The sequence below is a fragment of the Leptonotus elevatus genome, chromosome 12 (assembly GCF_054856555.1).
Source record: "Leptonotus elevatus isolate MCC_2025b chromosome 12, RoL_Lele_1.0, whole genome shotgun sequence".
Classification (NCBI taxonomy): Eukaryota; Metazoa; Chordata; class Actinopteri; order Syngnathiformes; family Syngnathidae; genus Leptonotus; species Leptonotus elevatus.
Window position 1 is genome coordinate 22354941 of NC_141250.1, and position 110669 is coordinate 22465609.

The following is a 110669-nucleotide window of genomic DNA, read 5'->3' on the forward strand; positions in this document are numbered from 1 at the left end:
TTAACAATTCAGCTGTCATAATAAGTGACCTCGGCTTTTAATGGGGTCAGGGTTTGACAATGACTTCCATGTAAAGTCACAATTTTTAAGTTAAATTGAGTTTCTAAAAAAATCAGCTGTGATAATGTGTGACCTCGGCTTTTAATGGGGTCAAGGTTTGACTTCCATGTAGTCACAATTTTTAAGTTACATTTTTTTTTATTCAGCTGTCATAATGTGTGACCTCGGCTTTTAACGGAATCAGGGTTTGACTTCCATGTAGTGTCATGTTTTTTAACTGTTAAATTGAGTTTTTAAAAATTCAGCTGTCAGAATGTTTGATCTCAGATTTTCATGTCCGTTAGCAGTGCAGAGCTTTACTGGCTTGGCTTTTTCATAGTAGAGGTTAAAAAGAAGGTCGATGTAACAGCAAACTATTGATGAAAGCAACATGTCCGTCATTAATGTTTCTTTTTAACCGCACGTCTTTTTTCAGCGTCACGTGTGAGCTCGCTTTCACACTTTTCATCTTTCTCGGGGTGGAAGTTTTTGAAAACAGGGAAACACATTTGTATGCTCAAAATCCTTCTGCCCTCCACAATAACGCTCAAATTTGTGCTGGCAGTATTTCAAAAGCAACATGAAGCCGTTTCGGGCTTTCGAGTCATTCAAAGCCAAAACAAAGGCTGAGCACATCAGATCACATTTCGAGCAGACCTGTCTTAAAAAAACACACAAAAAAACCCCGGCTTTTTTCCTTTTGCTTTTCAGCATGCATCTGCTGTTGTATCTGAGTTCAAAGACAAACATTTTCACCCAGAAAATTCAAGTGCACAAATAATGTACATGATTTAAGGTCTACAGGAAGCACAAGCCAACGAATGAAAGTTGCTGTCAATCGACGGAGACGAAAGCGACGTCCAAAGCGACTTCGTACAGAAAGAGTCAAACGATCGTGCCGCAATTAGAGCTCATGTTGGACGAGGATCGAGGGTGCAATTCCTTTCGTAGGATGAAAGCCAGACAACTGCGAAGGGGCTGGCAACCGGTCCATGGTGTACCCCCGCCTCTTGCGCAACGACAGCCGGCACAGAATCCGACTCACACGCAACCTTAACGGGGACAAGTGCGTTCAAAAATGGAAAACTTCTCTCAGGTTTACAATTGCTAGTTTTCATGTTGTCCAATACGTTCACCCACATGAAAAATGGCCGAGGTCGCAATAAAAGCGGACATTTTGATCTCTCGTCTCATATTCGCTGTTTGATGTCAAACCCAAATTCTTTCCATTCTATAGCAAACATGAAGGAAAGCGTTGATCGGTGTTTCGTCGCTTTGCTTTTTTTCTTTTGGACTTAGAAATGGTGCCGCGTTTGAGAGAAGGACAAACGGCACCATCTTCTGGTCCCTGCGGCGCCACCGTCAGGACTGCTGCGCTCTAAAACACTCGTCTGGGTTGGGTTGTGCGTCAGGAAGGCAACCTCCTTGCTATTAGCGAGCCTTGTCTCATTTGCATATTCCAGTGAGTGATTGTGTTTTTGCCGCACGTTCACGCTGACAGCGTTGCTCAATTTATGAATAGGTTGCCTCTGTTGGCCCTCAAGGTTTTTATTTCATTTGTTTCTTCAGCAAGGACAAAAAAGGCACAGTCACTTTGGCCATGCAATTCATTTAGAAAATAAATAAATAAAGCTCAACCTGCATGAGAAACGTCAACTTTCAAGAGAGTGATTATTAATTAAAGGCTTCATAATGGAAATGTAAGAAGAAAAAAAAAGACATGCGTAAAAGTGAGGCTGTTGCTCAGCTTTTAAATGGAGAAATCGAAAGAGAATCGATAATAGCAGACGGAATGACAAATTAGCCAATTAAAATGTGTTTGTAGAAAGAAACATCGGCGTCGTCTGATGGAAAATTACCTCATAACCCGTTTGACCATCAAACACAATTCATCAAGTACATACCAAAATACTGCCTGAACAAATACGTTTTATTTTTATTTTTTTAATATATGCTTAGCGAGCCCCAAGGACAAATTCTATTGACGCTCTGCGGACGGACGTGAGAGGCGGCGCGACTATTTCTCGCCTGCGCGCTGTTGGGGACTCAGTGCAGTTTTGCTGTATTTTTTGTTCCGCGTCACGGCTTAAAACCTCCTGCAAGCCATCCAGCCCGACGCCGAGTCCTGCCAGGCTCAGATACCCGATGAGCAGATGCACTGAGGAAGTTCTACCGGAACCGCAAACACACAAAAAGTGTCATTTGTTTCTCGACAATTTCAAACCATTTCTCGTTGTCTTCATAAAAGGTCTCTCACACTCGTTCGGTCCAAAGGATGACGAATTACAGCATTCTGTTCTATTGGGCCAGTAAAAAAAAAAAAATCTAAAATCTTTTCATATTAAAAGCTATTTAATCTTTAAAATGAAGTAACTTGTGAAATTCTACACATTTTTTAAATTGTAAAATACTTGATCTCCACAAATACATGCATTATTATTAGGGTTGTGAATTGCCAAGTAGCTTGCGATTCAATCTGTATCTCGATTCATAGGTCACGATTCAATTCGATACCGATTAATCCCGATACGAATTTATATTTGCGAAAAAGAAGAAAAAAAAAACTAATCAGTAAATTTGTACATGTACACTGTAAGATTAGTATGAAAATATATTTATCTGAAACTTCAGGCTTCTAACTGAGAAAACTGCATTTAACAAATGAGTTGCAATCGGTTTCATGTTTGAACAGCACAGAAATAAAATATTAAGGCTTAATGTTCCATTCATATAACATTCTTCTATGCTTAAAGTGTGAACCTTGTTGAATATTTCCATCAAAAAATGTATCTTTAAAAATCGGCTGCATATTGAATTGGTACGAAAATTATGTGCTGTACTATTGCGATAACACACACACACACACATATATATATATATATATATATATATATATATACTGGCAGCAGCAGGCCTGCACTTTGAAAGGCCGTGCCAACATCCCGCACTCCCCATGGCACAAATGTGCGCCATCCTTTTGTTTTTCCGCCGCCAAGCTGCAACTTTTACAGGCAGACAAACAAAGCCGGGTTTGCGGCGAAGCAGATGCCGTTGAAATATGCATTCATGTAAAAGCGTCGTCCTCGGTGCAAACAAGCCTCCCGTGACTCAACATCTGCGCGGCGAGTGAAGCGCGGCGAGATCTGGGACAGCCACGGGCGGGCTTCGAGCAAGTCGAGAAGTTGTTGTCATCTTTCCGAGAGGTATCGGTGCATTTCAGATGAACCTCGATCGAACATTTTAGGAATTCAACTCATAAGGACGATTGAAATGAGTAAACATGCATAAATAAATAAATCCCTTGTAACACAAAACACTTTTTAAATACGACAAAACCACAATTTATTTATTTTTCTCATACTTGAATACACTTGATGTTTACATTTGTGTAACTTTTTAATAAATGCTTTTTATTTGAGATATCAGCTGCAAGAAAGATGTCACATTTCACAGCTAGATACAGTAAACCATCTTGTGTCTTGCTGTGATTTCCCAACCACTGTGGGCTGCAGGTCGGAGGTCAAACCATCTCCTGTGGTCACACGCTAACAGCGTTCCCGCGGGGATGAAGAAGTTGCCATTATGCAACTCTTCAAAACTCTCGGGCACGTGTGTGATGTCTTTGACGTAGAAATGAGGGAAGTGACAGCTGCGCGTATCGTTTCAGCGGCCGGCGCCGTCGACCTCTTTGACCTTGACAGACTTTTACCCTCCACAAAGCGGTCTGACTGAATTGGATGCGACTTTCTTATTAAGTGACTCCATGTACGGTTTTCAAATAAAATCGATTCATTTTGTTTATTTGAAAAATTCCATCTTTGAATTTTTCGAAGGATGTTTTGGCGTGCGGTCGCTCACAAATCGGAAACAAAGACAAGCGAGGCTGAAGTACATCGACGCTATACTATCGGCATCAAATTAAAAAAAACGAATGAAGATGTTGCTCGAGATGATTTACGATGTTATTTGACATCTTTTTGAAAGATTCAAGTCGAAACAAAACACACATAAGTTCGGCAGTGAAGAGCCGCGGTTAAAAAGTTAATAAGTAAACATTGTTTATTAGTCATTTTTATGATTCATTAATATTTCTCTAGTCAATGATTACCGTTTTTTTTTTTCTCCCAGAATGCCACGTGGCACGCACGCACGTAAGTCCACCGTGACATGAGTCCGATTATGTTTACTCCATAATAGCAGTTCCGTGTTTTCGTACTACTAAGTTTTTTTCTTCCCTCGGAGGTAATTGACCTACAAAAGTTCTCTTTCAGTTTCTTGTATCGGAGAAAACATAATCACGTGCTTGAAATTCATTTGACACGAGCCCTAACGAGGACCTCGTCACTCGGGTCGCGGTGAGAATGTTGCACCGTGTACCATTTCCTCCCGTGAACAATAATAACAATAATAATAAGCTTGAGGGCTTGGACAGGGTCCGAACGCTTCATTCACCCAAAAGGGACGTCAGCCTGCGCTGAAGAATGCGTGCGGCGCTCTTTTGTTTTTTTTTTCCCTTGCGGGTCAATTCACATCTTTGTCTGCCGGACTGCCAACATTCGTGAGGCCTCGCTTCGCCGTTGTTGCCTATTTCGGACTTTGTTGTGTTGCTTTTTTTGTTCATTTCTCAGGTTTGTCTTCAGAGCCAACGCGTTCCGTCATTCCCGGGCCAACGCCATCTATTCATTGGAAAATGTTTTTTTTTTTTTTTTTTTTTTTTTCTTTTAAGAGCTCAGTATTGTTTATTCGGAAATGTCATCATCATTGCTCTTTTATTTATTATTATTTTTTTTTTTTCAAAAAAAAAAAGAAAAAAAAAACATTCATTGGAAAATGTTGATAGAGTAGAAAATTGCCTTTGTTGGTCCCTTAAGAGAAAAGTGTGAAATGAGATCTCCGTCGCAAACGCGGGCAGCAGTCGACCAATTGGAACCCGAGGCGAGCCTGAGGCCCAGCTGTTCGATCAAAAACAAAACAAACATTTAAGTGCATTCAGACGCAGACGATAGCGAGCGCTAACGACGCGACTCAAGCCAGCGCGAGGCACGAGAGAGAAAGAACACGTTGGGAGTCGGAAAAATATCACATGCGGGTAAAAGAAGGACAGTTTCGATGAGCGCTAACATGTCGACGCGCGGCAATTTTCAAGAACTCGTGCAAATGTTTTGCACGGTGAGATTGGTCGAAGGGGGTCGGAAATGCAGTTTCACGCTTGACCGCAAACCTTTGGAGGATTTCGGTGGGACTGCAGAGACATCAGCAGCTTCAAATCCCCGCTTGCTGCTCATCAGTCCTCTTTCAACACAATTGACTTTCCCCGACGGACCTCGGAGTCTCACACAAGTACAGACCACGACAATCATACTTTTTTTCTTTTCTTTTTTTTTTTTGCAAGGCAATTGAGTATTCCAGGCATTTTATCAGCATATTCTTTTTTTCCCCCTCACTAAGCATAAACACGGTGACCCGCTTAACTATGCGGAACGTCCCCTCAAGTCATTTCCATTTAATTAGCCTGAGCCGGGTAAGTCGTTATCAAACCGTTTGAAATTTAACATCAGCGATCCAAACGGAGAGGAGATAAACCGACGTGCAAAAACATCCACAGAAAAATAAAAAAAACACAAATATTTCTTTGATGGACTTTATTTAATTATTTAAATAATTTCATTATTTAAAACAAGCACACGGCTTTGCTTGACATATGGCCATTTAGCTAAATGCTAACAACTCAAAACGGCATAGATGTTTCGTTGGAAATGAGTCCAATCGCATAATCAGCTCTTCTTACTACAGTCTTACTACAGCTAATCGGTGGGGGGAGTTCGAGAAAAATCAGCATACTGCTAAATACTGATGAATGTTGACCGTCTCATTTCCATATGTCCGAATTATACTGCCCTCAGGTGGCCAAGGTAAGCACACTAAAAGCAGCAGCAACATTTCCATTGAAATGAAGTTTTTAAAAAAGGGGCAAAAATTTTATTCTTTATACTCTATTCTGTAAGTTTTTACAAAGTGCTTCTTTTTTTTTTTTTTTTTTTACAACATTTGTTGCCACTTCAACTCGTTTGAATGACTTGATTTGAGGTATGTTTTGAGTTACGAGTGTGGCCATGGAACAAATTCAACTCTTATCTCAAGGCAGCACTATTTTGACGCTTGCGATCGTGTACTCAAGCAGTCAACGCAAAACGTGCACACGTACAGTACGGCGCGCACGTGGCATGCCAGTTAATCCGGCGTGGCCTCCATCATCACGCATCATAAACTGAACGACAGCCGGGAAATCGAATAGGATTTTTATTATGGAGATTTTCATTATGGCAGCAGTAGCAGCAGATTCAGTGAGCAGATCGAAGTGTTGAGAACCCCCCCCCCCCACACACACACACACCTTCTCCATCTTTTCCCTTCCTGGCTTGAGCACAAATTTGGTTTTGATGAAGTCTGATACGCTGATTACTCCTAATGAGACAATCTGCTGGCCCCGTTGAAGAGAAGCAAAAAAAATAAAAAAATAAAAAATGGTACCCGCTAATGTGAACCTCTTGGCGAGCTGGAGGCCACGATGAAGACTTGGAAGATGACCTTGCTCATATTTGGATGCAATTTGAGAGGAAAAAAGCGATTACAAGCGATCTCCCTTGTGGTTATTCAATCGTGTCTCCTCATTTTTACATCAGTAAATATACGAAACATTGGAACTATTTTTTTAGCAGCACTCAACCTTCACAGCTTTTAAGAATTTAACAAGGTTCATTTGATTGGATTCATTTAGAATTGTGCAGATGGTTTCTAAGGTGTCTTTTTTTTGTTGACTGTATTTTGGTTGATTGACAGGTGCGACATTTTTTTGTTTACTTTTGTAATGATTACCACATTTCTTGTTTCTTCAAGAAATATATAACGGAATATCTGACTTTATAGTCCTATTTTTTATCCACGTATCTGCGGTGACCGCCTCGTGCCTCCCCATCAAACGTGAAGACGCAGCCCCTCGACGAGAAGCACTGGCTAAGCCCCGCCCCCGGCTAAGCCCCGCCCCCGCCTCTCCAGTAGCAAAAAGCTTTTGAAAGCTTACAAAATAAATAAATATAAATGAGTGCATATTTAGCGATTTGTTGTACTAGAATTTTCGCATTGTTTGTAAGAAATCGCCCGATTGGGACGCGTCCCAATTTGCGCGTGAAGATCTTGAATCGAATTCTTCCGAGGCGGCTCTCATTGGTGGGATTCCAGCCGTGTCGCATATGGAGAATCGTTTTCATGAGCAAGGGGAGGTCGCGTGCCTGCAGGACTCTGATAACAAGAATAGAATTGCCAATGCGCTTTACGGGTCACCAAGCCATAATAAGGCTTCCATATTCTTCCAAATCTAATATCAATATTTACTGTAATGTAATAATGACTTTTCTTCTGCTTTTGCATACGTCGGTGGCAAACGACAGCACATTCCAACTTACGCATCAATTCATGTACGTTGCCAGTGTAGAAATAGAACGTTTGTAAAACTAAACGTCTCCGTAACGATACGAGGGACTGAGTGGCGAGCGGATATAAATTGAAACAGAGTAACCGAAAGACATCGGACTTGATTTCATTGAAGGCGATTGGAATGCAGGACAATGCGGGCGTCGTCAAACAAAAGCTTGTTTGATGAGGTTGTCTAATACAATAAGCCAGTGTAATTACTTTGTCTAATACATTGAAGACTCTTGTCTCATGAGCATTTTTTTTAATGAGACGTGTCTAAATACAGAAATTGGAAATGCAAGCCTTCATTCAAAATGTTAGCATGAGCTCATAAGGTCACGCTAACAAGACACGGCCCTTGTGACCTCTTGACCTCCTCTCATTTGTGCTGAAATTCTTCACAGGGTTTATTTGGCAGTGCATCGCTCACTGCTCCTGTCCTGTCCTGTCCTGTCCTATTTAGCTAGCACTTCTTCACAGGGTTGTTTGGCAGTGCATCGCTCACTGCTCCTGTCCTGTCCTGTCCTGTCCGCTCCTATTTAGCTAGCACTTCTTCACAGGATTGTTTGGCAGTGCATCGCTCACTGCTCCTGTCCTGTCCTGTCCTGTCCGCTCCTATTTAGCTAGCACTTCTTCACAGGATTGTTTGGCAGTGCATCGCTCACTGCTCCTGTCCTGTCCTGTCCGCTCCTATTTAGCTAGCACTTCTTCACAGGGTTGTTTGGCAGTGCATCGCTCACTGCTCCTGTCCTGTCCTGTCCTGTCCTGTCCGCTCCTATTTAGCTAGCACTTCTTCACAGGGTTGTTTGGCAGTGCATCGCTCACTGCTCCTGTCCTGTCCTGTCCTGTCCTGTCCGCTCCTATTTAGCTAGCACTTCTTCACAGGGTGCCACCTCTGCCTTCCCAGCCCACATCGAGATAATATCACACTCTTTTTGTCAAGTTATTTTTGGCCTCTTGCACCGTTGATGCAGTACGCTTGTGTTGTTTTGTTCCAGCACAAAAAAACAAAAGCCGACAGATGTACCAAACCGTATGAATAAGCAGGGACAGGAAGCTGTGGCTGTGAATAAAGAAAACCTTCAAGCATATGATTCCTCCCCTCTTAATATGTTTTGAAGAACTTGTTCAAAGTTGTGCGAATGCTGTAAGCCGTTTATCGTCCTTTAACTGCTTCTGCATTTCATGACAGATTCAAACCATTCCAAGTTTAATATATTCCTTAAATCCACACTTTATGGGCTATTATCTTTTTCATTTCAAACATTCACTGTTTTCCAACAATTCAACATTTTTCACCCCTAATATCCACGTTTTACTTTCTTATTGTGCCGTTGTTTTTCGTCCTTTAAATACTTCTAACTTTCTCGACCGATTCAAACTATTCCAACATTATTTTTCTCATTCCAAATATTCACGGGTTTCCAACAATTCAGCATTTTTCACCCCAAAAATCCAGATTCACTTCTAACAAGTCATTTAACAATTTGGTTCCAAAATTTGAAATGCTCATTAAATTGCAAAAAAAAATGTCCCCACTCATTTTGAGGGTATGAGTCAGGCTCCTATCATTCCAGTTCGAAATTCAAAATGTTCAGCTCATTGAATTCACCTTCAAGTCGGCGCAAAAACCTTTACACATTCTACAGAATTCTACATTTTTGACACAAAAATTCATTTCCAATGACATTCAACACTTCATCACGATTCAACAATCAAAATGTTCAGCTTTTCAACATTCCCACATAACAAAAAAATAATAATCAAAAATTTTCACTCACATATTTCATATTTTCACCATATAATCCTAGTTACTCATGCAAAGCTTGTCTCTTCAGTCAAGATGTACGGCATCACATTAACAGACTTCGTCTGTCCTTCCTTCCTTCCTTTTCTCGGTCTCTCCTTCGGTCTCTTGAGGCCTCCCTGATTTTATGTTTTTTGGATTTGTTGGGGTCTGGATGTTTCTTGGGCTGGGGAGGAGTTCTGGTGGGGGGTGTCTGGTCGGTGCTGGATTTCACCTTCCTTGGTTTTCTTTGGTCCTTCCTCGGGTCTCCTGGTGTTCGGTTTAGGTGAACGGTATGAGATTTTTTCTAATAGGTTTTTTGGTGAGCTAACAAATACACGCACGCACGCACGCACGCACATACACATTCTCACCCACACACACACACACAAAAAAATAAATAAATAAATAAATAAATAAAAATAAATAAAAATAAAGAGCAATGATGATGACATTTCCGAATGAACAATACTGAGCTCTTTATAAAAAAACAAACAAAAAAAAACAAACAGACTTCCTTGACACCAATTCTAATGTATACAGAGTACAATCTCATCAAAAGAGCACAAAAAAGCAAATCGGTGAGATGTTCAGCAAATGACAAGCTAGGTAAATAAACAAGACGAGTTTGCAAATAGTGAACCGTAAATGGGCGGAGTTACTGTTGAACATGAAGTCCGACTTTGCAGGAATGCATTTCATGTTTTCAACTATGACAAAAAAAACTAAACAAAAGAAAGTATAACAGATGCGACAAGAAGGTTATTTATGACTCCTAAAGAGGAGCACGCAGCCCCGGCATCGCGGAGCTTTGACAGCTCCCGCGTACTTCCTTTCTCCCACGGCCTCAAAAAAGACGTCTGCTGGGAAGCAGACGGAAACATCCAAATAAAGACGGAATTGCGACAGGATAACATTGCTAAAAAAATGAACGGATAACAACGACGCAAGCGAGAAGGACTGACAGCAAGTCAAGTCGGCCTGCTGGCAACATCGTGTCAGCGACGTTTTTCTCTTCCCTCGGCGTTCCTATTTCGCCGGCCGCTGCTGCGTTCGTGGCTTCCTCACAAGGGCATTCTTTTTCACCCAGTGAAGCTATTAGTATCCTGCCACTTCACCAAGCTTCGCTCCCGCTGCTCGAACCCAAAGTACAGCAGCAGTGCGTGTCGCTTCCATTGATTTTTTTTTTTTGGGGTGGGGGGGGGGGGCTTGGCAGAAATTCCCATTTATATTCACAAGTCGCAAACCGTCACCATTTACAAAAGGCACAACCCAAATATAGCGGAGTCTTTGCTTTTAAACGTGTCATTGTCTGCCTATAAAAGAAAAGGCGGGTCGTCGTCACTGACCCCTGCGATCATTGCGTAACGTGGCCGCGCTCAATCCCGCAAGCTCTCGCTCATAATGCAGCTGCATGGATTTGAAATCCAATTACTGCGGCGGCGCATCGCAAGCCTTGAGAATTCCAATAACCCGCGAATAAAACTTCAACGCGGCCTGACGTAAGCTCATTAGAACACCGCCTACAAACGGAATATGCATCAAATTGTCCCATATTCGTTTTCCGTCTCCAAGCGAGCTTGTGTTTGCGTTCGTTGTGGGTGCTCGCATGTTGATGTGGCGAATTCGGAAGTGCTCATCTGCAAAGAAAAGAAAAGGAAGGCACGCACGCACATACACATACTCACCCACATACAATTTTTTTTATATATATATATATATATATATATATATATATATATATATATATATATATATATAAAATAATAATAAATTTATATAAATAAAAAAATAAATAAATAAATAAATAAAAAATAAAAAAAGAGCAATGATGATGACATTTCCGATTGAACAATACTGAGCTCTTTTAAAAAAGAAAAAAAAAGGAAAAAAATATATATATAATAAAAAAAAGTAAAAAAAAAGGAAGTATCCAGGGTACATGTTAGGAAGATGAGGATTCAATCATAAATCTAGATTTGCAAAAACAGGAATAGGAAGGCTTGGCTGGAATTTGCCAAACAGTACAGAGACCCCCCCCCCCCCCCACAAAAAAAAAGAGATGAAAAAAATGTAAGAAAAAAATTTGACCTGATTAGAAAAAGAAAGGTTCATGATTAGGGATGGGAATAAGTAAGAATGTAGCTATTCCCACTCCGTTATTGATACTGCCCATTGATCTAATTCCTTATCATGATTTTTAATAGCCTCACATTGAATGAGGAAATCAATCATTAATAAAAAACAAACAAACAAACAAACACGTATTTTACATGTGAAAACAATAAATGGCTAAAAGATGTAAATACAAAAACAATACAAATATCAGGTGGAATGAATATCTGGTATACACTCCAGGCAAGACTAATTGATTGAAAATAAACCCAACTTTGAAAGTAAGACTTGTAATCAGCGTGCAGGATTGATATTTGGAGAAAATGGCGCCCAAAGATGATGTCAGTAAAAAGCGACTGTTGTTGTGCTGCCATCTCAGGAATGAATATGGAAACCTAGAAATCGAATTTGTTGCCAAATGGTTCAGAAAAACAAGCCTGTTTTGGATTTGCATATCTAATTACGATCTCGCACCAGCTCATCAACTCGTTTGAGGTCTTGAGAAAAAAAAAAAAAAGAGTACAGAAACCATTTTTCTGCCAAATTAAAAGGGAAAATGCCAAGCAAACTAATCTAAAACATGGAAGGAGTTCGTTCCTTCATGCTGGCGCAACATTTGAAGAACTCTTCTTAAAAACGAATATTTGATGACACTTGACATGTTAAAAGAAACCCCAGACGTGTTTGTTTGGCCTAAAATAGATTGCGACTGCGAGCGAAATAACAACTGAGCTCATTTACTGCAGTCGAAGGCACTCATGGATGGAAAAATGCGTCTCCTGGTGTTTTTTTTTCTCACATGGAAACACCACTCGAGCAACAACATCACCCTCCCTCCATTCCCTCATTTATGCTTTTGCGGCGTATGAAATAGAAAATACATTTTGGAGTGAGTCGTCTCCATAAAACAAGCTGTCGCGTGAAACGCTGACGCCTCGATGACTCGTTTGGGGATGAAACCTCCAGATTGACAGTTTTGACATGTTTTTTTTTTTTTAATCACAGTCAACACGACATCCCTCTCTGGTATTAAAATAAGAGAATCTGGATTCATGAGTGACCCGAGATGGAAGTTCTGTTTTCCAGCTGGCAGCTTACGCAACTGCATGGTTGAATGACCTCTTTTTGTATTGTCATAAATTGTCTACTCCAGCGCACATTATTGTCAGCAACTATGGTTGGGAAATATTGCTTTCAGGACACAAACCCTGCCATGTAAAGGAAGAAAACAACTATTTATTTTTTAGATGTGCCTTCTGGTGGAGACGATAATTACAGTGTGACAACTTACCCATGTGACAACAAGCCCCGGCCCCCTCTACTTAACCAATTTGCCAGGATGCATTTTTCATTGATTTTTTTTGCTATGTCACGTGATGACTAACCCCTAAATGAAAGGCGTGTGACAATTTACCCATGTGACAACAAACCCCAGCCCCCCCTACTGAACCAGTATGCATTTTTCATTGGTCCATTAATTTAAGTTAAGGTACCACTGATTGTCATACCCACCTAAGTGGGGTGAAATTCCTTCTCCGCATTTGACCCATCCCCTGAGGGAGCGGTGAGCTGCACCAAGGGCCGCGCTCGGGAATCATTTGGTGATCTAACCCCTCTTTGGTATGACCCGGCCAGGGATTGAACCCACAATCTCCCAGTCTTAGGGCAAACACTACCACTATGCCACTGAGCTATACTTTGCTATGTCACGTGACAACTAACCCCAAATTGAAAGAGACGTGTGACAACTTACCCCGATGACAACAAGCTCCAGTCCCCCCTACTTAACTAATTTGCCAGGGTTGCATTTTTCTTTGGTCCATTCTTTGTTATGTCACGTGACAACTAACCCCAAAATGAAAGAGACGTGTGACAACATATCCATGTGACAACAAGCACCATACTTTAAAAAAACTTTTGCTCACATGAAAAATAGGTTGACTCAAAATCAAAAGGCATCTAACTTCCAGGACAAAAGAAAGGGATTGGCCTCACTGTCCCAATATTTTTGGGAGGGTAGCGCACGAGCCGAGTCAACAACACACTGAAAAGTGCAACGTCATCAGAATTCTTTGAAAAGGTGGCCAGGGTGGTGACAGCATCGGGGTCATCATGATAACAATGCAGCTTTGGCAAAGAGAAAGCCAGAGAAAGCCAACTTGACAATCTGCCAGCTTCCTACAGAGAAGAAGACCCGGCCCGCATGCCCACGGATATTTGAAATGATGATCTTGCTCTCTGAATACAATCATTAAATAGAGTACAAGCAGTCAGCACTGAGTTGCAAATTGAAGCGGAGCAAAGTGCTTTTAAGAACGCATTCATGGCTATTTTTCTTTTAAAAATAATTACTCATTTTGACCACTGGAGGGCGCACTGGCAACCACTTAAATGTCACTCTGAAGTTGACAGCTCTGCGCGGTATCGATGCATTTGTTTCACAAGTTTCACGAGCAAAGTAAGCCGACTTCATATCAAATACCGGGCCACCTTTGCACTGTGAAGAACAAAAACACTTCTGCCAAAATGAATACATCGTGTCCATATAGTTCAAGACACTCAAAATTGCAAAATGTCACTTTATAACTTGCTGGCTCAACAACTGCTTTCTGTTTCACTTCAGTTTTTATACTGCGATGAGTCCGTTGAGGCTGTTAAGATCTTTTAGATGGATGTGGAAATGTATGCAAATGTAAAAATGATTTGTAGAGCTAAAAAAGTTTTTTTTTTTTAATCAACATTACATCTGATATCTCCAACCACTTTGTTCTGTCAATTGCACACGTGTCAAAGAAAAGAAAAAAAAGAATCATAATAATACTGTTGAGATTGCAATCGTTTATATCAGATAATAAGCGGGTAGATAATAATAAACTAACATATTTATCAAATTGTATTTATATGTAGCCTACAGACGTGTGGAACTGCCAATATGGAGTCAACATTTTTGACGGGCAAATACTGTATGTTTGTTTAAACATATTTGCAAATACGTATTTAAATACATTTTTTTAAAGTACATTCGAAAGTATTTGTAGGCTAACTGCTAAAAAACTTAAAATGGGGAAAAATGCGGAATGAAAATCACGCACTGTCGACATAATAATAAATAATGAAAAATTATGAAAATAAACAAATAAATACATAAATATCACAAATAAACAATGGTTACTTCCTTAATTTTTGAGTATATTGGTAGGCCAAATGTAAAAAAAAAAAAGACTTGCACATGCACGTTAGAACGTACTTGCAAATACGTTTGAACGTATTTAAATATGTATTTATGCGTATTTAAAGGTACAGCATATGCACCAAAAAAACACATTGGAATTGCTGTCATTTATAGCGTATTAGGCCACCAAGAATGACAGTCGGGTCCACTTGAGATCAAATTGTGGGTGAAATTGTGGAACCTGAACTGAAATTGTTGAACTGTTTTAAGAGATACGCTTGTGCAAATACTCGCACCATGAGCGGTTAACTCACTTTTTCAGTTTCGCTGCTGATTTATTTGTGAGTGCGCCGTCCTATTGGTCGTCCATTACGCCTTTGGTTGACCTGGAGGTTAACTCGGCGGCGTGCAAAGGCATTGGGGCGGTATCGGGCTCGTAAGTTCCTTGTTTGAAGCGGGTGTTATTGCATGTCTTCTTTTTCTGGGCTCCCGTGCAGTTGCTTTCGCTTTCATGTGGAAAATGGGTTAATTCCGCTCAAGCTCGGCTTTTGTTGGCGGTGAAGCGCGCACAGCAGAGACTCGGCTGTGCTCATGCTGCTTCCCTGCACGTCTGAAAAGGACGGCTCGAACCATGTTGGCACTTTGAGATGCACTGGGAAGCTTTCGCGAGCAGATTTGGTCGTTTTAGCTGCCCGCGGCTCAAATCATCTGCGTTGGGAAATTGGAATTAAAAATAAAATCTGGTGATAGTTGTAAGAAAAACGAATATGAGATATGATCATTATTTCATCTTTTATTTTCAAAGGTGTACATCAGGGTAGGATTCCGAACCCACTTTTTTTTTTTTTTTATGTGAGCACAAAACACTGATTTGTGTTTTGTTGTTCACAAACACAAATTGGATTGTTTCCAGTAAATAGCGCAAATGCTCCAGCACAAAAGGAAAAGGTGCTTGACCAGCACAAACTGAAGCTACAGAGATCCCACTCCGCTGTAGCGCCACCTGTGGTGGGAAATAAGCAATCGCAATGCTCAGAGTCACAAATTGAAGAAAGTTGCTAGCAAAGATATTGCGAACCAAAGCAGCAGGTTGGTGTGTCCACGCACGCACGCACGCACGCACGCACGCACGCACGCACGCACGCACGCATGCGCGTCCATGTATTATTCAAGTTGCTCCGCCGCTGGAGGCTGCGCGAGCGCCCGGTGACGTCACGACCCGTGAGAGGAGGAGGAGGAAGAGGGAGGAGAAAGAAGAGGAAGAGGAAGAGGAGGAGGAGGAGGAGGAGGAGGAGGAGGAGGAGGAGAGTGAGTAGTGACACTGTTGGTTGGATGTGGCCGGCGAGACCGGACCGGAGAGGCTCGCTGGGTTTTGACCGCTGCCGCTGGGAGAGTCGATCGGACGCCGTCCGTAAGTAAACAAGACGAGCCGCGGGTTCACTTCCAGAGCGTCTTGTGGCAAAAAGATGAAAAAGTTGCTGCCGTCGCGCGCAGTTTGCCGTGCACGTTTGCTGCCGAAAAGAAAAGCTCAAGCGGGGACCGCCTTGGCGTAACGGGGGGGGAAAGTTTGTTGCGCAAGTCCGGCAAAGGTGGAGGAGCTGCTTTTGTTGTTGTTGTTGTCTTTAAGTACATTGTCATGATGGCTTCGTGATTGTATTTGAGTTGAATGAGTTACTCTCACTCTCTCTGATTGTGTGCGTGTGTGTGCGCGCGCGCGTTTTCTTTTTTGTTTTTTCTTTTTTGCATAATCTGCTAAACGAGTGGAGTCTGTGCGGTCGAAAAACAAAACAAAAACGGCAGATCTGCTTGCGCGTGCATCGTGCATGGAGCATTGCTGTCATTTTCAACCTAGCAACCCCCCCCCCCCCCTCCCTTCCCCCCTTTTTCTCCATTCGCGCTGATCCTAAAATGGAGCATATCCCAGCTGACCTTTGGTGAAGGCAGTGGGCAAACCCTGGATCGGTCGCCAGCCAATCGCAGGGCAAAGAGACAAACAATCATTCACGCTCACGCGCACACACGGACAATAGAGCCCCAGAGACCCCAAGCGCGGGGAGGGGGAGGGGGGGGGTGGGGGGGTATTATAGGATAGCATAGCATAAGTATAGCATTCATATGCTGACCTGCGCCAACATAATCTGAAATAAGGGTTGCTGTTGACGCGGTTCGAGCACGTCTGCCTCACAGCTGAGGGTTTTCTGGATTCAAATCTATTGCTTTACAGTACAGCGACTTGAGAAACGAGCCGCATTTGTTTCGCCTCTTCGCTCGTAGCTCAAAACATTCCTATCTCAAATCATCTTTGACCATTGCAATGAATGCAAATGCCATTCGTCTGTTGCAGTTGTTTGACGAGGAAAGCGACAACGGAAATGTTTATTTAAAAAAAAATGTACACCTAAATTTCAAGTGCCATATCCAATATGGCTGCATTTGCTGAACTTGACCATCTCGGCATGACTCCATTTTTATTATTTCATGATAGACTCAGCGTACACATTTTTATAACAATTATGGCTCTATGCTTTTATTTATGACTGTTTGTAAGTTGTATCCACTCAATTCAACTCATATTGATATGATGTTTGTGTGAACTAAATGGCGGTTACCGTTTGTTTATCTTCAATGGTCATCGCTAGCGCGCTAATGCTAATCGGGTTTGCCTTCCGTTTAGCATAGGCACATTTTGTTTTGTGCATATAAATAAAGAGATAAATAGAAATGGCTACATTTATGAAAAAAAATAGCGGGGGCGGGTTACAATTATTCGTTAACTCAAAATAATTGGTAGGATAATCGATTTGAAAAAGATTCGATAGTGACAGCCCTCGTTTCGATTGGCAGCTGGTGGTTTGTGTTTTTTAGATGTTTATTTGTGGGTGTGTTTGTGTCGCAGGCTGGTGGACAGTGCATATAAAAAGTCTGCACACCCCATGTTGAAATGTCATTTTTTTTCAGGATGAAGAATTTCTGTACAACTCAATTAAAAAAAAAAAAAAATGAAAAGGGAAGTAAAAATAAACTGAGATGTGGTTGCAAAAATGTGCACACCGTCCTCTAATTGGGGATGTGGGCTGTTTTCATAATGAATCAGTCGCATTCAAACCCATTTTAAAAACACACCTGCCACCATTTCGAAACACGAAGCCAAAAATAAATATCAGCTGTTCTAGTAGGCTTTTTCGGCCATTTTCTTTTTTGCTCCCCGAGGCCTAAAGGTTTTGTGCTAACTCTGCTACTTCGAACTGTTGAACATTGAAGCATGATTCTGCTAACGTTAGCATGTCGTTCTTTTGCTGCTGTGCGCCAACATGCCATTCGGACCGATGGCCAAAAAGTTAGCCTGAGCTTTCATCGGACCAGAACACTTTGTGTTTTAGCGATTTTCAGCTTGCCGGTGTTAATGCAGCCGTAGCCCGATTTATCCTGCTGACATCTCCACGGATTCCTTAAGTCAGATAAGTGTTGATGTTTTCTGTTGCCGGCTTCTTTTCTCGAGTTTCTGCAAAGGCTTCATCCATCAACAAGATCACACGCTGACTGATAACATCGTCGGAAGGAGCCGGCGTTCGCCGTTTCTTCGCTGTCACCCGAAGCAGCTCGGGGGCAGCGGCTTCCGCGTTCCATCTTAAGCGGTTTGATGTCAGCTCAGTGAAGCCGACAGCACGCGCGCGGCGAGCGACATGAAAGCGCTTTCAATCGGCAAAGACTTTGCATCTGTTACTTGTGGAAAATGAAAACGGCAAGATTAGAGGGCGGCTGATTGCCGCCCGCGCCGCCGCCTCGGTCTAATCGTGATTTACGTCAAAACACAAACGCGTCTAATAAGTTGAACGCCCACCCAAGTCTGGCCTAAGTGGAGATAATGAATATTTGTGAGCTGCCGGGCAAATCCTTAACTTGTCATCGCAATGTTGCTGGCTTACGCAATCAATTGTCAGGCGGAAGTGCTGAGAAAAGCAACAAAAGCGAGCCAGCGGAAATCGGCGTTTGGGCTGCTTGCTCGGCCGCTGACGTTGTGGCGGACATTTGCATGCGTAAACGCCTTCGCTGATTTGGGCCGGCTCGTGGCTTTTCTGTGTATTTAACAAAGCTGCTGATTACGTTGACCTCCTTTTGTGTAGCGAGTTGATCCGAAACTCAAATCTCTGGAAATGGTAGCAGCCCCATTATTTGCACTTCCTAACAGGAGTGACCTTTGACTTTTGTCGTTTGTGGGCTCAGCTTTGCGTCAGGTTGGCTTTCGGCCTAACGCCTTCAATCGACAGAGCGTCTCCTGAATGTTGAAAGGCTTTTCAAAACCCATGTGACCATTAGAAATCACGTCGTCCATAGAGATCCGGACGTTGGCGGCCATTTTGGCAGGACGGAAAACATGTCTGCCGCTTTGAGTCAACAACGGCGCACTTTACCCTGCGATTCCAGCACCGATCACATGGATTCGATGGATACATTTCAAATGATAGTTGATTCATCTGTCAATTACTTTTTTTGGGATTAATATTTAATCATATTTAAAAAACTATATATATCAAAATGTCTATCCCTTGAGATTGAGATGATTTCAAATTGGCAGTGCAGAAAATGTACAAATATATGATTCAACATTGACAAGAGTATGAAAAACTTGAAAAATATATTTGACTGTACATTTAGAACAGCTTAAACATGCAATTAATTTGTGATTAATTACGATTAAAAGTTCTAATATAAAACCGTATGTGTACGTACACTACAATATGTGTATATGCGTGCGACTGCGTGTAGTTTTAAGTTTTTTTTATTAAAAATCCTAACATTTGCTGATAGCTGCAGAAACCCGATTACATATTTGTGGAAAGGCAAAAGTTCTTCTTTCATTTGAATCTTGGCCCGGAATGATCCATCTTCAAAAACCCGCTCATGCTAGCCAATATTTGAGTCCCACAAAAGTCAGCCTTTTTCTATATCGTATTTTTTTTTTTCATTTTTTCTTTTTTTCTTAAGAGCTCAGTATTGTTCATTCGGAAATGTCATCATCATTGCTCTTTTTTTTATATTTTTTATTTTTATTTTTTTTAATATATATATATATATATACATATATATATATATATATACATATATATATATATATATATATATATATATTTTTTTTTTTGTGTGTGTGTGTGCGTGCGTGCGTGTATTTGTTAGCTCACCAGAAAACCTATTAGAAAAAATCTATATCTATCTATATCGTATTTCTGTTTGGACGTCCTCTTGCTCGACCCACAAAAGACGTTCGTCATGCAGGTTTAGTGTAACGTTTTTACAAGACGATCAGAGATTCAGGTGAGTATTTTTGTGCCGACATCTTTGCAAGCTCTCTTCAAAGTAAATCACTTGTTTCAACCTTGCCCAACACGTTCCCCCGCGCACTCGAGGCGTCCCCCGTGGCGGGTGCGAACAGACTGCTTTTGATGACTCTTTTGACTTTATTAGTCGTTCAAAAAGGAGACAATCTCGTCATCTTGAGACTGCAGATGACCGCGCGCGACGAACTGTTGGGAATCGTTTGGATTGATGCTTGCAAGCGTACGCTCGGCCTTTTAATGGCTTGAAATGTCGCCATTTGAAGCGTGCACGTCGCAGCTTTAATGACTTTGTTGGCTCGGGAATTTCACACGGCCAAACAGGAGATGATATTTTCAAATGGAGCTGGTTTTTGCGCCACTAAAACACGAGAGTCTCAATCATAGTTTTGCCTCGAGTGATTTTGAGGTTGTTACCTGTTTGGTGATCAGTTTTTTTTTTTTTTTTTGTTGTTTTTGTTACCAGCACGGGCAGTTTAATGCTAACACGCTCACATTGGCGAGTAAGACCTTTCCCCAAAATACATTTTCCTCTCTTTCCGCTGACCTTTAAAAAGACGGTTCGATGCGTTTTGGTGGACTGGGTTCGACGTGCGGCCTCTCAGCCTGCTTTTGCTGCCTTGCGTTGCCATTTCAATTCATCCGTCACGGTCGCCCCTGCAGTCTGGGAGGAGCAGACAGCGACGGATGCTAATCACTTTGCCTGCCGAGTCCATCCAACAAAACAGGCTTTTTTTCCCCCACACAAACGAAAGACAACGCTGAATTTTTTTGTCATGTGACGACGGGTACTTTAGTGCCAAGTTCATAATCACCTCGAAATGTCATTTTTATTTGATTCACTCTCTGATATGAATGACAGAAGTTATAGTTACTGAAGTTTTTGAGCAGATTAGACGAGGGGGACCAGACATCCCGTTTTGAACTTTGTGTCCCAAGTCCCAGCGGCTTTTTCATGTTTTTTTTTTTTTTTAGCCAATTGTTTGGGTATGTGCATGTCAATCACACACTTGTCATAAGTCAGGTTTCCATCCAAATTATTTAAGCGAATTTACTGAAAATGCGCAAACCAGACATGCAACTTATGCCTGTTAAGGGGACTCTGCCGCTGTAGGTGGCGCTATACACCGTAGAGATGTGATCCACCAGTAATTTAAATAATAAGAAGAAGGTATGATATTTTTTTCTAATAGGGTTTTTTGGTGAGCTAACAAATACACGCACGCACGCACGCACGCACGCACGCACGCACGCACGCACGCACGCACGCACGCACGCACGCACGCACGCACACGCACGCACGCACATACACATTCTCACCCACACACACAAAAAAAATATAATAAAAAAAAAAATAATAATAAAATAAAATAAAGAGCAATGATGATGACATTTCCGAATGAACAATACTGAGCTCTTAATAAAAACAAATAAAATAAAATAAAAAATAATAATAATAAGAAGAAGAACAGGAAGCGACTGCGCCGTGCGATGACGCCGTATGAGTTTGCTTTTGTACTTCTTAATAAACCGTAGCGTTTCTATTTCTATTTATGTAGCATTAATATTCGCTTCTTTAATTAACTCCCAAAATATTTCTGTTTCGTCGTCTCCCCAAACGTACCTTACTTTATCGTACGACATTGTTTTGTGACTACAAACGTACGTGGGACGTAACGTTCGTTCAAAACGTGCGACGTGCATCCGGTCTTGCCAGCGTTTATTCGCAAAAACTGTTTTTCCATTGCCAAAATTCGCTTTTTCCTTTTTCCATACGCTTCAAAATCCACGTAAAAACTTTTTTAGCAAATTCCTAGCGTTTCAATTCAGTTTTACTTTCGCATTTCTTGAAACTTCGAAAAAAAAAACGGGTCGATGGAAACCCGCACTAATTTCACTGTTAAATTCCCTTCCTACTTTTTTTTTTCCACACTAACAAATACGTTCTCATCTGCAGCTAATCGCTAGCAGGGATGTTTTCGTCATACCAAAACTATAACTACTTCCTGCTGCCATGTCTAAGAATCATGGGAAATGTAGTCCTGCTAGCCTCATGCTTCGATTGCCGGTCAGACCCAACGCAAAGTGAGCTTTTTTTTTTAATTTTTATTATTATTATTTTTTTTTAAATTTATATCAGAATCTTTGTAAGCTAGTTTTGTGCTAAGGAAAATCCAATTTGGTTAGAAATTAGCACAAGGGAAAAAAAAAAAGGAAAGAAAAGAAAATACTTGCCAATTTATCACAATGCATTTTGTTTTCCACTTTCCACACATAATTAGAGGTAAGAAGAAAAAAAAACCCGGTGATGTTTATCATCGTGAAACCTATTTTCAAATGCCAGGAGATAATAGATCTTTCCAGGTGCTGCATAATTGTTGAGTGGAAGTCCAACAATTCACTTGGAAAGACTCTAGAAAGTTTTGTTAAGAACTGCGTGATGATCGTGTGAACCTTGTAGCATTGGGTGCCAATTCGGTTGAATTTGAAGATATCATATGTCATCGGGCGAGCGAGAGGAGAAAAGAGGAGGAGCTGCTTGCACGATTGATCCATTTTTATTTACCAAAAGTTCATTTCAAGCGGAAGTCAACCTTAAAAAGTGTCTTGACAATAATAACTTATATGTGACCTATAGTCTAAACATGACTTTCTTATTAATATTACATTTGTGGACTATGAAGCAAAATCCAGCCGTTTTTTATCCATCTCAGGGGGCGGCCATTTTGCCACTTGCTCAGGCAACAACCAATCACAGCTCAACCTGTTTTGTGAAGCTGCGCTGTGATTGGATGTTACCCGAGACCTCAGCAACATTGTTGTTATCTCCAGACAATAACAAGTGGCAAAATGGCCGCCCCTGAGATGGATAAAAAACGGCTTATCTTATATTCCACTAACACAATATTAATCAGAATGTCATATTTAGACTAGTGGGGCTGCGTAGAATATATTATTGTCAAATTTTTTTGGGGGGGTGTTGACAGTTATTCTCGCATTTGGCTTGTTTCATGTGATGTTATTTTCCCTCGAGCCTGACACGGGCCTGAGTTTGTCATCCTGAAGCCAACTGTTCTTATTCTTTTTTTTTTTTCTTTTTTCTTTTTTTTTCTTTTTTTAAAGAGCTCAGTATTGTTCATTCGGAAATGTCATCATCATTGCTCTTTTATTTATTTATTTATTTATTTATTTTTTTTGTGTGTGTGTGTGTGTGGGTGAGAATGTGTATGTGCGTGCGTGCGTGCGTGCGTGTATTTGTTAGCTCACCAAACTGTTCTTATTCTTGTGGAATTCGGCCTGGCTCTTTTTCTCATTTGTTATTTTTGTAGCAAAGTCCTACGTACGCACTTAAAAGGGCCAAAAGGGCCAACGCACATCACAGACGTCAGCGTCTTAAAACAAAGTGTTTACATGAGCTGCCCCTTTAGTAGCGACATGCGATTCATAGCTACTTTTTCAACTCAAAGAAAGAACACATTCGATTTTTTGGATTTTTCTTTTTTTTTACACAAGGGTCCATATGAAGCAAAAGTCATTTTCAGCAGTTTTTTTGACTGCCCCATAGTTAGTTTGAGCTGATTGCAGAAGTGGAGTGGAAGGATCCTGACCTCCACTTCATCAAAATGAGCCTCGGGGGAGTCTGAAAATGTGTTTGGCTCACTTGGTTACTCGCGAGGCTATTTGTCTGTCACGAGCGTGACAGAGAAGGAGAGCCCCCTCGCCAAGATTGTTTTGGCCCGGGTCCCGTACATGCACCCGAAGTGCAAAAGCTGCGATGAGGTCCGTCCTTCTCGTTCTTTTCAATGACATTCGGCGCGGGCTGCTTTTGTTCACGTTGTGACTGGACTGACATTTCAAAGCAGCGGGTTCTGGCCCAGAAGTTCAATCATCATCATTTCTGGTTTGCGGTTGAAACATGAAATACTATTTGAATATTGACTTGAGCGACAAGTGAGGGACGTTACAATGTTTGTCATCAAGTCAGTCAATCGTAACTGGGGGGCTTGTAGGGGGGTCCATTTGCGTTCTTACAAGACTGAGGCAGCACATTGCATCAAACCCTTGTGTATTAACGACCTCCGACCTATGCAAAAAAAAAAAGAAGAAGATATTCAATGAGGCCAACCAACAAATGCTTTACGGCTTAAAAATCTTAATAGGCCTACTTTTCCGCTCAATCAAACAATAAGCATTGATGTTTCTTGGGCTGGGGAGGAGTTCTGGTGGGGGGTGTCTGGGCGGTGCTGGATTTCACCTTCCTTGGTTTTCTTTGGTCCTTCCTCGGGTCTCCTGGTGTTCGGTTTAGGTGAACGGTATGAGATTTTTTTCTAATAGGTTTTCTGGTGAGCTAACAAATACACGCACGCACGCACGCACGCACACACGCACGCACGCACATACACATACTCACCCACACACACACACACAAAAAAAAAAAATAAATAAAAAAAAAAAAATAAATAAATAAAAGAGCAATGATGATGACATTTCCGAATGAACAATACTGAGCTCTTAAAAAAGAAGAAGAAAAAAAAAATAATAATAATAAGTCAGTCAATCGTAACTGCGGTCTTGTGGGGAGTCCATTTGCGTTCTTACAAGACTGAGGCAGCACATTGCATCAAACCCTTCTGTATTAACGACCTCCAACGTATGCAAAAAAAAAAAAAAGAAGAAGATATTCAATGAGGCCAACCAACAAATGCTTTACGGCTTAAAAATCTTAATAGGCCTACTTTTCCGCTCAATCAAACAATAAGCATTTCTTTTAGTGTCCACATAAAAGCAAGTCGTCAGCTGCTCAAACCGTTTTCAATTCAGTCCTTCTGATAAGCTTCGCCGTGGCCTACTTGACGAAAATGCCTTTGGCCAAATAAGCGTGATCATTCTTTTTTAATCGACTTTTGGCCCCCCGAAGGAAAATCCTTGACTTAGCGGGCGTGAAAGCCGCGGCTGCTTTTAAGCGTAATGATTGACACAGCTGACCGGTCCGTTGGCCCGTTGGCCCGTCGGCCCGTCTGTGATGGGTCATGTATTAACGGGCCAATTTCTGCCATGCACAATGACTGAGCGGACTCGGGAACTTTGCAGAGCTTAAAGAGAAATGAGTAACCAAATCCCGGACAATTTTAAAAAGCCTTTTTTTTCTGCCTACAAAAAAAAAAAGAAAAGACGTTGACCCGAGTGTTTTTTTCTAAACTGAACAGGAAGTCTAACATTTTGGTTTGAAGGAGCAATATTTGGTGAAGTCAAGGACTCGTACTTTGACGAAGTCCTCCTGTTCACCGAAGCCAGTCGGAACCCGCGGTCACAGAAATGAGGGAGGCAAATTTGCAAAGCCTCACAGCATTACTAAAAAGGTGATTTTCTGTGGTAGAAGGCAAGATTATTATTGTTCAACCAAAATTAACAAAATAGCTAAAATGGGAAAAACATTTTTGTTCATCAAATCAAATAAAAAGTACCTGAAACTAAATCTTACATTCATAAAGCAAACTAAAAGTAAGTTCAACTATAGCGAAAATGACCTTCGTTTTTGTCTGTTTTGCTTAATTTTATACATAAATGTTCACGGTTAATTTCAAAATGTATTTCGTTATTACATACATACAAAAGAAGGAAGCTTAAACAGTTGTTTGAGAATTGTTTTCTTTATTAAATTGTTCACAAAAAAATTAATAAAAAAATACTCCATGTTAAAAAAGATAAAACTAATACTAAAACTAAAACTAATAATACTTAACTAAAATAAAGCATTTTTGCAAAAAGAAAAGAAAAAATAATCTAATAAAAACTAACAAATCTGCTCTAAAAACTAACAACAATGAAAAATCCAAAAGTATTACAACACCGTCACAGGTCAGCGCAAACTCTCTCCCTTTTTAGAAATTGTGTTTTCACAGTTTTGCAAAAGGATCAAGAGCAAAAAAAAAAAAACGTGCGATCGCGACAACACAAGCAGTCGCGTCCTTCTCGATCGACCGTCTCTTTATTTGGAGGCAGATAGGCGCATACCGGAGGTCAGCCGGGCTGGGTCATGTGACGTTGCGCTGGCGACACGCGGCGGTTGCCTAGAGAAGAAGAGCGCGAGCGCGAGCGCGGGCGCGAGCGCGCCATTCTTTTCTTTTCACTCCTAAAGATTCTTTTGTACACGTTCCATGAAGGACGGCCTTGTCGTCGCAACAGTGCGCATGCAGTGTGCGCGCTCAACTGTCAGTTTGGCAACAGGACGGAAATAAAGCAGTTGCTTATCATGATGTGATGTGGCGACTCGACGGTTCTCGTTCATCACATGTTTGCGCACGGAAATGTTTCATAGGTCGGGAAATGAATGTCAGGCTGCTGTCGTTCGTTGGCGTGTTTACGTGAGATCGTCTGTTTCGCGACTCCCGATTGAACAATCTATCTGTTTCAGAGTCATTTCCGCCGATTCAACTGTTTTTGAAAAGAAGTCCAACGGATGCTTTATGCGCTTAGCGGCTAGCTTCGAGCAGGCGCCAAATTCTACAATGTCAGCATAATTAATTACATTTTTTTCGAGGTCCTTCATTTGAATATGAATATATTTAGTATGACGTGTTGATGTTGGTGGCAACAGTTTGAGATTGCTAAGCAAATTGCACTTTAGCTTCCTTTATTAAGTGTGAAATGATCCCAAACTTTGGACATTCTCCATCTTTAAAGCACTTGTGCTTGTTTTTACGCGAGTCAGCAGTAACGGTCCATGTCGAAAAGTTATCGCCACAAAATGATGTGATATAGCGAATAATCCATAATAAAGTAGGGATAGACCGATTATCGGCGCTGACATTAGGCATTTTGTCGAATATCGGTATCGACCTTTTTTTTCAAAATCTGGCAGCCGATAAAAAGTAAAGCTAAAACCATTTTAATCTCGAGGAACGAATTATTGAAATTGAAATTTAAAGAGATGCTGCTGACCCTGGGAAACCTCTGAAACGTTTTTTCCGCATTAATACAAAGATATGTGATTTTTTTTTATTTTAAGTATTTTTACATTTTGGGGGAAAAAATGACCGTAGAGAACTAAAGTATTTACTTTTTAAAAAAAATTGTTTTTTACGTTTTTAAGACATACTGATAACCTTGGGAGTCCCTGAACATTTTTTTAGTCTATTGTCTAAGACGAAAAACGAAAACATTTTGACATTTTGAAAAGTTTGAAAATGTGTTCAATAAGCAATAATTCATCTTGTATTTTTAAGAAATTTGACGGCAATATTTTTTCCCCCTTTTCTTATTACTAAAAATGAATATCGGCTTCAAATATCGGTTATCGGCCTCCTTGACTACTAATAATCAGCATGGGTATCGGCCCTGAAAAAAACATATGGGTCTATCTCTACGATTTAAAAAAAATCTGTTTTGCACTGAACCTGCCAAATTTGTACCGTGTTGCATTAAATTTGAGTTAAATAATTAAATTCTGCATCCTGTCCTTGCTGCTGTGCTTTAAAATACACAATCCGGTTCCACGTTTTGCCTGAATTGTGTGACTGACCCTGAAAACCTAAAAGCTAAAACCATTTTAATCTCGGGGAACTAATTATTGAAATTGAAATTTAAAGAGATGCTGCTGACCCTGGGAAACCTCTGAACCTTTTGTTTTTGTCCGCATAAATACAAAGATATGTGAATTTTTTTTATTTTAAGTATTTAAACAGCATGTAACATGACTGGAAGTGCCAGAGAAGAGAAGCAGGACTTGCGGACCAACAGCCTACCAAACAAGGCAAAGCAAAATGTGCAGCCTGGGAGTCGATGCAAAACCTCAGCCGGCACAAAAATGGCAGGGAATTCAAATGTATCTTCATTTGATTAAAAAAAAAAAAAAAAAAAAAAAAAGTGAGATTGTTTAAAATGGCCGCAAGGTTTTTCAAAACCACCCGATCTTCACGGCACATTAGTGCTGTCACGCCGCATTCGATGCCGCAGATACCGAGGGTACACGTTTTATTTGATGTGGCGCTTCTCTCTGCGATGACGAGGGTTCGGGTTTCCAGGGTGAAATCTGTGCATACAAAAACATCTCTGACAAAATCCACAAAGAAGAAAGAATCCGAGGAGCTCTTTCCCCCACTCAATTTGAAATCACTCCGTTTCAAGCGGGTCGCCGCAGTCCTCACCCGCCACATTCGACATGTGCTCTTGTTACCATGGCAACCAGGCGTTGCACCCAGGCAAACGCATACTTGTTCTTAAGCAGCCCAAAGTCTAAAGAGAAAGAGAGTCAGGAAAAAAAAAAGACAAATCGAGATATTTTCACTTGTGGGGGCAGCACTTCATCACCAAGCTGCCAAATTACACGAATGGAGCAAATCCACTGTTGACACTTTGCCAAACACAATTAAACTCCGCCCCCCCACATCAGCATTTGAGTATGTGCTGCTTATCCGAGGCTCGGTAATGGCAATATGTGCTGATGTTGCAGGTCTGCTTACCTTTGGGCTTTTACATAGTAGCGGTCCTGTTTGTACAAAAGCTAAACATTTTCGTAATTGTAACTACAAAACACCGGACATCACATGGGGGAAATATTAACCAATAAATTGCGGCCTCAATATGGACACAACATGCTAATGTTTGCTTACAAAATGCTAATTTGTTGCTCGAAAGGCGGTATAATGTACACACAAAATACAAATCGGGCACACCTTCTTTAGAAATTGTGCGGTGGAGCTACTTTGCTGTCTCTAGCAAAGGGGCGCTCATTTTGCTTACCCAGACGTGCCAAATTGTTGACGGCAACGATACAAACGAGTATTTTGTGCGCACATTATGCCTACTTTGCGGCATCAAAATAGCATTTTGTGGCCACAAATGAGCATCGTGCGCTCATGTTGTATCTAAACGATGGCCGCAGATGACTTTTCTTTACTCGGTCGTTTAAATTCCTAAGCAGATGTGTGGGCGGGGCACTCCAGAGACCAAAACTATTCGTACACAAGTTGTTAAAAGGTCAAATTCCTGAAATTGATGCCGTTGATGGCGAGGCATCCAACTGCTTGTCATTCAGTCAGTTCATGGTTGTTCCTCCTGATGGTTTGTTTGCTTCTGTCTATTTCCGTCCCCGTACCTCCAACCTCCGTTAGCCTCTCCTGTTCCGCTTCACGCCGAGTTCTGCCGTTTATTGCGTCCTGATTCCCCATATGGACTCCCCCCCCCCGGGAGGTTGGCTCCCTACGCCGACCGCCGCCCGCCGCTCACGGGAATGCTTCTCGGCACTACAATCTCACATGGCCGGGTTTGTTGTGCATCATAAATAATGAGTTGCAAGATTAAATTGAACAAAAGCTGCAGCAAGCGAATCCAGAAGAGAATAGAGAATCGTTTTTTTTTTCGACGGGGGTGTTTTGTGATGCAAAATTGTGCAGTTGTACTTCAATAACTGGCAGTCGATCCGCGAGAGGACGATGTGGGGTCGGACACGTTAATTGGACGATGTCTCATCCGAAGAGACCAATCACTTTTATGCCTCGCAGGTTTTCAGGGTCAGTCACACAATTCAGGCAAAACGTGGAACCGGATTGTGCATTTTAAAGCACAGCAGCAAGGACAGGATGCAGAATTTAATTATTTAACTCAAATTTAATGCAACACGGTACAAATTTGGCAGGTTCAGTGCAAAAACCGATTTTTTTTTAAATCGTAGAGATAGACCCATATGTTTTTTTCAGGGCCGATACCCATGCTGATTATTAGTAGTCAAGGAGGCCGATAACCGATATTTGAAGCCGATATTCATTTTTAGTAATAAAAAAAGGGGGGGAAAAATATTGCCGTCAAATTTCTTAAAAATACAAGATTAATTATTGCTTATTGAACACATTTTCAAACTTTTCAAAATGTCAAAATGTTTTCATTTTTCGTCTTAGACAATAGACTAAAAAAAATTTCAGGGACTCCCAAGGTTATCAGTATGTCTTAAAAACGTAAAAAACAATTTTTTTAAAAAAGTAAATACTTTAGTTCTCTACAGTCATTTTTTTCCCCCAAAATGTAAAAATACTTAAAATAAAAAAAATTCACATATCTTTGTATTTATGTGGAAAAAACAAAAGGTTCAGAAGTTTCCCAGTGTCAGCAGCATCTCTTTAAATTTAAATTTTAATAATTAGTTCCCCGAGATTAAAATGGTTTTAGCTTTACTTTTTATCAGCTGCCAGATTGTGAAAAAAAAGGTCGATACCGATATTCGACAAAATGCCTAATGTCAGCGCCGATAATCGGTCTATCCCTACTTTATTATGGATTATTCGCTATATCACATCATTTTGTGGCGATAACTTTTCGACATGGACCGTTACTGCTGACTCGCGTAAAAAACAAGCACAAGTGCTTTAAAGATGGAGAATGTCCAAAGTTTGGGATCATTTCACACTTAATAAACGAAGCTAAAGTGCAATTTGCTTAGCAATCTCAAACTGTTGCCACCAACATCAACACGTCATACTAAATATATTCATATTCAAATGAAGGACCTCGAAAAAAATGTAATTAATTATGCTGACATTGTAGAATTTGGCGCCCGCTCGAAGCTAGCCGCTAAGCGAGCGCCGCATAAAGCATCCGTTGGACTTCTTTTCAAAAACAGTTGAATCGGCGGAAATGACTCTGAAACAGTTGCACTTTGTTCCCTTTTTTTCTTTTTCTTTTGACAAACCAGGCATAATCAAATGTGCTGTTTTAGCGGGCATCATCGCTCGCGGTTCTGACGTCACTTCATCTTATAGCCCCAAATCTCTCATGTTTCTCAAGAAGAAAATACAGTTTGACGCTATTTTTTATTATTATTATTATTATTATTATTTTTTTTTTTTTTAAGAGCTCAGTATTGTTCATTCGGAAATGTCATCATCATTGCTCTTTTTTTTTTTTTTTTTTTAATATATATATATATATATATATATATATATATATATATATATATATATATATATTTTTTTTTTTTTGTGTGTGTGTGTGTGCGTGCGTGCGTGTATTTGTTAGCTCACCAGAAAACCTATTAGAAAAAATCTCATACCGTTCACCTAAACCGAACACCAGGAGACCCGAGTTTGACGCTATTTCAATTCAGGAGAAAAACATGATTATCTAAAAATGAAAACCAAATTTTTCTTTTTGAAATTCTGGCAAAATCCCTTTCATTTGTTGCCATTTGGGGTCGGAGCGCATCACCGGGCGCACTCGGAGGTCGCACGCAAGTCGTGACGTGAAGCTAATGCGACTTGAAAGATGTCCAGTCGTAATATGACGCGATTCATAGTTTCATTAAAAAATGCTCTCGGGAGGGAAGTTGATGGACTCATTAAGTATAAGCAAGACGATCGGGCTTGACGTCTCGTAATGAACGCGGCGATCAATGAACCGCCTTTGAAAGGTGAGCGGCGCTGCTCAGGTGCGAACGCGATGCCTTCTTGTCATCAATCTCGCCGACGACGTACACACCAAAAAATAAAAATACTGCTCAGAACGGAGATGCAGGGATTTCTTCACTTTATCTTCTTCGGAGTGTGTTGAGGAGGGAAAAAAAAAACATCTGACTGCAACTTTGAAGTCGCACCTGACCCAGTTAACACACGGGCTGATTTTTCATGATATTTTCTGTCACGCGGAGCTTGCGAAGCGCTCGCAAGTCGGCCCGGAGAGCAGTTGCGACTCAGGGATTTGTGTTTCCAGAAAGAGCGCATAACGGGTTTTGCAAAATGTTTTCACTTCAAAGCATCGACATGAAGTCAGCTCTCAGGTGGGCTGATGGCGAGTCCGGCCGGCGCTTTAAAGCTCGCAAAAGATCCTCGCTGCCAAATATAAGCCAATATAAATAAAGGCCGGATCAACGGAGGCGGCGCTCAGCGGCACCGTGACGACCGCCTTGATAGACGCGGGTGTCATCTTTATTAATTCGCTCCGTAGCTAAGTCTTGGTACACACTTGAGGAGTTTTCAAATCTTCCAATATATATATATATATTTTTTATTTATTTATTTATTTATTATTATTATTTTTCTTCTTTTCAAATATATATATTTTTTCTTTTTTTTCTTTTTTTTCTTTTTTTTCTTTTTTTTCTTTTCTTTAAGAGCTCAGTATTGTTCATTCGGAAATGTCATCATCATTGCTCTTTTATTTTTTTATTTTTTTATTTTTTTTATTTTTATTTTTTATTTTTTTGTGTGTGTCTTTTCAAATATTTTCTATTGTAAAAAAAAAACTCCACACCAATAGAAAATCTGACATTTACCAGGTTTGGTCCCATGACGTGTTACGTCAACACATTCGATTCTGTCCCGCCGTGGACCGAGAGTCCTTTGAGGCAGACGTTTCACGTGATCTCGCAAAAAAAACGAAGAAGAACAGACGCGCGTTGGTTCGGGATGTGACGATAACGTCAATATTGCGACATTAACGTCGCCATGATATCGTCGTCGTCGTCACGCTACGGCATTTAACTCCTTTTCTCCCCAAAACGAATACAACTTTCTATTTTCAATATTGCCGTGGTCCCAAAAACCTTACGAACGAAGCGTCTTGTCTGCACGTATATTGAAATCTCAAATCAGCCGACGGGGATGAATAATTCAGACAAAGTCAATTGACGGCGTTAATTTAGATGCGACGCATAAGCCAATCGATTGCGTTCGCTTTAATGCAATCGCAAGAGAGAAAGTCGACTCGCCGCAGCGCTCGTTCGTCTCCCGTCGGCCGGACGCTAAGTGATTTTTTCTCGTCTCCCGCCGCCCTGCAGCGGATGCGGCGCTCACGAGAGCCTTTTCGATGAGCGAGGCGTAATAAAGAAAACCCCCGCATCAACAGTTAAGGCGGCCTCGGTTCACCCTGCAAATCTGTCTTTGGAGGCGCGCTATTGTTTTCCCCCTCAGGCATCAGATGACGGGTGCGATAACTCCATCTTTGTTAATGCGGGAAAGAAAAAGACAAGCAGCCGTGATTGCCGGCGTTTTTTTGACCACACAACCTCCGCGTCTCGTATCATCTGGCGTCGGCGCCCTGCAAACGGGAGCGGCGGGATATTTTTTTTATTCTTGCTCGTATGCGACGCCTGAAATTGAAAGACAGATCGGCCTGTCAGTGACATTTACACCTCGGAGGACCCGCTTCCGATTGCCACACAGAACATTTCCACCGCAGACTAATAAGACAGGAAATGCATCGCCGCCACGCGGGGCTTCAATCTTCTGGGAGACGTTTTTTTTTTAGGGACATTATGCTCACGTGAACGCAAACAAACCTGAAAATGGAGCCCGTCGTCGCTTCATTATTCGCCGTTTATTCACAACCGCCAGAGACGGTGAAAAATATGGCTTGGGGCGTGAAGTGAAATGTCGAAGTAGATCGAGGCCGTAAATGGGGGGCCGTCAAAATCCTTCGTCAGAATTAACGAGTTTGTCACAATGATTGAAGTCGCGTTTTTATTGCCTGGGAATCGGAAGGCGATTGCAAGCGTAAATTCGGACTTTGTGACAGCCGGCGTTACTTTCCTTCTGTCGGAGGGCAAAAGAAAAGTTGGAGTGCAAATCAAGCAAGCCTTTTCAAATGTGGACACAATCAAGGTGGCAAGAAAGGCAACATTTCAGGATGAGCCCAAAATGCACGATAACCTCCGACAGGTCAACTTAATTTGACCTTTTCTAAACTTCGGAATGTTCTTTTTTTTTTTTATAAATAATAAATAATAAATAATAAATAATAATAATAAATATAAATAATAATAATAAAAAAAATAAAAAAAATATTAAAAAAATATAAAATAAAAAAAAAATATATAAAATAAAATAATAATTAAAAAAAAAAACTAAAAAAAAAAAAAAACTTCGGAATGTTCTATTGTTCAATCTTCTCCACAAAATCCACTCGAGCTTTTTTGACTTTTGTCATTTTGACATCATGAGGCCGAGAAGAATCTCACAATTAATCAGCATGAGCGGAGGTGATCTTTGAATGAGAAATACTGGAAGAATCACTGAAAGGCAACAAGTGGATGACTCCATTCATGAATCAAAAATCCTTCCACTCCTTGTAAGAGAACAGAAAGTGGTGCAAAAAGAAGTGAAACATTGGTTGGACGTTGAAAAGTTTACAGAAGGAAAAGGCGTCAAATCAGGTCCAGAAAGTGAAAACCCTGCCACAGTTTGACTTTAGCCTCGACTCAACTCGCACCCGGACCACTTGTGGCAGAAGCTAAACTGTGGCAGGGTTTTTATGATGTGAACCTGGATTTGACGCCTCTGATCAAAGTTCAAGTTTAAGCATTTTAGGATCATCTGAAAATTTTTGCCGAAAACCCAGCGGCCCTAACATGTTTTTTTTTATTAAATGGATGCAGGTTTTCAGGGAAGATCAATCATTGCCACTCAAGTTTTTCAGTCGAATCTGGAAATGTATCATGTCAAATCGGACTCGCCAAAAACAAATCCGACTTTGTTCACAAAGACACGACAATCTGTAAGTCCAATTTTTAGCTGAGTCAAGTGAATGAGGCAAAACGGCCGATCCGCTGCAGTGATACCGAGTGACCCGCGTTCCTGGCGGGTTCGCCACTGAATTTAGTCTTGGAAGCAGTCAACAAGCTCGTCATTCAAATTCAAAATTCTGCTCTTCGGAGGTGAAAGTTGGTCTTTGGCTGTAACACATTTGCGCTTTACGGTCTGAAACCGCAAGTGCACGTTCACGTGCGCGCGTCACGAAAAGGTCAGGTCAGGTCAGGTCAGACCCCCCCCCCCCCCAATGACGAGATATTCCGTGACAAGAATGTCTGACCGCAGAAAGATCCGAAACAATCAACGCGGTGAATTTTATGTGTTGCAGTTGCATTTTCAAAATGAATGCAGCACGACTGAACTCTGAACTGCGCTGACACTTAAGCCAATTAGTTTTTGCGCTACAAACTGTAGATCACGCTCGCTCGCTCTTCGCCACTTCCTTTCTCACATTTTGACGGGGACGACGTCAAGCACAGATTTATGATGTCACATCACTGCCTTGCTTTTTTCCCCCGACTTCGCCGTACAGTCGATCGCTACACGTTGGATTCTTCATCTGTGCTGCATTTTATTGAAATCAAATTGCCTCGAAGCCTTTTAGCTTTAAGGAGAATGTATAATGAATTTCAAACCTGCATGTTGTTTTGTTTTTGTTTTTAATTCTAGACGAGTCCATTTGAGCCGGAACATAACCGGAGGGTTAAAAAGGCTTCATAAGAGTCTTTTGTTCCCCTTCATAGGTATCACCCTAATATATATATATAAATTTTAAACAACATATAATCACCAACATGCTTTTGTGTGGCTGTTTTGTGCATTTTGATCGACCTTCCTCCATTTTGTGTTATGCGGTTGTGACAGCAGGTTTGCGGCCGACCACAGGGAAGAGAATTGATTAGACGAGAGGTGTCGAAGCAACTTGTGAAAACACGTTTGTTCTCACCGAGGTTTCATTTTCTCTCAACGGGGGGGCGGGAGGTTACAAACCTCGCAGCCATCGGCCACTTAGCCTCCAGCCAACCCTGCCTCATGCCAGCTCGCAGCTTCACCAGCTAGCTTGCAGCTAGCATCAGCAATCGGCTGAGTTGCAGCCACCTGGCTATTGTTAGAGTAGACAATATTAAGTATTGTACTCTTTGCGTGTTCAATTAACTGAATGGTGAGATCCTGGTGAAGAAGTCCCTTTGCAAAGGTATCATTATAACAGAAGCTTCTGATGACAACAATTGACGACACTGAAGCCGTGTTCCATCAGATTGTGTCTCGTCCACTCCGGCACATCATTATTTATTGAAAAGTCGGTGAATACGAAAAGTCTCCTCCCCCAGCAAGTTCCCAGGAATACAAATCAGATTAGAGAAAAACAACACATCAGCCCGTGCCTCCCCTCTTCCGACCGGCAGAGACCGGCCCCAGACAAAAACTCCCTTAAAGATAGCAAATGTACAAACCCGTTGCCCTTCTGAGAGTGAGACAGATAATACAATTCTATTTTATAACTAAATCCAAAACGGCTAAAATATCAATTGAAACTGAAAAACAATGTTAATAACTTAACACTATTTCCTACAGCTTGGACTCGCACCCGAAATCTGCTGTCGCGTTCCTCTTAACAAGTTACCAAATGAACTCGTGTTGGCTACTCATTGAGTTTTTTTTCCGCAAAAAGCTACATAAATAGAAAATCCAATTTGATCTTAACGGTAAATAGAGTGCACTTACGTAGCGCTTTATCGACACCATACGTGTCCTAAGTGCTTTACAAAGTCTCACGCTTTCGCTTATTTGAAGTTGTATCGATGTTAACCTACGGAAAGGTTTTCCTTTTTAATTTGAAATAGCTTACTTTAACTTTTAGGCTCATTCACAATATACAACAGTAAATCCATTTTTATTGTGTCATAACAGCTAGCTAGCTAGCTAGCACTAAGCTAACCCGGCGTCTCTGTTCCTGCGTCCACAACCCAAAGCAACAATTTTGACTTCTACTTGATGAGTTGATTTTGAAACTGCAGTGTTTCATTGTGGATTCATATTTACTAGATTCATTTCATTTACATCTTTTTACATATATTTTTATTTTATATTCGTACCTATTCAGGGTTACACGCCCTGCTATTTCATATTTTATACATTTAATTTACGTTCATTCATAGTGAATGGATAAAAAAGGAGAATGATTTTTTTTCCATTTCCCATTAAATAAAAAAAAAACAGTTGGCATTTACCATGTTGACATTTTCTATGGCAAAACCCAGGGGAGGCATTTTAAAGGCCTCCTAAATCTACAGAAAATCTCGACACCATTGTATCGTAAAACAGGGCATCGTCTGACTTCTCGGAAAAGGGAGACGCCGATACAGCCGTGACTTTGAAAGCTAATTCATTTTGGACACGATTCTTCTCCGAGCGCGTTGCTGCGAAACGCGGCGCCGTTGTGTTTGCTCGACCGCTGATGAGAGAGAGAGGATCTTTTTTTTACGTCCTCCAGATTCCCGCTGCTAAGAGACGTGTACCGTTCGTTGTATAACAGATGAATTTAAAAAGGAAAAAAAAAGGGGGATTCACATCAGCCGAGCGTAGCGTGACGCTAGCAAGAAACGTAAATTCTTGAGGCCCTCCTGATATTTTCGTGGCGGGTCACTTTTGATTATCTTGTGGAAACTACCAAAAGAAAAAGAAAAAACTATTGATCTTACCTGTGGATAACTTTGGCTACTGATTAATTTCAACTTTCAGTAACAAGGTGGACGTCACTCAATGCCGTAGCGCCTCCAAATGTATTTTTTTTTCTTATTTTTTCCTCCTCCTCGTACAATTTGGTGACGGACGCAGTTATTGAGAAGTCAAAATAGTCGGCTGTGACTTTGACGGGAGTAAACCCAAACGGTGCAATATGAAATATAAGATGGCTGCAACATGTCGGCAGTTTGAACAGGAGCCGTCAGCAGACTACGGAAGCTGCTAAGTGACAAAAAAAAAGTCTTTTCAACCCATAAATAAGAGCTCAGAAACGTGACTTGAACAAATTCCGAAAGTGTCTCCTTGAACCCCTTTCTTGTTCGATTCCCACGCAAATGTGTCTTGATCTCTGCACTTGGCCAACGCGGGCGCGAAATACACCCGCGCCGACGGTTGACTGCGTCTTTTCTAAACACTCCTGACAGAGCTTTTGATGAAGCTCTTAACGTTCTTGTCACATGCTACTTTCGTTCAGAATGCTAACAATTTCATATGTTCTTCGCTTTCGAATGTCCCGACCCGTGCCTCGAGCCACAACCAAATTCCATTTGACGACTCGCCTTGTGCCCCAATCACCGAATCTCAGCTGCATAAAACCCGCCATCATAAAGTCACTCTTTTGTTCTCTTTCATGACTTCTTATCATTTGAGAGATGAAATGATTGCTCGTATTTCGTATTTCCTTTTTTTTTTTTTTTCTTTTTTTTTTAAGAGCTCAGTATTTATTGTTCATTCGGAAATGTCATCATCATTGCTCTTTTATTTATTATTATTATTTTTTTATATATATATATATATATTTTTTTTGTTTTGTTTTGTTTTGTGTGTGTGTGGGTGAGTATGTGTATGTGCGTGCGTGCGTGCGTGTATTTGTTAGCTCACCAGAAAACCTATTAGAAAAAATCTCATACCGTTCACCTAAACCGAACACCGCCGTCAGGAGACCCGAGGAAGGACCAAAGAAAACCAAGGAAGGTGAAATCCAGCACCGACCAGACACCCCCCACCAGAACTCCTCCCCAGCCCAAGAAACATCCAGACCCCAACAAATCCAAAAAACATAAAATCAGGGAGGCCTCAAGAGACCAAAGGAGAGACCGAGAAAAGGAAGGAAGGACAGACGAAGCCGAGTGAGATCCATAAGATGTTTAACGTATTTCTTATTGAGACAAGATGGCCCGCATATGACGTGCAGGCTCCAAACCTTCTTGGATATTTCCCCATTGGCTTCTCCGCCCACAAACAAATGCACACGCCCAGCAAGAAGTCCAAATAATTGCACGTGCAAACGTGCTGAAATCGAAACGTGCCCAGCTGGCTTGCAACGGCGTATGAAAGGATCGGCGTCCGTGGAACGAATTTGCCACGTTATATTATTAGCTTCACTGCTAACAATCGAAAGATTCTCTTTCTGTCTCAATTCCAGCCCCCCACAAATGTTCCAGTTGACTCATTTCAGGACATTAATAATGAATCTTTTGAAACTTTTCAAAACCGAAATGGTAAAAATCGGTTTAATGCAATCTCACCGCAATCGAATGCGACATAGCTCACCGTCTTTGTAAATCTTTTCAGCTATTATCTTCAAAGCGAAATCATGAATTTGAAAACAAATCTTTGAATTCGGCGGCACGGTGGCTGACTGGTTAGCACGTCCGCCTCCCAGCGCAAAGGTTGTGAGATCAAGTCCGGGCTTCGGCCTTCCTGGGTGGAGTTTGCATGTTCTCCCCGTGCCTGCGTGGCTTTTCTCCGGGTACTCCGGTTTCCTCCCACATTCCAAAAACATGCATGGCAGGTGAATTGGACACTCCAAATTGTCCATAGGTGCGATTGTGAGTATGGTTGTTCGTCTCTGCGTGCCCTGCGATTGGCTGGCAACCAGTTCAGGGTGTGCCCCGCCTACTGCCCGAAGCCAGCTGGGATAGGCTCCAGCAACCCCCGCGACCCTTGTGAGGACAAGCGGTACAGAAAATGGATGGATGGAATCTTTGAATTCACTTTAAGAAGTCAAGACAAAAACTTAAACTCATACATCAAATCTCTAGTAATGTAAAAAACATACTGAAAATCCGTGCAGCCCTACAAATGCTCTAAATGACTTTATGATTTTATTCCAAATATTTTTCCACTTTTCCATGAGTTGCGCTTTTGACCGTGTGGGGAAGGAACTCGCCCATTTGCTTGGCCGGCCACACCTGCGCATACACATTACAAATTTGGAATAATACAGACAAGAATAAAGAAAAGCAAGCAAAAGAAAGTGTGAAGGTCACATCCACATACTCGCAGGTTCGAAATGCTCTCTCATGCGCAGATGCGCGCCAACAAAAACACAGCCGCACCCAAAACCCGGACGAAGCGGCTGAGCTTCGATGGACACGCACAAGAAGTGTGCCCAACTGCGTTGTTAACGAGTTGCTAATTGTGTGGCAGTTTTATCTCACAGGGCCCTAGTTTTTGTCTTTGGTATTTTTGGAGACGGTCACAGTTAGAAATAGCCGCCGTTGTGGGAGTGAACATGACCGACTTGCTTCAACGGCCAATCGAAACAGCTCCTTTCATTCCTTTTGAATTCGGCACAAAATCGACATGGCTGGACCTCAACAGACTCGCTCGCTGGAGTCCATGCAGGACAACTGAGTTTGATAATGATTCAAAGGGTTCGATGCTTGCCAGTCATATATTTATATGTGAAATAGGATTGGCATCCACCACACATCAGCGAATCGCAGAATCTGTCTGCCAAAATTGCGTTAACGCCACCTGTGCCACAACTTAGACCTACTTGAAGTCGGCCCGAGATCGAGTCTACTTCCTGTAAGCAATAAGACGATGCATTACATCGCCACAATTTTAGCAACCTTACATTTGCTTCGAGTTGCTTTTATTGTTGATTTGAAGACCTCAGCCGGAACCCTTATGAAAATGTGTAACCTGATGGTCCGAAATGGTTTCAACTGGATAAGTGCACCGTAGTGCAGCTGGTTAGGAAGACGAGAAACCAGGACAGGTCACGGCGACACAACGGCCGAGCTCAAGTCACCCGTGTCATCATTAAGAGGCCTGTTGCAAAATATATGAAGTTGAACGTTTTTACTTTGGGTTGTGCAAAACTGCATAACTGGAACTCATGTCAGCTCATAATGTGCTACTTTCTTCTCAGACAAGTACACAACCCCGTTTATACGAAGACAACTAGTATTCCACTTTTTTGTTGCGCCCTCTGGTGGAGAAGAAAATTGCAATGTGACAACTCGCCCCGGTCTCCCTCGTTTGAGTCCTTGTTGTTTCCATTTTTTTTTGTCAAAATAGAGGCCATGTCATAAAATCGTCATAGTTGTAACAATAGACTAAAAACGAGGCGATTTAACGTGATTTTCACTAGAAAATGTTTTTGGTGGCTGGCGTTTCTCATTCTTTTTTTTTTTCTTTCTTTTTTTTTTTTTAAGGTGGCGTTTCTCTTTCAAAGGCCGCTGCCACGGCGTGCGATGTCGAGAGAAAAAAAAAAAAAAGGTCAGACTGCAACCTTTGGCATGTTGGCTTTTATAGGTCACGTCTGCAGCGGAAACGTGAAAGGGGGTCTTCTCATTTTCGCACATTGCGGAAACTCCAAAAGAATTCTGGACCAACAGTGGGCGGAGCAAGTGGAAGGCGAAGTATCGCGTGTCTGGCCAAAAACGTTTTCTTGTTGACTTTGCAAAGCCCGGCCGTGGTCTCTCCAGGCTGCAGTCCTCGGTGGACCAACATCTGGCCAACAGCTGGAATCCATTAGGAGCACTTCCTTTTGCGCTCTTCCAGCCACATTTCAAGGCACGTAAGTTTGCTTCTTGTTTGCGTGCTTTTTGCCAACAACGCGTCGCTCTCCGTCGAGGAACTTCATCTTCCCGAAAGCCGAGAAATGCGTCTCAGGTGCCGTCTCTGACTTTGTGCCACCGTTTGGAAAGAGTTTCCATTTGTTGGAGACGTTTTTCGCTCGAGAGTCACGTTCTACTTCTCTTGTTCAGCCGCGTTCCTTCGCTCCGGTGAGTGCAGAGCAAAAGAAAACAAAAAAGCATCTTTGTTGATTTTCCTTCACTTGGAATGATGTCACGACCTCACGACCTCACGACCTCACTGTTGATGCTTCGAACGTCTGCTGCGTTTTGAGCCGCCGCCGCCGCTTCTTCTTCTTCTTCTTCTCTGGCCGCCAACCTGTGTTTGTGTGCGTTGTTCTTAATTAGCCGTCTCGAGGCAGCCTCGTTACCCGGAATGATTCGTACGTATCGGGCTTGTTGTGGAGAGGACGTTACGCAAGTCAAAATGGGCGTCACTTTTTTTTGCCAATAACATTCGGGCCCGGAGCTAAATTCCAAATGTTTGAGTCACTGGAGTTGAATTGTTGGATGCAGTCAATTTTGACTCGTCGAGTTTGGAGGGTGAAAGTGGCTCATTATTTGTTGTAGTTTGGATTTCATGCAGATGTCATGGGTCCAGCGTAGTTTGGTCGTGGGTGCGGTAAGTCACGATACGTTTGCGTTACGGTTTGGTCATTTTCTCTCTCTCAAAATGATCTCTTTATTTTTGCGTGTCAGCAAAAACGGCTATATAAGAGTAACATAACAAATGAATACCTACAAAAAATGTAAACAAAAGCACTACTTGGATTACTCCTGGGCGACTCTTTCACGTAGCTGCTAATATGTCTTCTCTCTTAAAAAAAAAGAAAAAAAAAAAAAAGAAAAAAAAAATGGCTTCTCTCGATTGCATTAAGATCGACACAATCAACTATTGTGTTCAAGCGACGCTTATTTCATGTACATTATTTTCCACCTTTTCTTGTGACTTCAAGTCGTGAGCCATTTGAGGGCCGCCTCGGTGGGAATAGCGAGCGAGCGGTTTGGAAAAACAACAACAACAAAAAGGCAGCTCATATCTCGCATTTAGAATCGGATTATGCGCTTTGTTAGTGGAAGAGGCAAACAAACATTACCGACGAACGCAAACGGAATCCACCATGCGTATCGTTTGTTGAATTATTATTGAATTGGTGAGGAGGAGTCTTAAGATGCATCAACGAATCAATATTTTTAGCCAAGAAATGCATTGCAAAATCGTTTTTGTTATTCTCCCAAGCTACGAATTGTATGCTTAGCATTTAAGCTACCAGCAGAACTGAAGTGCAAATGCTTTTAAATCCAGGTTCATTTTCCCCCTAAGGTCTTTTAGAGCATTCCTATAATTAGTCACCCCCCACCTTTTCTGGTGCTTCATGTTCTTTTAGCATTTTTTATTTCTTTATTCTACTTTTAAATGTCTTAAATTCTTTGTAAATGTTGCTTTGTAACTGGGAAATGGGCTGATTACTGGTTTTGACAGTTTACCATCATTTAAAAAAAGTCCAGATTTTACTGGAGGTCACCGCTAACAAGCTACTCTTTTTTTTTTTGAGGTTATGTTTAAGCAGGGCGCAATATTGATTGGCTACTTGCAGAGTTGACTAACTCAATGACTCGCAGCCATTTTCACTGAAGCAATCCCCTTCGCATCCGGCTGTTTTAATGGATTTGGACAGATTTTGCAAGGCTCGCAGAATATTGGGTTCTATTGCTATAAGAAGATGGAACCTACCAAAAGAAAGATTCGAGTCTCTTGTTCTTTAACAGGTCTGTTATAAAAAAAATAGCTCACCAGTGATGGGACACTTTTCAGATTACTAAGAAGAATTAAAAAAATAGAAGAATGTTAACATTTTTAATATACATTTTTTTCTGTACCAAATGTTCTATATTTTGTTTAAAAATAGATTGTGTTTTTATTGACCCAAATGTTACAAAAAAGGTCCAATCTGTGTTTCCATAATTGAGCCTGGCGGAGAAAGAAGCGAGCTGAAGCTGGAACTTTGCTGCGGTTGGTAAACAGAGAGTGAGAAAGTCTAGAAAGTTGTCAGCGCGGTGTCGAACCCCGCGAGCGTGCGTCCCCGCGGACGCGTTGGGGGCCTCCTGAGAAGGCTGCGGCCGACAGGATGCTATTAAAGCAAAGCAAACACTGACGGCCGCCAATCGTGCCGAGCGACATCACGGCCGGCTGTCAGGAGAAGCGCGTCGCTTTCCCGTCGTCGCTTTCCCGTCGTTGTGTCGTTCCAGGAGCTTGTTTAACGCGCCGCCGTCGTGATTGGGGCCGCGTTGTCGCTGCATCTTGTTATCCGTCTTTTATTGATGTCAATATATTGGTTTTAAGGGACGCTCTTTGGCAGCTTGCGGTTATGGCGGATGCGGGTGTCACGGCAGAACAGAGTTGAGAATTTGATCAACTCCTCAATTGCACTTGGTATTGCGATGGCCTCCTGAGATGCATTCAAATGCAAGTCGGACAGAACAAGGAGCAAATAGCACAAGACGGGGTGAGAAAAGACGGCAGCATAACGATGAGCAAGATCCGCTGCCTGGAAAAAAGAAAGAAAAAAAATATATATATATATATTTAAAAAAAAAAAAAGAAAAAAAAAGAGCAATGATGACATTTCCGAATGAACAATACTGAGCTCTTATAAGAAAAAGAAAGAGAAAAAAAGAAAAAAAAGAAAAAGAAAAAAAAAGAAAAGAAAAAAAAAGAAAGCGGGTTCGCATCTTCATTTCCACACGGATGGACGAGATTTGCAATAGTTCGCCGATTCAAACCCAAAAACGTAGAAACATGTTTTCTAATACTTTGTCCTGCATGTCCAAAAACTTATTTATGTCGTTTTTTTTTTTAGAGCATACATAATGCTTTGATGCAGCTTCTGACATGAAGAGGTCGCTTGAATAGTCTGCATATAATAATAATAATAAATAGTATTTATGATTATTTTTGCAGTAGCTGTAAAGAGTTGTATGTTTGTGTAACGTCGATGATACGTTTTTATTACAACGCTAGAGCTCCATTGCCTTGGTTTAGGTTCCTGGTACTGGACTGGATCATTAGCGCGGGAATTCATTTTGTGAGTTGTCGGGGTTTGCGTTCACAATCACGAAAACACGTCCATTCTTACAAGCGCATATAAAAACAACAACACAATAAACAATTCCTTTGTGCAGCCTCGTCAGCGTCAGCTGACTTATTTTCCAGGCTAGCATTTCTCTTTGCAATAAAATGCTATGACTACAAGAAAAAAAAAAAAAAAAAAACTCTCCTTTTTGAAAATGATGATGTGAAATATGAGGCAGTCTCGTTGTAAATGCCAAAGTTCCTCTGAGGAAAACGTCTATAATTGCACTGTTGCAAGATTGGAACGCTGACAAACTTGTTTTTGCTCTTTTCACACGACTGTTAAGTTTGCCTTGAATGTGTTTCTTTCCTCTGCTTACCCAGCTGAAATATCTGGAGACGTTCGGGAGCAACAGCGGCGACTCATTTTCCACCATGAATCGTGCCTTCAACAGGAAAAAAGGTAAGCAGACACGGACCGTTAAGTTTCAACTGCGCAAACTCATCTGGACAGGAATGAGGAGAAACAATGCGTGTGCTTTGTTTAAACTCTTCCAAACAAATTGATGCATTTTGCTTAAATAGCGCGACTTAACGAATTGAGTCCGGACCGATGAAATGATGACGCAACATAAAACGGTTTTAATGCTAGGAAAACAAAACCGGGCACTGAAGAGACGAACATCCAATCTGATGATGACGAGTAACTTTTTTTTTTTTTTTTTTTTTTCTCTTAAGAGCTCAGTATTGTTCATTCGGAAATGTCATCATCATTGCTCTTTTATTTTTATTTATTTATTATTATTTTTTATTTTTATTTTTTTTGTGTGTGTGTGTGTGTGGGTGAGTATGTGTATGTGCGTGCGTGCGTGCGTGCGTGCGTGTATTTGTTAGCTCACCAGAAAACCTATTAGAAAAAATCTCATACCGTTCAGGGCCACCGGCCGGAGAGCAAACCCAGGAGCAGGAGCGCCGCCCGCCCCAACACGGCCCGCGCCCCCGACCCAACGCGGCAGGACGGGGCACTGCAGGCCCACCAGGCACCCCACCGGCCCCCAACCCCCGCACCCCCCACGACCCCCCGCCCCCCATCCACCCCCGCCACCCACCCCAACCCAGCCCCAGCCGCCCCCACATCCCCAATCCCCCAGACACCCCGCAACCCCCACCACCGCCCCCCCCAGCAAAGCCCCCCCCCCCCCCACCCCGACCCCACCCCGACCAACGCTGACGAGTAACTTAACAGGAATGTTGAGTTTTTGAGGTGACCGTGCCCAAGGGCAGACCAAAGCAAATTTGGGGCTCCATTTTGTGGGAAAACAGCTTGATGCGTTTGCCGCCATCTGTCCTGCATTTCGCTCGCTCTTCAGCTGTAACTCATCAGGGCAGGAGCATTTTTTTGGAGAGCGTTGTAGAAATTGTACAGGGCCCAGGTGGCCCACAAGGCTTATAATGATGTTTGGGGTGGCATAATTCACGACCCCCCCCCCCCCCCCCCACATCCCCCCCGCGTCTTCTCCGTAATGACTTTGCAAGTTATCATCAGTGTGGATGAGTAACATTTTGGACCTGTCCAAACCTTGTCAGTGCAAACATACTGTACAATGTTTGTCTTTTGGTTTATTAAACATCCATCAAGACTTAAACTTACAAATTAAAATCTAATTAAAGAGAAAAATTTAAGATTTTGGTTAATTAAAAGAGACATCATACAAAGTACTGTCTCATTTATATCCATCAGACTCCGTTTGTTGGTTATTATTATTTGGAATGCAGTCAACTAATCTGAGCTTGCTGGTGTCTGCGGATCTCACGCGGCTTCGTCTGTCCTTCCTTCCTTTTCTCGGTCTCTCCTTTGGTCTCTTGAGGCCTCCCTGATTTTATGTTTTTTGGATTTGTTGGGGTCTGGATGTTTCTTGGGCTGGGGAGGAGTTCTGGTGGGGGGTGTCTGGTCGGTGCTGGATTTCACCTTCCTTGGTTTTCTTTGGTCCTTCCTCGGGTCTCCTGACGGCGGTGTTCGGTTTAGGTGAACGGTATGAGATTTTTTCTAATAGGTTTTCTGGTGAGCTAACAAATACACGCACGCACGCACGCACGCACGCACAAAAAAAATAAATAAATATATATATATAAAAAAAATAATAATAAAAAAAATTATAATAAAAGAGCAATGATGATGACATTTCCGAATGAACAATACTGAGCTCTTAGAAAGAAGAAAAAGAGAAAGAAGAAAAAAAAAAAGAAGGAAAAAAGAAAGAAAAACAAACAAACAAAAAAATAAAAAAATAAAAATAAATAAATAAATAAAAGAGACATCATACAAAGTACTGTCTCATTTATATCCATCAAACTCCGTTGTTAATTATTATTATTTGGAATGCAGTCAACTAATCTGAGCTTGCGTCAACTAAAGAAAGTATTACGGTACAGTGCGCGCTTTGGAATGTTGACAAAGTGTTATCTGTCTTCAAAACTACTCGTATGTCAAATAGAAAAAGAAAAGAAAAAAAAACATCCCTTAAAAACACATATTTATGTGAGGTGAAGTCTAGAACAACTTTGTTTTTTGTTATAATTACAAACATGTAGTGAACTAGTAAGCAAGTAAACGTCCCTGAAAAAAATGTCCAACTGACCGAAGCAGCCTCGACAAGAGCTTCCGAGACGACAATTAGTTCCCTCAAGCATTCGTTACCAAGACTGAAAGATAAAAGTGACTGCACAATATTAGACAAGGGCAAGGCTGACCTCGACAAAAGGCATCATTAAAGGACATGAGATAATTCAGGCGGCCGATTGCGAGGGCGCGCAGGGAGTCCAGCCGGCTTGGGAAGAAAAAGAAAAAGAAAAAGACGAGACAACCAAGAATCAGACGACGTAAACAAAAAGGTCCGCGCGCAGGAAAACAATTCAAACAGCAAATTAAAGCAAACGGAAAACAGTCCAAACCGGACTCGGAATGGAATAATGTCGAAGATAAAAGCAGATTAGTGGAGGAGACGGTCCCATGGATGTATTACATCTCCTTTGTTTGTCTCTGCTGTCCTCTTCTCACGATTGCTACACAATACTTGGGCTTTACCTACCATTGAAGTCAACAGGAAAAAAACACGTTGAAATCCCATTGTGGCCATTTGCGTTTTTTTTACGTTTTTTACGGTGCTTAGTCTTGCATAGGGTGGATCCCGTTTTGCCCTTTTGTGCCGCAGCCGTTCTGCTGCGCGTCAGGAGATTGAGTTTGCATTTACTTCCAATATATAATACGAAGATACAAATAACAGTGCTTCTTAATCTGGGTTCGATGGAACCCCAGGGTTTTTTGTTGGATCAGTCTTAGGGGTTCGGCAGAGGTCGAGACACACACCTGACTCAAATGAGTCGTGATGATACGTCCCACTTGGCCATCATTGCGCTGCAGTAGTCGACTTGTGGCTGTTGTGATGGCACCTCGTGTGATTTCTATATTATTGTAATCCCTTCATACATAATTTTTTTAAATATATATTTTTTTAAATATATATTTTTTTAAATATATATTTTTTTAAAGAAATAAAGTGGCAGGACGAATATGTGCAATATGAATTCACAACGGAACATCTGGTGTTCAACAGGGTTCAATTCTGAGGCCTCTGCTGTTTTCATTGGTTTCCTTTGAAAACATCGGTGGTTGTTTTATAAGAGTGGAGTTGAGTCAGCATTCGAACTGCATGATTTACAACGATGGGGACGGGCAATATTTTGCTCACCAGTATACCCGGTACAAAATATAAATTTGAACAAAGGAAACCGGTGGGGTTCGGTACCTCCAACAAGGTTAAGAACCACTGATTGAAGTGGATACAACTAAAAAATATTGCATATTAGATCATGAAAAAATGCAAACACCTTTTGATTTCATCACATTTATTTATTAAATTTCAGAGGTGGGCATTCCTGTCAATATTGACAGAAGGTCCGTCAATTCGTCAGTGACAGACGCCCATTTTGTTGGCAATTGACGGAAAACGTCCAAAAAATTGACGTACTAAGCATTGACGGAAGTTGTTTTTTGTCCATCAATGTAATCGTCCATCCGTCAATAAATTCGTCAATCCGTCAATGATGGACGGCCACCTCAAACGTTGGAAACATTGACGGACGCTTGTTTATCTGCGCAATTGACAAATAACGGATTGACGGTTCGGCTTGAAATATTGATGGAGTTGTTGACGATTGCCGAATGACGGACGTTCCAAATTAATTGTTGCGCCCACTTTTGTTAAATTTGTAGCAGTGAACCTGTTGGGAACTTCAGGTGGTCATTTTGGTGGCCCCGGGTCACCATTAACGTCGTACCCTATTACAGGTTGGAGGGAAAATCGATTGAGGACTTTTAAATCTCACACTGTCAGACTCCATAACTGTTTTTTTTTTTAGGAAGCAGAAGGGCTGCGAAATAAGCAGTTGCCATCGACATTGAACAACCTTCAACGATCGCAACGTCCGCGACGGTTTCCGAGTCCGCTGTTTGCTCCCGTCTTTGATGTCCTCTCTCACGCCGTCTCACCCGCGAGCTTTTTCATCATTATTTTTTTTTATTTAAATTTTTTTTTTTTTCATCATTACTAAGTCAAAGGTCATCGCTCAGACTAACGACAAATAAGGATCTGCGAACGAACACTAAATTAAGATCAATCTGACTGCCAGCGCGCATTGTTAGCGGTGGGCGGGACAGTTGATTTGTTTTCACCTTGTAAGTGCTCGCAACAAGTTCAGCGAGCGCCGCGCGGGAGTCGAGCGCTTGTAAACACTGATAAGCTGCTAATGGATGAATTGGAAAATAAAGGAGCTCTTATCGCTTGCTGATTAACGGCTACGTTTGTGCTGCAAAATGACTAATAATGATTGGTTATATCTCAAAACGGTTTGCTTGCAACGGGAAATGTGCTGAAGTAGCAAACCTAGAGCGATGCACGACATCAGGAAACATTCTCCAGTATTTGATGTTTTTTGGATTTGTTGGGGTCTGGATGTTTCTTGGGCTGGGGAGGAGTTCTGGTGGGGGGTGTCTGGTCGGTGCTGGATTTCACCTTCCTTGGTTTTCTTTGGTCCTTCCTCGGGTCTCCTGGTGTTCGGTTTAGGTGAACGGTATGAGATTTTTTCTAATAGGTTTTCTGGTGAGCTAACAAATACACGCACGCACGCACGCACGCACGCACGCACGCACATACACATACTCACCCACACACACACACAAAAAAAAAAAAAATATATATATATATATATAAAAAAAAAAAAAAAAAAAAAAAAAAAAAAAAAGAGCAATGATGATGACATTTCCGAATGAACAATGCTGAGCTCTTAGAGAAAAAAAAAAAAAAAAAAAAAGGAAACATTCTCCAGACGTCCACTCAAACCTGTTATTTACAACATTTTCCACTTCAAACCTGCTGCTGGCAAGCTTGAAGTATTTTTTTTTTTAAGTGCAACATAGTAAGCTTTAGGTCACGACCTGATTGGCTGTTGTTCCGTTTCACATCACATCACAGAGTCTGCCGATCACCCAAAGTCGGCGTTGACCACAATCGGAAGGGTTTGCGATTGGAAATTTGAAAGAGGTTGACTTCACCGTTTTCCACGTGCTCCGCTTTAACCTCAACTCAACGCGTATTCATGTCAACAATGTGTGTTTTTTTTTGTGTTCAGACAAATCATGGATGCACACGCCCGAAGCGCTGGCCAAGCATTACATTGCCTACAACGCCAAGGTATGGTTCACCCACCGCCTTCCTTGTTTTCATTTTTACGGCACTTTTAAAGCTACACGGTTATGAACTAACGAACAAGAAGTTGGTTCCTGCAGCAAGAGCGCCATATTTGAGGAACGTGCCCAGGAAACGTCTTTTAAAAAGAAACATTTGAATTTTTTTTCCCCCTACACAATTCGGAATATTTCCCAGGTGTCTTATATACAAGTCAGGATTTTGATGAAAACATCATTTCCAACTCAAAATAAATCAAATACACTCAATTTTGTCACAGCTGAATTGATCAGCTTTTCTCCGATTCGATTCATAATTTTGGTTGAAAGCATTTTCCATTTGAATACAACTCAAAAACATTTATTTTGCCAAAGCAAAAAATTATAATAATCGGTGACAGCCAAGTAAATGTTTACTTTGGAATAAAGTAACTAAAAATTGCTGCAATTTTGATACATCTCAATTTATTATTTTAATTATTTATTAATGTATTTTCTTGATTGATTCTGTTGTAAGCATCATTTTCAAATCAAAAACATTTATTGTGCCAAAATAAAATAAAAATCCCAGTACACTTTCTACGTTGGAATAAGCTAATTAATTAAATTGCTGTAAGTTTGTTACATTTTATTGCTTTATATCAAGTGGAATTTTCGGATTCAGTATAAACAAAGTTTGTAATTATACTTTAATCAATAAATTTTCTTTGATCACAAACCATAACATTTAGTTAGTGTAGGTCACTCTAATATACATAAATCATTTCCAGTCACCGAATTGTTACTTTTGCAATCACATTTGTACTTAAGATGAAACGAGTCCGCTTTGGTAGCAAAACGTCAGTCCTGCTTCAAGCGCCGTTTCTCACAGGATTCTGAAACGGACCAAATTGGGTCGTCAAAAGCTTTCAATTAAGAAGCGCAAACGGCACGGAGACATTTTAGTGGATCGCTACTTTGAATGGACCATCACGAGGTGTAAATGCGTGCGCTTCCTCTGCATCTTTTTGCCTCGTTTGTGCGTTCGTAGCAGTCAATGGCGAGCCGTAAGCCTCGACCGTTCCGAGGCAGGGCCGGGTTTTGTTTTTCTGCCGGATGAGTCAGTGATGGACGAGCCTCTCGTCTCGGTTTTGCCCCCTGAAACGACGGCCCCAGTCGCCGAGAGAAGGCGCCGGTCAAGAGTCATCGCTTCTTCTTTTCTATTTTCAGCTTTTGTCAGTTTGTGCACGGAAATCTATTTGTCATCGCAGCGCTGAGAGTTTACGTCCTGACATGAAATGTTTGTCTTACGCCAAGTGTCGTTTGCGCAGATAAACAGTCTTTGCAGAAACATTTTCCCGCTGCAGTTGAGGTGGCTGGGGCATCTGGTTCGGATGCCTCCTGGGCGCCTCCCTGGGGGAGGTGTTCCGGGCATGTCCTACCGGCGGGAGGCCCCGGGGACGAGCCAGGACACGCTGGAGAGACTACGTCTCACGGCTGGCCTGGGAATGCCTTGGGATCCCGTCGGAGGAGCTGGCTGAAGTGGCTGGGGAGAGGGAAGTCTGGGCTTCCCTGCTAAAGCTGCTGCCCCCGCGACCCGACCCCGGATAAGCGGAATTGAAGACGGAACGGAATTTTCCCGCTGCCCGTTTACAGCATGGCCGGTTTAATTAGATGGACATTTTAGGACGGATCTTGTTTTTATTGCTGTTAGACTTCAGAAATCCGATTAGCTTTTATACTACGGCCTGGAACCGTCGGGCAGGAACGGGGAATTACTTTCCGAGTAATAAATAAGTCATTCGCCGAGTGGCTCGGACGCGGAGGCGTCTTTTATAGGGTTAAATAGGGCATGCAAGAGAAGAATCCACATATAGACGATGGCTTCATGCCGCATGAGTGCGGGATCATTAGTTGGCGAGCCAAGCAGCAAACTCAACTCAACCTGGGAATGATTCACACGGGTTTGAGGCAGAGAGGCGAGCGATCGACGTCTGCTCGAGCCGCCCGTGTCATACTTGGAGACCTTTTCCGTTTTCTCAACCTTTAAACCGCTGTTTATGGCGCCTGAAGCTGCCAGTTAAGCTCACTGATGTGCTCAGCTCAAATGTTTGCTGCTGCTGCTCCTCCTCATTGCTGACACACAGTGTTAAGTGGCGCCATCTGTTGGAGAACGATGGAGCTGCCGCAGAAGAGTCTTTGCTTTGTTTACGTTGGTCTTGTTCAGGCATCGCGACAAGCCAGAACTTCGGGAAGCCTGATTCCGTTTTCTTCAGTCCACCTGATCTAAGACTTGTGAGGTCTGTCAGAAATGTTCCAGGTTTTGGCATCACAGAAGATAAATTTCATATTCAAACGACACATTTTTCCTCATGGAAGTAATTGCACTGTTTGTCTAAGAACTCAGCGTTGTTTGTGAGCCAGGTTGGGGCGAGTAGCAAATTGCTCCAGCGTGGTACGGTTTTCTTGACCAGGAACTGCCATTCAACATAAGTGGGGTCTTGGTTTTCTTTGGTCCCCTCGGGTCTCCTGGTGTTCGGTTTAGGTGAACGGTATGAGATTTTTTTCTAATAGGTTTTCTGGTGAGCTAACAAATACACACACGCACGCACGCACGCACGCACATACACATACTCACCCACACACACACACACACACACAAAAAAAAAATAAAAAAAAATATATATATATATGTATATATATATATATATATATATATATTAAAAAAAAAAAAAAAAAAAAAAAAAAGAGCAATGATGATGACATTTCCGAATGAACAATACTGAGCTCTTAAAGAAAAATAAAATAAAATAAATAAATAAATAAATAAATAAGTGGGGTCTTAATGCGACCGGTTTTCTCTTGCAGTTCCTTGGCAACACTGAAGTGGAGGCCCCAAAAGGAACGGAGGTCGTCAAGGATGCAGTGAGAAAGCTCAAGGTAAAAAAAAGGTGGACATCAGCCTCTCGCGTGAAGGAGCACGAAAAAAAAAAAAAAGTGTCCACAGTGAAAGCGACAGTAAGATCAAGATTAAAAACTCAGAGCAGACGGCGGCGGTGATAAATGTTATCCCGTCAGCCACTGGCAAGGTGCCTTTGCACTTTACCTTCCAAGCATGGATGATATTTAGTGACTCGATAAAATATACGTGATTTATCTACCGTAAAACTGTTTTGAAATTCTCGACTTGAATCCCGGAGTGATTTAAAAAAAAAAAAAAACAGTACAGTGTATACACAGTTGAGGCCATAAATCAAGAAGGTGTGCCTGCGTGCTGCATTATTGATATGGAAACAGAAAACCTTAGCGCTAATCTTACTGACAGTGGAGAAGAATACATCGGAAACGATTTGGTCTTCTTTCCGCACGTCTGTGATGACACACAAGTGCCAGGATGCTCTCAATCACCGCTTCATCTCATTATCGCCATTAGTGGATAATAGGAAGGTCTGATCCGACCCGAGCCGGTCCAGCCGATCCGAGCGCCGCGACAACGGCCCGTTCGCTCACTTATTTTTTTTTCGAAAATTGCTCGTCGCAGCCGATGAACTAACGAAGGTAATTCGCCTCTTTGAAGTTTCAGAGGCACATCAAGAAGTCAGAGGGACAGAAAACCCCCAAAGTTGAGCTGCAGATTTCCATTTATGGCGTGAAAATTCTCGATTCCAAGACAAAAGTAAGTGCTTCGCCGTGGACTTGAGTTTTTGTTTTTGTCCTTTCCAGGCTTGTCTTGTTTTGTTGTTACTCTTCGCACTTCATACATGAAGGTTGATGAAAACAAGTGGCTTAATCGGGTTCATTCTTATTCCATGAAATCTAAATGCATCAGAATACCATGTTTGGACTCGTTGGGGCACAGAGAACCGCAGGTGTCAAATCCAGGTCCAGAAAGTAAAAACACTGCCACAGTTGAGCTTTCAAGGTGCCTCCGACGCGTTCCTGCTCCGGCAGCGCACGACTTGCGGCCGTCGTCAAACACGCTCCGTTGGTGCAAAACCATGTGGCCGCTATCAAACCCTGCTCTGACAGCAGAAGTCCGAGCTGTGGCCGGCCGCCTTTTTCCAAGTCTTGCCACAACCCTCGGTCCCTGTTCCTTTGGCGCACGCCTTGCCGACCGACGCCTTCCGTTCCTGCTCCGGTGCCACACGCCCTGCGACTGCCCTGCGGGCCTGGCTCTCGTGTCGCACATCCTGCGGCACTCGAGCATTTATGGATAACCACACGCTGTGGCAGGGCTTTTCTGGACCTGGATTTGTCAATGAGTTCTTCCATTGACACACTTCACACCGCAGAATAGTCGGAGCGGATCAATGTTTTAGGGATATCCGATAATTGGGTTGAAGGTGGATGGATGGGGTTGGAATCAGACTCTTAGACTTGGTATGTGTTCGGACCCACTTTGGTAACTTCTGGCATATTGTGCTTTTGTTTTTCCAGGATGTGCAGCACAACTGTCAGTTGCACAGAATTTCCTTCTGCGCGGATGACAAAACGGATAAACGGATATTCACGTTCATTTGCAAGGACTGCGAGTCCAACAAACACTTGTGCTTTGTGTTTGACAGTGAAAAGTGTGTAAGTGGCCAAGCCGTTGCCAAGCGGATGTTTTTACTACTTTTGCCTAATTGCCAGTCGACGTGGGTTCGACCGTGACGTTGAGTTGAATATCATCGTGTGACGTCGCAGGCAGAGGAGATCACGCTAACCATCGGCCAGGCCTTCGATTTGGCCTACAAGAAGTTCCTGGAGTCGGGAGGCAAAGACATGGAAACCAGGAAGCAGATCGGAAGCCTGCAGAAAAGAGTGCGTCGTCCCCTCGTGCTTCTTTCGGCTTGTTTGCCGTTTATTAATGAGCGTAATTGACTTTGACGTGCACCCGTCACTAATTGCCCTTTAACGACGTGTCATCGAAGTTAGCTCGTTTGGCAGCGCAGCAATCATTAGTGGATAAATGATGATTAAGTCAAGCACATTAACTCATTCGCTGGCAGTCGTTATCACTGAAGCAAGCCCCCTCGCTCCCGGCTCTTGTGCTGGATTTCGATTGATTTTGCAAAGGTCCATAGAATATTCAGTTTTATTGCTATAAAAACATGGACCCTACCAAAAAGATAGATTAGATTCTCTTCTTTCATCAGGAAAAAAAAGTATATTTGTATCCGTTTCCGTTTTGCAACAATTAGTTTCATCATTATTCACATTCCTGTTGAAAACACTGTCAAAAAGATAAAAGATAGCCCTGGCTGATCTCTTATACTCTGCTGCCACCTGCTAACCATTTTTTGTAATAACTATTATTGCTTTAAGCGACCTCTCCGGGTCAGAAGCTGCATCAAAGCCTTCTGTATGCTCAAAGAAGAAGAAAGAAAAGAAAAGAAAAGAAGGAAAAAAAATAAAAAATAAATAAATAAATAAATAAATAAATAAATAAATAAATAAATAAATAAATAAAAAGCCTTCTGTATGCTCTAGCATACAAAAACATAGAAAAAATATATATATATATATAAAAAAAAAAAATAATATATATATATATATATAAGTTGTTGGGAGTTAAGAACAAAGTATAAAAACAATTATTTATAAGTTTTTGGAGTTTGAATGAGTTAAATACCGTTATGTTTGAACGACGTCATGTCGTGCAGAAAGTGGGCGGCGGGCGCGTCGGTAAACATTTGTCAGCTGCCGGCCCGCCAGTCCGTCGTTATTTCAGGCCGGCCAAATGCGTCAGTCATCAGTTCCGTCTTCGCTAAAATGCAATTGATCAGCGTTTAATTTACATGTTTTTCCCCTCAGATTCAAGAACTGGAAACAGAAAACTCGGAGTTAAAGCAGCAGCTCCAAGATCTGGAGCAGCAGTTGACGATCGCACACGTGCCCCCAGTAAGGACAAAAAGCCGTCATCCGGGTTGGGCCCGAAATGCCAAATTCATGTTCAACTCGCCCGCCGCCGTTCTTTCTTCAGCGCTCCGCTAATCAAGCGTTGCCGTCTTTCTTCTCAGCCGTTGTTTCTGAATGAAGCTAACGAAGCGTACGTGCTGCAGAGGCCTTCTTCTCTCTTTTGGTGTCACGACATCAACTCCCGTCTGGAGATCTCGTCTGTCACCCTCACGCCTATGAGCTCGCCGGACTCCAACCTGTCTACCGGCCTACTAACCCCCCCGCCTGCCAAATCCGCTTCCCTTCCTCCTAAACCTCCCGAGGGATGCGGCGTCCCGCGACCTCGCGTAAAACTCCCCCCGTCTTCTTTTCTGCTGCCTTTCAACTTCATCTCTCTTCCCGGCATTTCTAAACGTGCGCTTTTGCGTCCCGCCAGGCCGGCAGCGTCTCCACGCAACCGCAGTCCACGGACATCTTCGACATGGTTCCCTTCTCCCCCGGGGCCGCGCCGGTTCCCGCGCAAGCTAGCAACGGCTGCCCGATACCTGCAACCGCGCTGCCGCCAAACAGAGGTTCGCAGCCCGCTGGCAGTTGCTTTTTTTTGTAGCAACTTGCTGAATGTTGCTGTGTTGTCTGAAGGGAAAGACCTGTTTGGTGCGAAGCCTTTCGATCCCTTCACCTGTGGCTCAGCTGACTTCCCTCCAGATATTCAGTCCAAGCTGGATGAAATGCAGGTGAGCGGCAATCTCAAATCATTTTTTTCCAGGTGCCTTGCTTCGTATCGGTGTGAATGCAGTGAGCAACCCGCTGTATGCTCTAGCATACAAAAACATAGAAAAAATAAAAATATTTATATATATATATTTATATATATATATATATATATATTTATATATATATATATATATAAATATATATATATATATATTTATATATTTATATATATATATATATTTATTTATTTATATATATATATATATATATATATATATATAAGTTGTTGGGAGTTAAGGACAAAGTATAAAAACAATTATTTATACGATTTTTCATGGTTATGCGAGTTTAAAATTCAAAAAAATCTGAATTTGTGTTTTAGTAAGTTCGTTTTAACTCATCTCGTCAAACAAGCAAATGTTATTTGCATTACATTACAAATCAGTGTGATAGTGACAAAAATGTTTAATAACGGTAGGAAATTGCAATTAAGCAAGCGCCACATTTTAATGGCAAATCATTGAAATGAACCTCAAAGGTTGATGCCACACTCGACCCATAATAAATGGTTTCAAGATAACGAGATCAGCAATTTTGGGTGGTCCATCTGTCCAGGATATCGGCTTCTGATTGGGGATCGTTTGGGAAAATCCCCTTGTAAGAGTCTGTCCAAGTGTGAGCCCTGGATTTTGCACAAAATGGCTGCTTCATAACCAAATGGCCAACTTCCTGTTCAATTTCAGGCATGTGTCCTTGAGTCTTGTTCTGCTAGACACACCCACCAAATTTCATGTCACTGTTGAACCGGTGGCCAGAGCTGATTTATTTTTCTCTAAATTTCTAACAAAGCACAAGGCCTGGAATTCACCCAAGATGGCTTCCAACCAACATGGCCCACTTGCCTTTCTATTTCAGGCATTGCTGTCAGGATAGCTGCGTCAACCTAATTTCATATTGATCCGTGAAACTGGTTTCAGGGGCTAAATTTTTTCTCTAAATTTCCAAGCACGACACCTGTAAGCTGCCCAAAATGGCCGCTTCAAACCAAAGTAGCCATCTTCCTGTTCAATTTCAGGCATGGGTCATTGAGACTTTTTCATGGGTCTTGTTACGCTTTACTTGTCCACCAAATTTCATGACAATCCGTTAAACTAGTAATCAGGGCTGATTTTTGTTTTTCTCAAACCTGGAATTCACCCAAGATGGCTGATTGCGACCAAAATGGCTTTATTCTAGTTCCATTTCAGGAATGGGTCCTTGAAACCTTTTGTGGGTCTTGTTATGCTCGACATGCCCACCAAATTTCATGTCGATGAGAGAAACGGGTTAGGGTTAAATAAAGAACATGGCCTGGAATTCAACCAAGATGGCTTCCTCCGACCAAAATAGCGAACTTCCTGTTCTATTTTGGGCATACGACCTTGAAACATGTTCATGAGTCTTGTGAGTGTCAAAACGTGTTTCTTGCATGCTTATGGTCCGAAAATGCTCATCAACACAGAAATCCCCTGACCCTAAACATACAAGCAGATATCAGTTGAACATAAGCAGAAAAAAATGAGCACGCGAGGCCTTTTCTAAAGCCCCGGCTGTTGATTGCTGCTTGGTGATTGGCTGTCAGGGAAGATATTTGACCAACCACATCTGAAGTGGAATGGCATCCGGCTACCGATAGGCCCGCGCCCTTGCCCAATCCGAGCGGCACACACGCCAACGGCCACTCCTTCCCGAGATGAAAGTTGCTGACTATTACCACCAGGTGGCGATGGTTGAAGAAAGAAAAGCTTTCTTGACATTTCTTTAAAGCTTTGCCTCTTAATTCTTTTCACGCTTGACACTTTTACAACTTGTAAACATTTGTCTATGTCCTCTCTGCTTGCAGCGGCAAAGATGGTTTGTACTTTTCTCTCTCTGTCTTCATTCTACGCGACATGTGTTGCACTTTCTTGAATGCGGTGCATGATGGCTGCACTTTAATGAAAGGGTTCGAAAACTTTTGGGGGTCCAGGGACACCTTACACTGGAGGATCATAATACTATCAGTGTCAATGAAATATATTACTATAGATAACTATATGCCATAGGATCTGAAAAGTTGTAACATTATGATAAATAATTCAGATTTTTTTTTTTATGGGTGGTGGGAATTCTAATTCTAATGTAATTTTTTTCAAGAAAAAGTCATCATCTTATGAGAAAGTATTTTTCCACAAAGAAATTACAATATGATACATAAGTCAAACTTTAATTACATATTTTTGGAAAATACAATAAAGTAAATAAATCTATTATTATTATTATTATTTAATAATTGACCCAGCTGTGCCAAAAGGGGGCAGAAAAAGTTTTAATTTTTTTTTTTTAATAGTTAATATAGTGACGATTGATTATTTTTTTTAGGCATGTTACTACATCTTTAATTTGAATGCATGATTAAGACATTTTTTTTCTCCTCACATCATTTCTGTGCTGTTTCGTTTGCATGAGCGCAAACATTGTTTCAATCCAGTGACACCCGTTGTGCATTCCAGGAGGGGTTCAAAATGGGACTAACACTAGAGGGCGCCGTCTTCGCTCTGGACCCGCTCGACGGCCGCTGCTGATTGCCGCCTGAAGATGTTTTCTCTGAAATACGATTTTTGTACAAGTGCCAAAATCCGCTCCCGGGTCGAGTTGGGATGTCGCCGACCAGATTTTCGTTTTGTTGTGTTCGAGTTGGATACCTGCAGGTCCGAAGCATTCTAGAAAGAGACATATTTTTGTACTAACTGGAAGGGATGGTTTTGACTGCATTTGCTTGCACGGTGAGTGAGAGTTGAAAATACGTAGCTAATGATGTCCCACGGTACACAAACTTTGTATGTACGCAACATTTTTAACTTGTGTTCGCCCAATACAAGATGGAGATGAAATACATGCAAAATGTCACTTGTTAACACGACATATTTGACTTGTTAACGCACATATGTTTAAATGTAGTATGTCTTTTTTTCTTCTTCTTTTTTTGGTCACAATTCCACATCCATTTGCTCTTTAGTTTATTGCTGTCTAACTTCTTGCACCAAAAGGCACTTTTTGGACTGGGGAGGGACCTCGTGTACGGAATGTCAATATGCATTACAATGTCCATTATTTTTACTGTTGCTTTCTTTGTTTAATACTGTCACACTTATTAAAATAAAATGTTACTGTGAAAAAAGTCCTTTTAGTCTGTCTGAATGCTGGTAAATTGATCCGTTTGAAAATCTAGGGGGGAAAAAAAGTTAATTTAAGTTAATGTACTTTTTGTCCTTCATTTTTTTTCAAAGATAGAATTAGCGTTATTTTCTTTCTGTTTCAAAAAAAAAAAAAAAAAAAAAAAAAAAAATATATATATATATATATATATATATATATATTAGGTACGAGGTTGACCGGCTTGAGAATCCGGAAGAAAATGACCTGCAGGTTTGAATATTTTCTGCAAGAATGTGCAACGTGCGATATTAGGAATTCTGAATGAACAAGTTCTTACCTTCTTCAATATCAACATCGCAAACATTTTGTCATCTGAAACAACAGTCAGAGTGAATGAGTTGCAATGTTTATTTCAAAGGATGGAACTCAAATGCATCCAGTGTGGGCTAAAAATGGTGTCGTCCTCATTTTCTGCTTCTCCGCCTCTGCGATTTATCAGGCAGTCAAGCCCAACAAACGTAAAAAATAATAATAATAATAAAAAAAAAACTATAATAAATATACTCAAAATAAGCACCAGATGATCACAATAGAATGATTTAACCCTCCTGTTACGTTCAATAATCTTCCTGGGTCAATTTGACCCGGGGCGTGTTTGAAACCAAAAACAATCTCAATAAACCCAGCAAATATAAAATCTGTATTTTTGGCAATGTTTATCATTATCATTATTCAAATGAGTCAATTTGACACGCAATGTAACGGGAGGGTTTAAAGGCACATTCAACAGCTCAAGTTACAAAGACGTCATACTGTTGTACTAAATACATATCATATCAATACAGCTTGTCAATTTGTGTGCAAAAAGACAAAATGAACATTTCAACAACAAACTTGCTTTGCCTAAATTAACGTGACAAGAGTTTTGGGGATTAACAAGCATTTTGTTTAATTTGTTGCATAGCAGGAGATACAAAGCAAATAGGAACACTCGCAGCCACCTCGCTCACTATAGCAGTTAAATGATTTCAAGATAATATATTAACCCAGGATACTGAAAAGGGAGAACTGACATGCATTTAAAAAAACAACAACAACAATAATCTGTGCTACTGTTTACTGTTCATTATTGCAAAAATTAGGAATAAACAAAACGACAAAGCACCACACATGACTCACATTGACATCATATTTCATCATCATCTCCGTGGCGAGATGGAAAGTCCTCGATTGGCATCCCCGAAGGCTGCCCTGCCCGCACCGCACGAGCTAGTAGTTAGCGTCATGCTACTTTTACAGAACAGCACCCACACATGCGAAAGAACATGTTCAACGTATATGACGCAACGTTGCGTCATATACGTAACGGAGGGATGTCAGTCTCGGCGACGAGGTAGCTCACAAAAGAAAACGTTTCGGGGAAGCACCGAGTTCAAATGGGGACAAAAAAGGTCGCAACGGTTTACGCACGTGAAGCTAATCGGGCTGTTTAGGATGCGGTGGTCCGAAAATAGGGTCAAAAATGGGACACAGCTGAAAATCTTAGCTTGTTTCGAGATTGGTGATGGAAACAGATTTATTGCCCGTATTCCACTGAGGGGCAAACGTTAGCGAGTGTTTGGGAATTTCTCGTCAGGGTTCATTCAAGGTCACAAATATTCACCAAACGTCCGTCAGCAATTGTAATGGTTTTTCTTGTTGCAAGGAAACGTGAACGTCTTTGCGACCTTGAACGAACCCTGCCTAAAAATCAATCTCTGCTACACTCGCAAAAGTTCGCCGCTCAGTGAGATACGGCAATGTTCTGTTTTTTTTTTGGGGGGGGGGTAAACAAGATCCAAAATTTCATAGTTGAGCAAAACAAGCAGTTAAGGTAAGTTGGAAGGACTTATAACAAAAATTGAATTGCTTTTATATCAAACATTCAAGCCATCAAGTGTGAAACGAAACAACCAAGTCGATCTTTTGTCAGCTTCATTTTCTGTCTCTGCGTGAGCCATTTTGATTGCGTTACGCCGCCCCTGACTTTGTGGCTATGCTGGGTGAAGATCCGTCATTTCTGAACTACAGCCAGACTACACTGTGTGAAGCACTATCATGTCAAGGTAAGCATGGCTGCAAATTAGCATTCGTGAAGTTGCGGACAAAGTGGGGGCGTCCATTTTGGTGACGTACGAATCTATTGTCACTTTTTTCACCTCATCTCCGAGCTCCACTTTGTGTTCAACCCCTTCGATCCACTCCTGGGTAACTAAAACTTGACTCCACATTGGTTTTGGCATTATGTCACGAGACAGGACGGCCCACTCGAAACAGGCTAAGTTTTGGAACATTTGCTGTCCTGTAAGCAAACATGGGAACTGCAAAATATTTCCTTCCTTTCAGTGGCGTATGAAATCTACGTTGCGATAAACAAGATCAACATTTCCAATTTATAAATCTTTATTTGGACATTTAGGTTTTAGAGGGAAAACGTTGGACCTCCGCGAGGCAGGAAGTCAAGACAGACATCGTAAAACAAAAGGGAATGATTGAGATGGCCAATTCTTAAGTCAAATTCCAAACATTCTACGAGGAACTTTGAAATCTTTGGATGTGTTCTAAGTTGAAAGGCACAATAAATATCTCGCCGCAGGGCCAGAAAAGTCCTCAGTACTCATATGTACAAATGGGGCTGATCGGGGTCAGCTGTCAGTTCAAAAGTCTCAGGATGTGCATATACCCCATGACGTTTTCTTTTTCTTTTCTTTTTTATTATTATTATTTTTTATAAGAAGCACACTGGCCCAATATCGATGCCAAACTCTTGATTGGGGCCGCCGATGTCCACAGGGGCAAGATCCAAAATGGGAAGTCTGGCAGTTTTCTGTGTCCTGTACTCAAACACTGTCTTGCCCCAGTTGCCGTTTGCTTGCTGAAAAAAAAGAAGAAAAATGTCAGGCTCGGCAATATTTCAAAAACTTCACGTATATATAAAAGTACAAATGTATGTATATGTAAATAGAAATAATGAATAGCATTTTAATTCCGTTTGCCGTATATATTTTTAAATGCAACGAATATGACAGCAGCTCGGAGACGGTGTCCCGGAGGTCCGATGCGGAAACTTACAGTGCAGGAGTCTTCCACCACGGTGTATCTGAAGCGGTTGTTTCCTTCCGCTTTGAGCTCCAGGTCGTTGGAGGCTTTGAGGAGCACGGCCTTCTTCAGGTTGCCCGCCTTCTGGTCCTTGTAGCCCACAGAGTTCTTGCAGTGGTAGGTGATGGACTGAGACGCTTCTTTGGACAGCAAGCGCATGAAGGTCATCTGGACTCTCAGGGCGTTCGCTGCCTGCTCTTTGTTGCCGTAAGTGAACTGCAAATGTACGGCATCATACAAAAATTTATAATAAATAATTCAACAAAGTTTTCAACAGCAAAAAAAAAAAAAGGCATTCTCTTTTCAAATATAAGCACTCACTTGTGTTCCTCTGTTGATGTCAGCACCAAACCACACAGGTTTGTTCTTGGAAGAGCTCCACCAGTTTTTACGAGGTAGGCTGGCCGGGTTAGCGGAGACGCACGTCTCGCCAGTGTCCAGGTTGCAGTACACTTTGATGGCGTCCTCGGAACTGCCTTGGTTGGGGTCTACCCAGAATTCTCCTGCATCACAGAGTAGCCATCTTTGTCCATTTGTTCGTATAGTTGAGCTTTGATCTGAAGCATTATGTTCATCTACGACATCACCAGGTTCTCCTATGTTGCTCTTTAACATCCGCTGCCAAACCTCTCAGTTAGCACGGATATTTTACATCTTGCAAGAGTTGATTCAGGTTCTCTAACTTTAACCTCAGTTATTTGGAAGTACAATCTTTCATCGCTCACCGCTCTTTTTCGTGGGGTAGCATCTCTTGAGGTCATCGCAGGTCCTGGCAGGGTGCTTGCGGCTGCCGTCTGGGCTCTTCATGCTGTCAATCTGGCTGCTGAGGGCTTTCAGGGTGGCCTGCACGCCAGGATCCACCGGTAAGACAGTGGAGGCGTTTGTGTTGGGTAGAGCCTCATCCTCGCTGAACTCCGGCGGAGGAGGGTGGACATCTTCGTAGTCGTAAGGGCCTCCAAATAGATCATCCATAGCTGCCACGGGAGGTCCTGGGGGTCCAGGAAGGCCTGGGGGTCCAGGTTCTCCTGTGGGTCCCTGTGTATCAAGAAAACATCATTATTGATACTTCATTTTCTTTGCTTGAGTTCATGAACACATGATGCACAAAAAACTGAGCTCACCAAACATCTGGTGAAAAGATGTTCATTGACTTAATAAGTCTGGGGGGTTTATTTTTATGAGTTCCTCCCACCTTAAAGCAGCAAATGTTGCCAGGGTAACGTCTCTTTCTTAATTGGGTAATGAGATAATACCTCTGGTCCAATTTCTCCCGAGATTCCACGTGTTCCAGGAGGTCCCATTGGCCCAGGCTGTCCAATGTATCCTTCTTTTCCGGGGGGCCCGATAGGACCAGGTGGCCCCTGAAATACAAATGGTTACCTTTTAGTCTTGGAGAAATAAAAAGAATAAGAAATAGAATAGGTGTTGCATTTACCCGTGCACCGTTTGGTCCAAAAATTCCGGAGGCTCCCTGTTCACCCGTTGTGCCCTAAACAAAGAACGCATTTTCTTGTTGTCTTACTTCCATTTTTCTTCTTGCAGCAGTCTTAAAATAGCTTGTCCGAATAGAACAACTGCATCGTACTCTGGATCGAATGTAATCGCTGTGATGGGCTCTGACTTACCGGAGGTCCAGGAAGACCTTGCAAACCAGTAAATCCACGATGACCTTTCTGCCCTCTTTCTCCATGATCACCTAAATCACCCGAATCTCCACGTGGTCCTTGGGGTCCCTGAGATACAAGTTATGCTAATGAGCCTGAAGGGTGCCTTCCAACGTCAAACAAAAGTCAGGTAAAAACTCACCACGAGGCCTCTCTTTCCTGCTGATCCGGGAGGACCAACAGGTCCTCTGGAACCCTGCAAAATCAAGAAAAAGGCCTCAGGGACTAAATGTGTCTGCCAACAGCTCTACTCCCGCAATTTAATACCCAAGTTCATTCATGCTCCAACATGCTCACAGAATGTACTTATCTCTTCTTTGTAAGTGTGTCAGGTTCACAATACAACACATGCTTTTATCATGTTGAAGTCCATGAGGATACTTCCAATTGATACTTGGACTACCTCTGGGCAAAAAAAGGTACACGTAGTATAATAATGCTTACAGCATGTCCTCGTTTTCCAGCCTCCCCAGCTACACCAACAGGACCCGGAGGGCCAGGAAGTCCCTGAGGACCAGCCAAACCCTCTGGACCATGATCCCCTCTGTCTCCCTGGAAAACTATTCACAATCAGTTTCTTGCAACATCTAAAGCCACTTACAATTTCCGTGGTGTTTTGCTCATACCCGTTGTCCAAGAACACCTTCTTTGCCTGGTGGACCATCAGAGCCAGCAGGGCCCTGAGGAACAAAAGACAAGCATTTAGGCACAGGAAACACACTTGGAGTTGAGTCAAATGGCAACCACAGACGTAGATATAAAAAGTACTAACATCAGGACCAGGATCACCACGTGGCCCATTGGCACCTGGAAGGCCAACTGGTCCTGGAGGGCCTTTGTCTCCAGTTGATCCAGGGCCTCCCTGTTTTCCTGGCGGTCCCTAAAAGTAGAAATGACTATTAGAAAGTGTTGAATGCATTGGCATGGAAGAGTTACGACAAAAAATGATACTGACCGCTGTACCCGGGAGACCTGGCATGCCCCGTTCTCCTCGCAGACCCGGGAGACCCACAATGCCTCTCTGGCCTGTAGTTCCTGCTGGGCCTGGAGGACCATCAGGGCCCTAATACAAAGTTCACAAAAGCAATATTTAATACTGAGAAACTTCAATGTTAGCTCATTGAGCTCGTTGTGTGTTTTAACTGGAAAAAGTAAAAAAATTGTACCTGAACTCTAAATAATTCTAAAGCAGCTACGCTGCAATCATATCTCAATTCAAATTCAAAATAAAAAAAAATCCTGGATGGCATAACATTTTATACTTTAGATAACATGTTAAGCTAAGATGTCTATCTTGGTGTAACTCAATCATGAGTGTTTTCTCAACAAAGGAGTCACTACAACCGTGGGGCCGTCTTCTCCAGAATCTCCCTTGTCCCCTGGGTTTCCTGAAGGTCCTGGTTGTCCCCGCTCTCCTTGTCTTCCATTTGCTCCATGGTCACCACGAAGACCGGCAGGACCCTCTTTTCCAGGTGCTCCTAATGGTCCAGCTTCACCAATTGGACCCTGAGGGGATCAGTTGCACTTTTGAAGAGTTCAAGATTGCGTTGTCAGAGTGTCTCTATATTATATACATTGCTCCCCCACTTAAGCAGATTAATCTCGGGTGTCTGAAATATGTTGATGTGATGACAATACTTACAGTTGGACCTGGTGGGCCAACTCTTCCTGCAGATCCAGGGAAACCAGTAGGTCCCTAGGAACAAAACATGGCATGAGATCATGCTTCGAATGGGTAATTGTTAACTTTGTTTTAAGTCATCCCAGGGAGGGGAGTCTGGCCCAGTCTAGTCTAGTCTGGTCTAGTATAGTCTACTAGTTGATTCTATCGTCTAGTTTATTCTAGACTAGTCTAGTCCAGTCCAGTCCAGTCCCTCCCCTTGATGGCTGTATGGTCTCTGATCAAAACATTTCTGCTATTATGAATTATCCATACTGGTGCTCCCTGTGTTCCTCTTCCGCCTTTTAGTCCAGCAACACCAATTGGCCCCTATAAAGGGAAACGACATAATTTCACTCTCATGCACAATAATAACATTTATAAACACAGTTGCAAAGCATTTTTCATACAATCTATTCATTATTACAACATACAGGAGGACCGTGAGCACCAGCTAAGCCTTGAGGTCCAGGGGATCCAGCATCTCCCTTCTGGCCAGGTTCACCTGTCTCTCCTTTTACTCCAGGTTGGCCATCAGGACCCTGTGATCGCAAAGTAGAAAAGCCACCAACACAATTTGTAATCACGGCAAAGCATTTCAATTTCTATTTTAGGGTTATGTTCCTGCGGTCTCGATGCAACAGATGAGGACTTACAGGTGGTCCAGCAAAACCAACTGCACCGATTGGGCCAGGGTCACCTCTTGCTCCCTGTAGAGGATGATTAAATAGTCAGCATTGTCTGCAGTAACCAGGACCATACAGTCTATAGCACATATGCAATTAAAACACTGGTCACGTTTACTCACAGGCACTCCTCTGGAACCGAAAGGTCCAGCAGGTCCTTTAGGTCCAGGTTCTCCCTGAAATGTGTCATCATTTTAAAATCGCTCTTGATAGATTCTTGTTTGAAAAGCAGGCTTAGGTTCTAAAAAACAATACCTTTTCACCACTGGGCCCTGCGGGTCCTAATGGGCCAACAGGTCCAGGTGCACCCTGGAAACACAGGAAACACACAGACGTTTAGGTTTTAACATTGTCAGTTAAGCAGTGAATCTCAGTGGAGATAACATCATGGCTTAGACTTGCATGGTTTCTTCTGGGATTGGCTCGCAATCATTCCATTTATAGAAGAAGCAAAATGAACACTGCAGTCTACAGAAAAATCATATTGACCAATTTGAAGTAAAATACAACCAAACTGATTATAAGATCCTTGATTGTGCAGCAATACGACTGAAAACAAACTCGTCAAACCATAAATGAGTTCATCGGGGGGGGGGGGGGCTTTAAGGTCGTAGGCCAAGTCAATATCCAGATTTAAACCCAATAGAGTCTACATTTTACATGCTAAAGAGGAGACTGAAGTAGTACCATCCTTTCTTTATAAGTGTGGAAATAAAGGCTGAACTGTTGCGTGAGTTTAATTCATCTTTTGAAATCAAATCCAAAAGTTTTCTGTCTACAGCAAAAATCAAAATAATTAGCCTCGATTTTCAGTACTTTTGGAGGAGAATGAAGTTGTCTTGCTTACAAACTCTACTTCGCTATTCTTGCTTGTATCGAGCTGATTTAATGGTCGATAAAATCCAATCGCTTACCCTTGCACCGTCATTTCCAGGTGTCCCTTCTGATCCTTTCTCGCCGATGGATCCCTGTACAAAAGACACCACAAATTTGGGATTGTCCATGTTGGGCTGTATTCAAGTCACAATATTCATTCATTCATTCATTCATTCATTCATTCATTCTAACTTGATGCTTTAACACTTTACAAGAGGAAGAGAAAAAGACAAAAACAAAAAACTTACTCTGTCACCTTTCGGCCCAGATGGTCCAGAGATGCCCCTTTCTCCCGGCATCCCCTGAAGACCTGGAGGACCCACATCACCTAAGGCACCAGGAGGACCAGGACTACCCTTCAGGGACACGCAGATATTGTTACTTATTTGTGTGTTTTATCTCATGGGTGGATGATGGTCATTGCCATATCAAACCCCAAATCTCTTTTACTCATTCCTTAACGTCAACAAAACAGCTCACTAGACCAATAATCCTACTTGTTCCTTGACAAACTTGACTGTGTTTGTATGATTTTCTCTCTTGGCTAAAATGCAGTTTGCTCTCCATCCATAGAGAACCGACTGACATTCATTCAAGACGAAATTGGTGTTTAGCTAGTTTAGTGGCTCCAAATAACCGATTTTGCCAATACAGAGAACAACCTATTAGTTAAGCCCGTATCCCACTGAGGGGTGAACATTTGCAACACTAACAAATGTTGATTTCACGTCAGGGTTCGGTCAAGCTAGCAGCATTTCCGAAACGTTTTCGTCTCAATAGTTTCCTAACCCGTTTTTATAGTTTCTTAAATAGTCTTAAAGTTCTTTCTTGTCGCAAGGAAATTTAGAACATATTAAAAATGTCATTGTAACAATTAAGACCATTCCGACTGTTAAGAGAACAATTGGGACTGTTTTGAGAACATTTAGGAAAGGCTGCGACCTTGAATGAACCCCGACGTACAATGTGCATTCGCTAGCATCGCAAACGTTAATCCCTCACTGGTATACGGCTTAAAACATTAATCAACAATTTTATTAGTCACACTCGAATTATATTTAAGAATCATATTTTCTGCAGTTTCACATTGCATATTGACTGACTGTGCTACAGTGTGTTACCTTCGGTCCATCAGGACCAGGAGCTCCAGGGATTCCCTTGGGTCCCTGCAGACCAATTGGACCCAACTCGCCTCTTTCCCCTGGAATTCCACGCTCACCCTGTGGAAGAAACCATAGCAGCTCTTATACTCATAGTCTATCACAGATATACGTCATTCAGAAAAGTGGACTCTGCCTACCCTCGGTCCAATTTGACCAACAGCACCAAGCTCTCCAGGAATGCCCTAAAAGAACAAGATCACATGCTCGCTAAACAATATTTAAACAATATTTTATTATTGGAACCACTAATAAAATATTATCAGGAACGGGTTTGCATCAATTTCTAACTTATACTTATACTCACGAGGTCACCTGGTTTCCCAGATTCTCCAGGAGGACCTTGATTTCCTGGTAAACCCTGACAATACAACAGACGCATCAATACCTGATCCATTCTGAATAATATCATATCTTCTGACATGAAGCTCAATCCTAAAACTGTGTGATGCTTTCTGCAGTACAATGTCATACTTGGCGTAAAAATAATGACATACCTGGAATCCATTTACACCTGGAGGTCCCTGTTCTCCTCTGTCACCTGCAACACCCTGTTGATTGAGTTAGCCCGTTAGGCAGTTGTCATAACGGTGGAGAGAATTTATAAATATATATATATTTAAGATGACAGCTCTTACAGATGGGCCAGGTGGGCCAGCTGGTCCAACCTCTCCATCTTTTCCAGGAGGACCCTAAAGGACAAAAGACAAATATAACTCCTGCAAATATCAAACCAATGTCGAATAATAGTTTCGAGGCTTGCTTTTTTTGTCTTGAAACTAGAATATAAGATTCCTCACCCTTTGACCAGGTACTCCTGCAGATCCTTGTTCACCTGTCTTTCCTGGATCACCCTTTTAAATTCAAGACATATTTGGAATTAGAGACTAACATGTGGGTGAAATCAGCTGCTGCATAGTGGGACTTACATTAAATCCTTTGGGGCCAGGTATTCCCATAGTTCCTGCGGGCCCTCTGTTGCCAATGGAGCCAGCGGGGCCTGGGCGACCATCTTCACCAGGCGCACCCTAAATGACATGCAAATACCTTGACTTAACCCAATTCATGTATTTGATGTCAAAATGGATAAAGGGCATTGCCGTACCAGTGGTCCTGGTTTTCCTTCCGCCCCCTGGACTCCAGGAGTGCCAGTAAGACCCTTTGGCGAGGAGATTCAAAGGTTAGCAATAGAAACATTTGGGACACAAGTGCGTGAACTAATAGAGACGGTTGCTAAAGAGTTAAATGTCAAAGTTGTCAGTGTTACCCTTGCACCTGGTAGACCAGGTTCTCCTGTGCGGCCTGGATCTCCTAAGGAACCCTTTGGTCCTGAGGAGCCTGATATTCCACGATCTCCTAGAGAACCCTTCAGAGATGAACACATTATAGATGGCATTTTATCATATATATATATAAATATATATATCATAGCATAGACTGTCATCACATATAGAAATGTGAAGAAAGCATCTTGAATTCTAGTCATAAGATGAAAGAATAATTAACTGCACCTTTGGTCCAGGCAGACCATCAGCACCTGGGAATCCTCGATTGCCTGGGGAACCCTGTAAACACAGCCTGGTTCAAATACCGTGGCTCGATATTCAGTCAAGACGAAATAGATCCGCAGCTCACCATTTGACATTTAAATGATGGCGCTAACGCAAACCCATTATTCTGTCGTTGACCACGTGGATTTAAACATTACAGGTCCCTAATATACAGACTTCTTAATGTCGAAAGTTACGGCTTGAGGATGAACGATGACTCACTCGCTCACCAACAGGACCAGCGGGCCCAACAGTTCCAGAGTCTCCTCGAGTTCCCCGCTTCCCTTCCTCACCCTGAGGTCCAAGCACTCCCTGGGATCCTTGGGGACCCTAGATATGTGACACATTGTGGGGGTAAATAAACGACAGACTGCGAGAATCTAACATGTTCTTACTTCTGTGACATTGTGTTTGTATCAACAATACAATGTACTGCTAATTGTCATCTTACAAATTCTCCTTTGGGTCCAGCCTCTCCCTTAAATCCTGGTACACCAACATCTCCCTTTAACGAAACGAGAATATTAATTAAAAGCTGTCACAAGCAACAATCTTTTAAAATTGAAATCCACACTTATGGATCCAACGTACCAGTTGTCCTTTAATGCCAGGCTGGCCAGTGCTTCCCTGAGGTCCTGGAGGGCCAGCGGGTCCTAGATGCCCACCTTGGCCTTGTGGGCCAAGGTTTCCCTGTGGTAATTCAGCCTTGTAATCCAAATGTATTCTTTTTTTATTATTATTATTTCAATTATGTTGTTTTACATACCACTGGTCCTTTGACTCCTGGGCCACCATCTGTACCCATGGGTCCCTTTGGATGCAGAATACAAACATTCGGGTATTAGCTCATGGCAATATTGCATAGACATAAATGTCTTTGTAATTGACTAAATAAAAGGACATTTGCAATTTGTTCCTGTGGTGTGACATGAAGAAAATGTTACCCTGAGGCCAATAGCTCCAGGTCTCCCCAGATGACCAGTCTCTCCTCTTTGCCCCTGAGGGCCCTCTGGACCCCGAACACCTGTGGGTCCGGGTTGTCCCTATGATACACAAGGCACAGATGAGATCAATATCTGTTTGAGCATGTGATTAGAGTGATGCTTTGACTATGCTTGCCTTCATGCCTGGCGTTCCTGGATACCCATTAGGGCCGCTGAGACCCAGGGGACCCTGGAAACCAACACAAAGTTATCATTTAACCTCCTTAAATGTGATCTTGTAGGCACTGCGATTAGTCATTCTAATAAACAAGAAAATTCCACTGTTTGTGTTGGATATCAACTTTCTCAATGTATTCTAAAGCTTTGAATTGGGTGAATGCTGACTTACCAATGGACCTGGCTTTCCAAGATTACCAGGTACACCACGTTTTCCCTAAGAGCAAAAACAAAAACCAAACCAACGACAACAAAAATCTCTTAGAATCATCAAATTATTTTGGCCTCATACTCAGTAAGGTCTGTACTAGTTATCATGGCAACAAAACTTTGCCCAGGACTGATATGTTGCATACCGCTGCACCACCAGGTCCAGGGCGGCCCCTCTCCCCAGGCATCCCAGCAGGACCCTGTAAAGACAGAACATGATTGGTTGCACAAGGTGTTTTTAGCTACAGTCAATCGTCGATGAGTGTCGTGACTATGCTGATCATTGGAGAATTTGAGAAAATACTGACCATTGGTCCAGGTCCTCCCATTGGACCAGGTGGGCCTGTGGCACCCTGAGGAAGTATGAGAAAAAAAACATGTATTACGTTGTTGTCGGCTCACGATTAAAGATGGCCTTTTCAGGCCTGCTGCTACTATGAAGCAACACCAGCCTCGTTTTACCTTGGATCCGACGGCTCCATGTTCTCCTTTTTGCCCAAGTAGCCCTGAGTGTCCCTAATAAAGATGATAATACATGGTCGTATTTGACATAAATGCAAAATTCCAAACTTTTGACTGAATGTTAAACAGACTGCTGAAAACATTCACTCACTCTGTGACCTTTTAGTCCAGGAGGTCCTGGTGTACCTGGAAATCCTCTTGCTCCCTAAAATACCAGTCAACATTGTTACAGTTAGAAACGATTGCTCGACAAGACACACCAGGGTCACACCACGGGACAAATGATCTTACTTGTGAACCCGGGAATCCAACTTCTCCCGGATTTCCTGCCTTGCCTGCTCCACCCTAAGCAAGGACATAACAGGTGAACAATTACTGGCAACACTGCTGCAGTTTGCAGTGAGATGTTTCGTAGCCGCAGCCCAGGCTTGACGTACGTCTTCTCCTGCTTTCCCTGCGGGGCCCTCGGGTCCTCTTTGCCCAGGCGGACCCTAAAGATGCACATTTTTATTCTTAACATCTGGGCAAATGCGTATCTGATGATGGACAATGCTAAGGATGTGATACCATGTGCCCTGGATCGCCAACATCTCCATGAGGTCCTTGTGGTCCAGACTGACCCTTTTAGAATCAAGAGAAACAAAGACTCATAAAAGATGATTGGGGTACGGGGACCCTGAGTGCAAGTCCGAGGTCTACTGTTGTTGGTCTTGTTTCGTTTTTTTATATTCCCCCAAAAATGTGATTTAGGCTGTACTCTGGAGTGACTTATAGTCTGAAAAATGAGGTACAGATATGTAAGATATGGGCACGAGCAACAATTGGTGACTTTTTAGGTGCATCCAAGGCCCCCAAAAGGTGATTCAGTTGTCAGAATATTGGACTTACAGGGGAACCAGTTGGCCCAGAAGGTCCTCTTGCTCCAGCTTCACCCTAAAACAAAACAATTGCTCAATTTACCTTGCAAATTTGAAGGGTATAAATAACAACAATTTGAACACGGAGGAGGGTGTAACATGCAATCGTACGTTTCAGGAGAAATGCAAAGGTTTTGCTGACATCTTACCCTTTGGCCGCTCAACATGCTTTGAGGTGCATTTTTCCCTTCCAATACTCCGGCCATCTGCGCCCCAAGACCCTGCGGTTAAAGCGGGACAATTAGTGTTTGCAGAAGAGCAAAAGGATTCCTCAGGGAAAGGGGGCGGGTGGTGGTTTTGACTTACTCCGGGATGAGTCGGGTGTCCCGGAGGTCCGGGTTCACCGGGCTGTCCCGGAATTCCCGGCTCTCCGTCGTAACCCGGAGAGCCTCGCAGCCCCTGGAAGCAAAGGAAAGACTGTTCTCACACAGTTTCAAGTTGTGTCATTTTGTGTGTAACGGACTTTCCAGTCTGTGAATGACTAGTGACCATTCCAGGGTGTAACCCCCCCCCCCCCCCCCCCCACACACACCAACTCCTGTCCTCTGTTTTCAGGACTGATGTGGAAAATATACTGGAGTCTCAAAATGGATGGGTAGAGTTTCCTGTAACTTACGGGCCTTCCTTTGTTTCCTCTGGATCCTCTTTCTCCTGGACCACCAGGCGGTCCCTATGCAAACCAAAGATGTAAAACTGAGCAAGCTAATTATGAAGTTTGATCAAAAGACAGACACACATCGCATGTGGCAGTGGGAGTTAAATACGCTAATCTGTGGCCCATCGCCAGGTAACCAAGATGCTCACCATTGGTCCAGGACGACCTCGAATACCAGTCACCTGCAGATACACGGAGTAAGATTTGTTATGTTTTTTTCCCCTTTCTGGTCTGATGAGTTCGGGTGTAACTTTAAACAGAAAAAACATACTCACAATTGGGACAACACCAGGCTCTCCTTTCTGGCCCTGGAAACAAAGACAGAAAGATGAAACAATCACCCAAACCAAATGTGTTCTATGCTCGTACAAATGACGTTGCCTACCTGGTAAATTCTGCCCCCACCTGTAAGAAAACAAAACAAAATCATACATTATTACATTTTACAATCACTTGTCATGCAATTGAGTGTTATTGCTTCTTTTGACAGGAAATAAACAGTTTACGGTTCTTTGAAAGGTACAAAGTAAAAGAAAGTCATTCATCATATGTTTTGGTTCAAGTTTTAGATCTTTAACATTTTTTTTTTTTAAAAGAACAATAATACCCAAACTCAAATTGTAACACGTTTGAAGAGATCAACGGAAAATCTTTAATGGCTCACCATAAGAACCCCCGCCGCCGCCGCCTCCGCCGCCGCCGCCTCCGCCGCCGTGGGTGGAGGTTTCGCTCTGACAAATTGGGCAGCACTCTCCCTCGGGGACCACCATCTTCTCACAGTTGGTCAGCTCATCGCACTGGATGTTGTCGCAGAGGACCTGACCGTTGTCACACACGCAGAGTCGGCACGGCTCCGGTTTCCAGATGTCTCTGTTGGGGTACACTTGGCCATCTGCTTTGCAGCTGCCATCGTCTCCTGGGAGCGCAGGAAAAGGGGATCAGACTCATTGTTTATCAGCCGGCGTTCGAGAGGAGGAACGTGACATTCAAAAAAGCTTTGTAATGCTCAAAATATTGCATATGATAGTCGATAGTACTGCTTCCCTTTTTATTAGTCCTATTTGGGGGGGGGGGGGGTCTACCACCACATCAAGTGTCTCCACTCATGACTTAAGAGCTAGTTTGGGACAATTTCTACCACTTTCAAGCTACAGCTAGACAACACCATCACGTAAAAGGCAAAAGGTAAGCAAGGCTGCAGTGCTAGTGCAGATTAGTACTTTGCTTCTCAACAGGCATGCACACAAATGTTCATGGAAGTTGCCAATTTGTAGGTGTGTCCGATCATGAAGTGCTGCCTCCATGAGTGAAAAAGTCTGGCCTTTGCCCTCCAGGCAGTACAAAAGTGGCCTCAATGAGAAAGTGTCTTTTTGCTTGGCGGGACATCGCAGTGGAAGGAGATACCATATTATCGCAAGATGGAACCCAAGAGCAGCAGATACAATGAAAACAGCAGAGGCCCCAGAATTGAACCCTGCAGAACACCGTACGACAGTGGGTGTTGTTTAACAACCGATCCAGTCAAATGATCAAAAATGTGATACAGGCGAGGATTCGTTGTAGTTTTCTACACTTCCTCATTTGAGATTGAAGTGCAATAAAAACAAATGCTGTCTAGATTTTACCACCCACGCTCACAAAAACCAGACGGAACCCGATTGCAGCACGCGACACCACAAACACGACAAATGAACTTGTGGAAAATGTGATTCTTTTTTACAGCAAAGACTCCAGCCGTTAGACGTGACATCATTTCATCCCCAGGTTTTGTCTTTCAACTGAATTAATTGAAGCGCACAAGAAAAACCTGCTCAAGCGTTCAGAAGTTCACAACTTCACGTCATCGGCTTCAAAGAAAAAACACCAATTTGTATTTCCAAATAAAATGTATTCCCCCCCACCAAATTTCTCAAAGTGGGTTTAGGGTTTGTGTAGACACACTCTAAAAATAGTTCGGTTAACAAGTTGACCCATTTGACCCAACTTTTTAGTTTATTCATCTAAAAAGTGAGGTCAAATGGATAACCCACAAAACAACCCCCAAAAATGTGTTGTTTTGCGCACACACACATACACACGTTTTGTGATTTATTAATTTCAACCCAACTTTTTGGGTTATTCATTTAACCCCAAAACACGAGTCAAATCGTAATAACAACCCACAAAAATGTGTTTGTTTTGCACAAAAGACCCGAGTATCAGGTTGTTTTAGTTTTGGGTTATTTATTAACATGAAAAATTGGGTTCAATAAATAACCCAAACATGTATTATACAAAACAACTTGACTTTAGTTTTGTTTGTGCAAAAAGATAAAAAAAAAAAATTGGGGAGGTTTTGTACCAACTTTTTGGGGTTAAAATAAATGAATAACCCAAAAAAGGTTGGTTGATCCCTTTCTGACCCAATTTGGGGCATTTTGACTTGACTGTTTTTAGAGTGGGTTAGGGTTAGGGTTACTCCTCTCCTCTGATGGCATGTTTGATGCCCACTTGCGACCAAACAATTTGGACAGAAAGAAAAAAACGGTCAAATGTAAAAATCATATTTAATCGGACTTTTTTAGTTGACTGAATGCAACTTTTTCCTTTTTCCGTTTACCAGATTCTTTCACCTCCCCGTAAACAGCAGGGGGCAGCCCGGGCCTTAACGGCAGATTAGTCAGGTCGGACCACCACAGTCAACCACACACACGCACACACACACGTTACATTGGTTGTACTCACACCAACGTGTCGAACATGCACAACCAAACAATCTGATATTGACATTAGAGAGTAAAACTGAAGCAGTCGCTCTTACGTCGTAACAAAATCAAAAAAGAAAGTCAGCAAGTGACACAACTAAACAATTCCAGCTGTGTGCTCTAAAGGAACTCGTTCCCAAAGTGGTATCGGATGGAACAAATCTTCTTGGGCTGGGATCAAACAAAGTGAATGTGAATGCAAATGGAACTTGATCAATACACAACGCAAGGCAATTATTGAATTTCATACGACTTCTGACCTTGCCATTTATAGCCAATCAAAAGGACTTAAGTTTCAGAATGAAGGAAAATCATAAAAAATGTTAAAAAAAAGAAAAGAAAAGAAAAAAATACAGCAGGTCACATGTTTAGTGTACTCGAGAAACACACACAACAGCAAGGTTAAACATTGTTTTTATATTTTCTGATCCCTTAAACGTCTGGATTGTGTCTTCTGTGCAATCAAATCTCGGCAGGTGTGGAAAAATCCAATGACCTTCACTGCTAACACATGAAAACCTCACAGCAGCTGCAAACCGATTTTTCCTGTTGGCTTTAAAAAAAAAAAAAGAGAGAGATTCTCAGTATTCCAGTGCATTTGATATTTCATGGAAGAGTGGTGCGGTTTTCGGTGGGGTCTCAAAAACCCAACCGCAAGTCTGGAGGAGAGACACATTCACCCCCCCCCCCCCCTCTGAGTGTCCCTCACTTTTCCATAAACGCATGAAGCGCAGCATGCTAATGACAAAGAACGAAAACCCATCCTCCTTCCATGTGTCAGCATGATGTGGATTTTCCAGCAGTCAGCTCACAGAGAAGCCATTTTCCTCTCCGCCTTGAACACAACGTGGCGTCTGCAGCATTTCAGCACGATTTGGCGGTCTCGCTACTTTTTTGATGCACAGAAAGACACTGCAGTGTTACAACTGGACAGCCATCTTTGATAGCTCGCTACGGCAACAACACTAGAACAAAAATACATACCCCACTTATACCTAACCCTAATCTACCTATCACCTTAATCCTTTTCAACAAGCAGAGTCGAACCCTGAGCCATACACACCACAACTGGACAGCCATCTTTGATAGCTAGCTCCGGCAACAACACTAGAACAAAAATACATACCCCACTTATACCTAACCCTAATCTACCTATCACCCTAATCCTTTTCAACAAGCAGAGTCGAACCCTGAGCCATACACACCACAACTGGACAGCCATCTTTGATAGCTCGCTACGGCAACAACACTAGAACAAAATACATATCCCACTTATACCTAACCCTAATCTACCTATCACCCTAATCCTTTTCAACAAGCAGAGTCGAACCCTGAGCCATACACACCACAACTGGACAGCCATCTTTGATAGCTCGCCACGGCAACAACACTAGAACAAAAATACATACCCCACTTATACCTAACCCTAATCTACCTATCACCCTAATCCTTTTCAACAAGCAGAGTCGAACCCTGAGCCATACACACCACAACTGGACAGCCATCTTTGATAGCTCGCTACGGCAACAACACTAGAACAAAAATACATACCCCACTTATACCTAACCCTAATCTACCTATCACCTTAATCCTTTTCAACAAGCAGAGTCGAACCCTGAGCCATACACACCACAACTGGACAGCCATCTTTGATAGCTAGCTCCGGCAACAACACTAGAACAAAAATACATACCCCACTTATACCTAACCCTAATCTACCTATCACCCTAATCCTTTTCAACAAGCAGAGTCGAACCCTGAGCCATACACACCACAACTGGACAGCCATCTTTGATAGCTCGCTACGGCAACAACACTAGAACAAAATACATATCCCACTTATACCTAACCCTAATCTACCTATCACCCTAATCCTTTTCAACAAGCAGAGTCGAACCCTGAGCCATACACACCACAACTGGACAGCCATCTTTGATAGCTCGCCACGGCAACAACACTAGAACAAAAATACATACCCCACTTATACCTAACCCTAATCTACCTATCACCCTAATCCTTTTCAACAAGCAGAGTCGAACCCTGAGCCATACACACCACAACTGGACAGCCATCTTTGATAGCTCGCCACGGCAACAACACTAGAACAAAAATACATACCCCACTTATACCTAACCCTAATCTACCTATCACCCTAATCCTTTTCAACAAGCAGAGTCGAACCCTGAGCCATACACACCACAACTGGACAGCCATCTTTGATAGCTCGCCACGGCAACAACACTAGAACAAAAATACATACCCCACTTATACCTAACCCTAATCTACCTATCACCCTAATCCTTTTCAACAAGCAGAGTCGAACCCTGAGCCATACACACCACAACTGGACAGCCATCTTTGCTAGCTAGCTACGGCAACAACACTAGAACAAAAATACATACCCCACTTATACCTAACCCTAATCTACCTATCACCCTAATCCTTTTCAACAAGCAGAGTCGAACCCTGAGCCATACACACCGCAGATTGACAAGAGATCAACACGCTTGAGGCGTACATCGAGAGAGTGTCCGCAACAAAACCTCAACTTTGAAAAAATGTACAGTAGCTGCCAGATGACAACTAATTAGTGGATATTCATAGTTGCCCGTTGTAAGTAAACAAGAGGACAGGAAGGAGGACATCACACAAATGGCCCGCAAATCAACAGCGCAGACATTAACTTATGTTATGGCTCAAATGGACTATAGTTTAAATGCCCCAAAAACTTGTTGATCAGCGTCACCCCAAAAAATCCCACACAAGACTGAAATCTCTGCGTTGCCAGTCAGGTTGTCATGCAAGTGCTTTCAAGCGTTTTAGTCCCCCATAGAGAGTCTCAAACGGACGTAGACCAGAAGAGGATCGTAATCAACTAACTCTTAATTCTGCACCCAACAGTCATCATTAAATTGGGACTTGTGGATTTGCATTCCCGTCAAGTGTCGGGTTTGCGATCAGGTAGAATATGACCAAAGTTTCAGAAACAAAAAGTCCTCGTCTCCGTCACCAACCGCAGCTTCTTCTTCGCGGCCAGACTAACTTTTTCCCCGCCGAAAACGATGGAAAGTGTAAGTCACGCGGAGCACAGCGTGATGCAGATGATTTACAGCTGCTGCCGGGCGGCTTCGCACCAGCTGCCCCTTCCTGCCCGAAGACCTGAGGTGTTCACGGCCACACACAAATCTTTGCTCTCGCGCGGGGGACGGCAAAGGGTCAAAACCAGCTTGTAGGCAAACACAGCATTTGCCGCTATTTGCTGAACTCTGCTTTTGTTTTGAAGCAAGAAAAGCTCCTGCCCGCTCCGCTTCGCTTCATAATGCTTCCAGGATTTTGCTGCATTACTGCGTGTTGATGAGGCTTAAAAGCTAAGGGACGGCTCAAGTTGGAACACGCTCCTGGCCTCGGCTTCTTCAAACAAAAAGCTCAGCGTCTCCAGAAAGGGAGGAGTCGCGCAGGCTGCGTCCAGGAAAAGTTCAAATGATGGACTGCTTACATGTCCACTTTGTGCACCAATTGATGTCTTTAACTGGAAAATGCACCTTGAAATGTGCAGTAGATTTGAGACAAAACTGGGCATTTTTAACAGGTTGGCACGGATGCCATCCATCCATCCATTTATCCATCCATCCAAAAGTGGAACCGCAAACCTCAAAACTTTAAGGCAGACTTACTAACCACTGTGCAAGGACAACGTAAAACGCACTAAATGCTGAACACTCGTTGGCTTGGCTGCCCGTTCCCAAACTGGGAGAACGATTGAATTCCATAGGAATGCGCGTGTAGATTTATGACCCCTCACGTGTTTACACGGTTTCGGTTTCATGAGGACCATATTCCTTCTCCTGCCTCGTTCTGTTCTTCGTTTCTTTTATTTTTGGGGGGTTTTCCTCTCGGAATTGCTTTCTTCATCTGAGGAAGAAAGATCAACTGAAAAGATAAATCCACCACCGCTGACAGATCCTCGCGTGGTGTGAGAGTTATTGCAAGTACATTGGATGCTTTCATGATAACTCTGCAAGTCTCAAGGACTCATGCATGATTGTTAACAGGAAGTCGGCCGTTTTGTTTGAAGCACTCATTTCGGCAAAGTTCCAGGCTAGATGGAATTCCAAGGAATTCAGCCAAATCAGGTCGGAATCAGGTGCAAATCCATTTTTGCCTCGACCATCGAACGTGAGCGGAACTAATTGAACGATTGCAAAGATTTGCCATGAAAAAAAACACGGTGCGTTGTCACGTTGGCGGCAGCTTGTGTCTTTAATGTTATCTGCTTATTTTGTTTTATGTGCATTGTTCTTTGATCTCATCGCGGACGACGCGGTTACAAAAGAAAAGTCCGCCAAAGTAGTCATTTCACAAAAAAGAACAACAGGACACAGATTTTTTGGGTATTGTCGAGAACAAAAGGCTGAACTGACTTCCACTTGAGAGATGACTTTTTTTGGCGGGTCAAATGTCAAACATGTGGTGTTCATATCCTTCCCAGACCAGATCCAAAACATGTGGACCGAAACACGGAAAATCGCAAACCATTCCTCCTCCAACTCCTGCATTTTTCATGAAATGCGTCAAGAATTCCATTCAGTGCGTCTATATTGGAAAAGTTGCCGATGTTAGCATCGTCGCTCTCTCTGACCTCCCATCGTCCATTTCCGTGGCAATGTTGTCGTACAAAACTTGAAGCACGTCTTCACACTTCAACAATTCTGCACACAGAAGAAGAACTGAAACTGTCCCGGTGCACCTGAACGCACCGCCAGAGCATCAACAGGGAATGCGGCCAGACGTGAAAGCATCAAATCCAAAGATTCCTCACAAAAGTTGCGCAACATACATTTGCTGGGACAACGGAGAATTGATCATCGATTTGCTTTGAAACGTCGTAATATCGTAAAAAAAAACAAATGTGGTTCAAAAGTCAAATCCAAACTGCATGATACGAAAAACGATCTACATTTGTTCCCCTCTCTCGTGTATATCAACGATGATGTGACAAATAAGAACGTGGGAATGTCGCATAAAAAAAAAAGGAACATTTCTGAAACTGAAAAGTAGCCTACGAAATGTTTGCTAAAAGTTACGTTAAGTTTGTGTTAGCGTTTTATATTTTGCGGGGAAAAGACAAAAATGTGTTTGTTGTCATACACTTGTTTACATAAGTACTATCCTTTTACGTGGAACAAAAAAAAAACACAAACAAAAACATATCAATAAAGTCCCGCCTCCTCCGTGGCATATCGTCCATTGAGACTTTTTTGGTGTGCATCTTGTGAGTTTTGAGTTATGGACCCCCAAAAAGGCAATTAAAAAAAACCCAATTAATTTACAAGAGATTTGATTAAGAATCCCGCCAGAGTTGTAGGCAAGAACACCGCAACTTGCAACCACGCTAACGCTAACCCCAACCACGCTAACGCTAACCCAAACAAACGTAATTGTTTTCATTCTTTAGAACGGCCCTCTCGTCGGAGCGATTGTGTCCTCCCCGTGATGCAGCAGCCAATCGTATTGCAGCGGGGGCGTGTTCCGCCCACAACTCCAGTGGGTTCACAACGCTGCCAAGAGGGCCTCCAGGTGCTCAATTTGCATGATGCCTTGCCTCAAATGTGGAAATGTCACAAAGGCCACGGATGGAACACGCGTGTTGGTTCTCGGCGAAGAAGAATTGCGAGTCATTTTTTCCGAGGAGAAGAGATGAAATCCCCTCAAGCAAACTTCCTCACCTGCACATTTTGTCTGACCTTCTGCGCTACACGGGTTGAAGGTCACTTCATCCTTGCTGACAATTGGGTGCCAGAAGCTCCTTTCTTTCTTTTTTTTATTATCTTCAACAATCTCGCATGCCTCCCATTCTCTTTATCACTGTTAAAACACGCGTGCCCCCCCCCCCCCAGACTGCCCCTCCCCCATGAATTTTCATTTTCCCAGGCATGTTTTTCACGACTCGTTTTCTCCTTTTCTCGCTTGCTGTTCCTGTCTCCATTTTGTTTTCCTTATGGTTCTGAGAAAGAAATGCAGCTGCTTGGATTTAGTGCTTCTATGCACTGCGCCGTCTATAACCCCCATTCCCCGTCCAGCCCCGCCCCCGCCCCCGCCCCCGCCCCCGCCGCGGCAGGCCAGGAATGTTGCCCATGAGGAGAGCCATGACCGGGAAGCACGAAACGCCGTTCACGTTTGTTGTTTGAATTTGATGTTAAGCGCCAAACAATACTGAAATACATGCGAGCCTGAAATATGGCAAAAGGTCAGAAAGTTCAAGGGGGGCTAATACTTTGGCAAGGCACTATAAAGCGAAGGTTGTCAAAGCAGTATATCGCTTACTTTAAACAAAAATGAAGATGCATTTGAAATCATAACAATCCTCAATGAAACAAAATCTATGATTACGACATCAATAAGACATTTCTTCCACTTTTGGATGACGGCTTCATGTTCAGAATTGTTTGTTGTGCGCGTGCGATGTTGATCTCTGGCCCAAAATGATCACATGACGTTCAGTTCTTCTCATCGCAGCTCAGTCACAACATTGGGTTCAAAGATTCCAAAAGACAGCCTCGCTGCTGTTGTCGTTGTTTGGCAACAAAAGCCAACGCACTTGACGGGATTGCGTATCTGCAGAAAAAAAAGAGCGAGCGGATGGCTTGGCTCAAGATTGCCCGAGCAGCATCTCTGAAATGGAAACGCCAAATTCGCTCAACGTGGAATTTGATCGGCTTTGAGGCGTAGTCCTCTGATATCCATCGTCAATTTCCTGAACAACTAAACTAATAAACGTGGACATTATCTCGTGATCCTCTGCTGGCCTTCATTCAGGAAGCAAAAAAAGGTGCTTGGGCGCCCCGGGGGCCTCCTCCTTTCTTTTGCCGAGAGTCGAGATACCTTGATGCATTTTTCCCAAATTGCGAGAGACGCTTGCGGGACGACAGGTGACTTGCGGGACAAACGGATTTAGCCGATAACCAACTGCACGCCGGCACAAGTTCACTCAAGCCGCCGTCCGGCATCGACAAGCCAATCGCATTGAACTGGCCTTAAGCCAAACGGATCCATCTGCTGGCCAACAATTGATGACAACTGCCATTCATTCATTTGTTAGCCTCTCTATGACGTTTTGCATTGTTTGTTAGCATTGAGCTAAAGGCAAGGTCGCATATCACCGAGCTTGTAAAAAGTTGCAAAGACTTTAGCCAGATGTTCACAAACCGTTTTAATGGTCGTAAAGTTTTCCTTGTTGCCAAGACATTTTGAACATGTTCAAAATCATAACAAAGTGCACGCGGCACGCCGGCACTCGCTAACCCAACCTTCCCGCCATCGTTTCCGAGCCACGTTCAGAACAGTTTGCCAACGTCTGGGGAAGACTTTTGTGACTTTGTTTTAACGAACCCTGATGAAAAGCAACATTCGCTACGTTCGCCACTCATTGAGACGCTACCTTAAACGGACTCCATTAAAGGCAAAAAACACAATGTTTTCTGTTGTTTGACGGTACTAAACTTCAACAGGGAGCTTTTTGAAGAATTGTTTATTATCTGTCAAACAACAAACATACAAAACATGCAACTAAAGTGTCTGTATGCTTTCAAAATGTCCGTGTCTGCGTGTGAATGCGGAGCAGCTTTTGCAGATTGTGCAGCCTCGCATTTGTTGCAAGCCCCTCCCCCCCCCCCTCATCACTAACGCTCTCATACTTTACACAGCATGTCATGCACATCTGTCATGGCCGACTCCCAGCAGAATCAAAGCCGTCGTGTACAACAATCACCAATCATTTCAACTCCTTGTGGGTAAAAAAGAAAAAGAAAAAAAAAAAGCCTAAGATCAGGTCTGTTGTTTAGCTTGAATTGCTAAAGATATAGGGAGCGCAATTAAACACTCAACCACTAGATGGCAGAAAACTTAACGTGATTACATACAACAGAAAGAAGCTAACATTTCAAAGCTACGACACCATTTTGTAAGAAGAGATTTTCTTTTCAGTTCTCCCTGGCCAACTTGAGCCGGATTCATGGCATGACGTCATGGAGGGAGGGGGTGGTGGTGGGGGGGGGGGGCGCCTGAGAGGCACCCGACGCCAGCAGACACATTTGCGCATCTCATTGGTCCGACACAATGTGACATTGACTGGGACAACATAGACACGCTTTTGTGCTCAAATAATGCTCGCAGTCCATCACCATGACAACGCTCCCGAATATGATCCCATGACATGCAGGTCGATCAAATGGATGTCATACAAGCAAATGACTAACTAGCTAGTTACCTAACAAACCAGCCAGACAACCGACCGACCAACTATCGAATCAATCCATGGATCGGCCAAGTCACTCGCTAACCAAGCAATTCGCCGTCTCATTCATTCATTACCAAACCAAATAGCACACCAACTTGAAAAGTGCTTCATAATATCAAAGCTTTACCAAATAATAATAACAATAACAATCATTTCAAATATTGCATGAACTATATAAAGGGATATTTTATTTCTTTATTTATTACTAATATTGTTCAGTTTTACCACCAAATTGTGGGTCCGTTTCCGTTCAACTGCACCCCAAACGCCGGCAACATTTCGCACAGTAACGAAAATGGGGTCAATCCGGCTGCGCAAGATTGCCGTCGATGTTTTTCGATTGATGCGCTCTTCGTGCCAATCGTCTTGCAAAGACGTCAAAACTCGAAACCGGGGGGAATCCTCCCCGCTCCGAATGGCTTTTGCACGTGTTTACTCGACATTGTGGAACATCTGCAATATTACGGCACGGCCGAGACAGAAAGGGAAATACTGTCAAGTGTAACTTTTTATGGATTTGGTGAAGAAATATGAAACTCTGGGGGATTTTGCTACGTGTGCGCCACTTCGGTCAAGCCAAGTATCAAATGGAGTCGGAAGTCTTTGCAGCGAAACAAAAACTCGAGGAGAACACGACAAATCCATGTATGCCGCTCGCAGTACAAGCTCGTCGACAGATGGTCATTCGTAGGTGACGTGTACATTTAAAAAAAAATAATAATAATAATAATTCATGTTAATGTTTTCATCAATCATTACAATTCTTAATAAGATAATTGATAAAAAATTAAAATACTCGTTGTAAAAATATTATATTATTTATGTATTTAATTATTTAGAATAAATGAATTGGTTATTTAATGATATCAATAAAATTTGTTAAATTTCTCGTTTACTTTTTATTTCATTATTTATGATAAATGAATTAGCCAAATATGATATAATTTCTTCCTTTTTTTAAGTTAAGTGCATGGGACACATTTTTATTGTATTAATACATTCATCTTATAATAAAGACATTATTCAGTTGAAAAAAATTGAACACAATTATTCTCAGTTGGCATTTAAATTATTTGTTACCATTTGTCATTTGATTATTTACAACAACAATTTAATAGAAATTAAAAAATGTTAACTGTAAATGAAATGAATGGAACAAATATTACAAGACTGCTGATAATGTAAATGATGCAAAGATCTGCAGGCCTCGTTCGTGTAAAGGAAGCAAAAAAAAAAGAAAAAAAAAGAGCGAAAGTTGTGTCCAACATGCCGCAACCTAAACAACGGAACCGCATTGCAAACCCTGGTGGGCCGCCAACAACCGCCCGCCGGCCACGCCACCAACGCCGGCCACGCTCGTCCACGCTCGTTCACGCTCTGCAGTGGCTGCGTACGCAAACTCTCTCCAACGTAGAATTTAACTTTGGCCACAACCTGCAATTATGGCCTCCAGTCACCATTTTGTGGCGTTTAGCAAAGTGAGCTTGACGTGTTCCGTGACTGACGGTGGATATTATCACACGCGTAACAAGCACCTTCTCTCTCTTAAAAGTGGTTTTTACATCTGATCATTTTTCTGGGCATTAATTGGAGCGCCATTTTCTCAGGTGTTACATTTCACACAAAAACGCAAAACCTCAAAGTATGACATCAAGTCATTAGCGACGGGAAGACTTCCCCCCGGGTGGGAACGCGACGTCTTGTCAGATGTAAAAGCTTGAAAGCAATTAGAGCTCTCGTTTGAAATCATCAGCAGGGGTGAGAGCCAACATGCGCCCGGGGAGTGCCGGGTTACAGGAAGAGACAACCGATCTACGGAGGAAAAGATCCCGAGGGTAAAAAACCCTCAACATGACCTGCATGGCAACACGAGCCAGCTGTGTCAACAGCCATTAAACGCTGGCAAGAAGAAAAAAGAAAAAAGAAATAAATCACCTTTTTTTAACTTTTTTTCCAGATTATTTTCCAGACAAAGATGACAAAGATTTTTAGATCACACTATTTTATGGTCGTTGTCCTCAGACCTTAAGTCATTCACGCGCAGCCATTTTCACTGATGCAACCCCCTTCGCTCTCGACTGTTTTACTGAATTTTGACAGATTTTGCAAGGTCCCCAAAATATTGTGTTGATTGCTATCAAACATGGAACTTACTGAAATAACGATTAGAGTGTCGTCTTATTTCATCAGGAAAAAAAAAAGCACATTTGTATCTGTTTTTGTTTTGCAGCAATTGGCATTAGAATATGGCTCAATTTCATCATGATTCACAAACATGTTGAAAACACGAGAGAAAAGAGCTTGTTGCGGCATCTCTTATACTCCGCTGCCGCCTGCTGGCCGTTTTGGGGAGTGCAGGGCAAAGTATTAAAAAAACGTATTGTTATGTTTTGGGGTTTGAATAAGTTAAAAAGTATCCGCTATGTTTCACCAATTCCGGTCCTTGAGGTCCGGAGTCCGACGGGGTTTTAGAAGTTTCCGCCCACTAGCACACCTGATTCATAGCCAGCGCATCAGCATGCCTTATCATGATCCTGATCTTTAGTATCAGGTGTGTCGGTAGCATCTAAAACCTGCAGGACTCCGGACCTCGAGGACGATGAGCAGGTGTCATTAGTCCATGCGACAAGACAAGGACAGTTGCAATTGAGAATATTGTCACCTTCCAAGTCATATTTTAAAATCTGCTGCTGAAAACAGATGATTCAATTTGAGCCCTGAATGTTTGACACGGCTGGTATAATTGTTTAGAGTTTGTATTTTTGTGCAACGCTCCTCTTTTTGCTGCGGGTCAAATTGACCCATTTGAAAATGTAAATGCAAAAATGGATCCAAAACAAGCTCTGCTGCCGTCTTTTTTCACATTCATTTAACATGGAAAATAAATAAATAATAATAATAATAATAATAAATGACATTTTACAAATGGTTCAAATGTTTTTTATAGAGAATATCATTTGCATGATGTTACATTTTTAAGCATTTAAATGTCGCTCGGGTCACAGTGACCCATGAACTTTGTTGGTAAGACGACGCAGTATTGTTTGATTTCAGAAATCAGCACTTGAATGGTTAACGCAAGCATAAAAATGTATTTTTACTGCCACGTGTCGCTTTTGTTGAATGTTTTCAGATTTGTGACGGGCGCAGCGACTCATTACTGTATTTTTTTTTTACTTTTAAAGTGTCCTATTCACTGTGAAGCCCGTGCGTGGCAGCTGAGAGTTTTGGAGGAGAGCAATTCAAGGCCAAAGCGGACGATCGACGGACATTAAAAGACGTTTTGAGAAACCAACGACATCCTGCAAATTGTTCGCTCGACTTGTCGTCAGTCGTCCGAGGGCCGAAATCGGCCATTTCAAGTTCCGCATATGTAACGGGGCACATTCTGTCATATTTTCCAAATAGGGCCAGAGCGACGAGTTCTAACATCTGGAAAGCATCCCCCCCCAACCCCCACCCCCACCCCCCCCCCCACCCAACCTCAACCCTTGCCCGGGCCTCCATTTGCTGACTGCGATCGTTTCATTCCTAAGCGGCTTCCCATGAAGCCGCGGTTCTCGCGCTCACGTCGACGTGTTGCGTTCGCCGCCGAGACGAGCGAAGCGACCGTCGGCACGTTCCGAACGGACGACCCCAACGTGAAAGTATGCAAGCAGCCGCCCCTGAAAGACGCGTGCAATGGAGTCCGAGCTGGAAAACGCGGCATGTGGTTCTAATCGGGGCCGTCTGCGTTCTTCTATTTGGACGCAACTGCCGGTGAAAAGCAAGCCCGCTTGTTGCCATGTCGCTGATGTGGCGAAAACAACTGGAAACAATTTAGAAATCCAAGTGAGCTCATGTGGATTTTTGTTGATTTGGGAAAGCAGTTTTGAGCCTTTTGGCTGTTCAATTCTCTGAAGGAGGGATTTTTTTTTCTTTATTAATCGGTGATGCGGAGACAGGCCAACTTGTGAAACCCTCATCTTGCCTTCCAATCACTGCGATGGTCAGAACATTCCTGGGCCAATTTGATCGGGCTGTAAATGGCGTTGGCTCGGGAATAAAAATCGGAATAAACGGTGTTGAAGCTCGTGATTCTCAACGTGTGGTACAAAGCGCCGCCAGTGGGCTCCCTCTAGTGGTACGTGAACCACAACGCGACAGGAGGCTTAAGAAGCCACGATCGCGTCGCATTGCGTGTTGGAAGACATTTCGCAGCGACCTTGTCAGCGTCTGGGACGAGTCTTCAGGTTACCGATTGCTTTCCGTTCGGCATTTTCAAAAAGAGCCCAATGAAGGTTGGACTGTCATTGAAACCGGCACATCAAAGTCTCAGGATCTCAACCTGGGGTTGCCCATCATTTAAATAAAGTACGTGCACTGCTAAACTGATGATGTCTCCGCCCACCTTATCTTTGGGCCAATTAAAAGCTCCGATATGAAATACTTGAGGTCAATAGTTCCAAAATGTGAATACATTAGTGCTTTTGCAACATATAAATGGAAACCGTGGACTCCATATTTTCCGAGACGGCACATCTGTGGCCGTGCGGAAATACCGGCGGATCCTGATGCTGATCCTTCCTATGCATTTGTGCCAATTTGGCCGCTCAGTCTCCGCCAAGCGTGGCAGTGACTTAGAAATACGCCCGGCGGAGAGAAAATGTGGCAGCAGAAAGTCCATCTCAACTTCCACCTGCTAAGACCACGTCTAAGTGTCGGCACAGGGTAGACCAGCTGGTCCAACGTGATTTTAGTGAATTTGATCGGGCTGCAGGCAGACATTGATTGTATAAATCAATATATTGAATGCATTAATGAATAATAATGACAAACACGATAACATTTTAGATTGTGCCTCTGCGATGATTTATGCCGTGCATGATTTAAGCCATTCGCAAAATTTGAGCCGCATGTCCGACGATATTCCGTGATTGCTTTCCTGTAACATGGAAAACATGCAAAAAATATTTCTGCTCATCTTGGTCTGTTTCTAAGCGAGAATTAAATAAAAAAATGTTTTTTTTACTTTAATAGTTGTCAAAGGAGTCTGGCTAAATAAAGCGACCAAAGTTGGCAAAGCTGACTGCATGTTTGTAAAGTAGATCCGATCTGTGTGCAGCCATGTTGTTTGTCAGCTAATGGATAAATATTGAATATAAATGGATGTCATTTGGTTGCGCTCTTTTCTATGAAATGAATATTTAAGTAGTTAATTCTATTTGATTGGCATTTTTGATTACGAGGAAAAACAATTCTCCAAGATTGTCATTTCCTGCAATCAGCTTTTAAGTCTTTTTTTTTTGTGATGCCACTTCCTCGCACGCCCTGAATTTTTTTTTGAAAAAAAACAAAACAATCATGTGCATGCAAACGGTCCACATGTGCGCAAAGCATAAGATCTGTGAACCTTCAAAGCGTTTCTTTCTCCAATCTCACCGGCTTCCTCGCATATCGTTCCAGCAAAACCCGTTGCCCTCCAGACAACTTTTTTTTTTCTCGCTGTCTTTTCTGTCCAAAACGATGAGGACAGAAACGTGTCAGCTTGCACCGCAATTTTCCATCTTAAAAGTGCCATCCAACTGCAGCAACAACTTTAGTCGCAATTTCTTCATTATTGTTTCCATCCAATAATAATAAGCGTCCACAGTGTAGAAGAGCCTCAGCAGTTGATCACCCCCCCCCCCCCCAAAAAAAGTGAAACATATTTTCCTTCAAAAGAGAAAAAAAAAGGCATGACTGAGATTTCCACAAAGCAAATTTCCGTGGAACGATTACTTCGAAGTCAGTGTGAACAAGAAGCGACAATGACAAAGCTTAGTTGTGCTATAAGGTTGGAAAAACATATAAAAGAAGCCATGTTGGAAATCTTTAGTTGACTAAATCGTGATTTTTTTTCCCCCCCACACAAGTGAAGGTCATGCTTTATGGTTTGTACATACAAATACTGTAACGACAGTGCCTACCATAATTCAATAAATAAATATTTATTATATTTCCATTTGGTTAACCCTGAGATGTTGTGGGTCAGACTCGCCCACTTTAAACTTTAGATTCGTTTTTCAGTTTGCAAGTGTAATCAACAGCTCACAGAATCCTCGCCACTCTAAAAAGACAATTACAAAGTGAATTGAGTTCATGAAACTTAATACTTTGGATTGGAGTCTTAATTCAGGTAAAACATATTCAGTTTAATGAACTCGTAATTATTTAAACTTAATATATTCGCTTGAGACTAACTTAATTCAGTCACGTGTTACCAATTGAAGTGTTTATTTTAATTGGTCAACAATCTCATTTGTAATCTTAAAATGCTTCAACAATTCTCTTTAGCACCTCCAAAACAAAACAACCACTTTTTAGGAAAACCAAAAAATGGAGAGTGTGTTGATTCTCAAAGAGAGCAAGTCATTTTCAACAATTTTCAAATAATTTGTTAATAACCGACCAATGTGAAACCTGACCAATAACATCGTTTATCTCGTGTGATCAAATAACAATATGCAGAAAACATGTTTGGAACGAAGATTTTTTATTTATTTATTAATTTTATTCTGATCTTGTTTGTTCCAATACTTTTGGATCATTAAACATGGCCCGGATCAAATCAAGAGGCAACTTTAACAGGAGGCTTAAATAAATGAACGGCAATCTTGCATGATAATAATCGACATTGACCACAAGGTGGCGCTCTATCTGCCGTGCTCGTCAGTTGTTTTGTTGTCGTAAAAGCATCCATCGACGCGATCATTTAACGGTGAGTGAGAATCTAATCAAAAGACGTATTCGAGTAAGAGCCAATCAAATGAGTTGCCAAGTGACATCATCATCGTGTGACGTCAGGAGGTCAAAACAAAAAAAAAAAAGCGGGCGACGCGCGGGTCAACTCAAACAAGAACACTCATCAGGTGTTCCACCTCATCGGATTGCCAGCTGAAGACTTTAGCAGCCCAAAGTCCTCCTCATGGGCCTTCCCGTGACTCAGAGACTCCGGCAGGCAGGATCAAGACCCCCCGCCCACAACCCCCCCCCCCCCTCCCATCTTCAAGTCCCGTCACATCTGCCCCAAATTAACATAGCAGTGAGTCCGTGTTCCCTCTCAGACATCTCAGCAAAGAAATTGTCTTTGCAGATGTCCAATGTAGCGCAATGGGGAGGGGTTGGGGGGAGGGGTTGGGGGGGGGGCGTCTTGTGGTAACACATAATGAATGTTCCAATGGAAGTTGTGCAGGAGTCATGGAAAACCACAAAAGGTGCTCATTTCCTTCTTTGCACTTTTTTCCCCCCAAAAGGTGACGTCACTCGCAATCACTGACAGATGTCCGCGTTTGCACACATGCTCAATTTGCACAATTCCAAAATTCACTCCCATTAATTTTTTGACATTTTCTCTATTCCAAAGCAACTGTGAATGTTGTTTTTTTTTGCACGGCGCATCCAACAAAACTTGATCTTGCCCTGGCGTGAAAAGTCTTGTTTGAAATGAAAACAAGCGCACGCCTCGGTCAAGTTTAGAGAGCCGCCAAACAAGCGGCTTTTTTTTGCAATCAGGACTTTCAAATAAACGGCAACGAGGGACGGGACGGACGGACTCCACTCACCGTCATCCTGGCACGTCACAATCAAAACCCGAGCGATGGAGACCACCAAAAAAAGGAAAATCCTTAAGTGTACAAAGTCCATCATGTCTACAAGAAAGACATGAGCCTCCCCTTGTAGGCGAAAAGGGGGGAAAAGGGATTAAAAAAAAGAGGGGAGAAAAAGAAGAGGTTGTCACTGCATGAATAGCAACGAGCGTCTCCTTGTAAGCAGCAAGCAGCCCAGACTGCGTAAGTGCCTTTTTTCTTTTCCTTTTTTTTTTTTTTTGGGGAGTAGTTACAGCTTTAAATGAGAAGAATGCTGGCCAGCCTAATTTTCCTCCCCCTTTTGTCAGCCCTCTCCCATCCCTCTCGCGCTGCCTGCGAGAAAGAACTACACCCATGTTCGCCACTTCGGACGCTTTACAGCGCTTGTGCAAAACATCCGAAGACTCTCCCGATCATTTGGCCTTGAAATTGATCAACGTTTAATGAATGAGAAGGCGTGGGATTTTTATTTCACACGCTTTTTTCGAGACACTCAAAGTTGCTTTCCGTTGGAATTATTCATGCGCTCACACGTTCGCACTGCGGCAGGCGGTAAGCTGCATAACAGTGAGAGCGCCTACGGCCCCGCCCACCACCAGCGAACATTCGCACCTTCCATACATACACACCAGTGGGCACAAGTTGTTTACACATAAGTCAACAAAAAGTTTCGAATCGTAAATGTCATGTTTTGAAAACGGAACATCCTCGTCGTGCGGCAATAAAAAACGAGTGATCGATCCTCCGTGTGTGTACAAGAGTTGATAAAAAAAAAGAAGTTTACGAGCATTTGTTTCTTCAGATTTGGATAACTAAACTTGCCCCCGGGTTCAACTGACCTGGAAACATGATTGCTGCTCTTCAGGAAGAAATGTAAGCAGACATTTAGGATGGAATGCGCCAACAAGTTTTAACTTTAAAACCAGATTCAGTCACGGTTTCCACTTGAAATGAAACACCGCAATCGTATCAAATCAAGACTTTAAATGTAAAACTCTCTTTAAAGCTCAGTTTAATTTTGTCGAATTCTGTAGCACGTAGAACGTCAATCTCCAGCGATTGAGAATTACGTTTCAATTGACAAATGAGAAGGTTTACGTTTAATAACGGCGGCCTTTTTTCGGTGGATAGAGCAAAAATAATGACAAATTATTATTATTATTATTATTATTATATGATGATGAGAATTTTTGGGCAGGATTTCAGTTTACCATGGAAACAGTTTGGAAGCTGACCAACTGTTAAGCCAGCTGCCAAGCACTATTTTTCTTTTTCCCAGTGCTGTTTTCCATTTCCTATTTTTTGCCCATATTTTTCCATGAATTTTTTCAAAGGCTTCTCTGCCGAGTCATTATAACAAAGCCGATCAAGTTAACAAGTAACGCTGGGCTAACATTTGTATTTTTTTTTTTTTTACTAGCTAGCAACAACGTAACTTTGAATCAAAAAAAGCGCCGGGTTCGAACAGCACACAAATAACTTTTTTTTTTATTGGAGTCTTTTGCTGCACCAAACAAGCAGCAGTGAGTTTTATTTTTCTCTTAAGGCAGTCATAAAATAAAAGAATAGCGTTTTACGGCGCACAAATACAGCAGACTGAAGAACTGCCGTCCCGAGCTGACAATCAAAGGTGTTGTTGAATGTGGGCTGCCCGCGAGAGGTCAACTTGGCCACCGTGGGGGGCCGTCACGGTGGGTGGTCAAGGTGAAGGAATCCAGGGTGGACATTTAGAAAGTGCAGGTCTTCACCTGTTGACTTTGAGTCTTGGGGGACATGGAAATGCGTTCGTGATCCATGACATGGTCCGAGCTTCGAACATAAAACTCCCCGTTTTAGTTGAAAATACTCAAAAAAAAAATAAAATAAAATAAAATAAAAATAAATAAATAAATAAATAAATAAATAAATAAAATAAAAAATAAAGAGCAATGATGATGACATTTCCGAATGAACAATACTGAGCTCTTTAGAAAAAAAGGAGAAAAAAAAAAGAAAAAGAAAAAAATGAAAATACTCAGAGGGTTGAACATTAAAAACGTGAAGCATTTATTGTGTCACTTGGACTGATGAGGCAGTTCTGTCGCGCGTGCGACGACTTGCAAACATGCCGTTGATTCCTCTTGTCCGAAGTATTAGCGATGGACGAGAATACCGCGGAATATGGTTTTAAAACGTGAGAGTTTGCGAGTGCAAGTGTTAACCTTCGAGCTCGAAGTCAATCTCGCGTTACTGTGGCAGATTGCAAGCAAGTCCAAGTCCTCGCGGAACGTCAAGCAAGCCAAATCAAATCCTTCCTTGGACGAAGGAAGTCGTCATACAATCTTGTATTAATTGTATTGATATAATTAATTGAACACAAGATCAATGTTAGCTAAATTGATGCTTGACCAGCTATCAGTGAATCTTTGCCGTTCTCTGACTTCCTTATTTGATCAAAAAGCAATCCCTGGATCCAAATGTAATCTTTAGAATGCGCTTCATGATACTTGCCTACATGAAATTGCCCTTGCACTTTGAATCATCGTATCCTGGAGGTTGCCAGGTCTACACACAAAAACCCCCCCAAAAAACAAACGTTAAAAAAACATAATGAAAGGAACACTGTCTTCAAAGTGCAGCTTTTAAAATGTAAGCCTTTCAGAGTTTTAGACAAGTCATGTGACTTGAGTATAAGGTCAAGTGACCCAAGTCCAACTAGGCTTCTGTAGAGCGATACACTTGTTGATCTCACATTGATTCAGCAGCAATAACACATATTAATCCTCCAAAAACTTTTCACACCATATACGAGCCCGTTGGCAGGAAACTGTTTGCGTGATTGTGTCTACAAAAGAGAAAGGGGGGGGGGGGGGGTTTGGGGGGTGAAGCGAACAAATGAGAATAACAGCTGTTTTTTTTTTCTCGTCAGCCCCGCCCCCAAACCCAAAGTCAGCCAATCCAGAGATCCTCCAGTGACAATCCTCTCGTGAAACATCGGTTGCGTTTCCTGTGGAAAGACGCCACATCGAAAAACTCATGTTCACAAAGACGGCGCAGACGTGCCGGAGGCAGGTTCGGCGCTCGATTTATGCAGAGAAAGTCTTCTGAGGTACCAAATCGACAGTTGACAGTTTCGAAATCCCAATCGATAGATCCTCGCTCGCCCCTCCCCTCGGGTTTACTGTTACTCTATTCTAATAACAACATAACCCAGTCGGCATTCTTCAATCAATGCAGCATCAACTGACTCCTCCCCTTTCCCACCCCTTTATTCCGCCTTGATCCTGGTCCAGAGTTTCGTCACCTCTTGTCAAGATTGCTGTAACTCGATCCTCTACGCCCCCCCCCCCCCCCACCTCGCACTTCCATCAAGAAGCTTGTTGTGCCGAGACATCAACGCCAAAACCCCTTCGTGATGGACTCCGACATATTCTGACATTTGGGTTACGGACGTCTGGGTTTCGTCACCGTCGTAGGAACAGAATTCTGGAGTAAACCTTACATGTTTGCAGTGACGAATTTCAGCGCTTACCACATTGATACCGATACAAAATGTCATGAATATCTTCATGAAACGATCATCGCGTCATCTCACGATACATGCAGACCATATAAAAAAAAAAAACACAGAGCAATAACCCGTTCAGGAAAATAAAAACATAAAAGGGTTCTCTGTGGACTTTAGGTCAGTGGCAGAAAAAGAAGAAGTTATTTTTATAAGAACAGCCGCAAATAAAATTGCATTTTCTTTGGTCTGTGCTATCCTTGTGAGTTTTTTGTTTTGGGTTTGTAACATTCTAAAAGATTAGAGAGAAAACACTCAAAGAGCAAACTGGCAAAGGTCAGGTAAAAAGTCAATTTCCAAAGTTGAAAGATGGAGAAAGAAATGACTTTGAATCAGCGTTTTGACAAAAACCCAAGTTTGACCCTTGCTAAAATGTCATGACCTTCCTTGAAAAGTACAATGAAGCTTTTATGTGTCTTTCTAATCGGAGAGCGTAGGGCGGAAGATGCAATCATCGGGGAAGACCCTGAAAAATGGCGTGCGTTGGGCTAAACCTTCGTAGTTAAACATTTGAAAGAAACACAACAAGCAATCCCCTTCGTGTCTCTGGGCAGTGATTTAAGACTGACGGGGATTGTTTACGCAAAGACGAACACCACAAATGTAAGTTTCAGTTTTTCAGGGCGATGCTCATCGGCCCGAGGGCAAATCCAGAGTGTCCGAAACGAGCAGGATGCAACTGGAGGCGTCTTGAATGGGATTTGCAAAAAACGTCTGCTCCAAACAAAGATCCAAACAAGAACGGTTTGCGAGCAGCAACTGGGGAAGAGGGGGGGGCGGTTGGTGGGGGGGGGGGGGGGGGGTTGGTTGGGGGGCAGACTGCCGTGTTTAGACCACTTTTAAACAAATGTCTTTTCCAGCCACGGGTATTAGATGAAATCATCAATTACGAGTTTTGCTTTCCACAAACTATTCAGTTCGGTCAATACCAAATGAGTGGCAGGTCAAGAAAAAGGCAAAAATGCGAGAAGATGCCGGAAGATCGACAAGAGTTTGAAAGAACGTCAGCTGCGACTTCCTCCCGGAAACTCTCTGCTGCTTTGTGCGATCTCGATCCCACTTTTGCAATCCTCGCTCGACTGAGTTTACACGGCCAAGGATGTGATTTCTGAACATGCAGTTTCTTTTTTCTCATCTGCTGAAGTCGTCGTACTCCCGCCCCCGTCGTCCCCCCAAACAAGACATCTGAGGCACATAAAATAGAGACAATAACAAAACTAAAAATGAATGGACATTTGGAATGTGCAACGTAAATACAAGATGTTTCCAGTCATGCTTGCGTGTTCCTAATGTTGTGGCTGGTTCGTCAAATCGCCGTCAAATCCAGGCCAAGAAAGGAAAAGCCTGCCATAGTTTGGCAACTCGTTTACCTGCTGCTTGAGTAGAAGAAGTTGTGACGCAAGCCAAACGGTGGCAGGTTTTTTTACTTTCACCATTGATGCGTATATTCATTGCATGGATTATTATGAAGTATTATGAAGCTGTCATGTTGCACACCTCGGCTTTTGCACTACTGACAATTGAATCGTTTTCGATGTCTTCAAGGTGAGCTATCGAGTCAAGCGACTTCACTCCAAAAATATCGCAATAGTGAAGGGATCAGCATTGCAGCTTTCCGTCTATATATGGACCGTGCATCCATCCATCCATTTTCTGTACCGCTTGTCCTCGCAAGGGTCGCGGGGGTTGCTGGAGCCTATCCCAGCTGGCTTCGGGCAGTAGGCGGGGTACACCCTGAACTGGTTGCCAGCCAATCGCAGGGCACAGATGCACGGTACATATATACTGCGATTGGCTGGCAACCAGTTCAGGGTGTAACCCCGCCTACTGCCCGAAGCCAGCTGGGATAGGCTCCAGCAACCCCCGCGACCCTTGTGAGGACAAGCGGTACAGAAAATGGATGGATGGATGGATGCATCTTATACATATTTTAAATGGCTTTATTTGTAGTAAATTCCCACAATTTTCGAAAAATATTGGAACACATAAGACTTAAGATTCTTCTTTCGTGATATGTTCTAGTTTTCACCGCAGCCTTTTTCCATTCTTTGTTTTGCACCCTTCAGTGCCCTCTTTAGCAAGTAGCACGCATGACCTTTCGTGTTGAAGTCTGAAGATTGACTTGACCCTTCCTTCCTTCTTCTTTCTCTCAGGGTTCACCAATTCCGGTCCTCAAGGTCTGAAGTCCTGCAGGTTTTAGATGTTTCCACCCTCTAGCACACCTGATTCATATAATCAGCTCATCAGCATGCCTGATAACGATCCTGATGTTTAGTATCAGGTGCGTTGGTAGTTGGAAACATCAAAAAACCTGCAGGACCTCGAGGACCGGAAATTGGTGAACCCCTTTATGGATTTGGGAATAATGGAGCTCCCAATCGGTTTGGTTTCTGTCGACTTCTGAACTCATTTAGCTGCTGGCATCATGTGCGGAAAAAGTCGCCCTTCCCAGAAGAACCCACGCAAGCCCACGATCCATGACATGACCTCCGCTGACTTACACAGACGAGCTTTTATGTTTGGGATCGTGAGCAAGATCTCAAAGCTTTCGCCTTCCAAACACTTCAGCTCTCCAAAACGTTTCTACTCGACTTCTCCAAGTTCGCCTGTTCAGCAATTTCCAGCTCCGATCGTCCTGTTCTTCATTTTTTGCTAACAAGTGGTTCGCATCTTCTGGTGTTGTTGCCTGTGCACTTTTGTTCAAGTCTCTGAGGGAATTTGTCCTCATCCCGTCGGAAGCACCAAATTCATACGATTGTCGCTCAAGGCGATTCCACTTCCTGTTGGCGTCTTTGGGTTCGAGTCTAATCTTCCTCTTCTCCTTTAAATGAAACTCAGAGGGAGTGACAGTCGCGTTCAAGTCTTAGTCAACTCCCATAAAAAGACATTTGCATCCAGTTGGCTCTTGTTTTCTTGGCCCCTTTCCCATTCCAGTGCGAGGAGCTTTGTAATAACGAGGGACGCGCTAGCTAGCGGAGGGCGTCGGAACGTTACGGGAACAAGTCCCGGCAAACTTCCAATTCACTGCGACAAACAGGAATGCTGGGTGACAAATGATGAGGCTTACCCCGTAATACTGCAGTCGTCGTTCACAGGCTTGGGAGGCGTCTCCGAGTCATTGGCTTGACGACCAGCGGAACGGATTTCCTCAGCAGTGCGGGAGGAAGAAATAGAAAATAAGCAAAAGAGTCAATTGATCCATTTTTGTGTCAACCTTAATGATGACAAAATGTCTTCCATTTAAGTTGTAGCACTGCACTGCATCACAAAGAGTTGTGTCTTGTATGTTGCTCTGCTGTATGTGAATAAGGTAATTTTAAAAAAAAATTGGGGGGGGGGGTGCAGGTATTGCTGCCGTTTGGGCAGGTGACTGTATGGAAAGAAAATCCAGCCAGTTTTTGTCTTTCAAATGGAACAAGCAGACAATAATCGGGATAATGGTTTTACTAATGCATATCCACATTGTTTTTGTTTTACACGGTAGAGAGGAAATGATTTGCACCTTGTGGAAAATGTGAGCAGGAACGGAGGCCACAGAGCATGAGTCATTGGCCAGCTATCTTTGAGGGGGGGGGATGGGAGGAGTATTGCCTTGGCGAGATGGACTTGTTTACTTTTCAGACGGAGCGTTTGCGAGGCACAAGAAGGGGAGAAAAGCGTGGGTAGAAACGAAAAGTGATTCAAGTTGCTTAGTGTCACGCTTGAGTGCTTTGGGACAACAAAACAATGAGATTGAGGTTTTAAACACATGCACTGAAAGCGTTGACTTGGCGACACGGCATGTCGGGGGACCGCAACGTCGAGACTTGAGCACACACGTGAACATCGTCCTCGCCGTCCGAGCAGCATCTTATTTGTCAAACTGGACGTTTGTGATACTCGAGTTTGTCAACCAATCGCAGGTTGGAAGCTTCCAATATCCTGCTGGAGCTATTGTTCCGTTCCGTTCCGTCTTCAATTCCGCTTATCCGGGGTCGGGTCGCGGGGGCAGCAGCTTTAGCAGGGAAGCCCGGACTTCCCTCTCCCCAGCCACTTCAGCCAGCTCCTCCGACGGGATCCCAAGGCGTTCCCAGGCCGGCCGTGAGACGTAGTCTCTCCAGCGTGTCCTGGCTCGTCCCCGGGGCCTCCTGCCGGTAGGACATGCCTGGAACACCTCCCCAGGGAGGCGCCCAGGAGGCATCCGAACCAGATGCCCCAGCCACCTCAACTGGTTCCTCTCAACGCGGAGGAGTAGCGTCTCGACGCCGAGTCCCTCCCGAATGACCGAGCTTCTCACCCGTTCTCGAAGGGAGAGTCCGGCTACCCTGCGGAGGAAACTCATTTCGGCCGCTTGTATCCGGGATCTCGTTCTTCCGGTCACGACCCGCAGCTCGTGACCGCAGGTGAGGGCAGGAACGCAGATCGACCGGTAAATCGAGAGCTTTGCCTTTCGGCTCGGCTCCTCCTTCACCACAACGGACCGATACAGCGTCCGCATCACTGCAGACGCTGCGCCGATCCGCCTGTCGATCTCCCGCTCGAACCTACCCTCACTCGTGAACAAGACCCCAAGATACTTGAACTCCTCCACTTGGGGCAGGATCTCATCCCCGACCCAGAGAGGGCACTCCGCCCTTTTCCGACTGAGGACCATGGTCTCGGATTTGGAGGTGCTGATCCTCATCCCAACCGCTTCACGGAGATCACGGCTTGAAGAAGCCAGCAGCACCACATCATCTGCAAAAAGCAGAGATGCAATGTTGAGGCCACCAAACCGGACCCCCTCGACACTCCGGCTGCGCCTAGAAATTCTGTCCATAAAAATTACGAACAGAATCTGCTGGAGCTATTGGGCCGGTGCAACGTTCTATGGCCGGAATGTTCCTCCTCAATCGACAGTTTGACTGACGATTGATTAGCTTGAGACTTTCCTCGGGAATTTGAGGAGAATGATCGCCGCTTGTTGGAACATAAACTCAGCTCACTTTAAAAAAAAAAAGGAGCCGTTCATGATGTTCTTTCCACGCTATGTTAAGGCCCACTAGTTAAGCATGAAAGTCTCTGCCTTGAGTTATACTGGGCAAATCTTACATACTCTGAGCTGAGGATTTTTCTGACAACTTCAGGAAACTTAACAAGAGAAACCAAGCATGAGGCTTTTGCCTCCATTTTTTTTAGATTTACAAACCCATAATTTGATTATGAGCGAGATACCGTTTTGCTAAGTGTCTGGACATTTGATTCCTTTCACCAGAGTTTCTCTTCTAGGAATTAACAAAGAATATTGTGTTTGTAGTCACTGCTCAGGCCGGACATGGCACAATTGAAGCGGGGTGGGGTGTTGCTAACGTTCGTTTTTGACGGCGCTAACGTAGATCATTTCGAGACTACAGACGGCACGCAATGAACTCGTTGCTAAATACGTGTTGCTACGGCACATTACAAAGTTATGTACAAATCAAGAAAGAAGAAGGTACCACGGCGAAGGCCTTCTGTACGGAACTACATGTACAATTCTTCCCTCTGACTTTATTTTCTGACGACCGAGCAACTTAAACCGAGGACACATCAAGACCTCTTAACCGCTCTGCCCAAATGTAAGCTTCCACTCACTTGAATGAAATGAAACCTCTTTCCTTATCACCACAACAGCCTCTGCAATGAGACACTTTTTTGCACAACGCCGGTTCAATTAGCTGAAAATGGCGCCGTGAGTCGCAAATGCAGAAAGTCATCCAAGCGCGCTTAACCACAAGCTTGGAAGCAATTCTGCAAACGGAGGCAGAAAAAAAGTCCAGGCCTCATAGAGCTTTAGTAATAACGGCGTCTCGTCTTACAATGTATTCTGGATGAGATCAACCCAAGTCTGTAGTTGAAACTTTTTTACTGTATTTGGATTTCATGTTAACCCTCTCGCTGAACGGAGGGATTTATTCAAGTGACTCAAAATGTGCCTAGCAACGAAATTGAGTACTGCAGTGATGTCACATTTTTATTGGTGGGATCTTGTGTTCCTCGGGTTTTCACGGTCAAATATGGTCGGCAGGGGGCGGGGCGTTTGGGGGTGGGATCATTACAGTTATATTCCAGCCGCTTCTGCAGATGGGCAGACGTATCCCGGTGTGAGGGGGGGGGGGGGGGGGGGGGGGGCTTTCTCCAGTCCTAACTGGAATGTATAATTCATCACTCTTTGAGGTCCATCTGCCAAAAAGTAAAGATGTCTAATTCTCCACGGAAAGGTTGTTAAAATCTGCAAGGCGTATTTTGCTCAATGCAAAAATACAAAAGCAGCTTCTGTACAAAAAATAATTACTCCGCATAATTATGCTTTATCATTGACAGAGATGAAACGTCTTCTGAGCCGCTCCATTCTTGTAAATCGCAAAGGATATCGAGCAGCTGGACATTGATCTCTCTTAGCCCCGCCCCCCCCGAGTCCTATAACAACAGTATGCATAAACGTTGTCTCCAACAGGCCTGTTCTGACAGCCATTATTGCACACGGAGGCCTGAAACTCGCCTTGGTAATAATAGAGGTGAGTGACGGGGAAGCAAGCCTGACCTCCGGCAGGTAACGTTGCAAAATAGCTGATAGGTGAGTAATGACAGTTCCTCGCTGAGGCGTTCATTTAAGCCTGCAGTGACGTGCGTCCGTCTTATCTTTTTTTATTCCGCTCGTACGGCACTGGCAGCATGTTAATCTTCCTTGACAAAAATTCATGGAGCTCACTTTCTTATCGTGTACCGACTTGTTAGCTGCAAAAAGGAAAAAGCTAAGCGAGTTGTCCTATAGTGTGAAAAGGCACATTTGCTTGTTAGGTTGAAAAATGATGGAGCCGAAGTGTGTTGCAAGCCAAAGGTTGTTTTCCACATCGACAACCAACAGTCGCACCCCCAAGTGTTGGCCCGTCCCGAGTCTCAATTCTGGAACTAAGAGTAGGGTGACCAGACTTTTGAGACCCGAGTCCCCGTGAAACCCAGAGTCCCCCGTGGATTTCACCAGCCCCATTTATTTGTCTCACTATTACGCAGGTTCCGTCACGGCGTCCCGTTTTTTATGTTGTTTAGTTTTGGTCCAGTCACCACCTCAATTGTTTGGACCGTGTGTATATCAATCGCACGGATGTCCTTCGACGAATCAAACTACACCTCATCGCTAACAGGCTTGTTTTCATCATGCTGGAACTAGAACTACTTCCTGCTTATATATAATCAAAGAATCATTGGAAAAGTAGACCTACGAGCCGAATGCTGCGGTCGCCGGTCGGACCCAACGCAAGCTGAACTTTTCTGCCGACATATTTCCAATGTTACAATGTGGAACTGGTGCGAGGTAAACAGCATAGCTAGCTTCCAATAGATGCCGGGACCGAACAAATAATGTTGGATAATGGTGAGCGCATTGACCGATTAAGCGCTAAGATAGCATTAGCTAAAGTAATAACACAACCAACAGTCACCAGATTGACTAGCAATTACATTTGTTGTAAACATTTATTGTAGCCTATAATTGATTACCAGCGGAACGATAGTGTCCCGGTTTTTAATTGTGAACATCTGGTCACCCTATCCAAGAGGCGGGAACTCCTGCGAAGACGTTTCTCCGCGGGCGATGCGGACTTCCAATGTTGTCGTCACTGACTTGGAAAATACGCAGATGAAAATGTCAGACTACGTTCAGTTGTAATATTCGCGGCTAAATTTGCCTTTTGAGATTTAGAGTATGTCAAATGCAATACATTAATCACCCGCTATATCTGGGTTTGCTAATCGCAGTTCCGCTATATCTGGGTTTGCTAATCGCAGTTCCGCTATATCTGGGTTTGCTAATCGCAGTTCCGCTATATCTGGGTTTGCTAATCGCAGTTCCGCTATATCTGGGTTTGCTAATCGCAGTTCCGCTATATCTGGGTTTGCTAATCGCAGTTCCGCTATATCTGGGTTTGCTAATCGCAGTTCCGCTATATCTGGGTTTGCTAATCGCAGTTCCGCTATATCTGGGTTTGCTAATCGCAGTTCCGCTATATCTGGGTTTGCTAATCGCAGTTCCGCTATATCTGGGTTTGCTAATCGCAGTTCCGCTATATCTGGGTTTGCTAATCGCAGTTCCGCTATATCTGGGTTTGCTAATCGCAGTTCCGCTATATCTGGGTTTGCTAATCGCAGTTCCGCTATATCTGGGTTTGCTAATCGCAGTTCCGCTATATCTGGGTTTGCTAATCGCAGTTCCGCTATATCTGGGTTTGCTAATCGCAGTTCCGCTATATCTGGGTTTGCTAATCGCAGTTCCGCTATATCTGGGTTTGCTAATCGCAGTTCCGCTATATCTGGGTTTGCTAATCGCAGTTCCGCTATATCTGGGTTTGCTAATCGCAGTTCCGCTATATCTGGGTTTGCTAATCGCAGTTCCGCTATATCTGGGTTTGCTAATCGCAGTTCCGCTATATCTGGGTTTGCTAATCGCAGTTCCGCTATATCTGGGTTTGCTAATCGCAGTTCCGCTATATCTGGGTTTGCTAATCGCAGTTCCGCTATATCTGGGTTTGCTAATCGCAGTTCCGCTATATCTGGGTTTGCTAATCGCAGTTCCGCTATATCTGGGTTTGCTAATCGCAGTTCCGCTATATCTGGGTTTGCTAATCGCAGTTCCGCTATATCTGGGTTTGCTAATCGCAGTTCCGCTATATCTGGGTTTGCTAATCGCAGTTCCGCTATATCTGGGTTTGCTAATCGCAGTTCCGCTATATCTGGGTTTGCTAATCGCAGTTCCGCTATATCTGGGTTTGCTAATCGCAGTTCCGCTATATCTGGGTTTGCTAATCGCAGTTCCGCTATATCTGGGTTTGCTAATCGCAGTTCCGCTATATCTGGGTTTGCTAATCGCAGTTCCGCTATATCTGGGTTTGCTAATCGCAGTTCCGCTATATCTGGGTTTGCTAATCGCAGTTCCGCTATATCTGGGTTTGCTAATCGCAGTTCCGCTATATCTGGGTTTGCTAATCGCAGTTCCGCTATATCTGGGTTTGCTAATCGCAGTTCCGCTATATCTGGGTTTGCTAATCGCAGTTCCGCTATATCTGGGTTTGCTAATCGCAGTTCCGCTATATCTGGGTTTGCTAATCGCAGTTCCGCTATATCTGGGTTTGCTAATCGCAGTTCCGCTATATCAGTTTTTTTCCAAGTGGGTCTTCAACTCACACACAACAGTTGCACTTATTTACAATACACACTATTTTGTCTTTGGCCTGTCGTTCATCAACAGTAATTAAAAACAAAGTGAAATCCCACACAAACGGCTATTATGGCTTTTTTTACCTTAAAGCCGGCCTTCGTGTGCGCCGAATGTAAACTGAAGCTCAAGTCAAACGATGACCTCATTGCTTAGATGTGTTCACCGCATCAGACTGGGAAGGCAGAGTCATTATCGTTGTTTCCTGTCGATGCAACCGGGCCTGGAATCCCCCGGTCTGCTGAGATTGGATCGCTTTAACCCTTTAAACTGCCGAGTCATACCTCAAAGTTCTGGCCGGGGCGCTAAAAAGCCTCGCATCTGGGATTCTTGCACGGCAGGAATTCAACTCTTTATTTAGCTTTGCTCAGATAAACGAGCGCGTTCTGCGCCGGGCACGAGCACGAGCACGAGCACAAACTCGTCTGGACAGCGGAAGGTTTGACACTGTTTACGCTGGTCCTCGTTTGAAGCCAACCCAACTGTCTCGTTTCCTGGCTCACATTTATGGAGGAATTCGACTCACATTGAGGAATCGCAACTTAGTCCCGTTTACGTTGTGGGACGGCTTCTTTAAGAACTTTCAAATCAGTTGAAGCCAGCTCCCATGAGAGTTATGATTTTTCAGCATTTGAACACTCCAGCCTGCCAACTTCCCTTCAAAAATGTCGGCTATGGCTTTGAGCTGCGCCATTTTCCCGCACAGGCGCGTTTACTTTCAACATATTATCATTCGCTTCGATATTGAAAGCTTGTGCTCTGAAATCCGGACCAGCATATGCTAAAAGCTCCGCGTGGATGTCCTGAAATATGATTTCCAATGGAATGAGATGAAATCCTCTTCCCTTTATCTGGACTCCGTTAGTAATCCATTATGTGAACAAAACGTGTTCTGTTATAACGTCGAGAGGCCCCCGTAGACCCTCCGCACTTTCCCATTTCAAAAGCTACGAGTTCCAGCAGGCCCGACCAATTGATGGACACATTTACCTGATAAGAGCGCAGCAGTTCAACAAAAAAGACAATTCTGCGTCTTGCCGATCAATCATATATACATTCCTGTATATACACATGAGACGTTCCCAATCGCGAATGCTAAATGACATTTTGGGTGACAGTTCAACGGCGCTAATCACACAATGCACTGACGGTGTTTGTGACAGCTATTGGAAGGTGGCGGTGCCGGTTGCCTCGCGCCGGTCACACATTATAACATTTGGACATTTTTTCCACTTGAAAGCTCAGCTTACGTTGTCTGGCCGGCAAATGGCGGCAGCAGTGGAAAGTAGGACTACATTTCCCATGATACTTAGCTGTGAAAGCAGGAAGTAGTTCTAGCTCCGGTCAGTGCTTGTTGCCGATTATATGTGGATGCGAACGACGACGCAAATGTGAATTTTGAAGTAAATAGAACGGAATTGAACTGTTCATTTCACTATTAATGGGTTTGTATGAATCGCTATGACAACTGTGTGATTGACATACACATGGGAAAAAAACGGAAGCTGCGTAATATTGGGACGAAATTCACTGTGATGCGGGACCAGAACAGAACGCCTGGTCACCAACTCGTCATTTTTTCACTCAGGAAATGTTCATCCCAGTCCTGAATCAGAAGCAGCTGAAGTTGAGGCTCAGCAGCCAAATGTTTTGGCCCGTGTTTAATCTTTGGCTGGGTCAGAATATTTTCACCCGAAACAGCTGCTGGCTGAGAACGAAGCTAAACTAAACCCGTGCACAGCCAAAGCCGTTGAAAACAATGACTGGACAGTGACACGGGCGACGGCCATTTTGCAACAGCAGAAGCGGCGGCAGCAGCTCGACTTCTTCCATGTGCTCAAATGTGTCATTTACGCACCCTCGTGCCAGGGACGTACCCTGGGTGGAGTAAATCTAAAATGTGGGCGTTCCCTTACCAAATATGGTACCAACAGCCCGGCAACATGACGGTGCAGAACACACCCGGCCCATAATGCTAACCAACTACCTTAATGTCCGGAATAATGCCTTACCACTTGACGTTGACGGCAGAATGTCAACATGTTCACTTCTTGAATCGCAGTAAAATAAACAAATAACGTCATCTACCGCACACGTCCACTCACGGAAGGTATTTCAGATTTCAATTGTGCTATTTTCCAAATGGATTTCGATGACATTCACAAGTCGGAGAAAAACTCTGCCTTGCTCCAGGATTTACTTTGTGCAGCCTTTAATGAGTCGCGCCTCTTCAGTGGGCGGGCACAAATTTCCCAGTTATGCTTGGTTGGTGTATATTATGTAGCTTAAAAGGTGCAAAAGCCAGTAAAAAAAAAAAAAAAAAAAAAAAAGCCGTACGCATGCGTGGGAGAATATGGCCTGAAATGAGCAGGGCTTGAAGGGCCATTTCCTTCTGAGAGACCTGTAATCACCTGACAGAATAATACTTACCTGCCTCACTCACAAGGAGACGAGAGGTGGCAAAACTACTGATGCAACAATAACAACACCAAAGAGCAAGGAAGGAAGCCCGTTTGTAGAATAAGAGCACACAATCACTCAAATGGGCATTTTGTTGCCAGCTACAGAAGAAATGATCTGGTTGAAGAAAATTGGCAACGGAGCCGCACTGTTGTGGGTCAAAATGACCCATTTAAAAGTTAAAGTAAATGTTGAAAGTCGTTGAATTTTTTTTGAAGTGATGGAGTTAAACAAAGATTTTAAAAAACATGAAAATAAGTCTGTTGACTATGTGTTTTTTTTAGGCATTACATACACCCCCCCCCCCCCCCCCCCCCATACACACAATTCTGATACTTTTGTGTACACATGACTTCGGGTCGAATTGACCCAGGATGTTGACTTATTACTAATTCAGAGGAACAAACTCACGGGTTGAAATTAAAGATTGTCTTTGTTATTAGCAAGTGTGTGTCCACAGAAGAGTTTCTGACACTTAAATATGACTGCGGGTCATTTTGACCCAGAAACAGTATTGCCGTTCCAGAGAAATAAAAATAACACACTGGTTAAAACGAAGTATTGAATTTGGATAATACACATTTCCGACACAGTTTGGATGACTAAACACGCCCTGGGTCAAAATGACCCAGGGACATAACTGGAGGGTTAATTTTTGACATTCTTCAAACAGTGATGGGAATGCGATCCTCCCATCTTGATGACCATCCAGCTGTGGAGTGTTTGCTCTGCTTTTAAACACGGTCAGCTTTTTAACAATAACAATAGTTTTCCACACCAACGCACGTGTCATGCAGTCCAACAACCTAAATTGGTGCAAAGATTTGTTTTTCTTAATCAAAATGTGTACTTTAACCAGAGTCTTTCCAGGAGTTTTGTTGATATTCCTCGCAAGATTGAGTTGCAGATTTAATAGAGCGGCTATATTTTTATATATATTTGAAGTCAGGGCGGCCTCTAGTGGAAACATGAAGACATTTCATTTGTCTGTTTAGTTTCCTATAACCTTATGTTAGGGTTCTTTTTTCAGGAAGAGCAATCATGTTCTTGGGTCAGTTTGACCCAAGAACATGTGTAATCATTCAAAAGTGGCAAAAGTTACAAAAATCTCCAACCTTTAACTCCATTGGAACTTATTTGCATGCCACTTTAAATTGTGTCAATTGGACAGTAGGCGTCCATGTATGAGTACTTGTTTTATTTTAAATCGTTTTTCCCCCCTTGTCTTTTCTTAAACATCATAAGTAATACATTACATCCCAAATAAAGCAATGCCCTTCCGAACAATGTGTTCTCTAAATCCTTCATGTAGTTGAATTTTTTTTCTATAACTTTAGGTCAGTGTGAGCGTATTTGGTTTTCTAAGTTCTGAGAAAGTTGTCATAAATTGGAAAAAATGCACAAAACATTGTTTAAATTTGATAATTAATTTATATACTGACTTAATTGCAACTCTATGCCATTGTTATTTATTTATGTTTCAAAGGGGGTCAATTTGACCCGCAGACATAAAAAATAAAATAAAATAAAATATAATATAAAAAATATATTGAGGACATAAATATCATTTACACAAAAATAATGTCATTCCTAATAAATCATTGCATATTTGCCGAAACCTCTTGATTGTCAGGAACAGCAAACATAGCACTGGCCTGGGTCAGCTTGACCCGAGGACATGATTATCTAAAGGTGTTTGAAATGGGAACATTTTCCAAAACATTGATTGTGGGTCTCCATTGCTCACTTTCATTTTGGGGTAATGATGAATGAAAAATGAGACTCCTCTTGCGTTCGGGGTCAAACTGACCCAGTAAGCATTTTTGAACCACAAATTAGCACAATACATGAATGACCCACAACCTAACAGGTGAGTTAAGAGGCTGCAAAACAAAACAACAGGCGAACATGGAAACAAAAGTATGCAAAAAGATGCACGGAATGACCAGAAGAAAGCTGCCAGCTAAATACACTTTGACCAATCAGGCAACAAGGCCCGCCTGGACAAGCTGCGTGCTGATTGGCAGAGACACCAGGAGGCGGTCCGTGACAACAAGACACAGCTGCAACTGCTAACGAGACACAGGAAGTAACAGAAAAAAAACACAGCAAGCCATCATGAACTGAAAAGGTTCCACGTAGATTAACAACTGCATGTGCCACATACACAAAGGTGCACATGAATTGATCAATTTAATCCAGTGGCTTCGTGATGAAGTGCTGTATTTACAAGTGAAAATGCAGAGTCGTTTGTAGTTTTGTCCTCATTAATATAGCGGATCAGTGCATATGGCACATAAAGCTGACATCAACAAACACATATAACTTCATCTTTTTTTTTTTCCCACACACACTCACACAAACATGGACACATACAAACATGGTCTCCCAGGCGGGGAAGCGAACCCACGCCAACCTGCATCGTTGGCAAGTGATGGTACCACGCCGCCACCTGGAGCCCAACGTGCATAAACACAGGCCCCAACTTTGCCGAACATTCAAGTCTGAATGCTGAGAACTGCTCAAGCTAATCTTTGCTAACAATGCAGCTCTGCTTACCCATTAAATATGACATGATTGTGTAGTCAGTTGCTTGAAAAATGAATTTTACTTTAGTTTGTGTTGGGTTTTAGATTCAGCAGGTATTCCTAAAAATACTCACTGTAGATTGCATACTGTGGAGATGCTAGGCTAATTTAAGAACATTAGATGTTGGCGGCTGGGGGGGGGGGGGGATGGGGGGGGGGGGTTGATTATTTCCGCAATATCTCCATGATGGTCATAGCTAGGTTTGAATTTTAATTTCTCAGTTTGAATTGAATATTTTATAATGTGAATTTATTAGGTCAAATTAAAATTTCAGAGTTTGAAATTTCAAGTTTACACCTAATTATAATTATATTATATTAATTATAATTTGCTTTTGAGCTGTTCACTTTGGTTATGCATATTGACTTTTAATTGCAGTTTTAAAGTAGGTATTGATTTTTTTTGTTTCCACAAATATTTGTATTGATCCCCCCCCAAAAATTCAGAAATGAAAAACTCAAACTCA

At 42.7% G+C, this 110669-nt stretch overlaps 2 protein-coding genes across 10 annotated transcripts; one reads left to right on the forward strand and one right to left on the reverse strand.

The window, feature by feature from the left end:
* The first annotated feature begins 15861 nt into the window (after positions 1-15861).
* Positions 15862-59642, forward strand: gulp1a (GULP PTB domain containing engulfment adaptor 1a). Of its 9 annotated transcripts, XM_086091919.1 has the most exons (13): positions 40779-40989; positions 44509-44587; positions 49813-49874; positions 52715-52786; positions 53424-53522; positions 54284-54421; positions 54533-54649; positions 55643-55729; positions 55849-56073; positions 56163-56298; positions 56366-56460; positions 58323-58333; positions 58972-59642. In XM_086091919.1, exons 2-13 carry the CDS (start codon positions 44560-44562, stop codon positions 58991-58993), a joined length of 1092 nt encoding a protein of 363 aa, XP_085948045.1. In that variant the 5' UTR covers positions 40779-40989; positions 44509-44559; the 3' UTR covers positions 58994-59642. The 9 variants fall into 9 exon arrangements, with proteins under 9 accessions (XP_085948038.1, XP_085948043.1, XP_085948037.1 ...); XM_086091912.1 differs by lacking the exons at positions 40779-40989; positions 58323-58333 and adding an exon at positions 15862-15996; XM_086091911.1 differs by lacking the exons at positions 40779-40989; positions 44509-44587 and adding an exon at positions 15887-15996.
* An 898-nt stretch (positions 59643-60540) lies between these two features.
* col5a2a (collagen, type V, alpha 2a) lies at positions 60541-92638 on the reverse strand. The gene is made up of 54 exons (XM_086090960.1): positions 92379-92638; positions 74420-74671; positions 74141-74160; positions 74031-74063; positions 73905-73937; positions 73717-73770; positions 73407-73499; positions 73250-73321; positions 73072-73116; positions 72751-72804; positions 72621-72674; positions 72475-72528; positions 72335-72388; positions 72184-72237; positions 72030-72074; positions 71868-71921; positions 71684-71728; positions 71471-71524; positions 71296-71394; positions 71118-71162; positions 70943-71041; positions 70803-70856; positions 70574-70681; positions 70313-70366; positions 70069-70167; positions 69907-69960; positions 69731-69829; positions 69602-69655; positions 69440-69493; positions 69299-69352; positions 69109-69162; positions 68942-68986; positions 68763-68861; positions 67890-67997; positions 67680-67733; positions 67021-67074; positions 66888-66941; positions 66736-66789; positions 66514-66621; positions 66356-66409; positions 66062-66115; positions 65764-65925; positions 65375-65482; positions 65192-65299; positions 65046-65099; positions 64864-64971; positions 64562-64615; positions 64381-64488; positions 64191-64244; positions 64009-64116; positions 63481-63790; positions 63077-63258; positions 62729-62971; positions 60541-62531 (listed from the first exon to the last, which is right to left on the reverse strand). Exons 1-54 carry the CDS (start codon positions 92461-92463, stop codon positions 62385-62387), a joined length of 4512 nt encoding a protein of 1503 aa, XP_085947086.1. The 5' UTR covers positions 92464-92638; the 3' UTR covers positions 60541-62384.
* Positions 92639-110669: the final 18031 nt, after the last annotated feature.

Excerpts from the sequence above, each read along its gene's own strand:
- gulp1a (XM_086091910.1), top strand. The coding sequence starts at position 15,918 with ATGTGGCCGGCGAGACCGGACCGGAGAGGCTCGCTGGGTTTTGACCGC. Across the intron at positions 53,523-54,283 it reads TTCTCGATTCCAAGACAAAA|GATGTGCAGCACAACTGTCA; the intron begins GTAAGTGCTTCG and ends TTGTTTTTCCAG. Across the intron at positions 55,730-55,848 it reads CGATCGCACACGTGCCCCCA|CCGTTGTTTCTGAATGAAGC; the intron begins GTAAGGACAAAA and ends CTTTCTTCTCAG.
- col5a2a (XM_086090960.1), bottom strand. The coding sequence starts at position 92,463 with ATGATGGACTTTGTACACTTAAGGATTTTCCTTTTTTTGGTGGTCTCC. Across the intron at positions 69,163-69,298 it reads CAGGTGTAAATGGATTCCAG|GGTTTACCAGGAAATCAAGG; the intron begins GTATGTCATTAT and ends TTGTATTGTCAG. Across the intron at positions 66,116-66,355 it reads GAGGAACACAGGGAGCACCA|GGACCTACTGGTTTCCCTGG; the intron begins GTATGGATAATT and ends TTTTGTTCCTAG.